The sequence below is a fragment of the Molossus molossus genome, unplaced genomic scaffold (genome assembly GCF_014108415.1).
Source record: "Molossus molossus isolate mMolMol1 unplaced genomic scaffold, mMolMol1.p scaffold_m16_p_19, whole genome shotgun sequence".
Lineage (NCBI taxonomy): Eukaryota > Metazoa > Chordata > Mammalia > Chiroptera > Molossidae > Molossus > Molossus molossus.
The window spans coordinates 36867793-36989688 of record NW_023425354.1 but is presented as its reverse complement, the minus strand read 5'-3'; the positions used below and the strand labels follow the sequence as shown (position 1 = coordinate 36989688).

The following is a 121896-nucleotide window of genomic DNA, read 5'->3' as shown; positions in this document are numbered from 1 at the left end:
GCCTCCACCACTCATGATCTGTGGTTTCATGGAGGAAAACAAAAGCAGACACATGTGTTGTCAGGCAAACACAATGAATCCTTGAAAATTCTGTAGCCAATAGTTTCAGATGCCTGTCCAGTTATTTACACTTGCAAATTCACTTACCCACCCTGGCCTTGTTCCTGTTGCCTTCAAGTTCCGCCCTGGCAGCACAAGGCAGTGAATATCCTGAGAGCCCACGCTGTGTAACTGACTAGATGCGGTCAGTTGCACTCAGGAAAGAGAATGCCAGTTGCCAGCTGGGAGAATGAACCAGCCGCCTACGTCTGGGAAAGAAGATACAGGTGGCAGGTGTCTCAAGAAGCAAAGCTGGGAGTATTTGGAGAAATCCAAACCTGAGCGCCACTTCAGCCTCAGGCAGTCGCAGCCCCGGGGGTTCTGGAGGGTTCTGGGAAGAGAACAGGCGCACGGGTGGGTGCGCTCCGAGCCACCACCCTCCTCCAGAAGAGCCCTAGGAGAGTGAATTAGCCATCAGCTGGCGTCTTTACTCTCCAAGGAGAGGCCCTGCCCAGGCAGACAGTCCCTCTGCAAATACAGTCATGCCCCAGGAACCTTTTGACAAACGTGACCGTCCTTTCGGCATTTCCGGTATTTTCCTGACTTGCAGCCCCTTTTTTCCTGGCTGTAAATTGTTGCAGCAAGAAAAGCCAGCAGAATGCTTACCGGCAGTGCCCTTGCCAGGCTTTCCCTGAGCCTGGTTAACCCCACGGTTCTCAGCCTATGAGGCTGCTCGCAGCTAATGGATGTCTTGGATGTGTGCGTTTCTCCTCTCTGCTGTTCGTGTAGTATGCAGAGCAGGCATGTGGGCTGCAGACCGGAGCTGCAGCAACCACATCGAGAGGCCGGGGGGAAAACACATTTCCGCTGCAGGACGTCCTTCACGGAGAAGGCACAGGTTAACTCTGTCTCTCTGCAGAGGACTTGGACAGCTCCCGGAGGAGCTACCCCAGGCCGCCACAGCTGTAGGAGATCACGTGCTCTGGCCGCACACAGGAGGATGCCCAGCAAACCCAGACTGCCCATGCCAGCCAGCCGCTGGACCCTGTTCAGCACAAAGCCACGCCCCTCCTCAGACTCAGCCTGGTGGTGTGCAAGGCTGGAGAATGGTGGATCAGCCCCCATTTCCAGACTACTTCCCTGATCCTAACTCAGAGACCACATAAAGGCAGGAGGTGGAAGAGGAGACACCTCTCATCTCCTTGGTGATGTGCTTCAGGGACAAGGAGGCCAGGCTGAACCATCAACCATAAGGCCCCCATTGCCATGCAGGGAGAACTGGATTGTTCCAAAGGGGTGGGAGAGGAAGCAGTCAGTGCAAAGACTCCCGGAATGTCACCATCACCCTAACAACGCACGGGCAGTTTCTATGCAGATTCACACAGATTTGCACTTTCCTGCCTTGGTACGTGCAGTTCCCTCTGTCTCGAGCACATGAAGCCTCATCCACCTGGTGAACTCCAACTTGGTCTTTTATAATTCAGCTCCAGCAGAAGCTACTCAAACCCTCCTCTCTGCCATGTGCTTTGCACACACCTCTACTCAGTGCCTGCCACGTGGCACCTGCAGGTTTGAAAGCAGGTCCCCACCTGACTTAGAGCTCATGGAGCGCAGAGACGGTGTCTCGTTCCTCTCTGTCTGTGAGATGTCTATCAGCAGTGTTTTGGAAGGGAACACGGGAGATCCTGGAATTTAGAGCTGGATCTCCTCCTGAAATCTCCTAGCCCCATCTAGTTTCACAAAAGACAAAAGGGAGGTTAGGAAACAGGGCCTTCCCCAGGATCACATGGCTAAATGGTGACAGAGCTTGGACAGGAACCCGGGTCTGACATGCTGATCTGATTCCCCAGTCCAGCCTAAGTGGCAGGGCGGCTGGGCCAGCGGCAGGAGGGAGAGGCATCGAGCCACGCTGCTGGAGTTTTGGAGCTGGAGGACATGTCATGGGCCATCTGGTCTTACCTCTGCATTTACAGATGAGAACCCGGAGGCCCAGAGGGTTGCAGTGTTTTGCCCAAGGTCACAAAGCAACCGGGTGGAAGAATTAGGCCTCCTAATTCCCCGGAGAGTTGAGAGTTAATCTCCCACCCCAGAAAGGTGATGGCCAAGTCCTCCTGACCAGCTGCTACCGGAGGGGTGGGTCCCTGGGGTCCTTGACTCTTCCAGGCTTTTTTCCCTCTCCTGGGGGCACTCAAGTAGGGTGCACTCTGCATAAATAATAAAGAATGCCTCTCCTCCAGGGAGGAAGGCCGCGTCTGGGCAGGCAGCGTGACAGATGGTATTTACAATGTGTGCGGAGAAGTTCTCACACAGCCTCGCCTGGCCCCGTGGCTGAGATGGAGGTGGCAGATCTGAGTACCCACCGTCTCACTCCCCTGCACGGCGTCCCGGGCAGCTGCCGCCGCTGTTGCTCCTGCTGCCACATTTCTGCCCAGGGCCGTCTCCCTAGCACTGGTTGCTTCTTGCCAAACTGGGTAGGGAGCTCCACGGTGTTTGCGGCTGCTGCTATGTCCTCATCTGAAAGCCTGTCTCGGGGACCCCGAGGCATTTTTCTTTTTATTCTTCATCCGAGGATACTTTTCTATTTATCATCAGATAGAGTGGGAGGGAGGGAGAGACGGAGAGAGAGACAGAGAGAAACATCGATGTGATAGAGCCCCACTGACTGTTGCCTCCTGCACAACCCAACCAGGGCCGAGGACAAACTGCAACCGAGGTACGTGACCTTGGCCGGAATCAAACCCACAACTCATTGGTCTGCGGGCCGACGCTCTAACCGCTGAGCCAAACTGGCCAGGGCCCCCAAGGCATTTCTTACCGTAGCCCCTCACCAGAGTAGGTGCCGGATTAACTGACATTCTTCCCCAAAGGAGGTGATGAAGTCCTCTGAGGCGAGGTGCTGGGCAGATGTCCCAGGAATTCTAGGAGGCCTTCCCTGGGCCTGGAGAAGGAAAACCAGAACAGGTTTGTGCCCTGAGCAACTACTGTTTAGGAACCTTCAGTGTGCCAGGAATCGTCCTAGGAGTCCAGGACACTCTGTAAGCAAACCAAACCAAGTCACTGCCTTCATGGGGTGTCCATTCTAGTGGAAAGGGTTACCACAAGCCTTGTGGCAAGTTGCCCATGGTCCTCCCAGGCGTTTACCAGTTCTTTCGTTCCACACAGCTTGTGAACACCCTGGCATCTGGCACCTAAGTGGTGAATGAAAGCTAACCATTCCCCCTCCTTCTGCAAGTGTGGCCTCAGAGAAACAAAGCAGACAGAGCAATGGCTTTCTCTCTAAAGCTGGAGGCATCCCCGAGTTTCTGGCTCACAGCCCACTGCTGGGCAACCCCACTGGGGGGCCCTGACTTAGCCCTGCTGGTTAGCCAGGGAGAATGTCACTGCAGGCAGTGAGTGGTGGGGGCCAAGGGCACTCACCACACTCATTCACTTTTTTTTTTTTTATCCTCACCTGAGGACATTTTTCTATTTTTTTTTTTGTTCAGGTAGAGTGGGAGGGGGAGAGAGGAAGAGAGAGAGAAACATCGATGTGAAAGGGACACATCGAGTGGCTGCCACCCGCATGACCAACCAGGGCCGGGGACAAACTGCAACCGAGGTACATGCCCTTAGCGGGAACCGAACCCGGGTCTCTCGGGACCGCAGGCCGACGCTCTAACCGCTGAGCCAAACAGGCCAGGGCCACTCATTCACTTTTAAGATAAGAATTGCTAAGATCTGGAAACAGCCCAAGTGTCCATCAATAGATGAGTGGATAAAAAAGCTGTGGTACATGTACACAATGGAGTACTATGCAGCTGTAAGAAAGAAAGATCTCTTTTCCTTTGAGAGGACATGGAGGGACCTGGAGAGCATTATGCTAAGCAAAATAAGCCAATCAGAGAAAGACAAATATCACATGATCTCATTTATTTGTGAACTATAATGAGCAAAATAAGCTGATGAACAAAATAGACCCAGAGACATAGAAAGGGGTACGGTTCAGACTGACAAACCTTAGAGGAGGGGACCTGGGGGGAGGGATAACTTATATGCATGTATGCGTAACCAATGGACACAGACAACAATGCTGAGGGGGAGGAAAGGATGGGGAGGAGGGTGTCTGGGGGGGAAAGGAGAAACAATCTGTAACAAAAATAAATTAATAAAAATTGGAAAAAAAAAAATTGGTGACAATGATGGACAGTCAGACCTCCTCTGGGCCCAGGGAGTTTCGGGTCCCCATTTGTAAAATGAAGGCAATGGTACCTATTCTGCTGAAACGCAATAACACGCGTAAGTACTTCGAAATCAAGGCAGCAGGCATGTTGCATTTGTATTATGCAAACAGCAGTTGTATTTGTATTATGCAGAAGAATCCTTTCTCCATAACATGAAACGTGTTTCTTGCAAGGGGTTGAGAGTAGTAACTATGTAATTAGACTTCATGTCAGATCATGCTCTATTTTCTTCATTAAACAGACATTTGTTCAGCTCCTGTGTGTGTTGTGGTGGATGCAAGATTGAATAGGCCATAGCCTCTCCTTCAAGGCATATACATTCCCGTCTAAGGCAGAACTTAGATAATGCAAGGTCAAATGAAAAAAGTGGTCAGAGGAGGGGTGGTCTCTTCCCTGAGGAAAGACGGAGGAGAAGCATTTATCACAGCGATGCACACAGCTGAACAGACTGTTTGCTAAGGAGCCGGGACCCACCTGTAGTATAACCAAAGATCTCAGAGTGTTGGCGGCCCAAAGAGAATCCAAAAATGAGACCCTGGGGACCCGCCAAGCCCCAAGGAGATGGCAGAGAAGGAAGATGAGACCCAGCAAAACAGCCGATAGTTTCCCAGAATATGTTATTGGCCAAACGTTGGACCTAGGAATGTTTCCTCTATATTCTGAGCTTCTTTTTTGGGTGCCCACGCCTCTCTTTGAAAGGGTTAGGTGTCTGTGAACCTAGACATCTCTCAGAAATGATTGAAGTTACTCAGAAAATCGGGGGCCCTGGAGTGACAAAGGCAGAGACGAAAGGAAAGGGGGGGTTCCGTTCAGCAGTCCTGTGCTGTCTGATCTTGAAGACAGCGGGCAGGGACGGAAGAATGCTGGGCCTGGGGATGGAGGCTGGTCGGATTCCAAGTGGCGGTCTCCTCTGCTGTTTGGGCTTGCAGACTTCAAAAGTGACTGGGGATTCCTGGAAGACAAAAGAATTCAGGGCCGAGGCTTGGATCTCAGTCAAAAATAACTCATGTCTTCATCTCAGGCCGGCAAGGCGGCAGCTTGAGGCTGTTTGCAGGTTTCTCAGGGGCTGGAGCTCCACGCGGGAGAGGGGATGTCAGGGTCAGTTTAGGGTTTGCTTCAGGGAGAGAAAGGGCCTTGAAAGGTGTGGGCCAGGCACAGGGAGACATCCGAATGGGCTAGTCTTGTTGAAAAAGGCCCAAGAGGGAGAGGTTCTGGGGGAAACGTCTCTCTCTCTCACACACACACACACACACACACACCACCGTTTAGGGAGCCCTAATTACAGCCCTAAATGTTTCTTCCCGGCTTCTCACTAGCTCACATTGTCCACAAACAAACTCCTCGGCTCCTCTCCCCGCCCTTCCCTCTCCCAGCGGTTCCTTCTGGCCTTCCTTTTCCTGGGCCACCAATGGCCGCCCCCCAGGTCCAGAACATCAGGTCCTAAAAAAACAAAAACTCTCTCTCTTGAGATGGGTGCATCTTAGACACTCAGCCCCCAAACAGCTCTTCCCTCCCTCCCTGCCTCCCTTAGCCCACTGGGCTGTAATTAGAGGATTATCTCATTTTCTCCCGGGAGGCGAGGGCCTGGGTCTTACTCCCTTTGTACTCTCGGCACCCCAGCCAGGGGCTGGCAAATAATGGACACTCGCAATGTGTTAGTTAAATTGCACTCTTGAGCCGCTGCCAACTTAATCTTCCTAAAATGCTGCTCCCATTAGAAGCCGTGGCCGCTTCCCCATCATCCACCCGGTGAGGTCCAATCCCCTCCGACCGGCACTCAAGGACTTTTGCGATATGGTCCTTATCCACCTGGCCATCTCCCCTTTTGCTCACCCACTTAGCTGTTCCCATCACAGCCCTCGGCTTTCCTGTCTCGGTGCCTTTGCTGCAGTGTTTCCCTCCACCCAGACCCTTCCACACTCGACCCCTCAGCTGCCTGGCTCTTAAGGCTCATCTCAATAGCCGGCTCCCGCACCTCCCAGCTAACTGCATCTGCCCCTTCGGAGTTTGAACGGCTCTCCCAGGCTCCAGCCTGCTCTGCATTGGCTTAGAGTGTCTTCTTAGAAACTTTTTTTTTTTTTTTTGGTTAATCCGCACCCAAGGATATTTTCCATTGATTTTAGATAGAGTGGAAGGGAGGAAGGTGGGGGTGGGGGGTAGAGAGGAACATTGATGAGAAAGACATATCAATTGGTTGCCTCCCACACAACCCCAGGTAGGGCAGGGGATCGAACCTGCAACCCAGGTACATGCCCTTGACCAGGTATCAAACCCAAGACGCTTCAATTTGCAGGCCAACGCTCTAACCGCTGAGCGACACTGGCCAGGGTTTGTTAGGAACTTTAAAAGAGGTCATGGATGAAAGTGCCTACGTAATGAAGAGCAGGGTATAAATGCCAGTGAGCCCTTGCTTGCTGTCCCCTCCCACTAGACCGGCCTCCTCTGAAGGCAGAGCCTGTCCGTGTACAGTCACCTCAGGGCACTACAAGTGCCAGGCTCATGGCAGCAGTTCAGTGAAAGTGAGTAGGCTCCATGCCCATTCCCTTCTGTCCTCAACATGGCAAAGAATGGCTCGTCCTCGGGTTGTCTTAGGTTGGAGTGGGACCAAAGCCATCAGAGGTCCCACTTGTATCCCTCACAGGTTTAGGGTCTTGGGTGTCAGGTCCCACTACCTGCTCAGGAGTGGATTGCATTGCACATTCCCCTGGGCTGAAGGGTGGAAAGAGGCTGAGGCGACGCTGAGAGCAGGAGGGGACAGTGTGGTCTCAGGTTCTCGGAGGATGCTGGCTATCACAGCTCCTCTCCAGGTCCAGGTGGCCTCCTTCCAGCAGGAGCCGGAGAAAGGGCAGCAGTCTCCTGAACACAGGCTTCTGGCTAGAGGTCGGGAATTCTTTCTTAGGAGACTTCTGGGAACCCCGTCTGCCAAGGTGGGGTGAGATGTTCCTAGGGCAGACAGAAGATCCCCTTCCGGAGACTCCTCAGAGTCTCCTTCTCTCCGTTATTCCACCGGCTGCTGCCTTCATGATCTCTTATTTGGACAGGATCTCCCATCTCTCTATGCTCAAGCCAAACTCCCTCCTTTCTATCTTCTGCAGTACAGCCTAAGGGATCTTTTTAATATAGCTCTCTTGCTCACAATCCTTTGATGGCTCCCTATTGCCCCTGGATGAAAGTCCAAGCACTTTTCTCATGAAACTCTTCCAGCCCTCCCCTCCAGACTGGGCTCTTCACGCGAGCACCTTGCTCTAATTTCTCGCCGCGTGAATTGCTTGTCGTCCCCACACCATACCGCCCGCGTTGTTCTCTCCTCCTGGAACGCATCCCACCAGCTTTCCTACTTCGTCTGGCTCTGGGAGCATATCCTTTGGGAAGCCCTCTGGGACCTACAGGGACACTCCCCTCCTTTGGGTTTCTCTACCTCTGGGTTTTCCTGGCTGTCACGCTCAATTAAACAGTTTCTGGAGGGCAGAGTTTGGACATTATCCACCTCTGTATTCCCAAAGCTCTGTCACTGGCACTTAGTAGGAGATCAATAAATGTTCAGGGAGCTGAACTGAGCCTGCTGAGGTCCCCTCCACAGAGGTGATGACAGAATTGAATATGTCTACACGAGCTGTCCCTGAGCTGGAGAAGAGGCAGAATCTAAAGGGCAGCTGGGGTCAGAACAGTGCACGGGGCTGCTGGACATCTCAGCAGAGTGGCCAGTCCCTCTCTGCGCCCTTCTCCCCCTCCCCTGGAACCACCCACTCCCTAGCCCACTTCTCCAGTCCCAATGGTCTAAGTGTAACACAGTCAGCACCCCAGGGGGCATGCAAATGATATCAGGAAGGGGGGGGGGCAGGGACAGTGGCCCAGGGCCTCCTGCTGCCTCTTGTCTTTTTGGGCTTCACTCTGCAAAGGAGTCAGCCTCTCTTCTGTCCCCTGAAGGCTGTTTTCAAAATCACACCCTAAGCAGACAGTTTTATTTACAAGGAAATCTTGGCAAGATCTTGACTTGTTAGTAGAGTAGAGATGCAGGGGGAGGGTGGTGAGAAACAAAAATAGTCGAAATGATCACACTTTCTGAAACCGAGATGAAAATTGGTGTCTGTAGCAAACTCACCTAATTAGAACCAAGTTAATTTCCTTTTCTGTGTTTAAGGGGAGCAGTGGTCGTTGTGAGATGGTCACAGGTTGGAGCTGGGGCTGGGATTATGTGTTTGCTTTACAGACATGAGGGCATGAATTGCAATTTTGATGACTGGAGAAAAGCCTGTTTCTGAGAGGGAGCAAGGGCCCTGAGTGAGTGGGTGGGTGGCGAGGAGAAGAAGGAAGAGGAGTAGAAGGGGACAGCCTCGATGTGGGTTGGGGACTCACTGACTGTGAGACATCCCCAGGAATGAGTCCTCCTGGGAGAACTGGGCACCTGTCCCAGCCGGCCACTGGCACAGTGTACAGGCAGAGCCTGCTGGGGGAGACCGGCTCTCCTGGAAGGCCTTCCCTGCAGAGGAAACAGCACCAATGTTCTTTTCTTTAAAATACCCCTGTCCCTTTGCTCTAACTTCATTCCTGCTTGCTTTAGCTTACCTGCCCTTTCCCAGCTGGGGCACTTCCCTGGGCTTAAGCCAAGGCAGTCAAGGGACGGCAAGATTAGGGCTTGGGGTCCGTCCGGGACTTCCCCCTCTAACTTCTCCCATCCCTAAATGACTGGGCCACCCTGGACCTCCCAGAATCTGAGACCTTAGTGAAGAGAGATGGAGGGGTGATCCGGATCCCCTCCTCTCAGCATCCGCCCCCCAATTCATTTCCAGTTAACCCCGACGTTGCCAACTTAGTGAAACCTGCTGCCTCCAACTAACCGTTAACCCGGCGGGTCTAGGGAAGTGGGCACTGCAACCCCCCCACCCCCACCCTGGCCCTGTGCAGAGAGACGAACCGGACCGGGGTGGAGGCGGGGGGTGAGGGGGCCGGGGACAGCGCAGCTCCGTCCCCGCCCCGGGAGGTGCAGCCACTTGCCTGCCAACCCCGCCGCAGCCCTCCGCCCTCCCCGGGCCCCGGCGCTCTGACCGATTTGGCCCGGGTGGTGGCGTCCGGGGGGAGGCGGGCGGGGACGGCGGTCCCCCGGAGCAGCCCCGCCCCCGCCTGCGTGCCGCCCGCGAAGAGTCCGTGGGGAGGAGGAGACTCCAGCGCAGAGCGGGGGCCGCGGGAAGGGAGCGCGGGGCGCCGCGGGGCTAGGGCCGGCCCAAGGGCGCCCTCTCCTCGGAGCCGGGCGTGGGGGCCGAGGCGGAGGCCCGCCGGCCGCGAGCGCGGAGAAGTTTGGCGGCGGCGGGGCGGGCGTCCCGGGGTCGCGAGGCGGCGATGCGGGGGCCACGGGGGCGGGCGCGGGCGCGGGCGGCGGGGCGGGCGCGGAGGCGGCGCGGCGCGCGCTGAGTCCCCGGAGCGGCACGGCTGCCGCGGCGCAAAGTTAGCCTGGCGCCCCGGGACGAACCCCGCAGCCGCTGGCCGCCCCTGGATCCCGCGTCGGCATGGGCGAGCACCCCAGCCCGGGCCCCGCAGTGGCCGCCTGCGCCGAAGCCGAGCGCATCGAGGAGCTGGAACCCGAGGCCGACGAGCGGCTGCCGGCGGCGCCGGAGGACGTGAGTGCCCCCTCCCTCGCCCGGGCAAACTTTCTGGGGGACACTAGGAGGAGAGCTGCCCCGGACTCGTCTCCGTGGGGGCAACTTGGAGGTTTCAAGGTGACGCGGAAGCGCCCCGGATTGGCCGGGTCCCCGCGGGCGGGAGGGGGCGGAGGGACCCATCTCCCCAAAGCGCGAGGGCCACCCCCGCTCGGGCTCCCGCGGCTTCCCTGCAGGACACAGCCCCCCCGCTGCGCTGGGGACCCATCGGCCGCCGGAGCCCCTTCCCTGCGGCTGGTGCAGTGCCCGGGACACGGCGTTTTCCCGCAGAGGCGGCCGCGTCACAGCAGTGGCTCCCCTCCCCTCCCACTCGCGACCTGCGGGTTCTCCGAGCCCGGGGAGGAGCAGGGTCCGCAGAGTCCCCCGAAACGCCGCTCGCCGGTCTGACGACCCCCTTCTTCGCTCTCACGTTAGCCCTTGCTGGGCAGCTGCGTGTCGCGACACTGATTAAAATTCAAGCTGGCCCTTGTCCCCGAAGCGGCGGGAGGAGGGAGAGGAGTGCTGGGAGCGGCTTTGCTCCAGAAGGGGGCTCCGGAGTCCCAGACCGCGCGGATACCAGCCCCGGGCCCTGGCGAGGTTGGGGAGGGGCTTCCCCGGAGGGCTTCCCTGCCAGCTGCTGCTCCAGTGTCCCCCACCCTTGGGTCCTGGAAGTCATCTGCGTAGCCGGCACTGGGGAGTCCTGGGAACTGGAGTTTCTTAAGCTTCTCCCTCCCGAGGTTAACCTGCGCATAGAGGTGGAAAACTGGCCAGACACTCGGCCCTGCCCTGTCGCTCTGTCGGGGAGCGGATATGGAAGTGAAGCCAGCTTCCCCCACCCCAACCTACCAAACCTGAGCCGAAAGTCTGACTGTGCCCCGGGGGAGTTTAACATCTTCCCTCCCTTTGGCTCCCATAGTTAAACCTCTCACTTGTTTCTGGGCCCAAAGCCCTGGTAGAACCTCCTGCCCTCGCCACTGAGCCAGCCTTGGAAGAGACTGGGTGGGTTTCAGCACTTTGGAGGAGCCCCTTCCTCCCAAACTGCAGGCACAAATTAGAGCTTGCGCAGGGGTTTGCCCGAGTGAGGGGTCTCTGGCCTCCAGCAGGCTGAGCCCACTGCAACAGGTCTGCTAGAATGGCACCTGGGCATGTATTCCCTGGAGTAGGAGTGGATAGAAAGCTTTATAGTGATCAAGAGGCCCTTGGACAGAGCTGGACTCCTTTATTTAGTCGTTGTTGAGAATCACCCTTGTTCTGCTCATCTCTGCCTGCCTTAAAACGAGGGTCACTCCGTCCTCCTCCCCCGCCTGAGTTCCCAACCTTTGCTCAGTACAGACTCATCTGGGGAGCTCTTCCCAGGTTTTCCGTGGTCTCTTGTGGTGGGCCCCTGAACCTGGGGAGCAGCTGGGGGGTCATTTCAGAAATAATAGGGGGCTACAGGGCTACAGAAACCTTGGCGTTAAGTGTGTGTTTCTTCTTTCTCTCCTCTTCCTCCTCTCCTGCATGGCCTCCCTCTCTACCAGCACTGGAAAGTCCTGTTTGATCAGGTATGTGAGCAGTTAAATCCCCCTTCTTCCTTCCAGCCCTGCTCTGCACTCCCAAAATGGTGATGTGGGGTGGGGTGTGGCTTAGTGCATCTCTGGGACCCAACAACACTGCTCTCCAGGTTTCAGGAGGAGGCAGTGGGCTCCCCCGAGATGATAGCCTGCCTTCCTCTTTCCTCCAACTCCGCTTCATCAGAGCTGGGTTTGTACTATGTAGAAATTGTACAATACATATTGAAAGTAGGGATGGTCTCTATATGCCAGGGCATTGCAGTTGGGCCTGGGGTAGTGGGGGGAAAGGCTTAGACTAACATTCCCTCTTCTCCTCTAACTCACTATCAAAGATCTATGCCTACCAATGAAGTCATTCTTGGAGGGTGACTCACATTTGGGTTCTTTTGAAAGCTAACTCAACTTTAATTTTCTGGCAGGAATATAGGGAAAGATGTAGGGAAAACAGTACGTGGTTATTTGCAATGTCTAGAGTCTAGGCCTGGGGAATGGAATGGGGTTGGGGGTGCCAACTTGGGAATCCACAGATGGACTTTGGACCTTCGGCCAGGAAGTGGTTCTCTCTGCTTGGGACTCGTGTTGAGGGCTGTGTGTATTTTCTTCTCCTCTTCGTTCCGTGGAGCAGGAGAGATGGCAAGAGCTGTCCCCATGTAGGGGAATAGTGAACACTGCGGTCCTGGGGTGACAGTGATTGTGCCATGAAGTTTGTGCAACTTTAAGAGGCCAGTCTGACTGGGCCAGTGGGAATATGTTTTCTTGGGAGAGAGAGAAAGCTGAGAAAGTAGCTTGGACCAGACCATATCCTGTTGTAGGCAGGAGAAGCCGTGGAACGTTTTTTAGCAGGTTTGTTCCGGGATCCAAGCCATGCTTGGGGAAGGTTCTGTGTGATAGTGGGGTGGAGGTGGGGTGACTGCAGGGATGAGAGACACCAGCTCGGATCCTCTGCAGTGCGTGGGCACAGGCACCTGACTTGGAGGACGGCAGTAAGGATGGAAAGGAAGAGGGAAACGGCGATGGGAGACTTGAAAGGTCTCACTAGACTGAATAGACGAGGTGAACCGCATATATAACTAGATTCTGAAGAGGAGAAAAAGGAAACGTCAGGGATGGGGTGGAGGAAGTTGGCAAGAATGACAACTTTGGTGTCAGGCAAGTCCAATTTGAGGAGCCAGCTAAATGCAGATGCCCAAGTGGGACCAAAGACATGGAACTGCAGCTTGAAAGACATGGCAGGCCTGGCGTGGGGGTGTGGAGTGTCATCCACGTTAACACGAGGCCTGGCTGTGGTTTGGGGGTCATCCAGTCCTGTCCCGATGGGGTAGCACATCTCTCCCTCTGCTCTTAGGTGCCACCCACTCTCCCTCGGGCGCCTAAGAGAACAGCAGCTGCTGGCCTGGTGCCCTGAGGCAGGAGGGAGCTGCTGCCGCCATACCCAAGGAGCAAGCTGCCAGCCCTTCACACTTCTTGTCAGATTTAGAATCAGAACCTAGAACACACTGTATTATTCTGTTTTCCTGTGTCTGTCGGTCTCATTTGATTAATTTCCTTTGCTAGTCCCTGGGTATATGTTTACACTTTGAAACAAACTATTTGGATAAATAGAGGAAAACTTTTAGTAGGAAGACTTTGGAACTCCAGGGAGCAGAGAGAATGTGTAGTACCAAATATTTGTGGGTGGTCTGTACAGTTCAGTTTCTGCCACTGGAGGGAGGTCCTGAGGGTCACAAAGACCATCCCCCTGTTTTGGGGAGGGCCCATCTGGAAACCATTCTGAACAGGCAAAATAATCTTAGGAAAGAAACTCCCCAAACTTACTCTGGACAATTATTTTTTCCTCCCTAGTTCTGCCTGTCTACTCCCCATCCCTCCTGTGGCATTAGAGGCCCATTTTTGTCATCCTCCTTCCCGTCGGTGCTCTGTGTTCAAAGACAGGGCTTGACCACCGGCAGACTTCCCCTTGCATTGCAAGCCAGCCCTGGACCATTCCCCTCGTAGGGCTAAATGAAGCGTGGGCATGAAGCTTCACAAATGGACACACAGCTTCAGAAAGGTGCCAGGTTATTCAGAAAACTGAATCGTTTTATCCTTCCTGCCTCTTCCTCTGGGCCTGCTTGAAGATAGGGTTTGGTGCCCTGGCCGGTGTTGCTCCATGGTTAGAGCTTCAGCCCACACACCGAAGGGTCTCAGGTTCAATTCCCGGTAAAGGGCACGTACCTGGCTTGCAGGTTCGATCCCCAGCCCCCGTCAGGACACGTGCAGGGGGCAACCAATGGATGTGTCTCTCTCACATTGATGTTTCTCTCTCTCCCTTTCTCCCCATTCCTCCTTCCCTTCCACTCTCTCTAAAAATCAGTGGAAATGAGAATTAATAAAAAAAAATGATGAACGTGGTGCACGTAAGAGAGAACATTTGGCTGGTGACTGCCACGCATCTCATAGACAGCCCTGACGGGTCACACTGTGGGGAATGGGGTGGATGGGACTCCCGCCACACTTCTCAGAGTCCCTGCAAGCTGATGTGCCCCTGCAGTTCATTTCCCAGAGGGCAGTGGGATAGGAGACTGGCCCCAGTCAGTCCTTCCTTCCTGGATCAAGGGGATACCAGTGGTCAGCTGATTTCAAACTGGGATCTGCTGGGACCGTCTTCCAGGTGTTAGGGATGGAATTGGACCAGTTCCTCCATGCTGTCTAGTTCCTCATCACATAGAGTAGCTTTGACCCAGCATGAAGCTCATTGGATCCCAAAGGCTAGAAGCCATGACCTTGACCTTTTGGTCTTATGTGGTCACCCCTCAACTAAATGACCAAGATGTCTTCTGTGGGAGTTGGAGATGAAGGAAACAGGTGACCCCAGTCCCTTGTAAGGTTATCCAGCAGGCCCCCTGGCATTCTGGGCATTGGTCTGGCCTGCTCAAGCAGGTGTGTAGCATGACATCCATCCTACCCCTCCTTAGTCTTCCCCATCGATCCCAGAAGTTAGAGCAGTCAGAAAACCTGAGTATCATCACTTCCCCGGCCCACTTCCCACCAGGTACCATGTTTTTGTTTCCTATTTTAACTTGTGCTTGAAGGAATTGTCTTTTCATATCATTGGAATTGTAGGTTTTGCTAAGTTACCATAACTATTAATCTGTTGTTATAGGAACACAGTTTTAAAAAAAAGTCTTATTTTTCTACAATTGAATCTGTTGGACTTTTGCTTCCTAATTCCTTAAATTAGTTTGGGCCATCCCTTTACAGATTTCCTAAGTATATGCTTCTTAGTATATGCATCATTTCTTTTTTTTTTATCCTCACCCGAGGACTTTTTTTTTCATTTTTTGTTCAGATAGAATGGGAGGGAGAGAGAAGAAAAGAGAGAGAGAGAAACATCGACGAGAAAGGGACACATCGAGTGGCCGCCACCCGCACGACCAACCAGGGCCGGGGACAAACTGCAACCGAGGTACGTGCCCTTAGCTGGAACCAAGCCCAGATCTCTCTGGACCACAGGCCGACGCTCTAACCACTGAGCCAAACCGGCCAGGGCTGCGTTATTTCTTTTTATGTTTTCTATGATTTAGAAAAAAAATTATATAACCCTTTACTCCATCCAGATCTTATTTCTATCCAGCTACCCCAGGATCACTTATTAAGAAACACTTCCTGCCCTGGCCGGTTTGGCTCAGTGGTTAGAGTGTCGGCCTGCGGTCCGGAGAGACCCGGGTTCGGTTCCCGCTAAGGGCATGTACCTCGGCTGCAGTTTGTCCCCCGCCCTGGTTGGTCGTGCGGGTGGCAGCCACTCAATGTGTCCCTTTCGCATCGATGTTTCTCTCTCTCTCTCTCCCTCCCGCTCTATCTGAACAAAGAATGAAAAAGTGTCCTCAGGTGAGGATAAAAAAAAAAAAAAAAAGAAACACTTCCTTTGCCCTGGCCGGTTTGACTCAGAGGTTAGAGCGTCGGCCCGCGGACCGGAGAGTCCTGTGTTCAGTTCCCGCTAGGGGCATGTACCTCGGTTGCAGTTTGTCTTCAGCCCCGGTTGGGGTCGTGTGTGTGGCAGCTACTTGATGTGCCTCTCTCACGTAGATGTTTCTCTCTCTCTCTTCCTCCCTCCCTCCCTCCTGCTCTATCTGAAGATAAATGCAAAAAAGTCCTAGGGTGAGGATTAAAAAAAAAGAAAGAAACACTTCCTTCATCCATTGTTTGAGAAATGTTATTATTCAGTAAATTTTTACAGGTGGTTGGGTATATTTTAGGTGTCTGATCTGTTCCACTGATATTTACAGCTTTGCTCAGGTCATGTACCTTTTAGATACTGCTTTTTATATGTGTTCTGTAGCTTTCCTACAGTCCCTCTTTTTAAGGTTATGCTTTGATAGTCTGATTCTCAGCCCCTTCCTGAACTCCAAGGAGGTGCCCCCAAGGACCCAAGATCAAACAGCAGGTCAGTGGCAGATGTGGAACCAGAGCCCAGTTAACCCATAAGGGCTTCTGGGGTTGGAAAACCATTTCCGTGCTCACCCTTAACGGTGCCTTCAAGATCTGCGAATGTTTAGTGAGCAAAAGGGTTTGGAGTTCTGTTCATTCGCACAGCACAATTGCTTTCAAGCTCAAACAAGCAAGGGGGAAAAGGTAGAACTGAAAGTAATTGATTGTATCTCTCTTTTTCCCTTCCCATGGGGAGCATGCATTTCCCTGACTCCCCAAGAATGACCTTCAACTTTGCTGATCTCCCAGAAGGAAAGGGGGCAAGTCTTAATTATCCCACCATGGTTGCAAATGTGAATTCAATGACCAGAGCATGCTGCTGCTTAGACGGACTACTGGGGGCAGAACCCAGTTAGGAGTCAGGTAGACCTGGGAGCCTTACTGACTTCGTGATGGGGGGCAAATAACATCATTTCTGAGCCTCAGTTTCCTCCTCTTTAAAATGGAGACGATGCCCTGGCCAGTTTGGCTCAGCGGTTAGAGCATCGGCCTGTGGATCAGAGAGTCGTGGGTTCAATTCCAGACAAAGACATGTACCCTTGTCGGGGTCATTTATGGGGCAACCAATCGCTGTGTCTCTCTCACATCGATGTTTCTCTCTCTCACTTGCTCCCTCCCACTCTATCTGAAGACAAATGGAAGCATATCCTCGGGTGAGGATTTAACAAAAAATGGAGATGATCATCTTGAACTCCGGGGGCGACTGTGGGAATTAAAAGAAAGCAGAAACGCCCTTCGTGATTTCTGATAACCCGTGGTCAGCCGACAACTGTCTCTTGACTGGGAATCAGAATGTGCTGGGAAGAAGCACAGGGCCACTTCTGAGACCCAGGTGGCCCGGAAACGTGCGGATTTCTAACCCAGCTCCTTCCCAGTCCAGGCTCCTGGAAAGAGCCTCTTCTGGGCCCAGAGGATTTTCCTGCTTGCTTTCCCCAGTCTCCCTGCCCAGCCCCTTCCCTCCAGCCTGGGGGCGGTCTTCCCTTGGCCTGACCCTGAAGCCCACCTCATTTGCAATCCTGTGGCTGAAAGGGGTTCTGGTTGCTGAAAAGAGGTTCAGGTGAGACTGCTGAATGGATCAGTGAGGAGCCACGGAGAAAACACCCATCCCAAAGACAGGGGCGTTGGTAGCAGCGCCCCGGAACCCAGTTAACTAGCAGAGAGGAGTTCCCAGAGGACAAAGCCACCAACCCCTCATCAGGGCCCTTGGGGCTGTAGACTTTCCTCCACCGCAGAGCCAGCTTCCCTGCCCCGCTCCTGCCCCGTGACCGCCCTCGCGCAGAATTCACGCCTTTTCCCCTGGCCACTCACAGAGATACACTGACGGCGCTTGAGCAGGGGGGCTGAGAGGTCTGGGGTTGTATGTAGGCACCTGTCTGCCTGCCTGCCTGCCACATCACAGGGACACACATGTTCAAATGAACAAGTCAGACTGCAGCCCCTCAGGAGTTGTCTTGTATTCAAGTCTCTTCTCCAGGAGCAGACCCTGCCCGCCGGCTGCCCCCGCCGCCAGCCCCGCGGAGGGTTACAGGGTCCAGTGCCCTCAGGGGTGCAGTCGTGTCGGAACCAGGACTAGAGCCCAGCTCTGCTCCCTCTCAGACCTGTGTGGCCCCCACCGGACCGCGCAGACTTCTGTTCGTTGGCTTGGCACCCTGAGTGACGAAGGCACTGGGGGGGACACATGTCTGGCTCACGTCCCAGTTCACCTCCTAGCTGTGTGACAGTGGGCAAGCCGGGTATCCTCTTCCAGCCTCCGTTTCGGCCTCTCCTCTGCAAACTGCCTGGAGGAATACCCTCCCTCAGGGTTGCTGTGAGGCCTGGCGAGAGTGTATCACACTGGGCCAAGTATGTAGCAAGTACCTGATCAGTATGGTTGTTACTGAAATGTAAAGAAATTAACTGATTTCGCCCTGGCCGGTTAGGCTCAGCGGTTAAGAGTGTTGGCCCGCGGTCCAGAGAGACCCAGGTTTGGTTCCTGCTAAGGGCACGTACCTCGGTTGCAGTTTGTCCCCGGCCCTGGTTGGGTTGTGTGGGTGGCAGCCACTCGATGTGTTCCTCTCACATTGATGTTTCTCTCTCTCTTCCTCTCTCCCTCTCAGTCTATCTGAAGATAAATGCAAACATGTCCTCGGATGAGGATAAAAAAAAAAAAGAAAAGAAATTAACTGATTTCAAGATAACCTGACACGTACTAATTCTAGGTCTTGAATCAAACAAAAGTGTACAGATCCCCAGTCTTGGGTTCTTTTCACCCTATCGAGCTGACCTCTTCTGGGCAGGAGCTGGAAAACCGTATTCCCCTGAACTTAGGAGGGAAGTTTTCGGAAAAGACTGCCTGGGGGCGTGTGGAAGTCTGAGTGTTTCCACCTGTGGGCAGAGGGTGCGGGCTGGGCTCCTGTTTATGGAAATGAGTCGGTGTGTCTTGAGTTGTGAACCACTGGTGGTAGCGGCCCACCTTACATGCCCCTCAGCTTTGAAGGAAGGTACAGATGTGCACTGGAAAATATTCCTTTCAGAGAGCAAACACAAATGTCTGCGTATGTCCTTGTAGCTTTTTTGGTGGTGGTGGTAATCCTTACCTGAGGATATTTTTCCGTTGACTTTTAGATAGAGTGGAAGAGAAGGAGGGGGAGAGAGAGAGAGAAACACTGATTTGAGAGAGCCACATTGATTGGTTGCTTCCCAGATGCCCTTGACTGGGAATCAAACCTGCAACCCTTTGGCATGGGCTGATGCTCTAACCACTGAGCAACTAGCCAGTGCCTTGTAGCTTTTTTTTTTAATTTATTTATTTTAGAGATAGAGGAAGAGAGAGAGAGAAAAAAATGCTGATTTGTTTCTATTTATTTATGTATTCATTGCTTCTTTTTTTTTTTCCCCTCACCTGAGGACATTTTTGCATGTATCTTCAGATAGAGCAGGAGGGAGAGAGGAAGAGAGAGTGAAACATCGACATGAGAGAGGCACATCGAGTGGCTGCCACCCACACGACCCAACCAGGGCCGGGGACAAACTGCAACCAAGGTACATGCCCTTAGTGGGAACCGAACCCAGGTCTCTCTGGTCCACGGGCCAATGTTCTAACCGCTGAGCCAAACTGGCCAGAGCATTGCTTTATTCTTGTATGTGCCCTGATGTTGGCATATTGGGTTGACGCTCTAATCAACTGAGCTACCTGGCAGGGCCCTATGTCATTTTATTCTCTCAATAACCCTGTGAGGTGAGTGGTGCTATCCCCTTCACAGAGGAGGAAACTGAGGCCCAAAGCAGATGAGGACCCTCTGAAGAGGGTGTGTGTGTGTGTGCACAAGGCTTCTGGGTGGCTTCTGAACCAGGCACACGGCCACAGGACGGAGAGGAATTTGGTGACCCTTTGTCCTGCCCACCCGCCCCTGGTCAGAGGTCTACTTCTCACTCCTTGCTCTCCCTGGACTCTCTGTGCTCTCTCTTTTCTGGGGGGCCAGAGGGACCCTGTGGTGGCTTCCAGGAGAAGCAGGAGTAAGTGGGTCTGGGCTGAAGGGGAAGTGCTGGGCAGATGGAAGACCCCGCTCCCTGCTCACACCCACTCCTACCTCACCCTGCCTGCTGTTCCCCGGGGACTCATGCATTATGTCTGTAACTCAGCTTTGGTCCCCAGGCAGCTGTGACATGTGATGGCTGGCCCTGGATGAGTCAGCGTGGGCATTATTATGGCTGCTCTTAAGAGACCCATGGGGCCTGGCTTTGAGTCACAGCCCCCAGCTGGCATCTCAGAGTCTGTGAACCTCCAAGGCCTCCTTGGGCAGTGAGCTCTGCAGGGTCTTCCAGTAGGCACTCCCTCAGGGTGGTGAGGGACGGCCTGGTGGAGAGAGGGGCCCCCACCCCTCACCACCCACCCAGCCCCGTCTCCTGTGCTCCAGGAGAAGTCCGAGACTGCTTCCCTTTGTGGCCCAGGTGTTGAGAGGTGGTGTGGCCTGGGTAGTTTTGAAAACATGCTGAATGTCCCGCTGCTCAGCCTGAATTTGGGTCAGGATGCTTGATTCTCTGCGGAAGGAAGGGTGTTCTAGCTTCTCCCCTTCTGGAGAAGCCCCTTGATGCGCTGCCTCCCTGAAGACCCCTAATGTGGCAGCTGAAACAACAGAAATAATATAATGGGAATCCTAGAATCACCTAAGCTTCACCAGCTACCAGGGGCCTGGCCTGGCCCATCCCCAGGGTAGCCCAGGGGCCCCATGTGCTACATGTGGGAGACGCAGGGACAGGAGGGGTCAGAACCTGGTTTGTAGGAAGTGGTCTCTCTCATTCCTAGGGAGGCTTGAGGTCTTTGAAAATCCACTCCCAACCCCAGCTTGGAGCAGGCCAGATGGTACCCCATTCTCACTGGGAGTGCCTTTGGGCAAGTCGTTTATCTCTGTGCACCTCAGTTTCTTTCTTTTCTTTTTTTTATCCTCACCCGAGGACACTTTTCCATTTTTTGTTCAGATAGAGTGGGAGGGAGGGAGAGAGGAAGAGAGAGAGAGAGACATCGACATGAAAGGGACACATCAGTGGTTGCCACCCGCACGACCAACCAGGGCCGGGGACAAACTGCAACCGAGGTACATGCCCTTAGCAGGAACCGAACCCGGGTCTCTCTAGACCGCAGGCCGACGCTCTAACCGCTGAGCCAAACCAGCCAGAGTGCACCTCAGTTTCCGTATCTGTTAAATGGGACTAGTCACACTTGCTCTAGGACTGATGTGAGAATAGAAGTAATAAAATATTTGTGAAAAATCAGTGTGTCAGAATTAGGGGCAAGTCAGGGGAATGGTGGGAAGTGGTTTCCTCCAGGAGGCAAGTTGCCGTCCTATTGGCAAGGAAGGAAAACTGGAAGCAAAAGCTGCTGCTCCATAACCTCACCTCCTGACCTCAGCAGCTGCAGGCCTGGACCTAATTTATGGGGCTGTAAATATCCATGAACAGGCCATGGTTCCCTGGCGGGCTCTGGCTGTTGGGTGGGACAGCTCTGCAGAGCCATAAACTCCTGGGCAGCCTCACTAATTTGCTCTGCCCAGAAGCCGGGTAATGATGCAGGGAGCCAGCAGATGAGGCATGATGACCCCCCCACCCCACCAAGCAGGGAGGGGCAGCTGCCTGCACCTTCCATTATTCCAGCACGCATGCCCTGTGGTCATTTCCCAGGGCTCATTCTGTCCTGGTGGACAGAAGAGACAGTATGGCTGGAGATGGATGTTGTCTTAGGTTCTAGGTCCCAACCTTTCCGATGACAGGTGCTGCCTTTGGGGTCCTTGAAAATGCCTACATCCCTCCTGAGATCTCGGGCCTCTGTAGATCAGGGATAGGCAGAGGGTCCTCCTGGGGGAGAAGGGAGTTCAGGTGCTGGGAGCTGGGACCCCATGTGTGGTTGTCCTGGAAATGCAGTTGGTGCAGATCACACATACAGGATAGACAGAAAAGAGATATGCTCCTTTCTTCATCTTCCGCCTCTCCGCTGCTGGGTGACGTCTGAAGCCTTGGCCCGGCTCCCTGGCCTGCGGGAGGGGAGCCGTGGCGCCGCTGTCCCGGGTGCTGAGCAGGCAGATCCCAGCTCAGCCGCTGTTCCCTGAGAGCAGGGCCCAGCGGCCCACGGGGCCAGTCACGGCTGCCCCGGTCTCTCCGGGGGCCGGGCATTCCCCTCCACCCTCTGTCTGTGGCCGGGTTCAGGCGGACTTCTCACGTTGCTGGAGGACCTAGACAAAGCGTCAGCTGCCTTGAGGGCCTGAGCCACGCACGCGATGGAGGCGAAAGGCTGGTTTGGAACCCACGAAGAGGCAGGGGTCGGGAAGGGGAAATGCCTCTCCTGCGGATGCATGCGTTTCCCAGGGCTGTTCCATGGAGCGTTGCTGTGAAAAAATACTAGGACCCAATAAGTTTGGAGAATGCTGGACTGGACAAAATCAGACAGGTTCTCCACTGTAAAACCTCACCGCGCCCTTAATGAGGTCTTCCGCAGCAGACCACAACACACACGTGGGAAACCCTGAGCCAGGTGTAGTTCACGTAACTGAACAGGACAGAGGAAAACAAGGAAAAGAAAGGCTGGATCCCCCCCAATCCCCAAGGAGGAACCCTGAACTGTCTCCATTTTGACTTTGTGATCTCAAGCTAGTCTCCTTTGCTCTCTACACTTGTCTCCCCATCCATAGGGTGAGCCTGATGTCTGGCTCGTAGTCAGTCCTTAGTAAGTATCTGTCAAATGAGTGAGGATTGGACTGGGGTCTCCCGTACGTGTTAGCCGCAGCACCCTCATGATGGGGCAGCACAGCCTCTGGGCCCCTGCACCTGGATGTCAGTCAGTCCGTCTGCACCGATCGCCAGTTGTTCAGACTTGGCCAACTCAGCCCTCTGTGCTCCATTTTGTTTTTTGTTTTTATCGTCACTCGAGGACATATTTGCATTTATCTTCAGATAGAGTGGGAGGGAGAGAGGGAGGGAGGGAGGGAGGGAGGGAGGGAGGGGGAGAGAGAGAGAGAGAGAGAGAGAGAAACATCGATGTGAGAGAGACATCGAGTGGTTGCCACCCATACCACCCCAACCCGGGCCAGGGACAAACTGCAACCGAGGTATGTGCCCTTAGCGGGAACCGAACCCGGGACTCTCCAGTCTGTGGGCCGATGCTCTAACTGCTGAGCCGAACCGACCGCGGCCCTCTGTGCTCCATTATTCTCCCCTGCAAAATGGAGCCCAAAATAGTATCTATCTCATAGGGTGCTTGTGGGGTTTAAATGGAGGGGCGATATTTATCATCCAAATTGGGGCCATTTTGAGAGTGAAAGGCACTGTTAATCATCACGCCAGACAGTAGGTACAAACCAGGACTGTCCCAGGCAAACCAGGACATAGGGTGACCCGGGGGTTCAGTGAGCGGTGCCTGTTGTCCCGCAGGCACTCTGCATACGCAGCTGCTGTTCGACCAGGGAGCGTGCAGGAGGCCAGTGCGTGAACCGACTCACAGGGGGGCCCCGGAACCCCTTCTCGGCTCCTCTGTGCCTCAGAGGACCCACAGCCCCTAGAACTCTGCAGAGGAGCTTGGAAGCTTCTCTAGGTCAAGGAGAGGGAGAGTCCTCCTGAGAGCGAGAAGGAAATTCAAGTGCTAAAAGCTGGGCGCAGACACGTATTTTTCTTGGAAATGCAGTCTGTGTGGATCGCGCATGCAGGGTGGTTCCTTTCAGCTCTCCTGGACCATGGGTCTGATTCCCTGACCTGCTGTCCCCTCCCCAGTGTCACCAGGTGAGAGCGCAGACCGCAGGTAGAGCTGCCTCACCCAAATGTCCATCACCTTTTTTTTTTTTTTTTTTTTATCCTCACCCGAGGATATTTTTCCATTTTTTGTACAGATAGAGTGGGAGGGAGAGAGAGGAAGGGAGAGAGAGAGAGAGAAACATCGACGTGAAGGGACACATCGAGTGGCTGCCACCCGCACGACCAACCAGGGCCGGGGACAAACTGCAACCGAAGTATGTGCCCTTAGCGGGAACCGAACCCGGGTCTCTCCGGACCGCAGGCCGACGCTCTAACCGCTGAGCCAAACTGGCCAGGGCTCCATCACCTTTTGACTGAGCAGAGATGCAGAATAGGTCAGCTGCCCCCACGGGCTGTGTGGGTTGGGATTTCTCTTCTCCACCCCCCATTTGCTGTGCTTATCCACTGGAGGTTGGGACGGGCCCCTTACATCTCCTGGAGAAGGCAGAACTCTTACCACGTGACTGGGCAGTGCGCCTAGTGGTCTGCCCAGGATGGCTCAGCATCTGGAGGAGCAGTTCCTTCTGGGACTGTCCCCCGACTCCTTGCCCCAGAGAGGGGGAGAGAGCCCCAAGTGACACCAGTGCAGAGAGAATTGGGTGGGCCCTTTTCCCAGCCTAGGTCATAAGTGTACTAGGAAGGGGTTCAGGGTGGGAGATGGGATGTATGGCGAAGCCCCCAGGCCATGGGGGGTTAGGGGGGGGGGCTGACGATTTAGAGGATTAAGAGGCCAGAGGGCTGGGTGCTGGTGGGATTAAAGTCCCTTGGAGCCTCTGCGAAGCTCTTTTCAAGGCTGAGGCAGGTGGGCGGGAGCTGTGGGAAGGGCAGCCCCTCACTGTGTGCCTTTCTCCCTGGGCACCAGCATCCTTCACTCAGGCTGCATGTGGACTTGGCCTCCCCGCCCTCCGCCCTCCGCAGCACTGGGCCCCATTCAGGAGGCAGCTGCTCGGACTCCTGACTTCCCGCTGGGCCCCTGCCTGCAGGCCCCTCACAGCCCCATTCCTCTGGCTGCCCGGCCTCCCCCAGACCGGCCCCAGTCAGGCTGCCTCCAACCCACCTAGCCCAGACCTCATCCCAAGGGCGCCCACTGCTGCAAGTGGGCAAATCCAGGGCATGGGGCACCGGGACGCAGAGCTTTAGGGCCTTTAGCGCGCTGTCAACAAGGACATTTCATTTGTAGGGTTTGTGTCCCCAGAAGCTCCAAGCCACAGTACTAATGTGATCTCATCCCCTGTAGCTGGCCTTGAAGGAAGTGTACCCCAAAGGCCAGCCAGGCCCCCATCACAGGGGTGTTCCCTGCTTTGCTGTGAATGAGGCCATTGGAGCTGGAGTCCTGGTGACCCTGGGCCCTGGAGAGCACTGCCCGCTTGATAGACGAGGTGATTCCGGCTCCAGATGGTCACCCTGAATTACGCACACTGGTTAGTGGCAGAGACAACAGTGGGATTTTGCCTTGCTCCTTGCAGCCGGACCTCCCTCCCTCCTGTACACATCCTTTCTCAGGCTCTCAGTGTTTCTTCTTCCTTTGTCTCCCCCTCTGCCTCCCACCTGCCTCTGTGCCCCAGGCCCACTGTCAGTCTCTCCTCTCGTCCTCTTCTTCCCAGGTGTTGGGGGTGGCGGTTTGGAAGGCCCAGGCAGCCGGCCCCATCCCTGCCGATCTCTCCCCACTAGTCAGCCTCCTTCATCCCTGAGGCCTTGTTATTAGGGTAGCAATGACCCCCCGTCGTCTGGCCTGTCTGGCCCTGGCACCGAAGGGTAGGGTTTTGGCAGAGCAGGGAGGCTCGGCCTGATTCCAGCTCTTTCTCTGCAGTCTGGAGCCTGTACTGTGCTTGGGGCAGGACTGGCAGGCCACGGTGGGGGTGGGGGCTTGGGGAGCCATAGGGCAGCCCCTGTCACTAGGACAACAGCAGGGAGCCCTGGAGGGGGAGGAGGAGGGAGCAGGTGGTTCTTTGTCTGGAGCTGGAATGAAGGAGAGGGGCCCTTGCCTGATCTGAGACCCTCCACCCCGCTGCCCCCCCACGCCTCCAGGCAGCCCCTGAGAGGGGATTGGTATCTCTGCTCCCATGAATTGCAAGGTCACTGGGCTTCCTCCCCCTGGGCTGAGGCAGGAGCCACTCGGAGCTGCGCAGCAGACCACTGCCCCCCTGCAGTGCTCGTGGGATGGGGGCTGCGGAGGATAGATTTTCCCTGCTGCATAACCCCCACTGTCATCCCCATCAGCCCACCTAGCTCAAGGGCCAGGCCAGTGAGTACCCCCTGGGAGCTGGGGAGGGGTCCCAGGCACCAGAGAAAGAGGCCCTCCCTGGCCCCTTTGCCCTCCAGGCTTCACTGTCCTGTCCAAGCAATAAAGAGGTCAGAACGGGGGCTCCTTCCTGCCTTAAAGTCTCTCTCTAGAGTGGGCCTGAGACTCCTAGGGCCTCTCCTGGGTCAGCACTCACCTCTTGGAGCCTTAAAGTTTGCTTCTGAGCAGCTGCGGCTGAAGGTCAGTGGCGGCCAGTGGTGAATAGAGGCAGCGCTGAGCTAGCTGCCTGGGTGTGGAGCCCTGGCTCTGCTGACTGCGGGCACTGTGCTCATTTCCCGAGCCTCTGTTTCCTCACCTGTGATGGGGGCAATACTCGCACCTACTTCATAGTTACAGGACGTCAAAGAAGTGATGTACATAAAGTGCTTACAGCTGTATTTGGCCCCATAAAAACACTCAACACATCTTAGGTCCTTCCTTCCTCCCTCCCTGCCTCCCTCCCTGCCTCCCTTTCTCCCTCCCCTTCCTCCCCTTCCTCCCCTTCCTCCCCTTCCTCCCCTTCCTCCCCTTCCTCCCCTTCCTCCCCCTCCTTTCCCTTCCTTTCCTTCCCTCCCTTCCCGACTTTAGAAAGAGAGGAAGTTGAAGGGAGAGAGAGAAACATCAGTTTGTTGTTCTACTTATTTATGCATTCATTGGTTGATTCTTGTATGTGCCTTGATCGGAGTTTGAAAATGCAACCTTGGTGTATTGGGACGACGCTCTAACCAACTGAGCTACCCAGCCAGGGCCTAGATGTTTTTATTCTTTTTTTTTTTAATCCTCCCCTGAGGACATTTTCTTTTATCTTTATTGTTTAATGTATTACAGATGTTCCTCATTTTCCCCCCATTGATCCCCTTCTCCCCACTCCCGCCCCCCTCCTGCCTTTTCCCACACTGTTGTCTGTGTCCATTGGTTATGCATATAAGTTCTTTGGTTTATTTCTTCCCACCTCCCCAACCCCTTTCCCTTTGAGGTTTGTCAGTCTAACAACCAATTTGTACTTCTTAATCCCTTCACCTTTTTCACCCATTCCCCCAAGACCCCTCCCACCTGGCAACCAACAAAATGTTCTCTGTATCTATGAGAATGTTTCTGTTCTGCTTGGTCATTTTGTTTGTAGATTCCATTGTTGATAGATATGTATTCATTGCCATTTTGTTTGTTCATATATTTTATCTTTTCCTTCAAGAAGACCCTTCAGCATTTCATATAATAATGGTTTGGTGGTGATGAACTCCTTTAGCTTTTTCTTGTTTGGGAAACTCTTTATATGGCCATTGATTCTAAATGTCAGCTTTGCAGGACAGAGTAATCTTGGTTGTAGGTTCTTGCTTTTCATCACTCTGAATATTTCTTGCCACTCCTTTCTGGCCTGCAAAGTTTCTTTGGAGAAATCAGCTGACAGTCTTATGGAAACTTTTAACTGCTTTTTTCTTACTGCTTTTAAGATTCTCTCTTTGTCTTGAACCTTTTGCATTTTGATGATGATGTGTCTTGGTGTGGGCCTCTTGGGGTTCATCTTGTTTGGAACTCTCTGTGCTTCCTGGACTTGTATGTCTGTTTCCTTCACCAAGTTAGGGAAGTTTTCTGCCATTATTGTTTCAAACAGGTTTTTGATTTCTTGTTCTTGCTCTTCTCCTTCTGGCACCCCCAAGATGCGAATGTTGGCACGCTTGAATTTGTCCCAGAGGCTCCTTACACTATCCTCATTTTTTTTACTCTTTTTTCTTTTTGCTGTTCTGATTGGGTGTTTTTTGCTTCCTTATATTCCAAATCGATGGTTTGCTTCTTCGCTTTACCTACTCTACTATTGAATCTATGTAAATTATTCTTTTTTTTTTTTTTATCCTCACCCGAGGACATTTTTCCACCTTTTGTACAGATAGAGTAGGAGGGAGAGAGAGGAAGAGAGAGAGAGGGAAACATCGATGCGAAAGGGATACACTGAGTGGCTGCCACCCCGCACAACCGACCAGGGCCGGGGACAAACTGCAACCGAGGTACATGCCCTTAGCGGGAACCGAACCCGGGTCTCTCCGGACCTCAGGCGGACGCTCTAACCGCTGAGTCAAACCGGCCAGGGCAAATCTGTGTAAATTATTCTTTATTTCAGTTAGTGCCTCCTTCATTTCTGACTGATCCTTTTTTTATGCTCTTGAGGCCCTCACTAAGTTCATTAAGCAGTGTTTTGAACTCAGCATCTGTTAGGTTGCTTATCTCCATTTCGCGCGTAGTTCTTTTCCTGGGGTTTTGTTCTGTTCTTTGATTTGGGACCTGTTTCTTTGTCTCCTCATTTTGGCTGCCTCCCTGTATTTGTTTCTATGTATTACTTAACAAGAGATATGGGGCTAGCTGAGACCAGATGCTGCTTGTTTGAAAGAATTTAGAAAACCTGAAGCGGGATCCAAGATAGGCCAATCCTATGGTCAAGCAACTGGCAACAGCTTGGGTGGGCCTGAAAGTTGGGTGGGGTGGGGTCTCAGGGAATCATCAGGGTGGGGCAACAGTGTGAGCCAGGTTGCTGGAGTCCCAGGTATGGTGGCTGTCTGCCGCCCCAGGGAAGGGCTCACCAAAGGAGCAAAGGCCACTGACGGCACATTTGTGCCGGAGAAAGCCCCCTCTCCAGCCCTCGCTCCAGTGTCAAACAGCTCAGTTCTTCCCTGTATGTCTCTGGTGCCCCTCCAGCTGCCTCCCCTCCAAGCTTAGAGGGAGAGAGTCCGATAAGTCCGTGCGCGGGCCCTTTAAGGAGCTGCCTGGGGCTTCAGCCGCCTCAGCCTCCATGAGCCTCAGTTCCCGCTGGTTTTTCCAGCCAGAAGTTATGGGGACTCTCTTCCTGGCACTGGAACCCTGAGCTGGGTGCCTGGTGTGGGACGGGGACCCCTCAGTCCTCAGGAAGGACCTTCCCAGCCGAGGTGTCCTCCTGATTTTTATCCGCCACACGTGGGTGTGGGACCAGCCCCTGGCGCCTCCGCCCCTCCTACAGTCTGGATGTGGCTGCTGCTTTAATTCCGTAGTTGTAGGACTTCCATTCAGCTTGATTTCAGGTGGTTTGAATGATGGTTGTTCTGTAGTTTAGTTGTAACTTTGATGTGGTCGTGGGAGGACGCGATACCGGTTACCTACCCGCCATCTTGACCGGAAGTCCCCTAGATGTTTTTATTCTTAAAGGTCTTTATGGAGCGGGGTAGCGGAGTTTTCTGAAATGCTCTGTCATGTGACCTGCATTGGTGTATCATCCCTGAAAGACAGCGTTTGGGGCTGAGGGTAATGACCCATGAAGATTTTTAGGTAGGCCTCCGTGGAGACGTCCTCTCTCTTGAGTTCTGGGGAGAGCTGAGCTAGTCCGTGATGTGTGACGGTTTCTCCTGGGTGGCCTTAGACGTGCTGCACGGGGAATCCGCCTTCCTCAAAGCCTTCGTGGACCTTATCGAGAAAAGGGAAACGTGGGCCTGGTCCTCTGGGCTCCCCTGGCACGCACCTGTGGACATCGTGGTGTCTGATTGCCTTTTATTTTATTTTATTTTTTATCCTCACCCGAGGATATTTTTCCATTTTTTGTACAGATAGAGTGGGAGGGAGAGAGAGGGAGAGAGAGAAACATCGACATGAAGGGACACATCGAGTGGCTGCCACCTGCACGACCAACCAGGGCCGGGGACAAACTGCAACCGAGGTACATGCCCTTAGCAGGAACCGAACCCGGGTCTCTCCAGGCCGCAGGCCGACTCTCTAACCGCTGAGCCAAACTGGCCAGGGCCTGATTGCCTTTTAAAATCTCAGCAGCCTCCAGCCGGTGTGGCTCAGTGGCTGAGCATTGATTCATGCATCCAGAGGGCACCAGTTCGATTCCCGGTCAGGGCACATGCCCAGGTTGTGGGCCAAATCCTCAGTGGGGGGCATGCAGGAGGTGGCCAGTCAACGTTCTCTCTCATCAATGTTTCTATCTCTCTCTTCCTCTCTCTCTAAAATCAGTAAAGAAAAAAAAATTAAAATCTCAGCAGCTCACGCAGTGTCTGCAGGCTGCAGTGAACTCATATGGGGAAGCACTTGTGAACAGGCAAGCTCCCAGCGTCCACGGGAGATGGTTAGAGTCATTCCCTAGCAGGGTGGGTGCTGTGGGGGGCACTGGATGGGTTCTTCAGGGAAAGGAGGGCTATGGAAGAGGGCAGAAGGGTTATAGGCTTCTCTGTGGGAGGTGAATAAAAGCCTTCTCTGACTGTGCTGATTAGACTGCCCTTGGAAAATTAGCACCATCTATTCATCCGAACATCCACTGTTTATTCATCCAACACATCTTTACTGAGTGGTGGTGATGCTGGGCTCCGCGCTGAGCCCGGGGATCTGTCGTGACGCTGCCTGCGAGGAACCGGCCGTCCATTGAGGAGTAGAAAGTGGACAGTTAGGCATGCGGGGCGGGGACTGGAGGTCTGCCGAAGGTGCAGACTGTGTCCGAGGGGAGCCTTCCCAGAGCCAGGGACAACCAAGGAGCTGGCTTGTGAGTCAGACGGGTGAGTGGGAGTCTTCCAGGGAGATGGGAGAGAAGGGAATCCTAGCAGAAGGACCCACGCTGCAGAGGGCAAAAGGGCGATGCCAACAAACAAAGCTCAGAGCACAGTGCCTTTGGGGAGCCCTGCCCTGCCCTGTGTGTGGGGCTGTGGGCCCAGAGGGGTGAGCAGCCGGATGCAGGAGTGGCAGGCTGCTCCCTGCTCCCCAGGCCTCGAGCATTCCCCACTGGGTTCCCTCTGGGCCGAGCCCCAGCAGTCCCTCATCTTCTTGTGCTCATTACCTTTCTTTTTTTTTTTAATCCTCACCTGAGGATATTTTTCCATTTATCTTCAGATAGAGTGGGAGGGAGGGACAGAGAAACGTTGATGTGAGAGAGACACACCGATTGGCTGTCTCCCGCATGACCCAGACCAGGGCGGGGATGAAGCGCAACTGAGGTGCCTTTGACAGAATTGAACCTGCTGGTCCCTGGGCCACCGCTCTAACCACTGAGCAAACCAGCCAGGGCTGCTCACTGCCTTTTCATTCCTGTTTTCCTCTAGTCTGGAGTCAGGAGTAAGGGCGGAGAGGAGGGAGAGGAACCTCTCCGAGCCTCGGATTCCTTATCCACACACCGGACAGTTGGATTAGGTGATCTCGAAGGTCTCCAGGGCTTCCTAGGATTTGCGTGATTGTCCAGGTTTTGTTTGGATATTTCTCGGAGGGGCCTTGGAAACATCCCAGACACTGCCTGGGCCTTGTTGGCAGAGGGCTGGGGACAGGAGCCGGTGAGTGGTAATAGAGACGGGGTGCCTGTGGCAGTGCTGACGGGGGACAGAGCCCCACTGACCCCCCTGCTTGTCTGTGCTTCTCCCTCAGTGTGACCCTGGGAACACAGGCTACATCAGCACAGGCAAGTTCCGCAGCCTCCTGGAGAGCCACAGCTCCAAGCTGGACCCGCACAAAAGGGAGGTGCTCCTGGCTCTGGCTGACAGCCATGCGGATGGGCAGATCTGCTACCAGGATTTTGCCAACCTGGTGAGCGCTCTGGGGCCCTTGCCACTGGGAGGGGCCTGTCTCGGGTTGTGGCTGAGAGGACCCTTTTGAACAATTAAAGGGATCTGTTGGCCCACAGCTCTGAAAAAGTCTAGGCTTCAGCAGGAGATCACCTAGGACCCAGTTTCTCTTTGTCTCTCAGTTCTGCTGTCAACCCATCTTCTGAGAAGCCCCTGGCAATTCCAGACCCTCCCACTGTGGCAGCAAAGTGGCTGCAGCTGCTCCAGCCCTCACACCCTCAGGCCTCACCATGCCGGGGAAGAGAGGGACTCTTCTTGTGGTAGCTCCCACACAAGGGATTTCCTCCCTTCCATTGGCCCAGATTGGGTCCATTGGGATGTGTTGATTGATTCAAACCAAGCAGTGCCCACCTCTGGAGCTAGACGTGGGGTCAGTTCCACCAAAACAAAGGGCTGAGAGTGGGAGGTGGGAGGTTATTGTTGGCAGGAGAGGAACTGGGGAGTAGATGTTGGGAGGGTCAAGCCACACTTCAGGAGCAATGGGGCACATGAGCCCATAAAACCGACTGGCGGGCATCCTGGGTGCTTGGAGGGACTGGAGACAAAAAGTCCGTGAATCCTGCCCACTGCTCTGGTGCCTCAGAGTAGGGACTTCCTCCTCACTAGGGGTTCCTGCTATGTTATTACTGGGGTGAGATTGGAATGGGGTTCAGTGGGGCTAAGGAGGAAGCATTTTATCTGCCATGGGAAGGCTGGGCTATCCGTGGAAGCTACGTGAACTAACAGGATGAATACAAGCTGGAGTCTGACCTTGGTTTTCCTACTGAAATGGAGACAGTCACCTCTTCTTGTCGCCCGTGGAGGGGGCGAGAGTGCAGTGACTCCCTGTGTCAGTGACGGGGGAGCCAGTGCCGCTCATACCTGTCCCTGTGCCAGGGGAGCTCTCCCATGTGGATGCCCAGACGTCGGACTTGTCTTCATTGCCTCTTGGCTGAGGACCTGCCCGCCAGAGACTAACATGAGTGCAGGGAGCAGCACTGCGGCTTCAGGGCGTTAGGCTTCTGCTGCTCTTCGGAGTGGTCCCAGGGAGCAAACCTTCTAGAGGGCAAGGGACAGAGCTGAGCTATTGGTGGGGGGCAGTCAGGACTCATGGGACAGGCCGTGGGGGTGAGCCTGGTCACTCGGAGCCCAGCAGTGCCTCGGGTTTGAGCCTCCAGGGCTCATCCACAGCCCCAGCACAAGCCTGCTTGCTGCATACCCTGCCCAGTCCCAGGGCAGCGTGAGGGCATGGCTGGGCCCAGGAGATGCTTCTCTCCAGCAAGGGGTCCGTGGGGTCCTCTTTGTGAACTCGCAACAGCAGGCTACCTGTCAGTGTTGGGATTCCTGTACGTTCTGAGCTGGAGCGGCCAGCTGGAGCGTGGATGCATGGGAGCTGGGTCACCAGCGGGGAAGCTCTGGGTGGGGCAGAGAGCTCAGGGCTTGGAGTCAGGCAGACCCTGGTTCCTCTCTTGGCTCTGCCTTTGCCGCTCATTGGGAAAGGTCCTCCAAGCCTGGGTGTTCCCATTTGTAAAACGAAGCCAAAGGATAACCTCTTGGGGTTTGTTGCAAGGATTCAACAAGATGAAGTATGTGAAAGATTTTGTTGTCTGTAATGTTCCTCCAACAGGTAAACTCTGCATCCTTTGTGAGCCCTTCCTTACCCTAACCCGGGCAGGATGAACCAGCCTTATTCAGAACCCCCGCAGTGCTTTGCCGGGCCTCTATTGATGGATTGATTTTAGAGAGAAATCGAGAGAGAGAGGGAGAGAGAGAAACGTCGACCTGTTGTTCCACCCATTTACGCATTCACTGGTTGAGTCTCATATGTGCCTTGACAGGGGATCGAACCTGCAACCTTGGTGTATGGGGGACATGCTCCAACCAATTAACCTACCTGGTCAGGGCCCCAGGCTGCTCTTAGAGCACAGACCATGTTACACTACAGCTGAGTGGCCAGGTTGTCGTGTGTGGGTGTGCAGGTTGTGTATTGTACAAGGACACCTGGCAGAGGGATGGATGGGGACTGATATCTGGTATGGTCTTTGCTCACCAAGGCCTGGAATGGTGCATCCACCTAATCTCCTTGGCACGAACGTGCCAGTTACATGGATTCCAGAGTCAGGCAGATCTGGATTTGAATCCTGACTCTGACTTGCTAACTATGAGCCCTTGAGAAATTACCCTTCCCAAGCTCTGGTCCTCACCTTCATAATGTGGGGATAGCCCTATGCACCAGATAACTAAGATGACACCCTCTTTTGCTGCTGTTTACACATCTGTCTCTCCTTATAAGCTCCGTGAGGCCCAAGACCCTGGTCACTACTGCGCCCAACACAGTTCTAGACACCTCAAGGGTGCAGGGAATGGTGAGTATGTGTGTGCTCACCGTGCTTCTCCCGAACTCACGCCGAGCCGCCCCACCACGGGTCTTCAGGGTGTGGCGTGGGTGTGTCTGTGAGTGTGTGCGCACTTGGAGACTGGGAGAGAGGATGGTAAGTGTGGCTACAAGATACTTCATGCTGTGACCCTGTTTTGGGCTTACGGGGTACAGGGAGCCCCAAGCTCTGCCTGCGTTTACAAACTCCTGAGCCACAGAGAACCAGACCCAAGCTTTGTAGGCGTGGAGGGGATGAGAATAGGGGATCTTTGCAAGGGGTTCCTCTGGGAAGGCCTGTTGGGGCTTTAAGCCAGATTTTAAGGGTGAGAGACACCAGACCCAGGAAGGGGAAGGGCACTGCAGAGGGAGGCTCATTCCACTGGTCTGAATGCAGGTCCTCCCCAGCTGCCTTCCCCCTGGTGGGGCTCCCAACCCCTGTGCCATGGTCTGGCCTGGTTCACCTGGGCAGCCCGCTCTGGACTCCTGCCTCCTGATTTAGCCTGATGTCCACTGCTGGGCCCACAGTCCCAGGGATATGTTGATAATCCCCACCCCAGCTACTGTGGAACAGCCACCCAGGCAGTACTGTGGGCTCTGGGGTTGGGAGGACTACGTCTCTAGGACATCTCCCCATAATCAAGGTCCAGAATGTGGTCGTGGAGGACCGGTGGGAGGTGACAGAGGGCTCAGGAGGCTGGAAGTCGGCAAGGCTGCCTCTGATCTCTGGGAGCCAGGCTGACTGCTGGATGAGGTAGTCAGGGCTCTGCTGTGTCAGCCTGAGGCTGCCAAGGGTAGGGTCAGTCCTTAGGTGGGCTCCATGACCAGTCCCTGGGCTCACCAAGCATTCTGGTTCCCTTGAAGGCACTCGAGTGATGGCCTTCCGCAGGCACGGCTTTGGGTTCTGGTTCTGGTTCTGGGGAAGTCAGCGAGGGCTGCCCACCTCTTCCCAAACTAGTGGTTATGAGGATGCTAAGTCCGGCTCATCCTTCGGTTCTCACTCAGATATCACCTCCTCCAGGAAGCGCTCCCTGACTACCTCAAGACCATGTTGGGCTCTCTCCTGTGTGCTCCTGCAGCAACCTTGACTCTGAACCGTGACTGCTGGTTATTTACCTGTCTCGAGCACCACTGTATCCCCTAACACTTAGCAGTTGCTCAGGAAATTGTGATGGATGGATGAGAGATGGGTGAATGGAAGGAAGGTATAGTGAATGTATGAACACAGGCTCAGGAGCTTTACTGGGTTTGGACTTGATGGGTTTTTAAAACTCTGTGCTTTGGTTTCCACATCTAGGAGAATGGGGGTATTCACCGTCCGCATGTAACAGGTAGACTGGTTGTATCAGATGAACCAACATGTGAAGTGCTTAGAACGACCCCTGAAACACGTTTTTGCACCTTGTGAATTATCGTAGATGAATGAGAAAGGTGGGGTTAGGCCTGGTTAGTCTAAGGATGGTGCTGGCTGGGAAATGGGTCGGGGTCCCCGGACCCTAGGTTCTGACCCCGTCCCCCACCCTGTCTCCTGTGCAGATGAGCAACAAGCGGTCCAACAGCTTCCGCCAGGCCATCCTGCAGGGGAACCGCAGGCTCTGCAGCAAGGCCCTTCTGGAGGAGAAAGGGCTGAACCTCTCCCAGAGGCTGATCCGCCACGTGGCCTACGAGACGCTGCCCCGGGAGATTGACCGGAAGTGGTACTACGACAGTTACACCTGCTGCCCCCCGCCCTGGTTCATGATCACGGTCACGCTGCTGGAGGCAAGGACAAGGGTGGGGAAGGGGCTGCTCAGCCTGGGCAGAGCTGGGGCCACGACGGTGTCCGAGACGAGGGGAAGGGCGGCACCTTCCCCAGCAAAGGCGGTGGTTTCGGAGCCCATAGCGGTTGTCACTGCAAGTCGGCCATTACAGGGCTGGTGGTGGTGTCATACTTCCTGGGCCCCAAAGACACGCCAGAGATTATCACTCCAAGTGATGTTCACTGCAGCAAAACCCCCAATGACCACCCCACTGAAACGAGCAATAAAAACAATGTAACACGTTCACTGATCTGGCGGAGTGAGTCAGGCTAACTCATTACAACCAATTTAGTGGCTCCCCGAGGGAGTAATGGGGACAAGTCATCCGCTCCCCCGGGACACCGTCCTCCGCCTGTGAAGAAGGAATGAGCAGGCCTGCCTCCCCCTGTAGGCCTCCTCTCCAGCCAGGAGGAGGAACACAAAAGCCCACACACTTACGCATGGGAGGGAGTGTTTATGAACAGGTACATGTGGGCTTAACATATTTTGAAAGAACAGTCTTCTCTTAGGGAATCATTCAGACCCATTGTTATTCTGAAAGTCTCCTGCTTGCGTATACAACAGACTCCAAAGGAGCCCCTTTCTGAATCTGCCTGTGTGTGAGGAACTCTGAATTCTGTCGGCTGTTCCACCCAAGAACCCGTGCTCCCCCCCCACCCTGAACCCCAGCTCCCGAATGGATGCTTGGCCTCCCTTTGGCATTTTATAATCTCCACCATTTCTCTTCCAGAGCCACGGGCCTAATTACCACCCCTGCATATGTTCCTGTAAAGTTGCTAATCAAACGGCAGAATCGTTAAGCTCCGAGCATTCTCCTCCTCTTTTCCTAAACGAGAATAGCTGGTGTGCAGGCCAGAGCGCCTCTGTTGTTAAGGCTTCGTCCGAGTACGCGTGGATCGCGATTTTTCTGAGATATTTTTGGACTCCTTCTCCCAAAGCTTGCTATGTTGTTCTATTTATTAACTTCTATTTGAGGACCAATAATAACGAGCTGCCTTGGAAGCTGTATTTGTTGCCAGGCCACCCGCATCCTGTTAGGTGGACAGAACGGCTCCCCAGAGAGCCCAGGAGAGTCCAGCTGCCGGGGGACCTGGAGTCTTAACTCGACACTAATTACAGCTGGCTTCACGAATTGCATGCCAGGCACCCAGCGGGTCTTCGTGTATTTTCTCTCTTTCAAGCCTCATGACCCCCCTGAAAGTGCAGGCATTCATACCCCCATTCCAGATCAGGAAATCGAGAACGAGGGAATTCACAGAATCTGTCCAAGTTTGTCCAGAGAAGCCAGATTTTGTGTCCAGATTGGTTCCAAATTTCCATAAACTTCAGCTATGTAGACTCAAACCGCCAATCTAGAAGAAAATGTTGAAGTCGTTGTTTCAAAGTCCTTACAAAAGCCTAAGGCTTTTGTTTTACACAGTTCTGGAAACCTGGTTTTCTGACTTCATAACAGGGAGAGAATGGAAGGGACCCAGCAGTAAGATGTAAGATGTAAGAACCTGGCTGTGGCAACTGGTCACCAGGCAGTCCGGGAGAGGACAAATCAAATTTTAAAAGTAGACTTGAGCGCTGGCTGGTTTGACTCAGTGGTTAGAGCTTCGACCTGCGGACCAGGGAGTCCCGGGTTCGGTTCCCACTAAGGGCACGTCCTTGGTTGCAGTTTGTCCCCCGCCTGGTTGGGGTTGTGTGGTTGGCAACCATTCGATGTGTCTCTCTCCTGTCGATGTTTCTCTCTCTCTTTCTTTCTCTCTCTCTCTCTCTCTCTCTCTCTCTCTCTCTCCCCCTCCCACTCTATCTAAAGATAAATGCAAAAAAAAAAAAAAATGTCCTGGGCTGAGGATTAAAAAAAAAGTAGACCAGAGTCTCGCCCTGGCCTGTTTGGCTCAGTGGTAGAGCGTTGGCTTATGGACCAAGGAGTCTTAGGTTCAATTCAGGCCAAGGGCACGTACTTTGGTTGCAGTTGCGGTTTGACCTTGGTTGGGGTCGTGTGGGAGGCAGCCAGTCTATATGTCCCTCTCACATCGATGTTTCTCTCACTCTCTCTTTCTCTTTGTCTCTCTCCCTCTCACTCTATCTGAAGATAAATAGAAAAAAATATATATGTTCTTGGGTGAGGATTAAAAAAAAGTAGACCCGAGCCTTAAAGAAACTCAAGAATGGCCCTGGCCAGTTTGGCTCAGCGGTTGGAGCGTCAGCCCTAAGAGTCTCGGGTTCAATTCCGGTCAAGGGCCTCGGTTGTGGTTCAGTTCCCAGCCCTGGTCAGGGTCGTGCAGGAGGCAACCAATTGATACGTCTTTCTCACATCGATGTTTCTCTCTCTCTCTCTCCTTCCATTCCATCTGAAGATAAACGGAAAAATATCCTCGGGAGAGGATTAAAAAAAAAAAAAGAAATAACACATGAATTTGGAGCCACTTAGTATAAGAGGGAAACCCCATCAATTGCTGGAGAAGACATCACTCCTGTAGCCCAGATCAGTACCTGAGGCACCCCTAAAAATTATGCCCCTACCCTGTTTAAGAACACAGAGACAGGAAGGATGCATTTTAGAAAGAGTTCCAGAAACAAATACCCTTTTAGGGCTTACGTAAGAATGCTTCAGTCATTTGCAAAGTCTGCCTGTGTGGGGTGTTGGTGGCAGAGAAATGGGGACCCTGGTGCACTGCTGGAAGAAGAAAAAAAGGGTGCAGCCTCTGTGGAGAATAGCTTGGCCGTTACTCAGAGAATTAAACACAGAATTACCGCATGCTCGCTCCAGCAATTCCACTTCTGTGTATATACCCCAAATGATTGAAAGCAGGGACGCAAGGAGATATTTGTACACCCATGTTCATAACAGCATTATTCATAATAGTTAAAATGTGGAAGCAGCCCAAGTACTCATCAACAGAAGAATGATAAGCAAAATGTGGTTTATACGTACAATGGAACATTTTTCGTCCTTGAAAAAGGAAGGACGTTTTGGCCTAATCCACAGCATGGATGAACCTTGAGGACGTTATGCTCAGTGACATAAGCCAGTTGAGGTACCTAGAGTAGCCATATTCACAGAGACAGGAAGAATAATAGTGGTTGCCAGAAACTGGTGGAGGGGGAATAGGGGACTGATGTGTAATGGCTACAGTTTCAGCTTTGCAAGTTGAAAAGAATTCTGTGGCCCTGGCCAGTTTAGCTCAGCGGTTGAGCATTGGCCTGCAAGCCAGAGAGTCCTGGGTTCGGTTCCCGCTAGGGGCACATACCACAAAAAAAAAAAAAAAAAAAAAAAGACTTCTGTGGGTGGATGGTGGTGATGGTGGCCTCATAGTTTAAATGCACTTAATGCTACTGAGCTTTATACTTAAAATAGATTTCACTGGTAAGTTATATGTTATATGTATTTTACCATAATTTAAAAGAATGAAACTTATATTGACTTGCCTTATCCCCCAAATGGATATGTGAATTATTATTGGAATTCAAGTATAAGATCCTTCAAATCCTTGTGGGTAGAGATCAGGTGACTGTGTTGTGAATATCTAACACAAAATAATCCAACAGAAGTAGGGTAAGAGATGGTGGAGGGCTGGGCTGAGCGCTGGCCATAGGGGTGTCTGAGAAGAAAAGATGACAACTTCCAGGGAGGATTCTGAATGTTCGCACAAGGGGGGCTCCTGGGCAGGTTTGCACTTAGTAATAGGCCCTCTCCACCCTGTGCTTCCATCCAGGTTGCCTTTTTCCTCTACAATGGAGTGTCGCTGGATCAATTTGTGCTGCAGGTAACCCATCCGCGGTACCTGCAGAACTCACTGGTTTACCACCCGCGGCTCCGAGCACAGGCGTGGCGTTACTTGACGTACATCTTCATGCATGCGGGGTAAGTGCCCGTCAGCTTCTGCTCTATCAGGAGTCCCTGTGGAAAAATAAGTGGCCCAGATAGCCTGGCTTGAAATCCATTTTTTTAGTTTATCTCCCTGGAGGACACAGAATTTGAGGTGGCTTCTTGAAACACATCTAATACCAAACTATATGAGTTATTGAGAGTGTATGAGAAAGGGAAATAGAAGGAGGAAAATGCTCAAATCCCACTGTGAAACCAGCACAATCATCCATAGCATGTGAGTTATGTACTTACTAGATGTAGGTTATAAATTTCTTCTGAGCTTCCTAGTGGCCAAAGCAAAGAGGTCAGCTACCAAGTTCATTGTCCATAAACTGTGTGTGTGAGTGCCCCCATCAGTGAAATAAAGGGCAGATGTATTGAACCTGCCTTCCTTCCAAAGTGCTCTCCATAAATGGTAAGAGTCCTTTTGAGGAATTTTGGCAATACTTACACTTCTGTTTCCAGAGCCATGTGGCTTCGTTTAAGGCTGGAGTGCCATCAGTTCTCACTGGTGCCTCTTACCCCATGATAAGGCCAGGTGACTACCCATGTCCAATTTCCCTGAGGAGCACTCTCTGGGCTGGAGACCATTTTTACGTGGTAGAGTGCTGAGTTGGAAAAGCGGAGTCCCTGGACACCAGACCTCTATGGTGCCTCTTTCAGGAGAGAAGCAAAGGAGCTCACTGTTAGCCTAGGAAAGCCCTGGGGTTAGAATTGGGAAGAGGATCACTCTGGCCTTATCAGTCTTGTTCCTTGGCAGAGAGACCTACAGTGGCCAAGGGGGAGCCCCACTGTGGGCCCCCCTTCCTGCTGAGCCTCTAATGTTGCACAAACACCGACCCCTAATTGGCTGTACCTGCTGGGGAGGGGTTGGGGTAAGAAGACGGTCTGATGGTTGCTGACGGATGTCTCCACTCTGAGCCAGAGTTGCACAGGCTGTTTGCCTTGCCTGCTGTGTCCCAGGCTTTGATCTTGCAAAGCTAAGGAGCAGAGTGAGGGAGGCAGGCCGTGTCTTCTCACGAGTCAAGATTTGGAGACAACAGGAACCAGGGGCTTCCCTGGCCGGGCTGCCCAAGGTTTGGGACTACCTGCCTTATTTGCAGGGCTGCACTCTGGCTTCCCTGACCCTTTGGGATAAGGAAGGAGAGTGGACATTGTTTCCAAAGCCTCCTTGTCCATTCTCTGCCTTCAAGAGCTGAAGGGCCAGAGTGGCCAGAGCACAGATGCTCTCAACTGAAACCATAGCGTGGCCTCGGGCCTTTCTCTGGCCATTGCTTCTGATGGAGCTATGCTTGCCAGGGAGAGTCCTGGGAGGATTCTCCAGGGCTGTGACTTTGAGGGGGAGATTTTTGGCTGGTGCCACAGTAGACCGGAGAAAGGGACAGCTGACCAGCATCTAGGGAAAGCCCAGCAGGGTGACGTATTACTACTCAGGGAACACTCTGGACTGGTGAATTCAGAAGTTACTGTGGTAGAGAAGAAGGAGGTTAGACTGGGAGGCAGGGGCTCTGGATTTCCCTCCCCTGGCCTCTTCTAGTCTCAGGTTCTAGGCTGTCAACCAAAGAAAAGGGACCAGCAAACCTCGGAGGTCTCTCTACCTATGAGTCTGATGCTACTACACAGCTCTTTTTCAGTACACTTTTCTGACGTTTCTAATCGAGAATCATTTGGCTGGCACAGTCAGGGAGTGGGGATGGGGGTGCTAGAAGATTCCAGGCATGGTGGGAGTTCAGGACAGAGCCCGATCTGAGACGTGAACCACCTCCCAGGCGCCCTCCTGGGTAAGCAGGTACCCACGTGCCCTGTGTGTAGGGAGCAGTTGGCCTCCAGGCCGAGCCCTGCAGACCAGGCCAGCATCCAGACCCCCTTGTTACAGGCTTTGTTACCCTATTACTTAAGCATCCCCAGGGAGCTGTCCAGCTGCTGTGGCTCAGTTTATATGAGATAATGGATGTTAAAGTGCTTTGTAAACTTGAAAGCACACATCAGTGTAATAATAGTAACGTTACGATGTTTTCTAGTAACATATGCACTCAGCCAGACACCATTTAGCAACAAGATCCAGCCCTGGCCGGTTTGGCTCAGCGGTTAGAGCGTTGGCCTGCGGTCCGGAGAGACCCGGGTTCGGTTCCCGCTAAGGGCACGTACCTTGGTTGCAGTTTGTCCCCGGCCCTGGTTGGGTCGTGTGGGTGGCAACCACTCGATGTGTCGCTTTCACGTCGATGTTTCTCTCTCTCTCCCTCTCACTCTATCTGAACAAAATATCGAAAAATGTCCTCGGGTGAGGAGAAAAAAAAAAACGAAAAAAAAAAAGATCTGGTCACATGATAGCGTAAAAAGGAAGGCATTCTCAGGGCAAGAAAACCCAACCTGAGTGTTTTGGGTAGAATGGGCCCCTTTCACACCAGGAGGGAGAAGCCTCCCCTTTGAGATTTTAAGTGATAACTGAATTGTTAAGCTGTAAGAGGTATCTCTAATGCTGCACTTGTTTTAAAAACATCTTTCTCTTTAAATATCCATAGCTCTTACAAATACAGTAGCAAGCCAGAGTGCCCTGGTGACCTGGTGAATGGAGCAAAGGCCTGCACATCAGAGACCTGGGATGTGGTACCAGCCTGGCCACTAACCAGCTGTGTGACTCTAAGCTAGTCAATGCCCCTCTCTGAGCCTTGGCTTTTCATGTGTCAGCCAGTGGAGTTGTTGGGTCTTGACCACAGTTAACCCCTCTCACTATGAGAAGTGCAGACACGGCCAGGTACCACCCTGCATGTGTTCATGTCTCAGGTGGTGGGATGACCTGTCTCTTTAATCATTCCTGCCCCCCTTCCCAGACCACGGGCTCCTCGAAGGCAGGGAGAGGGTCTCGTTCACTGCCGGCTTCCCAGCACCTTGGCATACGGTGTTTGTTGAATAAAAGAATGGATGAATGGATGAATGAACAGAGCGTGGTCTCTCTATACAGGATAGAACACCTGGGACTCAACGTGGTGCTGCAGCTCCTGGTGGGGGTGCCCTTGGAGATGGTGCATGGAGCTACCCGCATTGGGCTTGTCTACGTGGCCGGTGTTGTGGCAGGTAGGCAGGTGGGCCCTCTGTCTATAGCAGACACCTCCCAGGGCGACTTGGAGTCCCTATGGGCTCAGCAAGCCCCAGGCCTTCAGGGAACCCAGGACCCTCATCACCAAAGCTACTGATGACTAGGGTTGTTCTCCAGGCAAATGTTCCCACCTCCCTGGGGAGGCTGGAAAACGGACGGCCACCTGGAGAGGCGAGCTCAGGATTTGGAACAGGCAGACTGACCAGACTTTCAGTCTTATACCACCACGTTGTAGCTGTGTGAGCTTGGGAAAATGCCCTCACCTGTCTTGGCTCCATTAAACATTAAGAGGGAACTAATAAGACCTGCCTGCAGGGCCTTAGGATGGTGGAATGAGGCAGCAAATGGAGTGACCGTGTTATATAAACTGTGCAAGGTGTGGGTGAAGCCAGGTACCTCCCTGGCCAGGCCAGTACCTGTCCCCAAAGGGAGACCTTGCCTCTGTCCAGCTGGCTACTGTCCCCTTGATGGACTCACTGCTGACGGGAGAGAGTCTGGCCTAAAAGGGTAGTAAGCATTTGTGCCAGTGCCAGCCGGTGGAGCCTGGGCCCCTGCTGACTCAGCTCACATGGCCGGTGATCATGGCCTTGAGCACAGGGGCAGCCCGACTTCCCCCTTCCCCTCCCCAGTGGGAGAGAGGCAGGCTGGGGTGAGACGAGGAGACCAGAGCGGATTCGTGCAGGAAAAGTGCACCAGCCTGGCTGCCGAACGGAAGAATCTCCGTCTCCAACTTTATCACCAGATTATTTTTTAAACAAGGTTTGCCACCTCAGCTCTTCACCTTGACAGCTGTGCCCAAGGGAGCTTTGTGTGTATGTTTAAGTAAGATCTTAATCCTTTCTGAGTAGCATTGAACTTGTCATCAGGAGAGTGGGGCACTGTCAGCCTTGTAAACAACAGGCAGGCAGGGACCCTGGGAACAAATGAAGTGGCTTCAGGAATGGAAAGGGGGAGGGTCGCACCCCCGCCACACAGGGCTAGTCTGCTGGTCTGTGAACCCTCAGCCCATATTGGTTCAGTGCCGTCTCCTTCCCTCCTCTGTGTGCCGAGGTTAAAACTTGTGCACCTTGGACAGCGCCCACGCCAGCTTGTCCCAGAATCCAGCACCTTCCACATCCTTGAACAAAGGTCTAATGAGCATCTCGAGATGTGTGCCAGACTTACTCAGCCACCCACACATCCCGAGTCTTGACATCTGGGGATTTATAGCCACATTTCCCTACCTAGATACTCGGAGACCCAGATGGTTAATGGCGAGGAACAGGAAAGACACTCGTAACACTTGCAGTTAGTAGTCAATTAGACGGGGGTGCCAATAACCCTGCAGACAGAAATAAGATTCCGGATGACTCAGGCCCCACCGAAACCAGACGACACGCAGCGGGGAGACAGTGCAGGTATCTCCCCAGCGAGGCCGGTGCCAAGCGGGCCGGTGCGCAGACGGGGAGCTCGCCAACCACATGCGAGGCTGTGGGGCTGTCACAAAGCAAGTGACGCGCGCTCTTCTGTGTGAGTCATTGCTCAGACTCGGGAGCACTGTGTCACCACTTGTCATGCTGCTTATCTCCAAGACTGAGCGGTCTGACCTGCCCGCGCCCCTTCCTCCCTCAGGAAGGGGACCCCTTCACAGACAGCAAGACCCTGACTGGACAGCCAGGAATCAAGTGCCTGCCCTGTGCAGGCTGTGGGCTTTTTTTGTTTTTGTTTTTTGATTTTTAGAGAAAAAGGAAGGGAGAATGAGAGAGAGAGAAACATCAGTGAGAGAGAACATCAATTGGCCGCCTCCTGCATGCCCCCTCACTGGGGATCGGGCCCACAACCTGGGCATGTGTCCTGATCGGGAATCGAACCGGCGACCTCTTGGTGCATGAGTCGATGCTCAACCACTGAGCCACACCGGCTGGGCAAAGCCATGTTTCATTTAATCCTCACAAAAACTCCACGAGGCAGGTACAGATACAGACACCAAGGCTTAGGGAGCCTAAGTGACTTGTCTAAGAAGATACAGTCGGAAGCGGCGGAACTGGGCTCGCACCCAGGTTGTCTAACCCCGGAGGCTGTGTTCGAAACCACTACCGTGTGACGAGAACCAAAAGGCAGGTGCTCCCTTTGTGCAGATAATTTAATTGTCAGAAACCAGGGAGGTCTTAATAGACATCGGGGCCTGCTCTTTCATTCCTGCCCAATGAGAATATTCCACATGCAAGGCCGTCACATTTTGTAATGATGAGAGCTAACCTCTGCTGAGCACGTCCAGCACCCTGGGCATGCGATGAAGGGTTCACGTGTGCCCTCTGTCGTATTCATCACAGCCGTCCAGAGAGGTGGGTCCTGTCATCCCCGTTGTACAGTCCTTCACAGCAGTGAGATGACTTACTCAGTTTGCTCAGCTAAGAAGTCCTAGACCCGAGGTGGATACTCTTCCTCCGCCCTGTGCTTCTGACCAGTGCTTGACGAAGTGCATTTCTCTGCTGGGTAATAGTTACGTGGCTAACCATTGAACTATTTTAAAAACCAAGATCTCAAATGCTCCACCAAGCTTCTAGTATAGATTCTGTAGATTATAAGTCACCTGTGCCTCCCCAGAGCCTGTTGCAGGGTTTGGCACATGTTAAGCAACAAATACTTGTGGAGTAAATGGAAGAGGACCTACATAAATAAAGTTACATTGCTTACAGGGAGCTGTTCTGCCGATGTGGATTTGGAATTTTTTTGTTTTGTTTTGTTTTTAATGGCTAGGGGAGATGTTGGAGAACACCTGCTCTAAGTTTTCCAGGCTAAAATGATCACAGCTGTGCGTTATGGCAAAGTTATCGATTTATCTGTGCTGGCGTGGACCCAGAATTGGGGGGCAGGGGGCGGGGGGCGGGATTCATAGCCCCGACTAGACTTTGGGGCAGAGGTGTGGTGTGTCACTCCAGCTTGCCGTTCTCTCCCCGTCCTGTGCCCTCGTGGAATTAATGACCTCCGTGGGATTCATACTGGCCTTATTGAACTGTTATCCATTGGGTGGAATCCTGCGTGGCCCACGCTTTGTGCCCTGGGATGGCCTTCGTTACTGCTTTGCTATGCATACGTGCCATGTTTGAATTGGATTTTCCCTAGTCCCTCTGGTCCAGGGCTAATGTGCAGTCACCTGAGGGAAGTCTATGCCGAAAGGGAGGGTAGGTGGGTCCAGATTGTTGCATCCAAGATGCTAGAAACATGGTCCGAGCCTCAGACCTAGATCTGAGGCAAAGAGTTGAATTAGTGAATTTCTAATCGGAAAGGGACCTTTGAGGTCCCCTCCAGTGGACTTTGCTTCCCAGGCCCCACCACCGTTCAGCCAGCGCTACTCTGGGCTCTGCTCCATGGGGTAGGATGTGGGTAAGGTTTCCTTTTGAAAAAAGGGTTTCACTGCATAAAAGTTGGAAGGCCTTAGGCCTCTTCATTTCACAGATGTGAAAACTGAAGCCCAAAGAGTTCAGGGGCTGTGCCCACGGTCACACAACTCGCCAGCCACGCCCCCATTCATGCTTCTTCCACAATCCCAGGCTGACCCCTTGGCCCTGGGGTCAGGACTCCCATCCATGGGTTGGGTGAGGGAAAGGTCAGTGTGTGGAGGCTAAACCCTGGGGGCTCTGCTGATGCCTCTGCTCCTGGTGGACCACACCGGGGAGGCCCAGGGAGCAGAATCTGGGCCGGCCTGTAGGGACTTGTGCTGAGGAAAGAGGCCAGCCCAGGGAGGCCTTCTCTGTCCCAACGGTAATTAATGAGGAGCAGGCGGCTGGGCCAGCCAGCCCGCGCTGCCCTGCAATGCAGCGTTCTCAGCCTGCGTCCCGGAGAGCGTGAGAATCCTTTGTCATGCAGATCTCGCTGCCTGTCTGCCACCCTGGGATCTCCCCCCACCCTGTTCTATAGGGTTGACCCTGTGGCTAGACAAGAAAAAAAAAAAAAGTTATCTGACAATAGATCAATCCCTAGTTAAAGCCTGAGAGAAGGCATGAAAGGGGGGAGGAAAGATTTATAGTTGCCCTGGGAGGGCAGAAGGACTTGGGAGTTCTCAGTTGATAGTTTGTTTTTTCCTGGGAAATTACATCCCCCTTGAGACCAAGCATCGGTTATGGGGATCTCTTCTTTGAAGGATCTCGGTGAGCTGAGTAGCCTTGAGAGAGGTGGGGAGGGTACCTGTGGAGAAGGCGGACGGTGTTACAGGGCTCTCCATGCCCTGGGTGTCAGGTGCTCTGGTTCCTGGACCCTCCACCCCTATGGAACCTGCAGAATTGGGCCGTCTGCCTGTCCCTCCTTTCTCCGCCCTGGCAGCAGCTAATTGGCTCATGAGCCTGCAGGCATTTTCCAGGGTGATTTCTGCACACCCAGGCCAGCTACCTCTCATCCTCCAAGCCCAGGGCTCTACCTCCCAGTTATTTTTAGTCTCCCATGTCCTTCCCTCGAAGCCAAAGCATTGATCACACTTAAAGGAGACCAGAACAATACATTTCCCGTCTCTTCTCTGCCCAGCTTCCCTCCCAGGACAAAAGTTTGTCATCCCCTGGACCAAGAGTCTGTACCCTTCTTTCCCCCAGAGGGTATGACATCCTCTCTCTCTCTCTCTCTCTCTCTCTCTCTCTCTGGACTTTTCAAGGGCATTTTTTTTTTCTCCAAAGAAGCCCCTTTTGCTTTGGAAATCCTGTTGGCCTTTTGTGATTTCACTCGGCTGGAGGAAGGTTGGAGGTGATCTAAGCAGGTTTCTAGGTGCTTTTGAGCAGAGGGGTGATGGTGGAGGATGGAGGTTGACTTCTTTACCAGTTTGAGGAGTGCTGCTCTCAAGGCTAAGAGCACAGGCTTTGTGACCAGTGGACCTGGACTCGTGCGCAGGTTCTAGCTCTTCCCACCCGTGACTCTGGGCTCCGTCTCTTCGTCTCCACCCTGGGGCTTCTAGCACCTTCTCAAAGGGCTGTCTGGAGGGCTTGAGGGGAGAAGGTATGTCAAATGCTTGGCTGGTGTCCGGTGTCCGACACACAGTGCCCTGTAAGCGGTGACTGTTTCTGCAGCAAAAACTCCTGTCATTTTGGTTATTGCTCCAGAACCCTGAGGTGGCGCATTGGAAGGCAGAGACTGGATTGAGAGGCAGATGTTCGCCTACCTCTGCTGAGTCTTTGTTCCCGACTGTAAATGGAGAAGTTTAAATCAAATGGTTCTTTCAGCCACAAATTAATCTTTAGAGAGCTCCAAGGTGACGTGGGGATCAAGGGAGAAGAAAAGGGGCCTCGTGCTCTGGGGTCTCACCTCCAAGGCTGCAGCATCTGAGGGCCTGAGGTGGGGGTGGGGAGCTGCCTCCAGCATTCCTGAATTCTCGCTCTCTCTCTGCCCCAGGATCCTTGGCGGTGTCGGTGGCTGACATGACAGCGCCAGTGGTGGGCTCCTCTGGAGGGGTGTATGCGCTCGTCTCCGCCCATCTGGCCAACATCGTGATGGTGAGCACCTGGGGCCCCAGCAGGCCTTTGGTGGCCTTCCCTCAGCTGTCTCTAGGTCCAGGTGTTAATGGGCTGGAGCTGGGTTTTGGATCCTCATCCATGCTCCAGCCCAGGGCCAGCAAGTGCCGGGCAGACCTGGCTGGTAGCAGAGCTGACAGACCTCACTCTCTGCAGGCTCCTTGCAAACGGCCCCTCCATATACCATTCATATTTTCTCCAGTCATGGTTTTGTCTAGTAATCGACCTATCTCCCCATTCCACCTCTTTTCACTCGGTGACTTTAAAAAGTGTTAAGATTCTCGCCTGGCCGGTGTGGCTCAGGGGCTGAGCCTCGACCCATGCATGCACCAAGAGGTCTCCGGTTTGATTCCTGGTCAGGGCACATGCCCAGGTTGGGGGCCCGATCCCCAATGGGGGGCACGCAGGAGGCGACCAATCTATGTTCTCTCTCATCAGTGTTTCTATCTCTCTCTCCCTTTCCCTTCCTCTCTCTCTAAATAAAAAAAAAAAAATTTTTTTAAACAACAACAACAACAAAAAGTGTTAAGATTCTTGACCACTAGTATGCATCCTAATTGTAATTTGTTGTTTGTCATAGATTGTTAAACATTAAGGGACCTTAGAGATCATCGCATCGAAATTCTCAAAAAGAAGGCTCTTATATTTTCATGACAAAAAATTATGAAGCTAATACTTTTTTAAAACTAAAAAGTTAGTAAATAAATATGATTTAATTAAAAAAAAAAAAAAAAAAAAGAAGGCTCTGAGCCCAGCCAGTGTGGCTCAGTGGGTTGAGTGTCGTCCCATGGATCCCGGTTCAATTCCCAGTCAGGGCACATGTCCTGGTTACAGGTTTGATTCCTGGTCAGGGTGCATAAGGGAGGCAACCAATTGATGGTCCTCTCTCTCTCACATTGATGTTTCTCTCTCTCTCTCCCTTCCTTTGTCTCTAAAATCAATCAAAACATATTTTTAAAAGAAAGAAATCTCTGCGATATTAAGTGATTTGTCCAAAGTCACAGGCAGCTTTGTGGCAAAATTGGGACTTGAAACCACATCTCCTGAAAACCATTCAAGTGTTGTTCCCTACGTCACCCTGTCACATTGACGGAACACGGCCACTGCGTTCCTCACGCTCTTCGTTTTCCCGAAAGGCCGAGAGTTTCCTGATCAACATCCTGGGCGATGGAGCCAATCAGCCTAGATCTGAGTCCCAGCCACTTACTTCCTCAAGAATGACCTTGGACAAATGACTTAACTGCTTTGTACCTCTGTTTCTGCATCTGCGAAATGGGATGATATGTGAGATAAAGTGAAAACAACCACTCAGTATACGTGTTAGCTGAATTCCCTGATCCTCACAGAAGAGACCAGGGCAGAAATTAGAGTCTATCTGATAGTTTCAGGGGAGTCCGAGGGAGACTGCTCCCTTGTTTGGGAAGTAGTCTGAAGTCTGGAGGCCGAAGGAGGGGTCGCCGGCAGTGCTTGGCTAACCCTGGCTCACGCCCCTGCTGGCCTGGGAGCCTCTAGGCAGGTCCCCGATCTTACTCACCTGTGTCCCAGTGCTTGGGACAGGGCTGGACGCAGGGTAATAATGCCATTGATTTTGGCGAACGAGGAAGGAATGAGTGCATGAACAATGTCCAGAAAAGGCACAGCTTCTCTTTGGGGTCCTCCAGCCCTTGCCTCCCTCCTCCATCACTGTCCCCACCAAGTGGCAGGTGTGTGAATAGTCAGTGACAACAGCTTTTGAAGTTCCCAAATTCCCCCATTTCCTCTTTGTTGTTGCCGCTCTCGGGGCCCCACTCCTCGATGCCATCCCTTTTCTCTTCACCCAAGACACACAGACACTGACTAGACTTGCTACTCGCTTGAGTTTTGACAACTTCAGGTGAGCACCGGGGGAACTGCAGCAGGCTTGGGGAAGCCTGTGCGAGCGCGCGTGTGAAACACACACACGCACACACACACACACAGCTTGGTCTGCCAGGAGCCTGGGAGCATGGCGCTGCCTCACACGGCCCTCTTAAATGGGTCATTCTGTATCAGTACTACCGCTTTCCCCAGACGCAGCTTTTCCTCTGAATTCCGCCTCCTCCACTCCCCCTCCCCCTGCCCCAGTTCCTTCTGTAGGGGAAGGAAATGCCCCCCCCAGATGTGTCCGTATGTAAGGGGATGAACAAACACAGCTAAGAGAACATGGGAAAGAAGACACACACGGGTTCATAAAGATGCCCGGTTCCTGCCCCCTTCCCCCACCGCCTGGGAAACAGCCCTGATGCCCCACAAGCTCCAGTGGAGAGGGCAGAGTACCCCGAGAACCCAGGGGTCAAGGAGGGAGGTGTGAAAGCCATTTAGTTCCAGCTTAGGCTGCTTTCTGGCAAGTAGCCCGTGCCTGTGGCGGACACGGCTCTCCCTGGCCTCCGGCAGCTTTGCGGTCCCCAGAGCATGACCCACCATGGCCTTTCCCTAGAAGGCTGTGTGGTGCTTATTTGACAGTGAAAGAAAAAAAAATCTCATTTTCTCATTTAAAAAGCTTGGTTTCCTTTCATCAAGAGGCCACCTTTACCCAAATTATCTCAGTGCCCAGCAACTCAGAGATGTGTTGGGCCCCACTATATGAAATTGCCATTTCTGTGGATCAGAAGCACTTAAACATAGGCAATTTCATGAGGTCCAACCGTATCAATGCACTGTTGACTTTAATTCCAAAATGAAGAGTGCTCAGTGTATGTGTCTAAAACACCTTGTCAGAACAGAGAGGAGGAAAAGCCTGGACTTGACAGACAGGAAATCTGGATTTGAGTATGAGCATCACCATTGTAATAGCTGTGAGTTCCTTCACTTTTTTGTTTTTGCTGATGTTTAATCCTCACCCAAAGATATCCTTCCATTGATTTTTAGAGAGTGGAAGGGAGGGAGGGAGAGAGAGAGAGAGAAGAATCGATGTGAGAGGGACACATTGACTGGTTGCCTCCCGCATGACCCTAATCTGTGCTGGGGACCTAACCTGCCACTCGGGTACATGCCCTTGATGGGACTTGAACCCAAGACCCTTCAGTCCACAGGCCGATGGGCAAGTTCCTTAACTTCTTACGGCCTCAGTTTTCTCACCTGCAATCCCTTCTTCACAAGGTAGACAAAGACATGAAAAAGTGGATGAGAAAACGCTTTCCATATGACAACACCAAACGGCTGGGGCATTCTGTATGTGTCTGCATATGTGTGGGTTTATGTGTATATTTGTTTATATATATATATATATATTTGTATACACATACTTTTTTTTTTTTAATCCTCACCTGAGGATATTTTTTTATTTATCAGATAGAGTGGGAAGGAGGGAGAGAGTCAGGGAGAGAGAGAAACATTGACGTGAAAGGGACAATCGACTGGTCGCCTCCCAAATGACCCTGACCAGGGCCAGGGATGAACCACAACAGAGGTATGTGCCCTTGACCAGAATCAAACCCTCAACTCATTGGTCCACGGACCGATGCTCTAATCACTGAGCAAACCGGCCAGGTTACTTCTTTTTTATAATCCTCACCTGAGGACATTTTTGCATTTATCTTCAGATAGAGCAGGAGGGAGAGAGAAACATCGATGTGAGAGAGACACATCAAGTGGTCGCCACCCACATGACCCCAACCAGGGCCGGGGACAAACTGCAACCGAGGTACATGCCCTTAGTGGGAACCGAACCCGAGACACTCTGGTCCACGGGCCAACGCTCTAACCGCTGAGCCAAACCAGCCAAGGCAAAGGCTACTTTTTTTATCTTTATAAATTCTGCCTGATATCTGTACAGAGGGAAATCAGAAAATGTGTCCTTTTTGCTCTAGATACATAATAGAAAATTGTTTGACCCTCATGTTCTTAGGACTACCTGTTTAAGTGAGAGATTCTGCCTTAAATCAAATTATACTTTATTTTTCATAGAAACAATTTGAGTTTCAAAAAGCTTGCCATTTACTTCCAGGGACTAAATTCAGAAACTATTTCAACAAAATATCTGGATAGCATAAAAGATCTACAATCAAGACTTCTTATTTTAAACACTGGCAGTATAAAGATACACATAATTGCCCTGGCCAGTTTGGCTCAGCGGTTAGAGCATCAGCCTGCAGTCCAGAGAGACCCGGGTTTGGTTCCCGCTAAGGGCACGTACCTCGGTTGCAGTTTGTCCCCAGCCCTGGTTGGGTCATGCGGGTGGCAACCACTCGATGTGTCCTTTTTGCATCGATGTTTCTCTCTCTCTCTCTTCCACTCTATCTGAAAAAAATATGGGGAAATGTCCTCGGGTGAGGATTAAAAAAAAAAAAGATACACATAATTGAATAGTTTAATTGCCTTTTGCTGGGGCCCCAAGGCCAGATTTTCATTCTTAAATATGTCAGATACTTACACTTTGCTCCATGTGATAGCTGTTTCCCTTAAAGGTGGGAGATCTGAATTTTCACAAATAGAACCATATTGTCAAAGCACAAGGCAAGATTGTTGTCTAAATGACACAAAAAATTTCTGTTATAAGGCTCACTTTATTAAGTAAAATCCTTTTATAGGACAAATAATCATTCTCTTATTCATCTGTGTCATGTTTTCTTGTTTCCTGTGTTGCGTTTTCTTTCTTTCTTTTTAAATTTTTTTTTTTTATCCTCACCCAAGGACATCTTTGCATATATCTTCAGATAGAGCAGGAGGGAGAAAGGGAGGAAGAGAGAGAGAGAAACATCGATGTGAGAGAGACACATCGAGTGGCTGCCACCCACACAACCCCAACAGGGGCCGGGGACAAACTGCAATTGAGATACGCGCCCTTAGCGAGAACTGAACCCAGGACACTCTGGTCCGTGGGGCCAACGCTGTAACCGCTGAGCCAAACTGGCCAGGGCCTTTTTTAATATTTTTAATTGATTTCAGAGAGAGGAGGAGAGAGGGAGAGAGAGAAACATCAATGTGAGAGAGAACCATGGAGATTGAATCTGAAACTTGAGTATATGCCCTGACCGGGAATCGAACCTGGATCTCTCAGTCCATGGGAGGACGTTCAATCCACTGAGCCACATCAGCCAGGCATGTGTTGGGTTCTCCTGAAGTTGTTTAACAAGAAACTGTTTCTACCTGGGTATCATAAAGCTGTGTTGGAAGCGAAGCTCCCTGCCTGGGTGCCAGCCTCTGAGCTCCTAACTGGTTGGGTGAGCAAGATGCCTAAGGGACTGGTGACTGTTTGTGTGCCCTGGCTGAGTTACCGTCTCACTCTGCAGGGCTCTGGGGAAGAGTGAAATGAAAGGGCCTGCAAAAGGTTTGTATTCCCCAGGGGCCTGCAGGCTCTTCAACACATGCAGCAGCAGCAGTGCTGGCTGTGTGAGATTTTTTCCTTCTTCTCCTGTTGTTTAACTGCATTCATTTTATTAGCGGGAATAATGGGTTGGGAAAATGAGGCAGCTGGTGGAAAGAGGTGACTTTCTAGTTTAACCCCTCAGCTGCTGGGAGTCTGGTCATTTATTGATATTTGCTCAGCTTTGAGGGCAGCTGGGGCAGCCGACAGGGACAGACAGCACAGACAGACAGAACATGACCCTGTCCCAGAAGTGTGGGTAGACAGAGCCCTGTACTGGGAATCCTTTCTTTCTTTCTTTTTTTAACCTCATCCGAGGACACTTTTCCATTTTTTGTTCAGATAGAGTGGGAGGGAAAGAGAGGAAGAGAGAGAAACATCCACGCGAAAGGGACACATCGAGTGGCTGCCACCCACACGACCCAACCAGGGCCGGGGACAAACTACAACCGAAGTACGTGCCCTTAGCGGGAACCGAACCCGGGTCTCTCTGGACCGCAGGCTGATGCTCTAACCGCTGAGCCAAACCGGCCAGGGCTGGGAATCCTTTCAATCTCACTGTGTATGACCTTGAACTGGCCCTCCTGGACCTTCAGTTTCTTTTTTCTTATAATGTGGGACAGAGGGTTGGATCAACTTGGCACACTCCAGTGCCTTCAGGGGCCAGGCAGGTGTTGTAAACGAAGCTGGCCCGGGGAGCACTGTGGCAAAACTGGAGTCCCTGACTCCATCCAAGGCCACTGAGGGTCGGAAATTTTAAAGCCGCTGTGCGGGGCAAACTCACCATCCTTGCCTCAGACCTAGACACTGGGTATCAGACACTTACATGGTGTTCACCAGGTGCCAGGCAGTGTTATTTGTGCTGTAGATGTTAACTCATTTCACCTGCACAACAACCCAGTGAGGTAGGTTATTGAGATGGGCACTATTGTTATGTCAAATTTCCAGATGAGGACACTAGGGGAAAAGGAGTTCTGAGCTGCCTCACCGGTGGTCTTCCCAGACCAAAAATATGGATAATGCTTTCTAAGGCAGATCCCAGGAAGAAGCGAGATGGGACATGGACCTCAGTGGACGGAGAGAGCAGCTAATACTAGACTTATTTGGCTTGATACTATCAGAATTCAGTAAAAGAGACACTGTGTTTAGGTAAGATATCAGAGAGGTATAGAGGAAAAGAGATACTGAAAGTGTTCTGTATCACCTTTGTTTATAATTGTGGAAAATATACATAAGATGTGATATACTGTCTTAACCATTTTTTTTTTTTTTTTTTTTTTTTATCCTCACCTGAGGATATTTTTCCATTTTTTGTACAGATAGAGTGGGAGGGAGAGAGGAAGGGAGAGAGAGAGAGAAACATCGATGTGAAGGGACACATCGAGTGGCTGCCACCCGCACAACCAACCAGGGCCGGGGACAAACTGCAACCGAAGTACGTGCCCTTAGCGGGAACCGAACCCGGGCCTCTCCGGACCGCAGGCCAACGCTCTAACCGCTGAGCCAAACTGGCCAGGGCTTAACCATTTTTTTTTTATTCCTCACCTGAGGATATTTTTCCATTTATCTTCAGACAGAATGAGAGGGAGGGAGAGAGAGAGACAGAGAGAAACATCCATGTGACAGAGGAGCCACATTGACTGGTTGCCTCCTGCACCACCCGACCAGGGCCGGGGACAAACCACAACCGAGTTACATGCCCTTGACCCGAATCGAACCCGAGACTCATAGGTCCGCGGGCCAAACCTCTAACTGCTGAGCCAAACCGGCCATGGCTGTCTTAACCATTTGTAAGTGTTCATTCAGTAGTGCTGAGTACGTTCACATCACCGGGCAGTCATCACCACCATCGATTCACAGAACTCTCTTCATCTTGCAAAACGAAACTCTATACCCATAAAACACTCTCTCCTCATTACTGCTCCTCCCAGCCTGAGGCAGCCATCGTTCTACTTTCTGTTCCTATGGATTTGACTGCTCTAGGCACCTCATATAAGTGGAATCATACAGTATTTGTCCTTTTGTGACTGACTGACTTCACTTAGCATAATCTCTTCAGTGTCTATTGAAGTTTATAGTATGTATCAAAATTCTCTTCCTTTTCAAGGCTGAAGAATATTCCATTTGTATGGATATACCACATTGTGTTTCTCCATTTATCCATTGTTGAACACTTGGCTGTTGTGAATGATACTGCTATGAACATGGGTGTCTCTTTTAAGGAAGCATTAAGACCCCCTGGGTGGATATCACAGAGAGGCAAAGTCTGGTTGCACAATAGCAGGAAGAACTCTTCAGTGGTTAGAGCCCCTTCACAGGGCTGCCTGGGGTGGTGGTGAGCTCCCTGTCACAGGGACTAGAGGGCCATTTTGTTGATGGCAGCAGGTGTCCCCTTTAGGTGAAGATGGTCCATCAGGTGACCCCTAACGTTTCAGCCTGGAGAGGAGCTGAGGGGCTGCCCACCACCCGCTAACTGAGCTAGCTCAGAATGGTTGTCAGAACAATGGAGGGCACCAAATTCTGTGTTGTTCCCGCCCCCTGGTGAGGCTCCTCTGTGGGCAGAACCAGGGGGGGACAGCGTTTTCCTGCCATTTGCCTCTTAGCACAGAACATGTCAGTGAGTGAAGTTTAGACTTCCCCATCTCTGAAGAGGGGCCGAGCACGGCCCATCCTGCCTTTGTGAAGCAGGGCTCGCCCGTCAGTGAGGAATAATGGGGGAAGGGAGGTGATGGGCAAGCAGCCCGATGTCACAGGGTTTCTCCCTGTTTTTGGCAGCTCCCCTGCATCCTGCTTATTCCACGGAAGCTTCCGTAGACCTTACTGTGTGTGCCAGTGTTCAGGGCCTCTGTGAAGTGTAACAAGCGTCACCCAAGTCAAAGGAGTGCGAGACATGCCCTTCAGCGGGGCCTGGGCCGGGCAGCAAAGGCAGAGAGGGCGGGAGGGAGCAGAAGCCCCTGGCTGTACCCAGGCACCTCCTCCCCAGGTCTGATGTGTTCTGGAAGATTCCAGGCTCCTGTGAGTGTGTGTGCGTGCGCGCGCAGCCTGCATCGGTGTAAATGGAGTAGAGCCCTGAATCACGGCAGGAGTGCCCCTCAAAGGAGCCCTGTGGCGACGTATTTTGTAAAGTGGAAAATCCTTTTGTACGGTGAATAATTGTACTCTGTTCGTCTGCTTTGGAGGTTCAGAGTGTTCAGAGATTCTCAGGGGAAAGAGGGATTTGTTTGAAGGCCGTCTGGCCCACCCCCCCTTCTCATGCTCGATTCTAGAGCATCCCCTCCAAGTGATGCGAAACCCCGCTTGAACCCCTCAGTGATGGAAAACTCACCATCCCCCCCAAGATGGATCATTCCTTCTTTGAGCAGCTCTGCTTATTAGTAAGGGAAACTTATCCTGAGCTAAAAAAAAAAAAATCTTTCTCTAAATCTATCAGACTGTCTCTGCCTGCCTTCACTCCATCTGAAGATGATCAGGGACAGGCATCTAGAACTCTTCTTGACTGCCCGCCTTCAGAACTCAGAAACTGCGGTTATAGCCTGCTCCAGCCACTGACCTTTGTTTTTCTTCTGTTTCCATAGAGATGCCTCTTACTAAACACCTGATTGCTTGCACCACAGACCTCACTGTGGGAGCCCACCCATCACCGTCTCCTGAAGCAAGACAGCTGCTTAACTGAACTGAACTTTCCTCAAGACTGAGACTGGTTTAGTGAGATACAGAACAGTCTACCCACCCAACTTCTAGAATGTAAAACTTCCAGGGCAGTTTCAGAGGAGGGACCCATGGGGGTTCAGAATGAGTCACCCCAAGATGTGCCTTAGTGGTTTGCAGATTACTTTGAGCTAAAGGCAACTTTACCTGCAGGTTCAAGAGAAAATTCTTCACCTCCCTTAACCACCTAGAACAGCTTGAATTAGGGGCCTTGCCCATAATGAGAGATCATCATAGTAACCCTCTTTTGACCTACCTAGAGGGCAGGGCCAACTTCTGTTTACTAAGCATCTGTTCCTATCATCCTGCAATGATCCTTTGAAGCCCCCAAGCCACCTCACCTCACGCCAGCTCAGCATGCCTTATACACACATCCTCCCTTTCTCTCTCCGCACCTCGGCACGTGGGGTCTCTGACTCTTATGTATGCTGGGTTCCCATACACGTGTATGTATCAAATTTGGTTACTTTCTCTTGCTTAAAAACCAAATCTCTCTCTGAAGTTTTCATCCACTGAGTCTTCTGCTTGCCGGTTACACTGAATGAGCCCTTGTCTTGTGTTGACTCACTTGATACTTGACAACAGTGAACTTGACCCCTGAGTCTGCTCTTCATTTGTTCCTCATATGCAGGATTTTAAGTTCCTTTTTAAATATATATATATATATATATATATATATATATATATATATATATATATATTTTTTTTTAAATTTTATTTATTGAGAGAGAGAAACATTGATTTGTTGTTCCATTCATTTATGCATTCATTGGTTACTCTTTATATGTGCCCTGACCAGGGATCAAACCCAGATCTTTGGCATATCGGGACGATGCGCTAACCAACCAAACTATTGGGCCACGGCGATTTTGAGTTATTCAGTCATCCTGATGGTTCTGCTTTGACTGCTTGGTTTGCTGTTCTGCATCCCTTCGCAATCCTGTACCCAGCAATTAATGCGACTCACAGATGCTGTCTGTGCGTCTAGAGGAGACAAAGACTTTCATCTCCCCAGATCAAGGTTCTCTTCCTCTGCTAGTGCAGCTCAAGAGCTTTTTGATGGTAATAAACTTACCGTTGCCTAAAATCTCAAAGCCATGCTGATGTGATCTGCGACTGAGCCACAACCCCCTCACGCAGGACTTAACGGAGATGACTCTTTTAAATGTCTAGTTTTCCCAAGGGAGATACTTCTGCAGAGGAGTGGTTTGCTCTGGAACTGATGGAACTCTCTCCTTTTTTCCTAGAACTGGTCAGGCATGAAGTGCCAGTTCAAGCTGCTGCGGATGGCTGTGGCCTTGATCTGTAGTAAGTACTGATGTGACAGGCTGGGGGAAGGGAGCCGTGCACCGGGCCTGGGAGCTTGTGGTCAAGAAAAAAGGGGGGGGGGTGGCAGTAGCCGTGTCAATAATATGCAACAAAGCGGGACGTTATGAGAGAAGTCTGGCCCATTCTGCTACTTCTTAACCTTTCTTAAACTTTTTCTTGACATCCGACATGCAAACAGAAAAGTGCACATAGGACGAGTGTCCAGCTCAATGATGGAGCACCCAGATCAAGAAAAATAACTTCTTGGCCCTGACCAGTTTGGCTCAGAGGTTGAGCATTGGCCTGCGGATCAGACAGTCCCGGGTTCGGTTCCCGCTAGGGGCACGTAACACAAAAAAGAAAGAAAAAAAAAGAAAAGGAAAATAACTTCTTAATAACCTTTTGGGTCATGGAGTCGATCCTTTGAGATCTGTCGGAAGCTGGAGGCCCCTCCCCTGGAAAAATGCATGTGTACGTGCACGTGTTGTAACTAATAAACTGTAACTAAACTATAAACCCCTACGAGCAGGCTGTGGGGGGAGCCCTAGTCAGGAGAAGTCAGTGCTACCTGTAGAGGTCATGTTGAGTGTTCAAGAAGGCACCGTGGAGGTGTGCACCGTGTAGACAGGTATAAGAGTGCATTTCAGGCAAAGGTGCAGCGTGAACAAAGACACAGGTGGGTGAAGGGTCACAGCCTGCAAGTCAGTTTTGAAACCTACCTGTGATAGGAGATAATAGGAGTCAGATCATGAAAAGCTTTTATGCATAACCAATGGACACAGACAATAATATGGGGAAGGCAGGAGGCGGGTGGGAGCAGGGAGGAGGGGTTTAAAAGGGAAAAAGGGGGAACATCTGTAATACTATCAACAGTAAAGATAGAATAAGAATATGAATAAAAATAAAAGTAAGAATAAGAGCCCTGGCTGGTTTGGCTCAACGATTAGAATGTCGGCCTGTGGTCCTGAGAGACCCGGGTTCGGTTCCCGCCAAGGGCATGTACCTCGGTTGCAGTTTGTCCCCGGCCCTTGTTGGCCATGAGGGTGGCAGCCACTCGATGTGTCCCTTACACATCAATATTTCTCTCTCTTCCTCTCTCTCCCTCCCACTCTATCTGAACAAAAAATGGAAAAAAATGCCCTCAGATGAGGATAAAAAAATAATAGGAATAAGAATAATGAAAAGAAAGATGTTCACATGCGAAGAGAAGGATTGGACTTCGTCCTGACACACTGGGAGGCCACTGGGGGGTTTTAAACTCTTGTTTACGGAGAGATTTGAGTTTGGGAGACCACGCAGGCTGCTGTGTGGAATTGAGTGTGTGTGGCGGGGGTGAGGCCAGAGGCCAAGAGGCTCGTTTCGAGATGGAAAGAAGTTTAATAGTCTGAACAGAAGCGAAGGGGGTAGGAGGAGGAGAAGGGAACACAGTCTCTCATTCAGGCCTCAACACAGCTGTGAAAAGGTGTTACCGTTAGGCCTGATCTCCAGGCGCACACTCGAGGCCCTGTAACGTCCCACACTTCAGCCAGGCTGCAGGGGAGCACCTGGACTCTGTGCCTGGGTCAGCCACCTCCTGCGTGGGGGAGAGGGAGACTGGGCCAGAAAAATCCTGGCATGGAGGGGGCCTGTGTGGGCTCCTCTTGATTCATACCCGTGGCTTTCGGGGCTCTCTGGTCTGTTTCCAGCTGGAGGATCGCTACTTCCAGAGAGGAACTTCCAGCCCTAAAATACAGGGTCTCTGAGCCAGGGCAATGAGGGGACATTGGGGTGAGGGTGGGGGTAGTGGGGGAAGCATGGCTTCCCTGTCTGCTCAGACTCTGAGTTTGTCTGTTTGCAAGGAAGGGAAGAGAAGCACGAGTTTTGCTGTTTAGAAAACAAAACAAACTCTTAGCATCATAAAAACTAAAATGCTCCCCTGGCCGGTTTGGCTCAGCGGTTGGAGCGTTGTCCTGTGGACCAGAGAGGCCCGGGTTCAGTTCCCGCTAGGGGCATGTACCAAAAAAAAAACCCTAAAATGCTGTTTTTCAGGGGAGGTAGGCACGTCTTTCAAACCTCCCTTGTGGAACCCAGGGCCTGCTAAGCCAAGGCAGGAAGATGCCCCAGGGCCTGAGGAGTGGGGAAGGACAGTGTCAGTGCCTGGCTGCTCCTATTCCGCCATCTATCGGCCATCTTTGGAATTGCAGGCCCATAGCACCCCTGGAGGGCTGGCACCCCTGGAATGGTTAGGGTGGAGAGAGTCACACTGGTGCATTAAATGGTGACTGAACAAGGACAAAATTCTGCTCACAGGTCTTTTTCTTGATCTGTCATATTTGCCTTGGTTTCCTCATCTGTAAAATGGGGATGAGAGTACCTGCCCTCAGTGAATGTGCTTGGGTGGTAGGTAATGAAATGGCAGTTTCCCAGCACCTGTCTTTCAAGAGAGTACATCCCCTTGAGATTGGCCAATCCAAGAAATTCTTACAAGAAGGATGGAGCGGAGAGTGGGTGGGGGCATTCTAGAATCTGTTAAGAGAGAAATTCCAGCACTGTGTCGGGGCTGTTTATGTCATTCCTTCTTTGCCCTTCTCCCCTCCATCCCTTCCTTCCACCCACAAAGCACTGGTTCTGAGGGTTTCCCAAGGGCCTTGAAATAATCCATGAAAACACTGTATAAACTGTGAAATGCTAGCACATACTGACTGTTATGAACGTTCTGGCAGTGTAACGTGGTACTCAGAGACTGAGACTACACGGATGGGGAGGCTGAGCCTCCAGGACACGTGACAGCAGGGATGTGGGCCTCTGCACGAGCTGTCCCCTCTGCCTGAAATGCTCTTCTTCAGGTCTCGACAGTCCCATCTCAGCTCAAATGTCACCTCTTTAGGGAGCTCTTGCCTGACTCCCCAAACTAAAGAATTCCCCTCCTTACCCCCAGCATTGACTTTAAATCACCTGTTTTTGTTTCCCATGGAATCTGTCTTACTGAAGTGGTCTTATGTATGTGTTTGTGTGCTGGTTGATTGCCAGGTCCCGTAGGCTCTGGGAGAACAGAGGCTTCTCTGTCTTCTTCACGACTGTGTCTCCAGTGCACAGACAAACAGTGCTTGGTCTGCAGTGAATGGACTGATGGGTGGACGGCTGAGTGGGTGGCTGGGTGGGCGGCTGGGTGGATGGATGGAGTGTCGGGCCTCACCCTGGGCCCCTGCCAATGGCCCTTCTGTGACGTCTCTGTGCTTCTTCCCCTTGCAGTGAGCATGGAGTTCGGGCGGGCCGTGTGGCTCCGGTTCCACCCGTCAGCCTATCCCCCGTGCCCTCACCCGAGCTTCGTGGCACACTTGGGTGGCGTGGCTGTGGGCATCACCCTGGGCGTGGTGGTCCTGAGGAACTATGAGCAGAGGCTGCAGGACCAGTCGCTGTGGTGGATTTTTGTGGCCATGTACACCATCTTTGTGCTGTTTGCTGTCTTCTGGAATATTTTTGCCTACACCCTACTGGACTTAAAGCTGCCACCGCCCCCCTAACGGGCTGGAAGACCCAGGGCAGGGAGGGGAGGGAGAAGCAGCATCAGAAAGGAGCATCTGTATTCTTTTGTCCCATCACCAGCTCAGTGAGGCCGGGGAGGAGAGGACAAGAGACGCGGGGCAGACAGTGGAGGCTCTTTTCTGAAAGGCACCTGCTGGAGGAGTTGGATGTGGCTACTGTTGTTTTTCTAGACTCTTCTGAAGACATCGGGCCAGTAAAGACCTGGGGTGGGGTGAGAGTGGTCGTCCCTTTGGTCTGGGCTTGTTCCATGTGTTCAGTGGTCTCCTTCCTTGTCACAGATGGGGCAACAGCCTCATCCTCCACCCTGACAGACCATGAGTGTAAGGAATGCCTGAGGGGGTAGTAGCCAGGCAGGCCCTTGTCCAGCTCAGAGATCATTGCGGCCAGGAAGTGTTCCCTCTACAGCTGGAGCACTGGAAGGGGAAGTCCCGGTGGTGAACATGTGAACTTGGCCTGGGGGAGCCCAAGGTACCTTCCTGGGCCTGTTGGTGGGCACTGGGGTGTGGCCTCTAGTGCCTGGGGTGGGCAGAGGAAGGAGATCTGTAACTCTGCCCTTGCCCTGGGGGTACCCAGCAACAGGAACCCGAGGAGGAGGGAATTCATCCTAAGTCCCACCTTAGGACTTCTCCCTTCCCCGCTCCCAGAATGCTGACGTCTCACACCAGGGCCCCAGTGTCCACGCCCTGCCTGGCTTTTAGAGTCCCGTCCTTCCCTCCCATTGCCTGACCCTACACTGTGCCTTCCCCTCTGGTTCTGGGACAGTGTTCTGATCACGTGCACAGGGTTCGGTGAGTGGAGATGCCCGTGGGGTGGGAAACGGCGAGTCGGAGACCGCAGAGGAGGACTGGGCGGCTGTGGGAGAGTCTGCGTGGGAGGAGGGAAGGGGCTGAGAGGTGGGCGGCCGCGGTCCTGAGGACCCTTGCCTTTAGCGAAGCCTGCCTCTTCTTTTCCGCGGTGGAGGGCAGCCTCCCGCCCTTCCAGGGCCTCGGGAGGCGGGGGTTTCCTTGCCTTTGCCAAGTTCTGCTCTGGCTCCTTGTGGGGTGGCCATCCTGTCTGAAAGGTTCTGGCCTGGCGTCCTCTGGAGGGAAGGAGCTCTGGGCGTTCAGGAGAGGCTGGGCGGGAACACTGAGGCCACGTGTCCTTGTGAGTTCAGGGGACAAGAGATTGCAGCGGAAGGAATTCCAGTGGAGGTGGAAACTGCTTCCAGAGGAGAATCGGGTGCTTGGGTGAGCGTCAGAGGTGAAGGCAACCTGCAGACCTAGCTTCTCCGAGCTGGGAACGAACTGGGAGATTACTGAGTCCATCCCCACCCTCGTTTCTCAAGGGAATGACCTCCTGGCAGGAGCTGGTGCAGCCCCAACAGGAGGGTGGGCAAGATGGCTTTTCACAAAACGTCATTCCCTTGTTCCCTTGGCACGGCTTTTGGAGCTCCCAACCCGAGCCCAGGAGGAGGGAGAGCCCAGGCTGGGTTTATGCAGGAACAAGGGCAGGAGGGGAGGACCTGCCTTCTGCCGGCCACTTGCCCACTTGCGTTAGAGCCGTAGGTGCACCCAGATTCAAAGTCAGCCGGGCCAGTGTGGCTTCCTGTCCCCAGTGATCACACATAAATGGGCAGGGGCTTTTTACCCAGGACACCACACTCAGCCCTAGGCTATGCCAAGCCCTTCCCTGTCTTTGCCCACTGCTAACTAGACTGTCCCGGTCCCCACCTATGGCTCATAAGGTCATGCTGCCCTTGACCAGCTGTGAGGACTGCCACCCCACGAGGCTTGGGCCCAGGTCTTCGGCTGAGCTGCGCTGCCCTGAGGCATCTTGTCTGTGCCCTCCCGGCCAGTCCCTGCCCTCCTGAGAAAGGTGTAGCTGGAAGAGTCAGCTCCTCGGAAAAGGAGACACTGAGCTGGAATGGGGGGGGGGTGTGTGCTACGACCTGGGGAAGGATGGGGAAGGGAGCCTTGGCCATGGGCTGCAGCTGCTGCTGAACCTGTGTAGTGCTGTCCCTTCCCGGAGGAGCAGAGGCAGAGGTAGCCCTGCTGGGAAGCCGGCTCTCCTCCAGACCCTCTCCTGGAACCTGGGGCTCTGGGTTGTCTAGTGAGGGAGCAGAGTCACCCCTACCCCTGCCTTTGTCTGGCGTGGCCTGGAGAGGTGCCTTCCTCTCTCGGGGGCGGGGGTGTGTGTGTGTGTGAAAAAGACTGAACTGGAAGATTCTGGAAATCCCTCCAAGCAGCATCCAGTTCCCTCAGGGCTTAGGATGGAAGCATGCTTGGGAGGACTGCCTGAGGTGGAAATCCCACCTGCCATCCTGTTAAGTCTGTTCCCGGAGGACAGCGCATCCCCCAGCCCAGCTGAGTGGCAGCTGCTCTCTGTCAGCTGAATGTCCAAAAGCAACTCTAAAGTTCTATGGTTTGCTTAACAGCCATCTCCGCCGTCCTCTCCCAGCCATCGCTTCCTAGCAGGGCCATCCAGTGGTGACAGCCTCACTTCCCACGACCCAGGTCTCTAACCCAGGGCCAGAGACTGTTGTCTCCTAAGGTTTATTTTTGGTGTAGGGCTTCCTCCTCAGCAGGTTCCCTTGTTTCCTGGCTCCCAGCACCCTGCCAGCGTCCCCACCATCCCACTTCCTCACCCACTGCCGGCCGCCTGGCCAGTGCCCCGAAAAGCTGAGGGTGGTGTGACCCTTCAGGCTGTGGAGCAAGGTCGGCTTTTCATCCACACCGCACAGAAATGGAAATCGGGGGACTCCCCAAACAGCAGCCACAGACTCGCTGGCTCGTTAAACGGAAGAGGAATCACAGAAACCGGGGGAAGGAAAACAAACCTTCAAAGGAGAAATTTCACTTTAATGACACCATTCATCATTCGTTTTTTAATTAGGAAAAGCTCCCTAATGAGGCGCTTTTGCCAGCTAATAGGACTCTCAATTTCCATGAGAACGGTTCTTGCCCGGAGGGTTAGGAGAGTCCCTGCTCACCAAGCCCAGATCTTTCCCCCGTGTCCAATTTCATTTGCAAATGATGCAGGTTCCCGGGGCGGGCGGGCGGGACTTCCTGGCATCGGTCTCCTGGCGCCCAGGGCTGGCTGGAAAGCACCAGTACTCCTCTGCCTTAAAAACAGTGCCCAACACTGGACTCTGACTTCTCCCCCCAAGGACTTGAGTAAGTGGAAAACAAACAAACAAAAAACATAAGCTGCAATGTTTGTTTCTAAATATTTTTGTATTGTGTACATTCTGTATATTTTTGTTGTAACATATTATTTGAGCACAGATTCCATTAAAGATTTTTTTTTTAAGCCATCGGTTATTCAGAAAGTGACCTGAAGGGCCTAGCCTGTTTCATCTCGGTCCGGGTCAGGGTGTGGGGGGAGAGGGACTGCAGTGGTGGTGGTGGGGTCTGTGATTTGTATGATACACATGGGGGTTACTTCTTGGTGCTGGTGTTTCTGGCTTGGTGGTTCTTAACCTTTCTCGAATTACTGAACTCTTTTGAGTGGTTGATGAAAGGTATGATTTCTCTTCCCATAAAAAGGCACAGTTTTGTGTACAACTGGGGGTGGGGCTGTGAATAAGGAAACTGATCCACGGCTTCAGGTCAAGAACCTCTGGGCCAGCTGTCTGGTGGGTGCCCCGCCTTCCCTTCTATACCCCGAGGAGAGATTAATATTTTGACTACTGTTATTGGAGGAATCTTCTTTGACATGTCTTAGGCACTTCCTTCATACCCTAGCAGCCTAGTCTTTAGGTCTTTCTGGGGACTGTCAACACCCTGACCTTGAGGAAGGGATAGGAATGTTCTCAGGGCAAAGGGTATGGCCGGTTCACAAAAAGGGAAAGGAAGAGCCTAAATGTCAAGGTGAAGTCTGTGCGTTGTAAGTTTCACGATCAAGTGGGCTGGGAATGGATGCGTTTCCCCAGTTTTCTAAGCCAGTGTAGTGTTGCCATTCATAACTTAAGTTTCATTTGAGGATTAAACGACCCTGTTCAATTCAGCGTGGGAGTTGTTTCCCGTAATGTTCTTTCCCATCAGTTTCCTGTGTATCATTGTAAAATATTTCTGAATGCTGCTGAAGTCATCCCGGAACAAACTTCAGAGCACAGTTCAGGCTGAAGGTGAAAGAACCCACTTCTGCTTGGAGTGTGAACGACCCTGTAAGGAAGGTCGGGACCCTGTGTGAGCACGGTGTCCTTCCCGTGGGTCAGTTCTGGGCCCTACACGGGGGCATTTAAAGCTCCCTGGACAGACAAAAGCTGTTTAGTTAGCTTTGTCTTTGGCCTCCTATCCCTTCCCTCTTCACTTTCCTGGTTCCTCCCTTCCACCTGATTCTCACTCTTCCAATAACCTGATGTTTACTGATAATAGGAACAGAGTTTATTGAGTACCATATGAGGTGCTAGGCACTGGATGAAACATTTTCAATATATTATTCTTTTTTCTCCCGGCCGGTGTGTCTCAGTGGTTGACCATCTACCCATGCACCAAGAGGTCACCGGTATGATTTCCAGTCAGGGCACATGCCCAGTTGTAGGCTCAGTCCCCAGTAGGGGGCACAGAGGAGGCAGCCAGTTGATGTTCTCTCTCACATTGATGTTTTTTTTTTTAATCCTCACCCACGGACATTTTTCCATTTTTGTTCAGACAGAGTGGGAGGGAGAGAAAGGAAGTGAGAGAGAGACATCGACGTGAAAGGGACACATTGAGTGGCTGCCTCCTGCATAACCCCAAGCAGGGCTAGGGACAAACTGCAACCGAGGTACATGCCCTTAGCAGTAACCGAACCCGGGACTCTCTGGACCAACAGGCCGATGCTCTAATCGCTGAACCAAACCGCCCAGGATGATGTTTCTGTCTCTCTTTTTCCCTTCCTCTCTAAAAATCAATGAAAATGCCCTGGCCGGTTTGGCTCAGCGGTTGGAGCGTTGGCCTGCGGTCCGGAGAGACCCGGGTTCGGTTCCCGCTAAGGGCGCGTATCTCGGTTGCAGTTTGTCCCCGGCCCTGGTCGGTTGTGCGGGTGGCAGCCACTCGATGTGTTCCTTTCACATCGATGTTTCTCTCTCTCTCTCTGTTCCTCTCTCTCCCTCCCACTCTACCTGAACAAAAAATGGAAAAATGTCCTCGAGTGAGGATAAAAAAAAAAAAAAAAAAATCAATGAAAATATTATTAAAAATAAATAAAATATATTATTCTTTTTTTATTGCATATCTAGTTGATGTAAAGTGGATATAAATGTCCCCGTATTTACACAAGGGAGACTTAGGGAAATTAGTAACTTCCTGATTGCATATGGCATGGCTGGATTCATACCCAAAACTGTCTGCTTCCCAAATTCATGCTCTCAGCCCTGCAGTGTTTGTGTGGGACTTCAAGGATACTAAATCTGTAGAAGTGTCGGGGTGTTTGTTTAAAGTCCAGTCTCACTGTTTTAGGCCCATCCAGTAACAGCAGTGAACCCTGGAACATTCACTCCGTGTTTGCTTAACAGAATCTCCACTTTGCCCTCTTAGTAGTTTATAAGCAAATCCACAGCTATCAATTCATGACTGCTTCTTATCACTCCCAGTTTCCAGACTCTAGCATTTGTGCCGACTCAGAGAGATGTAAAGTCTGTGAGTCATGTCTAGGAAGCTGAGCAGTTCTAGGACTGGAGCGTCCTCCTAGACCTCCAAGTGGAAAGCCTTCACCGATGCCAGCCGGGCTCCCATTACTGAGAAGACTCATGGCTAGGAAGGAGTAGTCCTAGGAACGGAATCTTATTTCCGAGAAGCCTGCAGGCTTTTCTGGCATCTGGTCTAAGTGATCCTCTGGTAAAGAATAGGCATTCTGTCATGGTTAATTATGAATGGGAGTAAAAGGAAGTGACCTGGGTTATCCAGTTCTATAGGTATAGCTTTACTGGACAGTAAATAAAACATTGTGATGGAAACTGCTCTCACACCTTGCCTGATGCCTCTTGTGACATGCAGGAAGATGTATTCCAGCAGGTGACTGGATTCTCTTCAACAAATTCCTTAGCATAACAATTATAATTTCCCCATAAACTTGTGAATTAGTAAAAATGTCAGGCCTGAGAATTGAGCTCATTAAATAAAAATGACTGTGTTGGTGAGAAGCTCAGTTGTTTTATTATTATTATTACTATTATTACAAACATAATTACAGATAAACTGAAACCATTTTGATACATGACAAACATACATTTCCCGTGTGTATATAGCACACAAATAACACACAAATGTATTCCACATTGAACAAATCCTTTTTAAAGCTTTAAACATTAATACATTAGTGTACTAAGATTTGAATACAGTACAGGTTTCTGGTCATGAGCTGAGTTTCTTCTCATGGCCAAGACGACATCCAGTTCCATGTCACCATTTTCCTTGCCTACAGTAGTGATCTAGTTTGTCACAGGCTTTTACAATAAGACTATTGTATACAACTGTGTAATGTAGTGAGCCAACATCACAAAATATATATAAAAGTACATATAAAGAATATATAGTTATAGCTTGGCTGGTGTGGCTCAGTGGTTGAACGTCGACCCATGCACCAAGAGGTCACCAGTTCGATTCCTGGTCAGGGCACATGCCTGGGTTGCAGGCTCCATCCCCATTAGGGGGCGTGCAAGAGGCAGCTGATGGATGTTTCTATCTCTCTCTCCCTCTCCCTAACTCTCTAAAAAAATCAATAAAACATTAAAAAAAAAAGAATATATAATTATACCTTGACTATTCATAAATGGCTTGAAGCAGGTAATACATTTGCTTTTAAATGCCATTTACAGCATGGACTCTTGAATGACATGTGAATTTGTCATTCAAAAAATACGTTTTTCAGACTCAAAATGTTGATTTCCTAATGTTTATTAAAAATTTAATTTCCAAGTGGGCAACCAAGTACATTAGAAAAAGCTGGATTCAAGGGAAGTGCCATAAAATTGCTCACTTCCCATAGTCATTCTGAATGTAATGCTATAAAAATGCTACTTGGATTTTTTTCTGCACTGCCTACAATCCAAGTTATTAAAGTTTAAAACCATGTGAAAGCCTTTATGAAGATCCTGAATTGTATTTCTCATTAAAGGAAAAGAAATGGCTGGGTGAGTCATGTCCCTCGACTTCTGTAGAAGACAAAGCAGGCCAATGTCAATCATTTTGAAAGTTAAAACTCAGCACTTAATGTGAATTTATATGAGTTTAGGAGAGGGTTTTTATGAACCTGTGTTCCTCTGAGCATCCTGAGGGCAGCGAGAACATAAGACTTCCGATCATCTAAACAAAAATCATTATCAGATGGATTTATTAAAGAGCTATGCAGAACAATCGTGTGTGTAGCTACAACTGGCTTTCATGAGAATTATAAATGGCTCTAGCTGAGGGCACTTTCAACTGAGTCAGAGTAAAACAATGAGGCTTGAAAATAAAGTACAAAAAACTAAAATCAATGAGTAACTCTGATATGAAGACTCTCTGTGTTCTTTATGTTATAGTTTGCTTGTAAAATATATGTACTTTGTTTCTTTTTTAACACTCTGTTTAAAAACTCCAGCATTTTCATATAAAAGTAAAAAGAAAATACAAGCTCTTGGCTAATACCTGTGAACAAATGAAGAAAAGTGATGGGGGCCACCTCTCCAGTAGCTTTCCATCAGAGATAATGTTTTATCTTGAAGCTAGTGCCTCTATTTTTAAAGCTCCTTTAATTTCTTACACACTCATGATTTATTTGCATATTGACTTCAAAGCTGGCTTCATCATCCATACCATTACCAATCAGACAAAAATCTATCAAGTACCTACAGGATGCACAGATCTGTCTTTGGTGCTAACCCGTCCTAAGACTAGGAGTACATTTTGAGAAAGAAGTTTTATGATTTTTCTGAGAGCAAAGGTTGCTAAATAATACAGCAAACTCCTGAGAGAAGCCACAAAATCACCTCTGAAGTTTTTTAAGCAACAACTCCCTGAAGTCTAGAATTTATGGGACCAGCAATGTACTAAAATTCCACAACTCTTAACACACTTCTATCTAGGATTCAATGAAGACATTCCTCAGATTTTCATGTCTAATTAAGTTACATTTTAAAAGTACAAAATGGAAAAAATCTGGAATGCATTTCAAATAATCAAACAGCAATCCTATTTACAACTGTAATTTCAAACATCAACGCTACAATATACAACTTCACAATACAGTTATCTCAAAACATGATCAAAAGCTTTGGGCAGGAGCTTCTTTCATAAATTCTTCGAGGACAGCTACCACATTTTTGGCTTCAGGCATTTCTTCGTGTTCCACTTTAACAATTTTCAAAAGGATATCTCCACTACCACAGTTCTTTAGGAACATGTAACATTTAAACAATGCATAATGATTCATTTCTGCCTGTCGGATAAATCTCTTCAAATTATTTGTGTCTTGTATGGCCTAGAAAAAATGATCACCCTGTTAAATATGTGAGATAATGAAGCCTGAAAAATATTTCCTATCAATCTGAACACTGTGTTGCTGAGATGTTTGCTTTTTATTTTAAATATTTCCATCATTTTTATCACTGATATGCTTTGCACTTGGTAGAACAAAATTTCTTATACAAAGTAAAAATACTTAAAAATATCTCCTAAAATAAGGTGACAACACTCTTCCCCACCAGATATTTGAACCCTTGGGCACTAAGCCACTTTTTTTGTGCTTTCCGACTAAAATATGTCTCAAATTATAAGGTTAATATCCCTGAGATATAAGCAAGCATTCACCCCAATTAACTAGAAATGCAATGATATGTATGCAGCAGCCACTGAAAAACATAAAGTAAATGCCTTCTGAGGATTCTAGTTTAGAGAACGTCTTACTTAATAGACACAGCTATAAAGCAGATTTGTTACTCTGTCACTGGAACTAATTAAAATCCAGACAAAAGTTACATATGGCACTTGGCACACAGACTATTAATTACCTTGAGTTTAAAGTTCTCCAGTACTTGTCGAAAAAGAAAAGGGTTACCTCCTTCAGTGCCATTTAGAAAAGCCTGCATCCACTCCTCACAAAAGCGGTTGCTTCCTATAAAATATTTTAGAAAAAGTAAATAAAAATGGAATTCTGCAAAATGCAGACATCTATTCTTTTTCTTTCTATTTATTTTAAATTGAGGTATAACTGACATATAACATTATATTAGTTTCAAGTGTACAACATAATGACTTGGTATTTGTACATATTGTGATATTCGTTATTTCTTTTTATTTATTTATTTATTTATTTATTTATTTATTTATTTATTTATGTTTTATCCTCACCCGAGGACACTTTTGCGTTTATCTTCAGATAGAGTGGGAAGGAGGGAGGGAGGGAGGAAGAGAGAGAGAGAAACATCGAAGTGAGAGAGACACATTGAGTGGCTGCCACCCACATAACCTCAACTGGGGCCGGGGACAAACCGCAACCGAGGTACATGCCCTTAGCAGGAACTGAACCCAGGTCTCTCTGGTCCGCGGGCCGATGCTCTAACCGCTGAGCCAAACTGGCCAGGGCGATATTCTTTATTTCTTTATAAAAATACTTATAATGGCCCAGCTGGTGTGGCTCAGTGGTTGAGCGTCGACTTATGCACCAGGAGGCGACTGGTTTGATTACAGGTCAGGGCACATACCCAGGTTGTGGGCCCGGTCCCCAGTGGGGGGGCGTGCAGGAGGTGACCAGTTGATGATCTCTCTCATTGATGTTTCTATCTCTTTCTCCCTCTCCCTCTAAAATCAATAAAGAAGAAATATTTTGCCCTGGCCGGTTTGGCTCAGCGGTTAGAGCGTTGGCCTGCGGTCCAGAGAGACCCGGGTTCGGTTCCCGCTGAGGGCACGTACTTCGGTTGCGGTTTGTCCTCAGCCCTGGTTGGTCGTGCGGGTGGCAGCTGCTCGATGTGTCCCTTCACATCGATGTTTCTCTCTCTCTCTCTCTCCCTCCCTCTCTCTCCCTCCCTCTCTATCTGTACAAAAAGTGGAAAAATATCCTCGGGTGAGGATAAAAAAAAAAAAAAAAAAAGAAGAAATATTTTTTTAAAAAACCATGTACAATGAGTTATTTAAGACTTCTACACCAGTCTTAAAAAATACTGTACTCACCACCTGGCTAAAAACACCAAAATGGCTGAAGCCCCCATGTACTGCTCCCAAGTGCATTCCCCTCCTTTCCCATCAGAAAGGATACTGTTCCCATGTATTTCTTGTCACATACTTTTGTATCTCTAAGCTCTATATAGTATTATTTTGCATATGTCATCTTTATGTATTTTTATTTTTTTAATGTATTTTTTATTGTTGACACTATTACAGATGTTTCCCATTCCTCCCCCCCCCACCCAGCCTATGTATTTTTTTTTAATGACTGTTTTTTTGTTGTTTTTTTTTTTATCCTCACCGGAGGGCATTTTTTCATTTTTTTTGTTCAGGTAGAGTGGGAGGGAGAGAGAGGAACAGAGAGAGAGAGAGAAACATCGACGCGAAAGGAACACATCAAGTGGCTGCCACCCGCACAACCGACCAGGGCCGGGGACAAACTGTAACCGAGGTACACGCCCTTAGCGGGAACCGAACCCGGGTCTCTCAGGACCGCAGGCCGACGCTCCAACCGCTGAGTCAAACCGGCCAGGGCTTTAATGACTGTTTTACTAGTATGTTTGTGAGCTATATGGAGACATTTAGCTCTAGTTCATACATTTTCACTGGTATATAGTATTATATTGCATGGATATAGCAATTTATCAGATAATTTTCCTATTGATGGAATGACTTTATAAACATTTTTGCACTTGTCTCCTTGTATAAATATATAAGAGTTTTTCTATATATTTAGGAGTGGAATTGCTAGGCATTGCACAGGGAAGGAAGGATACGTCTGTGCCATTTGTTCAGAGTACAAAAACAGAGACAGACTCACAACACCCACAGGACGGCTGCTTCAAAGGCTGTGACTCACCTGCATTGTAGAACTGAGGCTGGGAGCTACTGCAATCAATGACCACAGACTTATGCTGTTCCTCCGTCATGGCCATGCACAAAGATGTCATGGTGCCTTCATGAATAAGGCCCTGAAGACTGGCCACATTCAGAAACCTGCCATACATACAGTCCTTTTCCACAAACAATATTGCAGGATGGGAGGGAGAAAGCAAATTCATTCTGCACTATAGGAGATTTAAAAACATGAATATCAGGCTCTGGCCGGGCAGTTAAGTTGGTTGGAACATTGTCCCAATATGCCAAGGTTACGGGTTCAATCCCCAGTGAGGGCACATAAAAGAAGCAACCAATGACTGCATAAATAAGTGAAACAATAGACTGATGTTTCTCTCTCACTCAAATCAATCAATTAAGAATTTTTAAAAATACCCTTTAAAAATTTTTTTAAATAATAAAAATATAAATATCAGGCTTGCTGTGTAAAAGGTCCTCTCTTTGCAAAACTATTATTTACCTGTTAATGTCCCTCTTTGTTTTTTCATCTGATTCTTTAACCTCAACAGGGGTATAACTCAGAGCCTATGAGAGAAAAATAAAGCCTAACTGATATATGTATTCCAGTTTTCCTTACTGAGCACTGAGCAGCTACTTGTGACGAAGCATCACCTTCCCCAGAATCACCGCATGCTTGACGGGTATTGCCCAGCTCTCCAGAGCCTCGTTCAGCTGCTGCTCACTAACAGGCTGAAACGTGGCTTTCCCACCTGGTCTCACAGGACCATTCAGTCTCAGCTGCATCTACCCACTACAAATTTAAATGAAAAATCGGGCAATTTACTCAGGCCTTCCCCAGTGTCTGAATATCTTAGTGAATTTTCATTTTTTACCCGGACATTTATATATAGTTAAAATGCTCTGGGCTTCTGTTTTCCTTCTCAAATTATTTTGGATATTACACCTCTCCCAGATCATTTCAAAAAGTAATTATTTTAAAATGTTTTATCCTATTACAAAGACTCACTATTTGCAATCCCACCTTAGTAATGTGACTTTCTAGATCTGAATAAAAAGAATATTACTCAAACTATTCAGCAGGGGGAAGGTAATGTTAAAGAAAATGAATAAGTCTTTAAATAATCCAAACTCTGCCCAAGTGATTCTCAATTAAGGAAATGCTTTTGTTTGGGCAATACTTACGGCATGTAGCAAAAAGGTAAGCTTCTCCTGAAAGAGAAGAACCACCCTCTGGATTGGGCATACAACATCCTCAAACCAGCTGCTCAGGTAGGATTTTATATGGTTCTCCAGGCCGCTTTCCTACATCGAGAGAGAATGTCACTGCTTTCATATAAGCCTTCACCTTAGTGGACTTAACATTTTCTTCACAATACTTTTGACAGTGAAAAGAACTGAGACCAGACACCTTTTTAAAGCTAATACCCCAACTCAAAAGAGGAGTTATGATATAAAACACTCTAAGATATGCATTAAACAAAATGAAAGACTAAACAGGGTTCTATGCTGTATCTTCACTGGAAGGAGTTGTGCATTACCGTCCATCTCCCCACAGTATATGGTGTACTCATTGGAGATACTCTCCTAATAATACTGTCTCCCTAGCACCTGGTACAGTGTCTGAAACATGTATTAACTTATAAAGTGCTGGTTGAATGACTAAAGGAATGTAGACAATTCATTCACACTCAAAATTTGAATAGGGAAGAATACAAGTTAATTTGTCAAAACACTCAAACCCACTCCAGTTGTCAGACATGCTGCCAAGAGCACATCTGGCTTCCCAGGCTGTGCTGCTCTCTGAGGACTAGTGGAATTGTTCTAATCTGGGAGAGCAGCTCCCCCTAGACTCATATCTCTGGCTCACTCTTATGCTATCCTTCCCTGCAGTGTCTTGTAAGTGCATGATAATAAAAGGAGATATTACTATAGGTAACGGGTAGTAAATTTATGAGTTATGACTTTAAAAGCTGCTACAAGCCCAGCCTGTGTGGTTCAGTAGTTGAGCATTGACCCATACACCAAGAGGTTCAGATTCCCGGTCAGGGCACATGCCCGCCCAGGTTGTGGGCCAAATCCCCAGTAGGGGGCATGCAGGAGGCGTCCAATCGATGTTCTCTCTCATTGATGTTTCAATCTCTCTCTCCCTCTCCCTTCCTCTCTCTCAAAAATCAATAAAAAAAAACAAACTGCTACAAGCCGAATGCATAGTGTTTAAAAAAGGTACGGAGCTTATCTAGTATGGCTCAGTGGTTGAGTGTCAACCCATGCACCAAGAGGTCGCGATTCAATTCCTGGTCAGGGCACATGCCCAGGTTGTGGGCCAAATCCCCAGTAGGAGGCATGAAAAAGATGGCTAATTGATATTCTCTCTCATTGATGGTTCAACCTCTCCCTCTCCCTTCCTCTCTCTCTAAAATCAATAAATAAATAAATAAAATTAAAAAGGTATGGATAAATTAATAGATATGGATATATCTAATAAGAGAGCAATGAATAAAATGGAATATTTCTAAAAATCTTTGATATTGAGTTCAAAGACAGTCATACTGTTGAGTAGACTGTCTCTTGTGCCAGAGGCTTCATGCACCATTAGTTCTGACCATAATATAAATTGAACTGGTGACCGCTTGGTGCATGGGTTGACGCTCCACCAGTGAGCCACACCACCTGGGCCATAACATAAATAACATAAATATAAATTGTGCCTAGAAATCAAGAGAAGAGTATCCTCTTCCTCATTTGGCATGTTACCATATAACACTGAATTTAATGGATTGAATTTTTCATGGATACAAAACATCAGAAGCAGTCTTATGTAACTTATAGCACTTAAAGGACTATGTTCCCTGCTTTACTTAACAAGTACCTTTCAACTAGCCCTCAAAGCAGCGCACTTTTAGAACTTAGGTGTCATTGTGTCTACCTGTATAATTAGACAAGTATAAAAGTTATAGTATGTTAATCACCTGTCTCAAAACACTATTGACTCAATCATCTTACCTCACAGCTCATGTTATTTTTCAGCCCTTGAATGTACTTGTCCAATTCAAGCCTGAAAGTATGTTCTTAAGGAATAATAAAGGATGAATCAAGAAAATGTTTTATCTTTCAATAGGAAATATAAAATCTTGCAAATAACACACACTGTAAATTAAAATAAGCCAAGACAAACTGATCATATGATGGTATGAAATTCAAGTAAATACATAAAGGGTAGGAACAGCTTTTGGAAGTTGGTAGTAACACCCACTTGCCTCCCCACAATTCCCTTCCTGATATTCTCAAAGACCAAAGAAAGGATATAGCTCAAGTCCTTTTTCAGACCCTCCTAAAAAACAGACCACATACTCTGAAGGGTTACGTTCAGAGTCCATTGTTGCTATTTCAGGAAGTAGTTTTTCTTGTTGGAAAAGGCAGTAGTAACAACCAACCCGGTAACCTGGAATTCTAGAAAAGGAAGAAAAAGGTACAATGTATTATTCTGATAACTGATGCAACTAATTTTATGGGCTGCTCTGAACCCTGGTCTATTGATCTGGCAATACTGTTATATTGCTAACTAGGTCAGAACTTTTCAGACTTCTTGGTTTCCTCATAACAGCAGAAGAAAATAAATGTATACCATGATGAGCTTCAGCTAAAGCAGCACCTAACAAATACAGAATTTCTTTGAATTTACCTGTTTTATGTGAAAAATTCATGCAAATTTCACTCTCGTTCATAGTACATTCACGTCTACATAAATATAAGCACATTTTATCCCTTCCCCAAACCTTCACATATCATTGAAGCAGATGTGACATGTTTATCCTGTGGCCTTATCTCTGACCTGTGGCCTCACATTCCTGAGGGTACTTGATACCAACATCATGGTCTGAAGTGAACTACAATCAAGGTGTGTAATGGAAAGATGGCTGGAATTCAACTGAGGATACCTATATTTAAGCTTGAACTCCATGGATGTGACCAGCCTTGTGACATGAACTTCTCCAGTTCCTCGTCTGAAAGCGTGAGAGTGTCTGCTCTATCACATGCCCTTTGTAGAGAGAATGGCATCCAACTTTGTGAAAGCACTTCACAAACTGCACAGTATACAATTTTAGTTTTGTAATTAACTCTTTCCAAGTACAAGACTAAGTAAGTACACTTAGGAGGCAAAGTCTCCGCCATTCAATTAATTCCACCCCGCAAATGTTTATGTGAAAGGCGCAGTGCTTGGGCAGGCAGAGAACAAAGATGAATTTTCAGGTCTAGTGGGAGCTGATTTTTTGGAGTTTCTCATCACTTCTCATATTTAGCTCAGAAATAAAAACTCAGGACACAGCACATTTTACACTTACCTCAGCTCCACAGATGCAACATTACCCAGCCCTTCAAAGACTGCTCCCTTAGAAAGACGCTTAGCAATGAAACTGCGCAGCTCTGGCTCCACTTCAGATGGTAGATTAGTATCCACCAAGGAGAGGCTTGACAAATGAAAGACAGCCCTTATTCCGTCCGTCAGACAGATTATTAACAAAAGTTAAAATCCCTTTAAGGACTTGAAAAAACTTTACTATTGGTGAGGCTGCTAGGAATGTATGTCATCAAGTATGAGCTACCTCATCAAACTGTTGAAAACTGTACTCTTTTCAGCTCATTCTGTCTAGTAGTATAACTCCAGTGGGACCCCCAACCCACTGGCCTTACCTTTTTTTCATAGTCCCTCAAGTTTCTCATCTCACTTCTCTCCTCCTTACCCAGCTTATATTCCATGGTCAGTCATTATACTCAGACCCCTGCACGTATTCTCATTCAGCCCCTTGTTATTTTCACCTCATTTACTTGCTTAGCAAAACTTCAGCCCTGAATGGTCCTGCTCTGCACATGCATCTATGCAGTTGAATCCAGGTAAACAAAAACTCACATCCACAGTGCACAGTCTCATCTTAAATGAATGATCACTGGCCTCAGGTGGGCCCTGCTCTAACTACATTTCCTGGTTCACTTACTCACTCTTCTACTCTCCTAGCCCACTATTTCATGCCTCCTCTTTTTCCCTCAATCCTCCATCTACCTCTTACCCATGAATAAACACTCTAGCTTAGCAATTCTTTATGAACTAAAAATAAAAAAATTTAGTTTGGTTTAGGTTAGAATATAAAAAATCTATAAGTTGAATATGCAGAAAAAAAGGTCTTCTATCACCAAACTTCTCAATAGAGAATATGAACCTAATACTTCTCAAGATCTTTTGTTTTATATTATGGAAACTTTAAAACACATACAAAGTAGAGAGAATAGTATGATGAACTCACATATACACATCACCCAGTTTTAACAATTAGCAGCTTATGGCCAATCTTGTTTCACCTGTACCCCCATGCTTGTCGGTACCCTTCCACCTTCCAGACTTATTTTGAAGCCAGTCCCTGGCATCATATCATTTCAACCATAAATTTATCACTGTATAAATCTCTAAATCTCTATCTCTACTTTGCTTCAAGTGTTAAGGTTGATTCATTCATTCACTTAATAAATATGTATTAAATGTCTACCCTTGCCAGGTATCAGTCAAGGTATTAGGTAGGGAGACATTAATGAACAAAGGAGACACAATCCCTACTGTCCTGGAGTTTACATTTTAGTGTTTTGCAGAGGAGCTATGAACGGTATTCTAAGAGTGAAAAAAAGGAGGATTTTAAATTTCTTGGTACCTTGGTGCCCTCTTAGCACAGTAAGCAGCACATCAGTCTCATAAATTTCTTGGTACGCATATGATAGTGAATGAATATTTACTGGAGTTCCAATCAAGAAACTCAGAATAATTGTCTCTGGCTAAACACCCTGGGCACTGTCAGTATTTAGATTTGCCCCAGCCTTGAATGAATGAGCTAGTGAGGAAATCAAGATGAGGTTCTTGGAAACAGGTGGGCTTGATGGTTTGACTCAGGGAAAGTTGAACGGAAGTAGGGTACCCCTTGACACCTACAGGGGAAAAGATGCGCGGAAGACAAAAGCACAGGCATGAGTTATGGTCAAGCTGTTTTTACCTGAAATCATCACCAGAGGGAGATTCTGCATTTGTGCCACTTGGGCTTCCATCATCACTGTCCCCTCGCTGCGCTGCCAATCTAAACACCACAAAAGCAAACAGAGCTATCAGTCATGGGCTCTAACTCAAACGGAAAACAGGCGGGCCCCCAGCAAACAGGGTTAAGGGCGAACAATCAACGAAAATGCTGCAAGGCAGAAGGGCTTACGTAGCCTCATGCCAGGGAAAATCCATACAACAGAAAAGGAGCCCCTTTCTCTCTCCAGGCCACATAAGGGATGGAGGAAAGGAAATTAAATATCCATGAGAGTCAAGGAAATTTCCCCTAAAAATCAGACTTTAAAGAGCCGAGAACCCCAGGAAAGTCGGCCGAGCGGAGGGAAAAGAGGCAGCAAGGACCGGGGATAACCAGAGGGTGGGGGTGAGGAGGTGAGGAAGTGTGGGGGAGATGGAGGAAAGTGGGGCGATAATGAGAAGGACGGGGGATGAAACTGACAGTACTGGACACGCGAGGCACGGCGCTAAACAAAGGACGCGGCGACGAGAAGGGGCTGAGGAAACTGGGCCGGCTGGAGCGCAGAAGCTTGGCAGCACCAGGCACGAAAGTCCCGGAAGGGGCCCGGAGGGACGGCGTGAGCAGGGCCCTTCGGGCCACAACCCTCCGCCGGCGGAGAAGATGGCGTTGAGCGCGGCCAGGCCGCCGGGCCGGGGTGCGAGGCGGCGCCGGGGCGGGGCCACGGGACGGCCGCGCGCTGCACCTGCTTCCGCGGTAGCCGTAGAGGCAGTAGTGGCTGCTGGGCGGCGGCTCGAATCTCCGCTCTTCGGCGGAGCCACCCTCCTCGCTGCTCTCTAGCTCCTTTTCATCCCCATCCAGCGATTCCTGCAAGGAGGGGAGCATCGCGGCAGCCTCCGAGCGGCCCTGTGTCCCCTCCAAACCGCTCCCCCGCTGCCGTACAGTCCTCGGCGGCCGGGCTCGTCCGGCTCCCGGCCCTCGTGCGCCTGCGTTCCGCTGGTTTCCCTGGTTTCCCAGGCAAGAACGCTGGTCTGAAAGGGCTTCCCACCCCCGGCAGGGGCTAGCGGGCGCACTCAATTACCAGTTCTATTTTAACTCCCTTTTCACCTTCGTCTATCGTTTAAGACGTCTAGGACACTTTCTATGTGGTAAAGATGGTACTACTAGCTAGGCACATGGAAAAGATAAAGCCGCCCTCCCTACGTCCTTTCGGGCGCGCTAACACACACCTACATACACACCCGTTTGATCACAGATTTCAAATTTTAAAAGGAAGCCCCTCCCTTAAAAAAAAGGGGAGAATTTTTTCAATGCTCGAAGAAGGCCTTTCTAAACATAACGGGACACTTAGAAGCTATATAGGAAAAGATTAATAAATCTGACTATGTTTAAAACTAATTTCTGTGTAACCTGAAGTCGAAATACAAATGACAAACTACGGAAAATACTTTTGCAATATATATAATAAATGAAGGACTGTCACTTTTCAATGAACAAAAGAACATAGACAATGGGCAGTTCACAGAACAAATGAAAAAGAATACATGAATTGCTCAACTTGAAATAAAATATATGGTATATTGTACTACTTTTCACCTAACAGATTAGCAGAGATTTAAAAGTTTGATAGTACCCTGTATTGGGCTGTGTAAGAAAAAAATCATTCTCATAAAGTCAATAGTAATAAAATTAGTGTACATGCTTTGGAAAGAAATTTGAAAATATTCTATCAGTGTTTTAAATGCACATGCCCTTTGACTATCAATGTAACACCAGTACATCATCAAATAGATACATTTACCTAAGTGTGAAAATGTACTGAGTCCACATAATCTTTGTAGCATGGTTTCTATCGATGAAAAACTGGACAGAATCTGAATGATGGTCAACAAGGGAGTGATTAAATAAGTTATGGCACATGTGGTGGTAGGCAGACTAATGGCCCCCGAAAGATGTCCACATTCTATCTCTGCAACCTGAGAATGAGTTACCTCATAATGTGAAAAGAACTTTGCAGGTGTGATTAAAGATTTTGAAATGGGAAGATTATCCTAGATTATCTAAGTGTGCCCAATGTAACCACAAGAGTCTTTTTAAGAGGGAGATGAGACCAGAGAGGAAAAGGCAATTGAGATACATACCTAAAGCCACTAAATTTGTGGTAATTTGTTACAGCAGCAATAGGAAACTGGCATACATGTGTATCAGAAGACTATACAGCTATTTAAAAAGAGTGAATTCGAATATGTGCACATATAGAAAGAGAATCCAGTATTTACGTTTTTGTCCTAAAGGAGCTGGCAACACAACTGAAGAGACAAAGCATGCACACAGGGAAGGGCAGAATGTGATTATTGCCAAGAAAGTAATGTGGACAGTTAGGGTGATCTTAGGAATCTTATTACTGGCCTCTTGAGCTTGACCATCTACGAATATAATCTGAGGACATGAGGCTTTTCAAGTTCGTCTATCAACTGCCAATAGCAATAATATCAATATAGCAGGTATAGTTTAACAATTGCTATATTTGCAGTAAGCATGGGTCAGGATATTTACCTGCTTTAATTTCATTTATCATTGGGCCAACTCTGTAACAGAGAAGTTTATTCTCTTTTTTGAAAAATATTTTATTCTTTATTGATTTTAGAGAGAGAGGAAGTGGGGGAGAGAGAGAGAGATAGAAACATCGATGAGCCCTGGCCAGTTTTGCTCAGTGGTTAGAGCGTCGGCCTGCAGTCCAGAGAGACCCGGGTTCGGTTCCGGCAAAGGGCACATACCTCGGTTGCAGTTTGTTCCCGGCCCTGGTTGGGTTGTGCGGGTGGCAGCCACTCAATGTGTCCCTTTCACGTCGATGTTTCTCTCTCTCTCCCCCTCCCACTCTATCTGAACAAAAAATGGAAAAATGTCCCCGGGTGAGGATTAAAAAAACCAAAAAACAAAAAAAGAGAAACATCGATGAGAGAGAACATCAATTGGCTGCCTTCTGCAGGCCCACAACCTGGGCATGTGCCCCGACTGGGAATCGAACGGGCAACCTCTTGGTGCATGGATTGATGCTCAAAAACTGAGCCACACCAGCCGGGCTTATTCTCATTTTATAGATGGGGAAACTGAGGCTCAGTCAATATAAGTGATCAAACTCTGTTTATCTGACTTCCAAATCCATACTCTTAACTGTTATTTTATATTGTATTCACTTTTTGGGTCTTAGAAATAACCCTGAGAATAAGTCCCCAACAGTGTGGCATACAGGAGCCTTCATGATCTAGCTTCTACCTAACCCCGACTTTATTTCCTATCACCATCCCCACTGCTCACTCTGGCCTAGTCACATTCCTTGGTGTTTCTCAAACACTCCAATTTTTGTTCCAATTTAACAGTTGTTTTTTTTTAATCTTTACCTGAGGATATTGTTTCTATTTATCTTCAGATAGAGTGGGAGGGAGAGAAAGGGAGAAAGAGAGAGAGAGAGAAACATCGATGTGAGAGGGATACATCAACTGGTTGCCTCCCACACGACCCCGACCAGGGTCAGGGACTACCCTCTACCACTGAGCCAAACTGGCCAGGGCCAGTTTAATAATCTTTTAATTTACTCTTCTAGCTGCCTGAATTGTCCCTAGATATCTCCATGTCTTCTTCCTTCACATCATTCAGGTCTCTGCACAAATGGCATCTCCTCAGAGACCTTCTCTGACTGTGCTCATAGGCCACATGCTAGGATAGAGGATATAGCAGTGATCAAGCTTACATTCTAGTGGGGGACACAGACAATAAAACAAATACTGTCACCCAGCCTATGTGGCTCAGTGGTTGAATGTTGACTCATGCACCAAGAGGTCACCAGTTTGATTCCCCATCAGGGCACATGCCCAGGTTGTGGGCCCGATCCCCAGTGGGGGGCATGTAGGAGGTAGCCAATTGATGTTCTCTCTCATCAATGTTTCTATCTCTCCCCCTCTCCCTTCCTCTCTCTCTAACATCAATAAAGAAAAAAAATTGAATAAAACAGAAAACAAATACAGTCGGGTGTGATAATTGTGATGAAGATAGGATTGAGTCCGGCTAGTGTCACTCAGTGGATTGAATGCCGGGCATGCACTGAGAGGTTCTGGTTCGATTCCTGGTCAGGGCACATGCCCAGGTTGTGGGCCTGATTCCCAGTGGGGGGGGGGGGGGCACGCAGGAGGTGGCTGATGGATGTTTCTCTCTGACATAGATGTTTCCCGCTCTCCCTTCCTCTCTAAAAAAATCAATAAAAACATATTTAAAAAACAATATTTTTAAAATGACAAAGGGGCATTCAAACCCAAACACTCTGGCTCTAGAACTCTTAATACCACAAAATTTAGTTGAGGATGACTTATTGACCGAAAATTGTTTTGTACCCATTTAATGGAACAATTATTAATTTCAGCATTTTTTTTTGTTTTCACTTTAGATGTTTAATTTCTTACAACAATATTTTGGTTTTGAACTCCTTTTGTTAAATTTACTCCTAAGTTTTATTCTTTTTGATGCTATTGTAAATGAAAATGTTTTCTTAATTCCATTTCAGATTGTTTGCTGCTAGTGTATAAAAGTACAATTGATTTTTATATTTTGATCTTGTATTGTGAACCTTGTTGGACTATTAGCTCTAGATTTTTTTTTATGGATTTCTTATGATTTTCTAAAAACAAGTGTATTTGCCTACCAGGGCTGTCAAAACAAAAGACCACAGACTGAGCACTTTATTTTTTCTCTCTCTTTTTTTAATCCTTACCTGAGGATATTTTTTTATCCTTAGATAGAGTGGAAGGGAGAGACAGAGAGAAAGAGGGAGAGAGAGAGAAACATTGACATGAGAGGGACACATCAACTGGTGGCCTCCCGCACGACCTTACCAGGGCCAGGGACAAACTGCAACAGAGGTACGTGCCCTTGACGAGAATCAAACCCAAGACTCATTGGTCCGCGGGCCGACGATCTAACTAGAGCCAAATCAGCCAGGGCCAGACTGAGCACTTTAAGCAACATTTATTGTCTGACAATTCTAAAGGCTAGAGTCCAAAATCAAGGTGTCAGCAGGGTTTATTCCTTGAGATAGTGGTCTTCCTCCTATGCCTCTTTACACTGTCTTCCTTGTATGCATTATCTGTGTTCAAATTTTGTTTTTATAAAGACATCAGTCATATTGAAACAGGGTCCACCCTAATGACTTCACCTTAGCTTGATTACCTCTGTAATCAATATGATCAAGTAAGGTCCTATTGTGAGGTGCTAGGGATTCGTACTTCAGATTCATTTTTCTTTGTGTGACACAATGACCCAATTTTACCCATAACAAGATCATGCCATCTGCAAATAGAGATGGTTTTACTTCTTCCTTTCCAATCTGGGTTCCTTTTCTTTCTTTTTCTTGCCTAATCACCCTGGCTAGACCACCAGTACAATGTTAAATAGAAAAGGCTAGAGTGGACATCCTTATCTTATTCATCACCACCTTTTTCCATTTTTGTTTTTGGCAGACCACTGGGCATTATCTAAAATTATTGTGCTTGTTTGTTTACTTTTGCAAGAATGAATAAATGACTTCCTGCTACCCTCATCCTACTTCAGATCAGTTTCTTCTCTCACCCAGATTACTGTCTCATTCTATGACTGGCTTCTTCTTAGCCTCCACCACTCCACTGCTCACAGTGTGGCCAAAATGTTTTTTCTAAAACTCAAATCTAATTCAGCTCCATACTTACCACTTCTGTGACCTTCAACTCTCTTAAGCTGCTTCTTTATCTGTATTAACAGGGTGATAATAATGGTGCCTCCATCACAGGCTTGTTGAGACAAGTCATGTAAAACTTAGCACAATGCCTAGCACTCATTAAGTGCTTCATGGATGTCTGCTACTATTTCTCCTTTTAATAATAACATAACATTTACATTAATAGCTATTTCTATGTGCCCAATTCTGTTCTAAGTGCAGCAGGGGAAGTTTATGTGGTTTGCCCAAACTCATGCAGGTAGGCAGTGAATGGCACTGGTGGAAAATGAACCCGAGCCCTGGACTCTTAACCACCTATACTATCTCTTAAAATTGCATTGTCTAATTGTCCTCCTAAAACTCCTGTTGTACCCAGCTGGTGTGGCTTAGTGGTTGAGCGTGGACTCATGCACTAAGAGGTACCCAGTTCCATTCCCCAGGGCACATGCCCAGGTTGTGGGCCCATCCCCAGTGGGGGGGAGGGGGCATGCAGGAGGCGGCCAATGGATGTTCTCTCTCATCTGATGTTTCTAGCTCTCTCTCTTCCTCCCTCGCTCTCTAAAAATCAAGAAAGAAAACAAAACAAAACCAAAACATCCTGTTGCTTGGCAAAGACTTCAGCATGAAGACCAACCCTTCAGACTGCTCCTGGGATCTCCAGAAGTCGCCGTTCCAGCCCGCCCCCCTAGGGTTAGCTCTTGCCACCAGCCCCCTTCCTATGAGCTCCAGCGCTAGGGCCAATTTTTTTCCACTGCTCGGCCTCAAAGGTTTGCACCTTTTTACTTCCTTAGGGAGATACTCTCTCCTCCCCCTCGCCTGTTCCCACCGACCCTTCAGGAAACCTTTCTTGACGTCCTGTGACGGCCAAGTGTAAGGTTTTCTTCTGCGGTCCCCCGGCACCTGGTTATTTCCCTCATCAAAGCGCTGAGCACACTGCGTTGCTCACTCATCTGCCACTAATCTCTGACTGCGACTTCTTCGAGTTAGCGTTTAAGTAAGCAAATGTCCAACACGTACTACGGAGAGGATTAATCCGGACAATGGAACAAAACTGGAAATGGGGCATTGTCTCAATGATCCTTTCTTCGCTGTCTGCTCTTAATTAGGCTGGTAATGTTTTCAGTTGTTATCCCTCCCCCTCCCCCCCCCTTTCAATTCGCAAGTTTCTCGGCGTACCTAGGGAGCCGGCTCCTTCACAAAGGAAACCCGAAGGGAGCTACAAGCACAGGCGGCGAGAGCGCGGACCCATTAGGCAGACAAGATGGCAGCCGCCTCTCCGCGGCTGCGGGTGCCCACCCACTCAGGGCGGAGGGCTGCGTCACGTGACCCTCCCCTGCCTGGCACCGCCTCCGGCCGCAGTGCCTGACGGGAGACAGAGCAGCGAACGACGGCGTCGGCCATTTTGTGCCTGTTTCCTGTGGGACGCAGTGGTGGCCGTTGGGTCTGAAGAGTGAGCGATTTTTCGCCTCGTTTTCCCCGCTTCTTTTCTCCTCCCTTTTTACCTTGTCACTAGAGAGCAGTTATGGGTCGCAAGAAGAAGAAGCAGCTGAAGCCGTGGTGCTGGTATCCTTTGTCAGTTTGAGTCGCGGCCGAGCTCCGGTGCCGGTTGGTGGGGACTGGGAGGCCTGGCTTTGGCCTATGGCGGAGAGTGGGATCTGGGCCTCGTGGTGGGTAACTTGGTGGCTGGAGTCGGATTTGCGAAGTCTCCTAGGAAAATGGGGTCTCTGGGGCGAGAGGCTGTGGCCGTGGTGGGTCGTGGGACTCCGTGACTCAGGAGATTCTCGGTCTGGTGCGAGCATTGACTCGCTGGGAGGTGGCTTGGACCCCTCCATCGAGGACGGTGTCCCCTAGGACTATTCTGCCATACCCGTTGTGTTGGTGACTCAACAAAGGGACTTTCTTCAAGTGGAAGACTGACCACGGAGGATTAGGGAAGAGCTTCCGGAGCCAGCCAGTCACCCGCTTTTTCCGGGATTTTTTTTCGGGGGCGGCGGAGGAGGGGTAGAACCGGTGGTTTTGTAAAGGCTTTTGTTACTCAACCCGAATTTCAGACCTTTTTTTTTTAATTTGCGCGGGTGGGGTAAGATCCAGCTTCCACGTCTGCGACTGGCGCCTTCGTTTTTCGGGAAGCGTTCTCTCCAGGGTGGAGTTTCTAGTATCTATTCTCTAGCTGTGTGGGGCTAAAAAAAATGCCTCTTAGACTGAAAACAGTTTGCTACAGAACTGCGTTTTTTTTTGATATAATATCTAAACAGTTATGTATTTTGTAAATGTCCTTTTAGGAAAATCTTACTAGAGGGATATTTCTGTTTTATGGCTGCAACCCATCTCTGAGTTTAAATACATTGCTTGACAACGTAAATTCAGACGGGATTGCAAACAACTTTATGGGTTCAGTTGTGTCGTTCTTATGCACTATGAACTTATTCTTAGATTCTAAAGGGAACTTAAATTCTAAACGTTAGTTAAATGTTAATGTTTCGGTTATTTTTTATTTTTTGTCCTCACCCGAGGACATTTTTCCATATTTTGTTCAGATAGAGTGGGAGGGAGGGAGAGAGAAACATGACATGAAAGGGACACATCGAGTGGCTGCCACCTGCACGACCCAACCAGGGCCAGGGACAAACTGCAACCGAGGTACATGCCCTTAGCGGGAACCGAACCCGGGTCTCTCTGAACCACAGGCGGACGCTCTAACCGCTGAGCTAAACCGGCAGGGGCTATTTCTTTAAATCTATCTAATGAATGAATTCTATTTTGAAATTCTGTCTTGATATAAAGTTGGGGTTTTTTTGATATTGAACTCTTCTAATCCACAGTATGCATTTGTAAATGTTGAGATATGGAACAAAAGAATAGTTAATTTAACATAAATGTCTTAAACACGGGCATTTTTTAAAACCATTGTAATGTAAACTACCTTTTTGGTTTAGCTGCTCCCATATTTTAATGTTATGCCTATTCTCTTATATGACAGATTTTTTAAAAATAGGCTGTATCATTGTGTTTGTGTGCCTTAACAGTATTGCTCAGGTATTGTAATAGAGATTTTGATGATGAGAAGATTCTTATACAGCACCAAAAAGCAAAACATTTTAAATGCCATATATGTCATAAGAAATTGTACACAGGACCTGGCTTGGCTATACATTGCATGCAGGTAGGGGTTTTTCTCCTGTATTTAATTTTTACTCTCTTGTAGTTTGGAAACCGCGTTGGGGGGGGGGGGTCATTAATATTTCTTTGATAGTTGTAGGTTATTTTTATTGTTTATTGCAAGAGATCAGATAAAATGACAAGTCAGCATTAAACTAAACAAAAGCTGTTCTTTAGCCATCAAGAAGATAAACAATCAATTTTTTAATGTTTATAGAGTTTATATTGGTATTTATCTTTAAATTATTTTTCATTCTAAGTTAGATTGGTAACATTTAGGTTGAGATCACAAGATATATATCTCTTCAGCACTTGAGTTAGAGAGCAAGGATCAATGATTTAAATTTGTGGGCAGTCTGACCAGTTCTGATCCCATAAGAATTAGGACATAATTAGCTGCCATAACTCAACTACCATTGAAGGGTTTGTTATAGTCTGTTGCTTGGGGCCAGGTTTGTCAATAATTTATTCCAGGACCTCCTTTGGAGTGCTAACATTGTTTCATTGAATAATTTCTTGTTTTCTTGGATCCTTTTACTACTAGGTTGGGAGAGCTTTGTGATTTTTAAAGCTCTCATAAGTACCATTATGTCTTATTCAACATTATTTCTTCTACTTTTGCCAATTTTAGAGCTGCTTCAATTTTTGTATAATTGGACCTCAGATGTGAGATGAGCAAATCTCTATTGGAAACTACTGTTGGTAGGAAGCAGGGAGGTAAATTAAAATAAGATACTGCTTTCCCAAGTTTAAAATTAAGTTTATATAGCTCCTTGTCACTCCATTTATGTCACTACAACAATTAAACATCCATTCAAAAATATTTGAGAGCCTACTACATGCTTAAGCAGTCACTAAGGCACATGTTGCTATTCAAAAGAAAATTTAAATTCCTCAATCACGCTATAGCCACATTTTCAGTGCTTAATAGCCACATATAGCTGGTGAATGGCTGTTGTATTGGATAGCTCAAATACAGAACATTACCGTTTTCACAGAAAGTTCCTATGAAACAACACGAGTATACAGCAGTCAATAAAACAGTCACCATTGTAGAATTTAGATTTATATGGTGGAGGAAAACAACCTATAAATATTTCATTTGTCTTTTTTTTCTTTTTTATCCTCCCCCGAGGATATTTTTTTCCATTTTTTTGTTCAGATACAGTGGGAGGGAGGGGGAGAGAGAGAAAAACATCGACGTGAAAGGGACACATTGAGTGGCTGCCACCTGCATGACCAACCAGGGCCAGGGACAAACTGCAACTGAGGTACGTTCCCTTAGTGGGAACTGAACCCGGTTCTCTCTGGACTGCAGGCCGATGCTCTAACCACTGAGCAACCGGCCAGGGCTCATTTGTCTTGAAGTAATAATTGATATGGATAATTAAAACTAGGTAGGGGCTGTAAGGAGCACCAAGATATAGGAAAGGCCTGAATGAGAAACTGACGCCAGAGCACAAATCTGAAGGGAAATGAGGGTGATTCCAGCAAACTGCAAATGAAAGGCTCACTCACATCTGGAGCATTCTCCTATATTGAAGGAAAGGGAAAGGCTTGCAGGCTATTGTAGGCCATTTTCATTAGTTCTGAATCAAGTGAGAAGCTTGATTAGAGATATAACATACTCTGGCACACTTTTTAAAAATGTTTTTTATTGATTTCTTTAGAGAAAAAGGAAGGGAGAGAGAAACATTGGTTGCTTGACTTCTGTACACATCCTGACTGGGAATTGATCTGGCAACCTTTTGGTGCATGGGACAACACTGCCAACTGAGCCACACCAACCAGGGCTGGTACACTTTTTTAAAGGATCATTCTGGCTGCAAGGTTGAGAAGAGACTTGAGTATTTCAGGCAAAACATGATCCTGACACGAGCCAGAATTTGCCAATGGATTAGATTGGAGTATGGGAGAAAGTGAGGAGTTAAGGATGATCTGAAGCAGTGTGCAAAATGATGTTGCCCACCCGGCTGGTGTGGCTCAGTGGATTGACCCTCGTCCCACCTACTGCGAAGTCCTGGTTCAGTTCCCAGTCAGGATACATGACCGGGTTGCGGGCTCGATCCCCAGTAGGGGGAATGCAGGAGGCAGCTGATTGATGTTTCTCTCTCAAAAAAATAAAATGAAAAATAATGTTGCTCTATACTGAGCAGCTGCAGGAAGAATAGATTTAGGGATGAAGATACCAAGATTGTTATGTTAATTTTGAGTGTGAGTATGTTTTGAAAAGATCTGTTGAATATCCAGGTGGAGATAACACATAAGCAGTTGGATCTACAAGTTCATTTTGTGTGTGTGTGTTAATCCTTACCCAAGTATATTTTTCCATTGATTTTCAGATACAGTGGAAGGGAGGGGGAGAGAGATACAAACATCTGATGTGGGAGAGACACATCAATTGGTTGCTTCCTGCATAACCCCAACAGGGGCCTGGGATTGTATCTGCAACCCAGGTAGTGTCCTTGACTGGGAATCACAACTCTTCAGGCCCAGGCCCGATGCTCTTAACTGCTGAGCCAAACTGGCCAGGACTACAAGAGGTTGGAGGTAGAGATATAAATCGGGAAGGATACAATATAAGAACAGCTATTTGTCCCTGGCTGGTTTGACTCCGCAGTTGGAGCCTCAGCACACAGACAGAAGGGTCTCTGGTTCTATTCCCAGTCAAGGGCAAGTACCTGGGTTGCAGGTTCAGTCAGGTCAGAGTTATGCAGGAGACAACCAATTGATGTAGATGTTTCTCTCCTTTTCTCCCACTTCCCCCCTTCCACTCTATCTAAAAATCAATGGAAAAATATTCACAGGTGAAGATTAACCAAACGAAAGAATGGCCATTTGAAGCCATGTCTTTGTTTTCTCTTTAGGGAGTAGAATATAGATAGAAAAGATGTACAAGGACTCCATGTTGGGCCACTCCCAGCATTAGAAGTCAGAAATTTAAAAGAAATCTTTCAAGGAGATTGAAAAGGTAGGAACACCAAAAAAGTAGTATGCAGGAAACCAAATGGAGTGTTTTCAAAGAGTGAGTTAATTTAACTGAGTCAAATGCTGGTGGTAGGTCAAGTAAGAACAGAACTAAGATTGGATTAATCAAAGTGGAGGTCATTGGTCACTTTCCAATGGTGATTTCTTAGAATGATGAAGATGAAAGCTTGATTGGAGTGTTTTCGAGAGAGAATCAGGGCTGTTACTTGTGTCATTGAGAGTACACTTATTCTCACTGGGCCTGCCCCAGACCCCCTGAGCACCAACCTTAGTCTCCCTCAAAGCCCCATTTCCTCTCCACCAAGATGAAAGAAACTATCATGAACCATGAGAAACTCTCCAGACTGCAGAGGAACTGCCTCCAGAAAGAAGGTGGTTTACAGAACAGCTACAGAGGATGATAAAAAGAATTTGGTTCTCCTTAAAGAAGTTAGGGTATTGAAGAGGTAATGTGTTCACAAACGAAGGAACAGGCCAGCCTTAAAGTTCAGGTGTCTCTGGCAGGGAACACTTTTCACCATTACAGGCCGTGCTGAGACAATGTAGCTGACAGTTGCTACCCAGCATCTTAAACGAGCATGGTGCAGACAGTCTGACTAGTCTAAGGAGACTGGCTAAAGCTCTGCCCAATCTGTGGATGGGAAAGCACCACTTGCTACCAGAGAGGAGAATGAAGTTCTAGATCTGGAGAATTTTGATTAGGCTTCCAAGAAAAGCATACTGAATTGAGTCAACTTCTAAAGAAGATAAAACTTTTGGAGAAGTTACTGTGAAGCTGCTACTTTTATATTATGGCTGTTTTTTCAAATTTTATTTATGGATCTGATAAAATCTAGATCGCTAATGTTTTTTAAGCCCAAGTCCCTTGGATACTGCAGCTCTTTTCAGTTTTTGCTTATACACAAATTGTTCTTTGCTTAGTTTTAAAAAAGAATGGTGGGGCCCGGGCTGGTTTGGCTCAGCGGTTAGAGCGTTGGCCTGCGGTCTGGAGAGACCTGGGTTCGGTTCCCGCTAAGGGCACGTACCTTGGTTGCAGTTTGCCCCCGGCCCTGGTTGGGTCGTGTGGGTGGCGACCACTCAATGTGTCCCTTTCACATTGATGTTTCTCTCTCTCTCTCTCTCTCTCTCTCCCTCCCACTCTATCTGAACAAAATGTCGAAGAATGTCCTCGGGTGAGGATAAAAAAAAAAAAAAAAAAGAATGGTGGGGAGAAAATGGGAAAGTAGAGGCACTCTTTCAAGGAGTTGTACTATAGAGAAGAGCAGATGGAGTGGAAGCTGGAAGGAGATTAGTTGAGAAACTATTAGTAACATCTTTAATTGACTAAGTGTTTCTGTATATATAGTCTTACTGTAATTTCAGAGCAACCTGTGAGATGAGCATATAAGTTAAATTGGATATCCTCCAATTTTATAGATGATAAACTAGGATGTTAGTAATTTAGATGGCTTACATCACCCTTGCTCTTATCTTTTCAACCAAGACCATACTGACTTATTCTAGGCAAGATTCTGAGTTAATCATGTTATTTTACTCCTCTTTCCAACACTTTTTAATTAATATATTTATTCTTGCCCTTATCACTTAGAAATGTAGTGAAGACTAGTTAATGTGTATGTGAACATAATTTATTTCTCTAAAGAACATCCGTTACTTTGTCTGCATTTATCAAGAAGAGTAACACATTCCCACAAACTAAGAAAATGGTGGTTAAGTCTCTTGTTACATAACTTTATTCACCGATTGTTCATAATGAACAGTTCAAGAGTAATCAGAAGTGAAGGTAATTTCTGAATTTGATTTGCTTGCCACTGTTTGAAACCTTTGAGATACATCTCTAAGAAGAAAACATTTAGCTTTCGTTAATTACCTTTCTGTTCTTAACATGAAAGTGTCTTGGGAGGAAAGAAAAACTGAGTATTACTTGGACAAATATGTTCGGGTTATTAGCTTAAATCATTGGTTCTCAAGCCTGAGCATACATCCAGATCACTAGGAGGGCTTGTTGAAACACAGATTGCTGGCCCCACCCAAGAGTTTGTAATTCAGTAGGGCTCAGGTAGGGCCTGAGAACTTGCATTTCTATTAAGCTTCCAGATGATGCTGATAGGCTAAGCAAAATACTTTGACATCCTAAGATAATGCCTTTTGCTGAAGAAACCAGGACTGACAGGGATTTTACCATACTGGCAAAAAGCTATCCACATTTTGAGGGGGGGCTAGAAACTTCTGATCTGTCAAAAACTATACAGTGAAAAAAGTCCTAGAATCCTAGTGTTCTACAATAAACATTTATTTTCCTCTTTGTGACCTGCCAAATCAGGTGCATAGTGACAGACTCACTACTGGCAGTGTTAAGTGCCTCAGGTGACTCGTTAGTTATATGTAATGCTAATCGTAGTTTGTGACTACAGGCTTATCTCAAGATCCAGTTTTGGAAAATTTACTTGTTTTAATTCTCAATATCATAAGACTTTCATAAGCTTTACTTAATTCAGACTTGAAATTTCTCTGACTTGAGTAGTTTAAATTATCAGATTGAATTGCTGATAATGCAAGCAAATAAGGTTATATGGTAAATTTGAAATAATGTTTATTGAGCCCTTAATATATGTTAGACTTCCTATCAAGTGCTTTTGATATACACTATATTTAATCCTAAAAACCAACCCTTGAAATTAGGCACTATAATGGTGGAGTAATCGAAGTTTAGAGAGGTCAAATGATTTGCACAATCTTACATGGCTAGTAAGCAGCAAAATTAGAGATTGAATTCAGATCGTCTCACTATAGAACTAGTCGCTCTTAACCTTCATACTAAATGGTCTCTGAGTAATTTGAAATTACTTCGTAAAAGACTTATGAGACACTTTTGCCTATCTGATGGAAGTTTTTGGGTTTTTTTGTTTTTTGTTTTTTTGTTAGGTGCATAAAGAGACAATAGATGCTGTACCAAATGCAATACCTGGGCGAACAGACATAGAGTTGGAAATATATGGTATGGAAGGTATTCCAGAAAAAGATATGGATGAAAGAAGACGGCTTCTTGAACAGAAAACACAAGGTAAGTATTTAACATATGCCTTTTCTTAATAGAGCTTCACTAGTGAGGATTATTACTTTCAAGTATAAATTTAAATGTTAGATTTATTCAGAATTCAAATTTTGTCTTCTGTTTTCTTTGTCTTATGTTTGAAGTTGTGTATTGATTTGTATATATGTAATACCATTTGGATCATTCAGATATTTATTATTCATGGCTGAATTCCAAGTGGAATTAACAAGTGTTGAGGCCTTTGAAAATAAAGTAGCTTGTGTTTTGTTTTTCATTGATTTTATTTTATTAAAATTTTTTTTTCTTACTGATTTTAGAGAGAGAGGCAGGGAGAGGGAGAGAGAGAAACATCAATGAGAGAGAACATCGATTGGCTGCCTCCTGCATGCCCCCCCACTGAGGATTGGGCCTACAACCTGGGCATGTGCCCTGACTGGAAATCAAGCTGGCCACCTCTTGGTGCATGGGTTGATGCTCAACCACTGAGGCACACCAGCCTGGCTGTTTTTGTTTTTATCCTCACCCGAGGACATTTTTGCATTTATCTTCAGATAGAGAGGGAGGAACAAAGTGAGAGAAACATTGATGTGAGAGAGACACATTGAGTGGCTGCCACCCACACGACCCCAACAGGGGCTGGGGACAAACTGCAACCTATATACGTACCCTTAGTAGGAACTGAATCCAGGACTCTCTGGTCCGTGGGCCAATGCTCGAACCACTGAGCCAAACTGGCCAGGGCTAGAAAGCTGTTTTTTTAAAATAAAACTGAATCTGGCCAGTGTGGCTCAGTGGATTGAGCCTTGTCCCATGGACTGGTCTCAGTTCAGTTCCTGGTCAGGGCACATGCCCCAGTTGTGGGCTGGATCCCCAGTAGGGGGCGTGCAGGAGGCAGCTGATGGATGTTTTTCCCTTCCTCTCTGAAAAAAAAATCAATAAAAACATATTAAAAAAATAAAATAAAGCTGACTTAGAAATATTTTACTTTTCATAGAAGAATAATTGCTTAATATAGGTTGAAAATGCATTTGAAGAGTAAAGAAGAATGTTAACTGAAATATTTTTTGGAAGCAGAATTTTATGAGTTAATTGCAATGAAATAATTTTTTTAAATGTTGAATGTCTTAAATTTGCTTTTTATTTCACTCTGTGGGAAAATTAATTAAAACGTTTTTTAACAGAGAGTCAGAAAAAGAAGCAACAAGATGATTCTGATGAATATGATGATGATGACTCTGCAGCTTCAACTTCATTTCAGCCACAGCCTGTTCAACCCCAACAAGGTTATATCCCCCCAATGGCACAGCCAGGACTACCACCAGTTCCGGGAGCACCGGGAATGCCTCCAGGTAGCATTTAGAGTTTCTTACAATTTAATATTCTTAGGGCTTTATTGATAGTGTTAGAAGTACTAAAGTTTTTCTCCTAACACTTGAATATTAATTTGTGATTTTTTGTTGTTGAAATTGTTTATAGGTATACCTCCATTAATGCCAGGTGTTCCTCCTCTGATGCCAGGAATGCCACCAGTTATGCCAGGCATGCCACCTGGGTAAGAAAACTCTTTTTAAATGGCTTATCAGCTTGGGTGAATTAAATATGACTTTGCATTTTTTTTGCTTCTAAAAGGTATGGGTTCTATAAATATTAAAATTGTCTAATAAAGGGGTCTGCCAATAAATTTAAGGAATATAAATTTCTCTCTGAAGAGAGTAGATTTTTGGGTTTTAGTATGTATGTAGGCAGCCATCTGCTTCAATTGCATCTGATGTAATTAAAGTAGTTGGTTGTAGATTTGAGCTTCTGAGAGTCTGAACTGTCCATGACACTTTATAGTTGTGACAAGAAGCAAATTCTGTAAATGATTTAAATATTTATCAAATCATCAAGAACTGAAATAAATATGAGGTGCTCGTGCCCATCACTTTACTTAAATGTTATTGGATGTGACAGGTAAACAAAACACTTTCCCACTGTATTTTGAAAATCACAGTTAGATTTTGATTTTGTCATACATTTTCACAGATTGCATCATCAGAGAAAATACACCCAGTCATTTTGCGGTGAAAACATGTAAGCATCTCATTCATGATGTAATTCAGGAGGTATAATCATAATGTCATTTTCTTGTGTGTTTAATGGGATCTATTCAGTTGACTTCAGAAATTTTCTAACCTTCCTCACTAAAACTTCTACAACTTACAAGCTGGTTGACACAGGTCTCTAAAAGGAGGGAAATAAAACATCTTTGAGGAAATAGTAATAAATCCATATATAAATAAAGCATTTTCTAAATGTGTAGCTACTATTTTCTCCTAATGGCTAAAAGTAATGGGACTTTGTAAAAAGGTTTGGTATTTAAGAAAAACTATATAATCTTACCAAATTGTATGCTTTATTATATAGAAGGTAATTGAATTTTTCCTAATAAAATCAATATATAGAAGTTAATCTTCTGATAAAAGTCCTAAATCAAGAATTTACAAACTTGTAATTTCTTAAGTGCATTGGACATTGCTATTTGAAGATGAGCTCCTTTAGGGGAAGGAAAAAATATGGGTTGTTTTTTTAACTCATGGTTTAGTATTAGCTAATGTAAGTAAAAATGAGGCAATCTGAATTTACTTTTGATTATCTTTAATATTGATGGTAGTTTTTCTGTGCCCCTCCGAAAATACCATATCTTCCTAATGTACATTCGGTATTTTCCTTCTGAAAATCTGACAACTTTAGATTTTTATTTATGTTCTGTGTGGCTATTTTTCCAGTGAATCAGAAGGTGATTTTGATTCTCAATTGCACATATTTTAGATTAGGCCTCTTGTGTATATCAAGAGTACAATATTAGCCTGTAATATTAATACATGACTTTAAATGTATTAAAATGTTTTGTCAACAAAGCCTGGATTTTTCTCCCTCCATCTTACTGGTAAACCCAAGAGTTTGCTGGTTTTTAGAGGATTTATTTTGATAGGATTGTTTTAGTGTGTTTTGTGTTCTGTCAGCTTGATTCAGTATTGGGGGTCAAATTCCAGTCTTATCTATTGTTTCAGGATTTAGCCAAAATATTTTCTGTGGCTTATATTAGTAATTAACTTCAGTTGTTTCTTGAAATTTGCTTTCTAATAGAATGATGCCAATGGGTGGAATGATGCCACCTGGACCAGGAATACCACCTCTGATGCCTGGTATGCCACCAGGTATGAAATATTATGCAGTTTCCTTTTTAATATGACTGACATGCTTTATTCTTTTAAGTATTCTACACAATAGATTTGTGGGCACAGGCGCAATGTAGTTTTAAAATCCCTGTAGGTTGGTGACTTTTTAAAATTACTGTGAGAAGTGTTATGATGGACCCCTTTTTATGAGTTTTAAAATAGTAAAAGTAGTCTTCAAGCCCAGGCCGGTTTGGCTCAGGGTTTAGAGTATCTGCCCATGGACCGAAGAGTCTTGGGTTTGATTTTGGTTAGGAATGTGTACCTGGGTACCAATCGATGTGCCTCTCTTATGTCAGCCCCACCCCACCCCCCGCCACAGCCGCCGCCTCTCTGAAAATCAATGGGAAAATATCCTCAGGTGAGGATTTTTTAAAAAAAGTCTTGCCCTGGCCGGTTTTACTCAGTGGTTAGAGCATTCACCTGTGGACCAGAGTCCTGGGTTTGGTTCCCGCTAGGGGGCACGTACCTCGGTTGCAGTTTGTCCCCGGCCCCAGTTGGGGTCGTGTGGGTGGCAACCAGTCGATGTGTCTCTCTCACATCAATGTTTCTCTCACTTTCTTCCTCTCTCTTTCCTGCTCTATCTAAAGATAAATGCAAAAAAAATGTCCTCAGGTGAGGATAAAAAAGTCTTTAAAACAGTCAAAGTGAGTCACAGAGTCTTTGCAAGAAGGTCATATGCTTAAGAGTGGGTCATATTAGGAGTATTTTAGATAAGCAATAAGAGACTTTTAGCAAGTAATAGACAACTTAAACAATGTTGGACATTTATTATCTCAAGAAGAGAAGTGGTAGATTGTGTGGCTTGGTGATGATAATCAAGAACCTGTGCTTTAATATTTTCCATTTTGTTAACCTTAACTTTTCTCCCTCAAGCATGTCACTCAGTAATAACAAGATGACTCAGGCAAGAAAGGTTGTTAATAACAATGTGCTCTCCTTTTTTTCTTTTGTTAAGGAACAAAGTAACTTTTCCAGGGGCTCTTCAGCCCCTTGTATGTCTTGGCTAGGAATAGGTCTAATGGACCCTCTAGTTGCAAGGAAACGTGGGAAATGAAGTATCTTGATTGTTTTAGATTATAATGTGGGGTGGGTAGTGGGTTGTGTTAGCTAAATAAGTGTGCCACAGAGTGCTTTAAGAGGCTCCCAGTTGGTTGCCTTGCTTTTTTAGACTTAATCCTAGCAAGTTTGTGTTATAATTCATAGCAGGCTTAGAAGTACTCAAGTGATAGTTGATATAAAAGGAACCAGAAGCTCAACCAGTGTGGTTTAGTGGATTGAGATGTCCTGGTTCGATTCCCGGTCAGGGTACATGCTTGGATTTTGGGCTCGATCCCCAGTAGGGGGCATGCAGGGAGCAGCCGATGGATGTTTTCTCACATCCACATTTCTATTCCTTCCTCTCTCTCTAGAAAAAGCAATTAAAAAAATTTTTTTAAAAAGAAAACTGGAAAATAAAGCGGCAAAATTGTAATCATTGCTAGTGTAGCAATTTATAGGTAACAGCTCCACATACATAATGCTGTAGGGGAAATTTTGGACATTTGAAATGGTAAGGAACAATAACCATTGTTCATTTTATGGTGTGCAGTAAATGTTTTAAGTTGTATTGAGGAAGTTTAAAGAATGCACTAGTGCTACATGTTAGGAAATTGTATTTAAAGTGTGTAAAAGAGCCCTTGCTGGTTTGGCTCAGCAATTAGAGAGTCAGACTGAGGACCGTGGAGTCCCGTATTTGATTCCAGTCAAGGGCACGGACCTCGGTTGCGGTTTGGTCCCCTGCCCTGGTCCGGGTCATGTGGGAGACAGCCAATCGATGTGTCTCTCTCATATCAATGTTTCTCCCTCTTCCCCCACTCTGTCTTAAGATAAATGGAAAAATATCTTTGGATGAGGATTTAAAAACAAAGTATGTAAAGGAATAATTGGGTTTTCTGCAAAATTTAGGGGTGTGTGACTTACTACCTTTTTACTGTAATTTGCATCAGCATTCATTGAACTCTAATTCTCTCTGTATATTAAAGGGTTTGCTAAATAATTAATATCAGTTAAACTTAATTGCTGCTTTGCAATTACAGGGTCTTTAATGGTATCTTTCACTTCCCAAAATTCTGAAGGAGACACAAAGGAATAGAAAATTTGAGGCGGCAATATTGTTTCAAGGGAAAAATGCCCAAGTTCTTTGAATTTCATTGAGTTTAGAAGTCAGTTAGTAACTTTGTAGTATGGAAGCATTTTTTTTCCCTTTATTGATTTTAGAGAGAGGGGAAGGAAGAGGGAGAGATAGAAACATTGATGAGAAAGAACATCCATTGGCTGCCTCCTGCATGTGACCTGACCGGGAATCGAACTGGCGTCCTCTTGGTGCATAGGTCGACACCAACCACTGAGCCACACCAGCTGAGTTGGAAGCATTTTTAATATGGTGTATTGTAACAGCAAAGTTTTGGGGAAATTACTTTTCTGAACTAAATGCTTCAACAACTGGGTCCCCCTCCCGACATTTTTTCTTTATAGGTATGCCCCCTCCGGTTCCACGTCCTGGAATTCCTCCAATGACTCAAGCACAGGCTGTTTCAGCACCAGGTATTCTTAATAGACCACCTGCACCAACAGCAGCAGTTCCTGCTCCACAGCCTCCAGTTACTAAGCCTCTTTTCCCGAGTGCTGGACAGGTAAGTTGAAATTCACTTTACAGGTAAATTGCAGTTGTTTACAGAACTCTTTGAAATTGTCATAGGTCATTTTTTTTTTTTATGATTTTAGTATAATTAAGCATAGTACAAAGTGGCCTATTTACTTCCATGTTTGCATACATTGATTTTGTCTATTTGTAAAAGGTTGACTGGAGCCAGAGATAGCATAATAATGTTATTTTTTCATTGCTGTAAATTTCTAACTTTAGTTAGAAATGGAAGTTTAATTTCTGGGGACTTAAATGTGTTTTAGGTTCCACTGTTGAGCTATGAGTGGAATGAAAGCAAAGCCAAAGATGAAAATCCTAAGATCTTAGCAAATCATTTGTTGGGCTCTTGTAGTCTAGAACAGTGACAAACTGCAAAACTGCACACTTGCTGGAAGGGTATCATTTAATTGCTTTTGACTTAGTCCTACTGATTTTGTCTCCAAAACTCGGAAGTGAAAGGTGCTTCTGTTATACATAGTATGTCTATAATGATTAGTACTTTTTATTATTTCATAGGTTTTTTTTTCTCAAATTTTTTCTGTTTGTAGATGCTAAATTAAAAGCATTACTTTTTAAGTGCTCTTGAAACACATTAACTTATGCTTTTGAGGTGGGTGGGGATTTTGTTCATTGAGAGATGTTAAACTTAGCAAAAATCTTTTATAGTGTCATTGATAGAGAATTGGATTAAAGTGTCATTAATCTTTATTCTCAGTTTAAGGTATCACTTTTGAAATATCACATTGCAAAACATTAGTTTTAGAAAAGAAACCGGTTAACTAGGTTTATTGGTGTAGAATTAAAACTTCTTTTTGAGGCTTATACTGTCACTTTGTTTATTGTAAATGCATTAACTGCCTGCCTCATTAAATAAAGCAGATCTGATTGCATTATATTTTGCATTCACAAATATGCAATCTATACTTAAAAAAAAGTCTACCACATGGCTTATTTTCACCCATTTGTTTGGAGACTTTTCATTGTTTCCTTTCTTTTATGCTACAGATGGGGACACCTGTAACAAGCTCAAGTACAGCTTCATCCAATTCAGAAAGTCTGTCTGCATCTTCTAAAGCTCTGTTTCCTAGCACAGCACAAGTACGCAGGAAGTTGCAGTTTAAAGTTGTTAAAATGGCTTTATAACTTAACCCTTTGGACCCTACTTTAAAACTAAATCTTTTCCCAAAAAATACACAATTTAAATTTTTTTTAAAGTAAGATTAATGGTATAAATCAATGGTATATGAAAAATTGAACTAAAAAAAATGTACCCCAAACTTCAATGGTTCTAAAGGGTTAAAAGCATGTAAGCAGCAAATGCCTTGTAGTAGCCAATGGTTAGCCTGATGCATGATTAAGCTATTTTGACTTATGCTATTTAATCTAATGCATCACATATCATGTAAGGAAATTTAGTACTCTGCATTTGGTTCTAAAGTTGTCCTAGTCTACGTGTTTTAGATGTTTGGTATTACAAAAAGTAGCACATTAATTACTGGTAATTTTATACTTAAAGAATCCTTCTAAACCCATTTGATCATGATAATCATCCAGCCATTATTAATTGGGAGGGCATTGTATTACTATATAAGTAATACCTCTGAAGGACATTTTTAATGTGTCACCATTGATACTAATTATGCTATGCTTAGTAACTGAAACATTTGTATTCTGTAATTTCTAATTTTTTTTTTTAGTTGCTTGGTAGATTAAACAACTAATTAAGAATAGTAAAAATAGAACATACACCGTTTCAGTATATACTACTATATTTCTTCAGTCTGGAATAAATACAAAGCTTTGTAAATTAAAGAACTTGATGAGAAGGTAGATGACATCTGAGAAGTTAAATATGCAGCCTTACCTTTTTGTTGTTTCAATGCTGTGTTTTAGATGTGACTGTAACCCAGCATTTTCTGATATTCTTATGTGTTATCTTGAATTTTGTGGAGCATTTATCATGTTAACTTTGTTTTGATTTTATGTTGAGTTTGGTCCTTTATTGAATGTTGGTGTCTTATTTTTAGTTGGTAGGTACACTCAGTTTTCTGTTTCATTGATGAAAGATTGTGTTTTACAGGCTCAGGCAGCTGTCCAAGGACCTGTTGGTACAGATTTCAAACCCTTAAATAGTACCCCTGCAACAACTACAGAACCCCCGAAGCCTACATTCCCTGCTTATACACAGTCTACAGCTTCAACCACTAGTACAACAAATAGCACTGCAGCTAAACCAGCGGCTTCAATAACAAGTAAGCCTGCTACTCTTACGACAACCAGTGCAACCAGTAAGTTGATCCATCCAGATGAGGATATATCGCTGGTAAGTTGTTTATAGTTTTTTACTTGCAGGGTTTGATTGAATATCATTGTAGCAGCTTGTCCCTTTGAAAAGTTAATTTGTACATCAATGGTCTTATGACTAATCTGATTTCATGCTTACTAAGTGGTTTTTACCATTCTGATTTTTAAGAACCACAAAATAAAGTGAATAGTATGTGTTTGATCTTAGATGCATTCCCTCCCACCAGACTATTTCTAAAAGAAGACAGTAAGTTGGATTCTTACTCTTAAAAATCATTTTAGTTAGACATATTTGTAAATTAATTGAAGAAGCAGTGAAGTGTGAAGTGGAATCTGCAAATCCCTTGAAGCCCATATGTCTTCTTCACTAGACACTTTCTTGCTGAAGCAGTTTATAAACCCTAAAGTTGTTTTCTGTGCTTCGAATACAAAAATAGGTGGGATTTTCTTAAGGAATTGAGATTTTAAGTAGTTGGACTGGTTTGTGGGGCAAAGGTAAAATTGGGAAGTAAGGATACATTTTTTGAAACTTAAGCTATAAAGATGATTAGATGCTTGCCTTTATGCTTAATGAGTCTCTGTAGTCAGGTGTTTAACATTGTGCTTATTTTTATTTCTAGGAAGAGAGAAGGGCACAGTTACCTAAATATCAACGTAATCTTCCTCGTCCAGGACAGGCTCCCATTGGTAATCCACCAGTTGGACCAATTGGAGGTATGATGCCTCCACAACCAGGCATCCCACAGCAACAAGGAATGAGACCCCCAATGCCGCCTCATGGTATTTCTCTTTTTATGTTTATTGTTTTTAGTGGCTTTTTTGAGTATACACATAGAATAATTTATCTACAGAATACATTCCATTTAAAGATACAATGCATGAACCAACTCAGTCTGTTTCTTGTGTTTTAAATGTGTTTTTTAGGTCAGTATGGTGGTCATCATCAAGGCATGCCAGGTTACCTTCCTGGTGCTATGCCACCATATGGGCAGGGACCGCCAATGGTGCCCCCTTACCAAGGTGGGCCTCCTCGACCTCCGATGGGAATGAGACCTCCTGTAATGTCGCAAGGTGGCCGTTACTGATCTCACTTCATCCAGTCTAATAGGTTTGGAGATTAAACCTTTTCTCAACTTGTGCTGTTTATATAGCCAAGCTTCCGTCAATAAGGCTTCATTGTGACTTTAACATTATCTTCCCACATACCAGGAACAATTGGACGTTTATTTTACATGGGAAAAATTATTTGGAATAATAAAGCAGGAACTTTTCCTGAAGTTGCAATTTATACTGTATGGCTTCTTTTTCATGTTTCATCTAGGTTTTTAGAAGTGAAGTATAGTAAATTTGGTTCGTTATATTGTGAAGGCGCTGGAATTTCATGAACATACCACCTTAATAAAGGCAAGTTCTGTAAGCTTACATTGCTATTTGTAAAGTTATGCCTTCACAGCATTTCAGATGCTGTTGGACTGCATGTCCCCAACCTAGCTTGGTGAGGGCTGTAACTATTTCCAAGTACCTGTACATTGGAAGTCTGAAAGTGTAACAATATTTAATGTATTTAGAGTTCCTCATGTTGCAGGGTCTACGAAATCTGACCCACTAAGGTCATGTGACTTTTCTGTACTGTTAAACTTCATTGTAATAAAATGAGAGAAAAATTTATGCCTTTTTATTCATAACCCAGCTGTGGACCACTGCCTGGAAGGTTTGTACAGATGCATGCCACATTAGATGTCCACATAATAAAATTCATAGTTGCCAATGCAGTTTTGATATATCATTGGATTCTGTCTTTGAATTTAGGTTGTTTCTTAGCTGCATGTTTTAAACTGAACAGTGTATATAGAATTGTATGTTAGTGCTTCAGTTAACAGAAGACCTTAGATATGTATGAGTCATTGCATAATGGGTATGAAATCTTTATGTTGTGTCACCTTTTTATCCCCTTGGTGTCAATACTTGTTAGATGTCATAGATATTTAAAGTATAATCCTTAATGTTTCCTCCTTCCTGATGATTATATTTAGAGCCTAGTGCCAGACCATTCATTTCCTTCTAATTGTTTTTGGGACTGCAGTACTGCATGGACCTCAGAAGCTTTTCAGGTGCAAAATTCTAGAAGCTTAGCTGTAAGCAGTAATTACTCTTTGTGCTGTTAATGAATTGGTGTGTGTGTATATATATATATATTTTTTTTTTATCCTCACTGGAGGACTTTTTTCCATTCTTTATTCAGACAGAGTGGGAGGGAGAGAGGAGAGGAAGAGAGAGAGAGAGAGAAAAACAGAAACATTGGCGTGAAAGGGACACATTGAGTGGCTGCCACCCGCACGACCAAGCAGGGCTGGGGACAAACTGACCGAGGCACATGCCCCTAGTGGGAACCGAACCTGGATCTCTCTGGACCGCAGGTCGGCGCTCTAACCACTGACCAAACCGGCCAGGGCTGAATTGGTATATATTCTAAGTGCAGTGCCGAGAATCTAAATGTGCCTCTGTTGAATGGTTAACAGATGGATTTGAAATTTTTTATTATATTCTTGGAAAATGACATATCTTTGATTAGATAGCTACCTTCTATTATTAAGCCTAAATGGCTTAATAAATGGCTTTACTGTTAACTTTTTCATCCTTGGAAATTTAATCATTACTGTGTTCCTATGGAGAACTTTTCTGTAGAGGTGACTGCTGTTATTTAATATTTTGTGTTGTAAGTCCCATGTAATAATAGTTCCTTTTGACCTTTTTGCTATCCAGTTTTTTAATCTTTTTCAGGGTAGATTTATGCTTAAATTAAGTATCAAATGACCTGTACAGAGTATACTTATTAATATAATAACCTGAAGTTGAGGTTTTTCTCAATATAAAGTTAAGACTTCTTAGAAAATGGTACCTTTTTTTTTTAACCTTTATGCGAAGACATAGATATAAGACATGAAATCTGAAGTTTTTTAAAAGCATTAACCTTGCAGAAAAATACTGGGAAATATTTTAATCATCATAGAAGAGTCTATGTATTTAAGTGACAAGTAAAAGTTATTTAAACAAAACACTGCAAGTATTATGGAGCTGAGGGCTATTTTAAATTGGACATTTTGCTCCAGTGGTTTTATAGCTCCTGTGCTGTGGTACCATTGAGGTTCAGAAAATTTCATAGTCTGAAAAGGTAACATCCATGTATCACCAAGAATACACTTCATCTTTGTTCTAGCAGCCAAGCTTCATCTACGCCTACCCCCATCCCCAACATCTGCCTACTGAAATAGTTTTAGAATTTGGTAGCACATTTGTACTGCCAAAGAAAAACGTGTGTTGAAAATCTTGGAGGTAAAAATATCATGACGTTTCAAAAATTATGCAAAATTTGATTTGCATTTAATGCAAAGAGAACATTTTATGTCAATATTGCTTTTTGAGGTCTGAAGGGAGAAAGTATTACTACTTTTAAGTAAGTGGTATGATTCTCATTAAAAGTCAATCCAAAGTGTTAATCATGGCACTTTAAAATCTTAAACACACCATCTCTTTCTTGTGTCCTGTAGGTAGATGGCTCAGGTGGTGCTCATTTGATATATTCAAAAGTGTAATTTGTGCATGCATCAAAGCATAATTAAGCTTCTAGAAAATACCTTTTACCTAACTGCTTCTGGGGTCCATACTGTGTTTAAATCATGAGTGGAACAAATTACGTTGAAATAATGAACTTTTGACACATGCTTTCTTAAATAATAGAGTTAAATCAAAGTAAAATTCATCCACCCTCACAGAAGACAACTTTTAGGACTTGATATTTTCAGGCAGGCATGATTGCCATAATTTAGGAAATTGCAATATTAATGGGGCTTCCAACTTTGGCTTCACTCTTAAATCACCTTTAAAAAAAATGACTTAAACATTTGTCTGGCACTAGTTTCTATTATATAGATTTTACTACTGTATGACAGTAACAAGACCAGCAGGCGAGGAACAACTTTTGAGTGGCTGCTGGAATTATCATTTGATTTGAATACTTACTATTTCAGTAATGTTTTACACATTTATTATTAGGAATGGGGAAGATGCGTGTGCTTCTATTCCACTGATGCAATTACATATTGAATTTAAACTCAGCTTAATTAAATAGGTATTTAGGGGGAGATCCCAATAAAAATAACTGTGGTCTCAGTAGAATTATAGTGGACAATCGTTTTTTTGTTTTTTGTTTTTTTAAGAGCTACTTTTTTTTCCTTTGCTTGCTTGATCATTGGGATTTTTTAAAAATGCATGTCTTTTAAATTAATTGGGTAATGTTTTTCTAAAATTAAAATTTTCTTCTTCCTATAGCCCTGCCATAGGACAGGCTGAGGCTGAGTCTCAGTGTTGCCCTGTTCAGTCTGAGGCAAGTGGGATTTATTTTATTCCTTATAGGGGCTTTCACAGCTTGATGGCTGTTGGATATTTATGTCCCCAAACTTGCAGCAAGTTTGGTGAAGGCCCCTAAATTTAATTAAACGTAGGATTTTTATACTCTTTTGGCAGAGAAGGCTCTATATTAATATTCACGTTTGACTGTGGTGTTAATAAACATTAAGAAGTATTTGATATATGTAATTTACTTGGTGTTATGTAATAAACAGCCTCAGTAAAGCTGGTATTGCTATATTACAGTTTAGTAAATTGACAAAATTTGACATTTTTGATTTGGAGGCATGAGATGTTTCGATCAAATTTTTTACTTTCTACTTTTAGGAAAATCTTATACTTGTTATTTTCTCTTCATACTATTAAATTTAACCTCAAGGATAAGTTTAATTATTGGAAATGCTACCGGATACTGAAATATGCACTCTTAATCCCAAAGTTATGCATTGAACATTAAGGTTGAAAGGTCATCTGAAAATGCTTATGCTTTTTAATATTTTTCAAACCTCACCACATTAGAGCAAATGTTAATGTAGAGCCCTGTGAAAAGTGGGAAGGTGGTATGTGTGTGGTATGTATGCATATACACTACACATTTGAGATAATGAGTTTTGGTATTACAAACCTGTCAGTATGGATAGGTTCAGGTAGCCAAACGAAAATTGTATCATGGGGTCAAGTTAGTATATTCAACTATGGTTTTGGAACTATTACTTTGAGGTTCATTTTCAGCCTTACTGAACAATATTTTATACACTCTGCATACATGAGACGTATCCACATTTGTTTCCAACTAAAGTTTGCTTTTATTTGTTGAGAAAAGATGTGTTTATGCTTTTATGTTGTAGGGGGTAAAGAGGGATCTGGAAGAGAGAGGCCCAAACGTAAACCTGGATTTTGTTCCTTCCTGTGTTTGAGTCACCATTCTATCCAGATAGTATTTTTCTTGTGAACAGTAACGATTAACATACAGTGCAACGTTTAGCAAACCTGGGATTGTATTTCTATGTGGTTCTAATAGTTGGAAGCATAAAGAAAAAATACGCATTAAATGAATTCCAAATTTTCACCTGCTTAATTAACTTTCATATGCTTTTCTCTGCAACTGAATCATGGGAAAAGAGATTTTAATATTTGAAAAAAGAATTTTGTCACACGATTATTTTATTGGTATATTTTATAACCTCAATGATTACCCCTTTTAAGACTCCTTATTTGGAGTTGTTTTCTGTTGCACCACCATCCCCCAGTATACTAAAATATTCAGGAGTGAAGCTGCTTGTTCTGATAGTCATAATTGAAATAATAATAACTGAAATAGGCTCTTATATACTTGTATGAGAGGTGGGATTTTCTAAGGGTGGCATAATTTGTTGAAGATGACACAAATATCTAAGATCTAGTTTCTTTGATATATCTAGTTCTGTGATTCAGACAAATACGATTTTAAGAATTACATACCTTTCAGGTGTCTATTATGTCCACTGGTGAAACTTGGTAAATAAAAGGAAATATTGAAGATGACCCCTTTACTGAGATAAAAATATACACTTGTATTGGTTAGGGGATTTTTAAAAATTCCACATGTACCCTAAAATTTTGTATAAATCAGGCATGGCTTTTTAAAAAGGTAGTATTTACCTACCTAATACTGAATAACCTTTGTATGTTATTCCAAAATGAAACTGGTTTTCTCTCACTGTAACTAAGTCTTCTAAAATGAGGGAGTGGTTCAGTTCCAAGATTATTGACTATAAAGCAGATTTTTGTAAGTAAACGTTCCCCTTATTATATTTCTGCTTGCTATCTCATGGCTTGAATATTAGTGAAGGTTACTGCCTTTTTTTTCTTTTTCTTTTTTTTTAAAACCCTTGGTATTTTGTCATATGAATCATTTTAATAAATAACTTTGTTTTTCTAGCATAGAGATCATCTAAGTTTTCTGTGTGGTATTTCTTGGCAAAATAAGCAGTTACTTTAATGATGTATATGGTGTCTTGCACACGGTGACAGTCACAATTTTGTGATGTTGAATTTTCAGAACTATTAATAATGTCTTGGCTCTTAGGTATCCCCTATTATGGATCTAATTCAAAAGAATGCATAGGCTGTAGGGAAAGCAGAACTTTGAGCTCCCTAATCTTCCATTTTTCCAAGTGTTTTCATGTTCTTACTTGGCATTTTTGTTGGGAAATAATAGGTTTAAAAGTAGCATTTTTAAAAAGATAGATTTCTTTAGTAAGGCTGAGAAAAGAATTAATTGCTTTTTATTAGCTTTGTTTTTCTTCCCTGGGCTGTATACATTCTTGCTTGCATAATTTGGCCGTAAAAGGAAGAGCTTTTTGCTTTCCCAACTCTGGAAAAAATAATAGCTTGAAAATGCATTGGTTTCAAGATTTTGAACCATCTATCTCTAAATCTGTTCAATTGATATCATGTGTCCTCGGGAAAATGTATTTTACCAAGCAAGATATAGAAGTTGTATTAAGCAGAAATTGGAGACCCAAAGGAGATCTTCACTGAAGCTAATTTGAACTATTTCTACTTGAAGCAAATTAAATATGATAAATCAAGACTGGTTTGTGTTAGGTTCTTTAGGAGGCATATAAAAACCAGCTATATTGTGAGACTGTGTGTACATGTCTTATTTTGATGAGATTAACTACAGAGAAGATACATGTGAGTAAATTTGTAATGCTTGGTTATTTGGATCCCACCCATTAATACTAAGTGCTTTAATAATGTATGAAGGTGATATGGCACACCTTCAATAATGTGCTATGTACACAGTTTGTGTAATGCTGTATTTGTAAAAAGGGGAAGCCCTTTATTGGAATTCTCCAAGCCCCTTGGCATTCTTATGTCTCTGGGTTTTTTTTAAGGATCTGTAGGCCTTCACCTTTGGCTAATTTTGAGACACTGGCAATGAAATTCATTGATGCCCATCTTTGATAAAAATGAACAGTGATATGTCCTCCCCAGTGTACTGCGCACAGACCAATAGTGATTATTTGGGAAAGAAGCCATTATATAGTTTTGCTAGATTAATGAACTTTAAATGTGTAATAACAGGTAACAGCATTCCTGCTCTTGGATTACATTTGTTACTAGTTTCACCAAATCATATGTTACAATGTAGCTCATTCAATATTTTATTTACAAATAGAATGAAAATAAATGAGATTTGCAGCATTATTTCACAGTCTCTACTAATAAAACAAGGCTGCCTATCTACCTAGGGGAACCAACGAAAGTGTCAGTAAAATTCTATTAGCTTGAATTAGTGAGCATAGCCTCCCTTTTTTAATTGTTAGTTCTGTGTACTTTCAGGAGAAACAGTAGAATTTACCTTTCAGCCCATGTTTTTGTAATGTAAAATCTTTAAGAAAGTGAAACAAATTTTTTTAAAAATTGAATTAATAACTTGAAAGTGGTTTGCTTTTGTGGGGTGTGTCTACATATACTTCAATTTAGAAATGATCACATTTAAGAGATTTTTTTCTCCTAGATATATGACCCCTCCCCACCTTTTAGAGTAGGCAAATTTTCCACGTAATACACATTGGAATACATAGTTTTATTAAAACTGAGCTGTGTCCAAGAGATATACAGTGTTATTAACTAATTCTCTTATGGTCACTACATTTAATAGCCAATGTAAGGTAATTTAATTTTTGTAAGACGTAGGGAAATTTTTTTCAATGTATTAATGTGAGGCTCTGAGGAAATTTAATGCACATTTACTTTTTAAAGTATGGATTGAACTCCTCAGTTTAATACAATTTGTGTTTTTGTTAACTAGCAGCAGAATTTCAGCATTTGCTACTTACTGGTAGAGAAGAAAAATCCCACAGCCCTGCCAGTACAGGTTAGTTTAATCTGTAAGTACCTGATATTCCTTTTTTTTTCCAAACATATCCATATAACCCACACAAGGAAGAAAGCTTCAGTTGCTTAAATGTGAGTATAACTAATACAGATCCATTGGACACTTTCAAACACTCAGTACTTGGGCCAATTAGCTTTAGGTTTGGTAACCTCAGGTATAATAAAGGGTAATACTGTTCCTTTATTATTTGGTTATGGTTGATCCTAAATAGACACGTACAATAAAGAAAAGACAGTGTAAGTTTCTATTGGCTGTATGTTCATTTTAGTATGTCATACGGAGTGCAGGGCTTTGGGTCCAGGGTCTTTTACTTAAGTCACTAATGTGGTGGTATTCATTTACCTTTTAACTTTTTACAGTATGAATCAACCTAAAAACTCTCCTCACCTCTAGAAATGATAAATGGTGGGGTTTTTGTTTTGTTTTTTGCTCGTAAGTATGTTTAGTAATTTGCTGTAAATAAGTACTAATTTTGTTCATTTTTTATAAACTAGAACCTTATTCCATTGGTGCACCACCACCATGGGTTCATTTTACATTGAACCAAGAATAACAAACCTTATTTTTTAATACTCAAATAAATCTGACTACTCATCAAGAAATCTAGACAGGGGATGTAATGGATTGTAAAAAATGTTAAAATTTTATTTTCATTGGTCTATCAGAGTTCATTGTTGTCTTGAACCATCCATGAGAGATTTTCTTTAACCTTTAAGTACTGTACTTATGTTGATAAAAATTTTAAATACCAAGGAGATGAAGAAAGCATAGTTTAGTTTATAAAAGCCTGAACCATCCTTTCAGTTTGTAGCATTGACTAGGATGCATGGCTTCCTCCTTATACCTAAGTGTAATGATGTCTTATTTGATTGAGACAGTCCATCCATAAAAGTAGCTGATTTTGTAATCCTTTTAAACTAGGATGGTGATTAGTGTTAAATATTTTTAAACCTCCATTTATCAACTGATGAAAAAAAATGTAAGATATCCACTTGGTTTTTGATACAAAATTACCTAAGGGCTTAAGTTTCATTGCCTTTCACAGTTTAATCTGTATAAGAAATGGCGTAGATACAGTGGAAATGGTTTTCCTTAAAACCATCTCTTTAAAGCTGCCTTTCTGGTGAGTACTATTTTATCCTTTTATATATCACAGTTTTCCTTTTAAATTTGACCAAAAGGGGACACTTTCATCAAAGAGTGGGCAATCTGAATTTCTTCACTCTTTAGATATTACCTGAATTGAGAATATTAAGAATAAGAAGGTGATTATTTTATCTCCTGACATTTCTATAACAATCTGGCTTCGTCTTTTTTTTTTTCCTGACCCTCACTTAACACTATAACTTCAAAAACTTTTAACACAAATTATTTCCGTTTGGTGAGATGGAAGAAAAGGTTTTTACTCAAAACTATCTAGCATTTATCATTTTAAGCTTCAGATTTCTTTTTGGTTGACAACCAAAATATTTTTCTCTATGCTTTGGCTCCTACATTGCATAGGTGTAAAAGGTAAATACAAGAATTCCTGTCTGTTCTTGTTGAAGCTGTTGCAGTGATTTGTGAGCACTTAAGCTGAGGGTAAGGTTGAAGGAGGCTGGCCTAAAATATGGTAATGTAGGCTGATTGATTCTCTTTGAGGCTTGAAAATTTCCAGTGCATTCTTAAATAACTATAATCTTGCATGAAAAACTTGGGTTAGAAATAGTGGTTTCTGGAACTATATACCAGTGAAAATTAGCCTCCGTGTATATTTTTAGTTAATTGATGCCCTGTTTAACACCTTCCCCTCTAGTCTTGATCCACATCCTAGCTAATGTCAATATATGCTAAGGATGTTTTCACATTGTATCTCCCGATCTTTGTAAAACAATAATGAACAGTCAACTTGAATGCTTTTTAGTATGAACAATGATAGTTTTCTAAAATAAATTTGAAAATGGATATCTGAGTATGTGATAATGGTGATGTATTCTTCTAGATAAAGTACCAAAGTATGGACCCTCAATTTATGTCTTTAAGATTTAAAGTGAAGTAAATTTCTAAGGAACTCTGTCCTTTCCTAGCAAGGATAAGCAGACATTGAAAATTTGGTAAGTATTTAACTTTAAATGCATGTGCTAGTGATGAAAGTAAGTAGCCAAAATTCCATACTTTAAGGTAATATTTAGATGTGAACAAAAATTCTTGGATCTCCCTTGCGACCTAATGTCTGCGTGTCTAGCTAGCAGTTTTATAAACTTGTATGGACAATGATTAAATTGAAATATACCTTACTCCTTTGTCTGGCTTGTTTTCTTTTTCTTTTGTATGGTGCTTTAAATACTAATTTTGTATTTCAAACTTTCTTCAGGGTAAAAATAAGTGGCTGGTAAAATGTCTTCAAGAAGTATTATTCAAATGTTCCTATTTAAAAACCCAATGATGACTTTCAATTTACTTAACCCTTCTGTTTTCCAGCGCCAGTCAAAACTGACAATAGGCAGCTGATCACAAAAATCAGGGGAGGGGGTGTCTTTTGTGCTCTTTTTGGAATATTGGTAGGGATCATTGTATTATAATAAAATGTTAATCCATTGCCTAATTTTCATGAAAATGGTGCTTTTAAAATTAAGGTAAAAAGGTGATAAGATTTGGAATTGTTCCTTCTCCCTGGGACATTATCATTAAGAGGTTAGTGTGCCCAGCTGGTATAGCTCAGTGGCTTGAGTGTCATCCCATGGACTTGCGAGGTCGCTGGTTCAATTCCCTGTCAGGGTACATGCCCAGGTTGTGGGTTTGATCCCCAGTTGGGGGTATGCAGGAGGCAGCCAATTGATGTTTCTATCCCTTCCTCCCTCTCTTAAAAAACAAAACAAAACAATAGTATATGGGCCCTGGCTGGGTACTTGGTTGGTTAGAGTGTTGGCATATGCCACGGTTGCAAGTTCAATCCCAGGTCAGGGCACACAGAAGAATAGACCAATGAATGTATCAAGTGGAACAACAGATCAATGTTTTGTTTTGTTCTTTTTCTCGCTCTCCCTTCCCCTTTCTCTAAAATCTATAAATAAATAAAAATAGAGGATAGCTTTGGCCAGTGTGGTTCACATGTTTGGAGTGTCATGCCGTGCACCAGAAGGTTGCCAGTTCCCTGGTCAGGGCAAGTACAGAAAGCAACTAATCAATGCTTCCCTCCCTTTCTCCCTCCCTCCTGCCCTCTCAAATAAATTTTCTTTAAAGGCAAAAGTTAAAAAAAAAAGTATAGAGAAGTTAAATTTACTTGCTTATCAAGGAAGATGACTTATATCTGAGTAATATGTCCATTTCTTTCCAAAATAATATGGCATTAACTTGTGAAGTGTGGTACAAGATCCCAAAGGGTTGTAGGAAAAGAGGGGTCCTTCCCTCAGTTAATCTCCAGGTTTCACTCCAGCATTGTACTGGCAAGGGGGGCAATGGAAGAGCAAGTCATACAAGGGATGTGATGGTAAGGAAGACCTGAAAAAAAATAAACGAGAGGGTAAATGGCTAGATCATGTGTATGCTTAAGTGGTCTGGCTAAATAAAGTGAGAATGATGGAATAATTTTTAATGTAGATAAATGAACTCACTCATATAAAGGTAATTAAGTATTAGTTTAAAGTTAACATTAAAACTAGCAATTAGTAATTGCATCTTGTGGGCATTTATTTTAAAATAAAATTTTCTTACACAAGTAATATTAGTGCCTTTTATCATTTTGATGTATTACCTGGAAACTAGTGCAAAGGAAAAATGAAATAGATAATCACATTTATCGTGTTTTACTACCTATGTTGAATTTTAGTCTACTTGTGTGATTTGGGAGGAAGAGATGTTTCTTAGTCTATGGAACTTAGACTGGAAGTCACAGAGAACACTGAAATTTTTTGTTTTCTTTTGAGGTGGTCCGGGGATGTTTGCTGGGCTTTGAGAAAGCCCAGACTATCATTGAAAAAAGTGTTTTATTTTCATGGCTATAACAATTTTCAATTTTCATTTTTGTTTAAAAGTTGAAGAATTTCTGCTTCTACATTATTAAAAGCAAGCCTCTATTTGTTCCAAGATTATGGTTGGCCATTAACATTTGAGTGCCTGTTATTTACAATGAATAAAAATTTTAATTATACTTGTCTGAGCCCAGTTTATTAAATTGTATCCTGAACAACTTAGAATGAATTATGATGATACACATCAGCTGTCCTGAGCCATTTTAAGTATGGAATGTCTATTGGGAACAAGCATGTAAGGGATAAATGAAGATATGTAGATTGAATATAGGGGTTATATGTTCAAGTGTTAAGATTGAACAGATAGATGGAGCCAATAGTAACTGGTTTAGACTAAGAATTTAATTAGAACCTGCAATCATTAGTCATTTACTAGTTTTATTACCTTGAGCAAGTACCTTCTCTCGAATAATGGTAATCAATTTCCTAGGCTTGTGAGAAAATGTTACTGTATGTAAAAACAAAAAACAAACCAGCCAGTGGAAATAGCAAGAGTGGGTTTGCGAGTATGCTATTGAAAACCTAAAGATTTTATATAAAAGGCATGTGAATTCCTATTACATGCATGGATATTATCCTATCCAAATAGACAGGAAAGGCATCTGAAAAGGGCAGGGATCTTGGAGCTGAGGATTTAAGAAACTAATTTGGGAGAAAGTCTTGGGTAACAGTATTCCAGGCAGAAGAAGGTGCAGAAGCTAAGAGACTGGAAAGTTTAGCCTCGTGGAGGAACAAAAAATGAGTGGTGGATTGGGAAGGGTATATGTGAGGAGAATGGAAAGTTAGATAGACCAAAACACAGCCATGGTTTGAATTTCATTCCAACGGAAATCACTGAAGGACTTTGAGCTGGTGAGTAATACATAGTTTGTGATTCTTTAAAACCTTGTTCTAGCTAGTTTTCTCAGTGGATAGAGCCATCAGCCCGTGGAGCGAGGAGGTGCGGGTTCAGTCCTGGCTGAGGCCACATGCCTCAGTTGCGGTTCCAGCCCCAGTCCCAGTCGAGGTCATGCAGGGGGCAACCAATTGATGTTTTTCTCTCCACCCTACTCTCCTGCCTCCCACTCTATCTGAAGATAAAGGGAGACATCCTCAGACGAGGATTTTTTTTTAAAGCTTGTTCTAAGTTGTGTGAGGGTGGGTGGTATAGGAACTAGTCAAAAGTCAAGAAAAACCTGGCTCAAAACAAATGGTGTTATGAATTACTGTGATTGGAAGATCATTGGAGAAATTAGATGATGCCAGTTCTCTAATATAGGAAGCACAGTAAAATGCAAAAAGACTTGAAACTAACTTCTTTTTATTCATGGTTCAAATCTACACCTGACCTGTAAGACTTTAGGAACTGTTTATTGAGTAGTAAGGCGAGAGATTTTTATAAAATACACAAATTTTGACAGTCTGAGAAGGATAAATGCCCATACTGGAAGTCATGTTGGGGGGAAGGTGGCGTTTGAACTAGGTCTTGAATGGAGTGTTAGGATTTGGACAAATTGAAAAAAAGCGTTAGATGAAAGACTGGAAAACTCTACAGAGGTATGTGAATGAAAGTTGTAGAGAATAGGGTAAGATAATTTAAGGCTAACATGCAAAGGTCCGTGAATATTACATTAGGGATACACGTTTTTTCTGGGAATTGGAGTGCCTTTAATTTTTAGCATAAAATAACACGACTGGAGCTGTAGTTTTGCACTGCATGTCTCCAAATACACCCAAAATCGGTATTTGTATCACCAGAGGCTGCCACTGTTTCATCACTATTGGCCTGGTGACGTGGAGTAGTAGCATTCAAGTACCGTAATTGGTGCTGTTATACTGACTTGGTCGAATTAAAATTAAATTCCTTCTGTTCACCAGGGCTAGTTTGAAATGTTTTGGGAACCCTCTCCACCACAGACCTTTATTTTTGGTCACTTTCCTGTAAAAACTGCCATTTTCTCCCAATTGTAAGACATTGTTCCTCTCAATTGATAATGCCCATGCAAGTGCTATTTCATATAACTGAATTACCCTCTATCTGTATTCTTCATAGAACCATCTTGATAACTGGTTCTCCACAAAGGTACAGTTTCTTTTTTTATCCTCACTACAGGATATTTCTGCATTTATCTTCAGATAGAGCGGGAGGGAGAGGGAAGAAAAGAGAAGCATTGATGTGAGAGACATTGACTGGTTGCCGCCTGCACAACCCCAACCTGGGTCAGAGACGAACCACAAATGCGGCACGTGCCCTTGGCAGGAACCGAACCCAGGATTCTCTGGTCCCAGGCTGATGCTCTAACCACTTAGCAAACCGGCCAGGGCCAAAGGTACAGTTTCTATTCGTATGAAGTGAGTGTGCTATTCATTCTTATAGATTGTACCTGGATTTGGAGAGGATCAGTGAGCTGCTCATTACCCCAAATAAGCCATTATTTGTAAATACATTTGCTCCATTTGGCCTCATGAAATTGTTCAGCTCTGCTTTAATCTACTGACTCCTAGAAGTTCCCCTTCATTGAAGTTTTTGGTGCATTACTTATGTAGTGAGTGCTAAATAAACTTAAATGGATTTTTTTCCTCTCTGAAGAATATTGCTTATAGTGCCACACTACTGAAGGCAATCACACAACCTTGCAAATTGGCATCTCTAACAATGTAGATGTATAACATTACTATACATTTCAACCTTTGCTAGGTTCATGGTGCTGCAAAGCAATTCTTCATAAGGGTATAATCACCTATTCCACATCTCTAAATCTTTGCTTGCGTCACTCCCTGCCATCATACACAGACTTAGGACTTTGCTTTCTAATTCCTGAAGATAGTAAAAGCCAAGGCCTTTCCCTTTTACTTTTTATTTTGAATATGTTTTTACTGATTTTTTTTTTTTTAAGAAAAAAAGGAGCCCTGGCCGGTTTGGCTCAGCGGTTAGAGCGTCGGCCTGCGGACCTTAGAGACCTGGGTTCGGTTCCCGCTAAGGGCGCGTACCTCGGTTGCAGTTTGTCCCCGGCCCTGGTTGGTTGTGCGGGTGGCAGCCACTCGATGTGTTCCTTTCACGTCGATGTTTCTCTCTCTCTCTCTCTCTCTCTCTCTGTTCCTCTCTCTCCCTCCCACTCTACCTGAACAAAAAATGGAAAAATGTCCTCGGGTGAGGATAAAAATATATATATATATATATATATATATATATATATATATATATATATATATAAAGAGAAAAAGGAAGGGAGAGAGAGCGAGGGACATCAGTCGGCTGCTTCCTGCACACTCCCCACTGGGGATTGGGTCCACAACCTGGGCATGTGCCTTGACCAGGAATCGAACCTGCGACCTCTTGGTGTACGGGTTGACGTGCAACCACTGAGCCACACTGGCCAGGCTGTATGCACACTTTTTATTTTATTTTTTTAATCCTCACCCGAGGACATTTTTCCATCTTGGCTCAGACAGAGTGGGAGGGGAAGAGAGGAAGAGAGAGACAGAGAAACATCAATGTGAAAGGAACACATCAAGTGGCTGCCTCCCGCACAACCCAACAGGAGCCGGGGACAAACCGCAACCGAGGTACGTGCTCTTAGTGGGAACTGAACCTGGGTCTCTCTGGACCACAGGCTGACGCTCTAACCGCTGAACCAAACTGGCCGGGGCATGCACAGTTTTTTTTCTTTATTGATTTTTAGAGAGGGAGCATCAATTGGCTGCCTCCTGCATGCCCCCCACTGGGGATCAGGCCCACATTCTGGGCATGTGCCCTGACTGGGAATCGAACTAGCAACCTCTTGGTGCATGGGTCGACGCTCAACCACACCAGCCAGGCTGTATTCACACTCTTTTTGTTTGTTTTTTTATCCTCACTTGAGGGCATTTTTCCATATTTTGGTCAGAGTGGGAGAGAGAGAGAGAGAAATATTGATGTGAAAGGGACACATCGAGTGGCTGCCACCCGCACAACCAACCAGGGCCGGGGACAAACTGCAACCGAGGTACGCACCCTTAGCGGGAACCGAACCCGGGTCTCGGGACCGCAGTGAGCCAAACCGGCCAGGGCTGTATTCACACTCTTAATCCTTTGTATTAGGTATCCAGTGTGTGTGTGTGTGTGTGTGTGCGCGGCCAGGGCTGTATTCACACTCTTAATCCTTTGTATTAGGTATCCAGTGTGTGTGTGTGTGTGTGTGTGTGTGTGTGTGTGTGTGCGCGCGTTACATGCCCCTAGCAGGAACCAAACCCGGGACTCTCTGGTCCACAGGCCGACACTCAACCGCTGATCCAAACTGGCCAGGGCTAGGTATCCATTCTTTATGGCTAACCCCTTCTATGCTCTGGAATCTCACCAATTCCTACCTCTACCCTCCCTTTACTCCCATTTTTATCTTTTAGAGAAGTTTTAGGTTTACAAAATTGAGAGGAAGGTGCAGGGATTTTGCATGTAACCCTCTGCCTTCACATGCATCCTCTCATCATTTACCTGGGTGTAACAGTTTTTATTTTTTAAAACAAGAATGAGCTTACACTGATACATAATCACTCTAAATCTGTAGTTCACCTTGGGGTTCATTCTTGCTGGTGAGTATTCTATGGGTTTGGATAAACGTATAATGATATCCATCAGTATACAGAGGATTTTCATGGCCTAAAATCCTCTGCTCTGTCTATTCACCTCCCCCACTTCCACCCCCGGCAACCACTGATTGTATTTTCACTTAGTAATACGCATTTAAGATTCCCCAAAGTCTTTTCATGGCTTGATAGTTCATTCCTCTTTAGCACTGAAGAATCCATTGGATATACCAGTTTTTCCATTCTACCAAAGGACATCTCGGTTGTTTCCAGGTTTTGGCAATTATGAACACAGCTGCTCAAAACATCTGTGTCCAGGTTTTTGTGTGTGCCTAATGTTTTCAACTCCTTTGGGTTGAAAGAAGTACAATTGCTGAATCATATGCTAAGAGTATATTCAGTTTTGTAAGATACTGCCAAGCTGATTTCCAAAGTGGCTGTATCATTTTGCATTCCCATCAGCAATGGAGAGTTCTTGTTCCATTTCCTTACCAGCATTTAGTGTTGTCAGATTTTGGTCATTCTAATAGGTATGTGGTGGTATCTTGTTTTAATTTGCACTTCCCTGATAACAGTGTGGAGCATTTTTTTTCTTTATTGATTTTAGAAAGGAAAGAGAGAGATACATCAATGAGAGAGAACATTGATCTGCCTTCTGCATGCCCCCCACTCAGGCCCACAGCCTGGGCATGTGCCCTGACCAAGAATCAAATTGGTGACCTCTTGGTGCATGAGTCGATGCTCAACCACTGAGCCACACTGGCCAGGCTAGTGTGGAGCATTTTTGTCATATGTTTATGTTTTTTTTTGTTTGTTTTGTTTTTGGTAAGGTGTCTGTTAAAAGCACATGGCCCATTTTTTTTTTTCCTTTCTTTTTTGGTATGTGCCCCTAGCGGAAACCGAACCCAGGACTCTCTGGTCCGCATGCCGACACTCCAACCGCTGAGCCAAACTGGCCAGGGCATGTGGCCCAATTTTTAATTGGGTTTTCTTGTTGAGTTTTTTTTGGGGGAGGGGACGTGCCCCTAGCGGGAACCAAACCCGGGACTCTCTGGTCTGCAGGCTGACACTCCAACTGCTGAGCCAAACCGGCCAGGGCTCTTGTTGAGTTTTAAGAGTTCTTTTATATTGTGGATATACGAAGTCCTTCATCAGCTGTATCTTTTGCAAATACTATCTCCCAGTACGGCTGGACTTCTAATTTTGTTGATACTGCCTTCTTAGTAGTGTCTAGATTATTTCTTTGGTTTCTGTTCCTGTTTCTCATCCTTTTAATGACTTCTTTTTTTCCTCAGAATAAAACTTAAATGATTGGAAGTGGCATAAGGGTAGGAGTCAAGAATGATGCTTAGGTTTTACTTCTCTATTTGGCTTAGAAGACATTTCCTAATCTGACCATTTATCTTCCCAGTTTCATTTCTTGCCATACCCTTGGTAGCTCAAGCTCTCATTTCTGTCTCCCTGAACACCACATCTCTTTCTCTTATCTCTTATCTCATTGACTTTGTTGCATCCTCATACTTACCAAATTTTAGTTTAGAAATTATTTCCTCTTAATACATCCTTGATCCTTGATGATGATCTTCATGTGTGCTTTCATTGTACGAGCTACTTAACTGTTTATGTTTCCTTTTGGTACTGGGCTGCAGCCTCTTTGAAGGTTAGAGTGTGTCTTGTTGATTGCATTCCTAAAACCTGGCATGCTGCTGCCTGGTACTTAAAGAGAGGCACTTAATAATTACTGAATTCAACTAATAACATGCCAGTAGTAGGTTAATTGATTTCATCAAAACAGATTAAAGGTCCAGATAGGCATGTGCTTTTCTTTGAACATTGTGCAATTTAAATGACTCAGTCATGCTGTTCTTCTGAGCAGGGTCTTTAGAAGCTATTATTGATTAGCTGAAGAATAACCCTTTCCAACAGCAAAGGTCTCTTGGACAGAACTGTTCTGAAAAAACATTGTCATTTGCTTTTTGAGGAAGATGAGAAGGATTTTTGAGAAGTAACTTTTCCTGTGGGATGTCTGCCAGGATAAAAAGCTCCCGATTCCTACATGGTGAAAGATGAACTCTAGTTTAGAAGAGATGTAGTCTAGGGATTGCAGACTAAAACACCTACAAGAACCAGATAAGAAATAGGAATGAGTGAAACAAGCCAGCGGGGAGTGGTGAACTCAATGACCCTTCTAAATAAGGTTCAGGCACTGTGTGTGTTTGGTCAGGGTTGCTAGATTTCACTTTTCTAGAGAAGTTAGAAAACTTTTCATATTTGGCAAAAAGGTAGTTCTGTTGTGAAAATTAAGACAAAGCACTATAAGCCAAACATACCTGCAGTCCAATTCTGTGGGTTACTAGTGTGGGACTTGGATGGAAGCTGATGTTAGTGGGAATCTACTTAGCAGCTATCATTGCCATACCTGGAAGGAAGCATGTGTTAAAATTGCCTAGTAATCTTTTCTGGTTACATTTGTGGAATTCAGATGCAAATTTTATCAGTGAGTAACTATGATCTCACCTGTTGGGACATTGTGAGATAATTAATTGATAGCTTTTGGAAAATCTCATGTTGGTTCCATAATTTGACCTTTTTTGTATAGTTTTTGGAGATGAAATTGTCATTCTGTAGTTGAAAGAACAATTTTGTTGTCAGAATGATTTGGGTTCAAATCAGAGTGATTTCCGTTCAAATTCTGGCTCTGAGTAGCAGTGTAACTCTGGGCAAGTAACTTAACCTTTCTGAATCTCAATTCTTCTCAATCTCAATTTGTAAAAAAAAAAAAAGAAAAAAGGGCACTGATATTACTTTATAGAGTTTTATGAAAATTAAATAAACTCTTAGCATAATGCCTAGCAGATAGTGAGTATAATTATTCTATTATCAATTATGCAAACAGCCCTGGCCAGTTTGGCTCAGCAGTTGAGCGTTGGCCTGCGGACCAGAGAGTCCTGGGTTTGGTTCCTGCTAGGGGCATGTACCACAAAACAAACAAACAAACAAACAAACAAACAAACAAACAAGCAAATCAATAATGTAAACATCTAGGGCATTATTTGGTACATTTTATTTGCTCCTCAAAGCTATGTAAACTTAATAAAGATGAGTTTCCTTCTAATATTAATTTACTATTGTTAATACAGAGAAATTTCAGTAAAAATGTTATAAAATTGTGTGTTAACATTTTGCTATCAAAAGAAATGTAAGTATTGCATTCTGTATTTTAGTTTTGTTAGATTTTTTTTATTTGGTTTATACTAAATAAACACATTCTTGTTTTTATTGCTTTTAGCTTTTACACTCAAATTAGTTATTGAGGAGGAATCAAGACCAGGCCATATTTATAAAGGTTGTGGAAAAACGTAAAGTATAAACTAAGATTAGGCAATATTATGGAAATACAGATGAATCCGAACACAGAATGTAT

At 46.3% G+C, this 121896-nt stretch overlaps 3 protein-coding genes and 1 long non-coding RNA gene across 12 annotated transcripts; 3 read left to right on the top strand and 1 right to left on the bottom strand.

Moving 5' to 3' along the window:
• The first annotated feature begins 9763 nt into the window (after window positions 1-9763).
• On the top strand, window positions 9764-61806 carry RHBDL3 (rhomboid like 3). The gene is made up of 9 exons (XM_036268921.1): window positions 9764-9874; window positions 11413-11436; window positions 30818-30976; window positions 34904-35128; window positions 38871-39019; window positions 41988-42100; window positions 47478-47578; window positions 57875-57935; window positions 61167-61806. The coding sequence occupies exons 1-9, from the start codon at window positions 9764-9766 to the stop codon at window positions 61436-61438; spliced, it is 1215 nt and encodes a 404-aa protein (XP_036124814.1). The 3' UTR covers window positions 61439-61806.
• A 6320-nt stretch (window positions 61807-68126) lies between these two features.
• Window positions 68127-79374, bottom strand: CUNH17orf75 (chromosome unknown C17orf75 homolog). 6 transcript variants are annotated; one of them, XM_036269253.1, is made up of 10 exons: window positions 79217-79374; window positions 78457-78537; window positions 76765-76911; window positions 75728-75871; window positions 75425-75482; window positions 73604-73723; window positions 72921-72985; window positions 72423-72625; window positions 70411-70514; window positions 68127-69881 (listed from the first exon to the last, which is right to left on the bottom strand). In XM_036269253.1, the coding sequence occupies exons 1-10, from the start codon at window positions 79354-79356 to the stop codon at window positions 69666-69668; spliced, it is 1278 nt and encodes a 425-aa protein (XP_036125146.1). In that variant the 5' UTR covers window positions 79357-79374; the 3' UTR covers window positions 68127-69665. The 6 variants fall into 6 exon arrangements, with proteins under 6 accessions (XP_036125146.1, XP_036125149.1, XP_036125147.1 ...); XM_036269256.1 differs by having other exon boundaries at window positions 72423-72559; XM_036269254.1 differs by having other exon boundaries at window positions 76765-76890.
• Window positions 79375-85564: 6190 nt separating this feature from the next.
• On the top strand, window positions 85565-103822 carry ZNF207 (zinc finger protein 207). 4 transcript variants are annotated; one of them, XM_036267712.1, is made up of 13 exons: window positions 85565-85777; window positions 87251-87377; window positions 93287-93425; window positions 94598-94765; window positions 94893-94968; window positions 95442-95489; window positions 96546-96616; window positions 99152-99309; window positions 100326-100418; window positions 101401-101643; window positions 102245-102404; window positions 102549-102732; window positions 102946-103819. In XM_036267712.1, exons 1-12 carry the CDS (start codon window positions 85737-85739, stop codon window positions 102707-102709), a joined length of 1485 nt encoding a protein of 494 aa, XP_036123605.1. In that variant the 5' UTR covers window positions 85565-85736; the 3' UTR covers window positions 102710-102732; window positions 102946-103819. The 4 variants fall into 4 exon arrangements, with proteins under 4 accessions (XP_036123605.1, XP_036123604.1, XP_036123606.1 ...); XM_036267711.1 differs by having other exon boundaries at window positions 102549-103820; XM_036267713.1 differs by lacking the exon at window positions 95442-95489 and having other exon boundaries at window positions 102549-103822.
• A 6015-nt stretch (window positions 103823-109837) lies between these two features.
• On the top strand, window positions 109838-112690 carry LOC118633758. Its single transcript, XR_004960262.1, has 3 exons — window positions 109838-109899; window positions 110966-111043; window positions 111902-112690. It is a non-coding gene; the product is annotated as an uncharacterized LOC118633758 (long non-coding RNA).
• The last annotated feature ends 9206 nt before the right edge of the window (window positions 112691-121896 follow it).

What these genes read in the sequence shown, in the direction of transcription:
- RHBDL3 (XM_036268921.1), top strand. Translation starts at nt 9,764, where the DNA reads ATGGGCGAGCACCCCAGCCCGGGCCCCGCAGTGGCCGCCTGCGCCGAA. An exon ending in TCACGGTCACGCTGCTGGAG is followed by an intron (nt 35,129 to 38,870) that starts GCAAGGACAAGG and finishes GCTTCCATCCAG; the next exon opens with GTTGCCTTTTTCCTCTACAA. An exon ending in ATCTGGCCAACATCGTGATG is followed by an intron (nt 47,579 to 57,874) that starts GTGAGCACCTGG and finishes CTTTTTTCCTAG; the next exon opens with AACTGGTCAGGCATGAAGTG.
- ZNF207 (XM_036267711.1), top strand. Translation starts at nt 85,737, where the DNA reads ATGGGTCGCAAGAAGAAGAAGCAGCTGAAGCCGTGGTGCTG. An exon ending in TCTTGAACAGAAAACACAAG is followed by an intron (nt 93,426 to 94,597) that starts GTAAGTATTTAA and finishes GTTTTTTAACAG; the next exon opens with AGAGTCAGAAAAAGAAGCAA. An exon ending in TCATTTTGCGGTGAAAACAT is followed by an intron (nt 95,490 to 96,545) that starts GTAAGCATCTCA and finishes GCTTTCTAATAG; the next exon opens with AATGATGCCAATGGGTGGAA.
- CUNH17orf75 (XM_036269253.1), bottom strand. Translation starts at nt 79,356, where the DNA reads ATGCTCCCCTCCTTGCAGGAATCGCTGGATGGGGATGAAAAGGAGCTA. An exon ending in CCCTCTGGTGATGATTTCAG is followed by an intron (nt 76,912 to 78,456) that starts GTAAAAACAGCT and finishes GGACGGAATAAG; the next exon opens with GGCTGTCTTTCATTTGTCAA. An exon ending in TCTGAAAAAGGACTTGAGCT is followed by an intron (nt 75,483 to 75,727) that starts ATATCCTTTCTT and finishes TTAAGAACATAC; the next exon opens with TTTCAGGCTTGAATTGGACA.